The sequence below is a fragment of the Budorcas taxicolor genome, chromosome 2, assembly GCF_023091745.1.
Source record: "Budorcas taxicolor isolate Tak-1 chromosome 2, Takin1.1, whole genome shotgun sequence".
Classification (NCBI taxonomy): Eukaryota; Metazoa; Chordata; class Mammalia; order Artiodactyla; family Bovidae; genus Budorcas; species Budorcas taxicolor.
In genome coordinates, this window is record NC_068911.1 from 22616719 (window position 1) to 22760897 (window position 144179).

The 144179-nt window shown below is 42.9% G+C and overlaps 2 protein-coding genes across 3 annotated transcripts in view; both read right to left on the reverse strand.

The window, feature by feature from the left end:
- Positions 1-8582: 8582 nt before the first annotated feature.
- Positions 8583-81080, reverse strand: OTOA (otoancorin). The gene is made up of 28 exons (XM_052635775.1): positions 80990-81080; positions 80627-80655; positions 80504-80534; positions 80361-80388; positions 78299-78386; positions 74465-74596; positions 70272-70507; positions 66844-66947; positions 62475-62575; positions 60084-60223; positions 57526-57649; positions 54482-54697; positions 52572-52739; positions 51591-51731; positions 49917-49975; positions 49624-49741; positions 46407-46480; positions 40492-40627; positions 39340-39530; positions 37182-37275; positions 30473-30602; positions 26659-26846; positions 24666-24821; positions 15148-15290; positions 14777-14913; positions 14173-14270; positions 10778-10973; positions 8583-8653 (listed from the first exon to the last, which is right to left on the reverse strand). Exons 1-28 carry the CDS (start codon positions 81078-81080, stop codon positions 8583-8585), a joined length of 3420 nt encoding a protein of 1139 aa, XP_052491735.1.
- An 18459-nt stretch (positions 81081-99539) lies between these two features.
- The window catches only part of METTL9 (methyltransferase like 9), a 49157-nt gene continuing 4517 nt past the window's right edge, over positions 99540-144179 (reverse strand). The window contains exons 2-5 of one of the 2 annotated variants that reach the window (XM_052660734.1): positions 136082-136272; positions 131877-132086; positions 124167-124351; positions 99540-101791 (exon numbers count right to left, since the gene is read on the reverse strand). In XM_052660734.1, coding sequence (XP_052516694.1) covers positions 101589-101791; positions 124167-124351; positions 131877-132086; positions 136082-136272 — 789 coding nt within the window. In that variant the 3' untranslated portion in view covers positions 99540-101588. Of the gene's footprint in view, positions 101795-124166; positions 124352-131876; positions 132087-136081; positions 136273-144179 lie in introns of both variants that reach the window. The other variant, XM_052660725.1, reaches the window with a different exon arrangement.

The window sequence follows — 144179 nt, forward strand, 5'->3', positions numbered from 1 at the left end:
ATCGCTTTCTAACACCGCACACAAAAATAAACTCAAAATGGATTAAAGATCTAAATGTAAGACCAGAAACTATAAAACTCCTAGAGGAGAACATAGGCAAAACACTCTCAGACATAAATCACAGCAGGATCCTCTATGATCCACCTCCCAGAATTCTGGAAATAAAAGCAAAAATAAACAAATGGGATCTAATTAAAATTAAAAGCTTCTGCACAGCAAAGGAAAATATAAGCAAGGTAAAAAGACAGCCTTCTGAATGGGAGAAAAGAATAGCAAATGAAGCAACTGACAAACAACTAATCTCAAAAATATACAAGCAACTTATGCAGCTCAATTCCAGAAAAATAAATGACCCAATCAAAAAATGGGCCAAAGAACTAAATAGACATTTCTCCAAAGAAGACATATGGATGGCTAACAAACACATGAAAAGATGCTCAACATCACTCATTATCAGAGAAATGCAAATCAAAACCACAATGAGGTACCACTTCACACCAGTCAGAATGGCTGCGATCCAAAAATCTGCAAGCAATAAATGCTGGAGAGGGTGTGGAGAAAAGGGAACCCTCCTACACTGTTGGTGGGAATGCAAACTAGTACAGCCACTATGGAGAACAGTGTGGAGATTCCCTAAAAAATTGCAAATAGAACTACCTTATGACCCAGCAATCCCACTGCTGGGCATACACACCGAGGAAACCAGAATTGAAAGAGACACATGTACCCCAATGTTCATCGCAGCACTGTTTATAATAGCCAGGACATGGAAACAACCTAGATGTCCATCAGCAGATGAATGGATAAGAAAGCTGTGGTACATATACACAATGGAGTATTACTCAGCCGTTAAAAAGAATTCATTTGATTCAGTTCTGATGAGATGGATGAAACTGGAGCCGATTATACAGAGTGAAGTAAGCCAGAAAGAAAAACACCAATACAGTATACTAACACATATATATGGAATTTAGAAAGATGGCAATGACGACCCTGTATGCAAGACAGGAAAAAAGACACAGCTGTGTATAACGGACTTTTGGACTCAGAGGGAGAGGGAGAGGGTGGGATGATTTGGGAGAATGGCATTCTATCATGTATACTATCATGTAAGAATTGAATCGCCAGTCTATGTCTGATGCAGGATACAGCATGCTTGGGGCTGGTGCATGGGGATGACCCAGAGAGATGTTATGGGGAGGGAAGTGGGAGGGGGGTTCATGTTTGGGAACACATGTAAGAATTAAAGATTTTAAAATTAAAAAAAATAAAATAAAATAAAAGCCAGAAGGCACAAAGTAAATTAAAAAAAAAATAATAATAATAATAAAAAGAATTTGCTTGCCGATGTGGGAGACACAAGAGACACAGGTTCAATCCCTGGGTCAGAAAGATCCCTTGGAGGAGGAAATGGCAACCCACTCTGGTATTCTTGCTGGGAAATCCCATGGATAGAGGAGCCTGGTGGGCTACAGTCCATGGGGTCTCAAAGAATCAGACACCACTGAGCACATTGTAGTCTTTTTAGGAGGACCCCAGAGGCATTGCTTCACCAGGAATTCACAGAAACCCAGATAGGGCTTTGGTTTTTTCCCTGGTCATGAAATTGGGAGTGCTTCTCACAGGCTAGATAGATTCAGCTGGCCCCAGTTTAATTTGAGAATTGTATTCGGGGTCATTAACAACAGGTGCAGTGCCCAGCTAGCAATTCCTGAGTCAAATGTAAGAAGGATGCATCTTCATGACATCAGTAACAAATTTGATCAGATAAAGTAGGGCAGCATTAACTGACCTGATTCATCCCTACTGGAGGTGGACAGCCACCCCAATCAGAGGGGCATTGGAGCAACTTCTTTGGGACTCCCTTTGCAGCCTTTGGAGAGTGCATTTTTTGACACTGGATGTTCTAAATGGATCAGTCTGATCCTGGAAGGAAAGGCATGGCACACTCAAATGGGGTATTTGAAGAGAGTTCAATGAAGGGAAGATTGCAGAGTTGCAGGCAGGGTTAAGAGAAAATACGGGATGTAAATAACCCTGGAATTGTCAACAGTGGCAAGCCCTTCAGTTCAGTTCAGTTCAGTTTAGTCGCTTAGTCGTGTCCGACTCTTTGCGACCCCATGAATCGCAGCACGCCAGGCCTCCCTGTCCATCACCATCTCCCGGAGTTCACTCAGACTCATGTCCATCGAGTCAGTGATGTCATCCAGCCATCTCATCCCCTGTTGTTCCCTTCTCCTCCTGCCCCCAATCCCTCCCAGCATCAGAGTCTTTTCCAATGAGTCAACTCCTCGCATGAGGTGGACAAAGTACTGGAGTTTCAGCTTTAACATCATTCCTTCCAAAGAAATCCCAGGGTTGATCTCCTTCAGAATGGACTGGTTGGATCTCCTTGCAGTTCAAGGGACTCTCAAGAGTCTTCTCCAACACCACACTTCAAAAGCATCAATTCTTCGGCACTCAGCCTTCTTCACAGTCCAACTCTCACATCCATACGTGACCACTGGAAAAACCATAGCCTTGACTAGATGGACCTTTGTTGGCAAAGTAATGTCTCTGCTTTTGAATATGCTATCTATGTTGGTCATAACTTTTCTTCAAAGGAGTAAGCGTCTTTTAACTTCATGGCTGCAGTCACCATCTGCAGTGATTTTGGAGCCCCAAAAAATAAAGTCTGACAGTGTTTCCACTGTTTCCCCATCTATTTCCCATGAAGTGATGGGACCAGATGCCATGATCTTTGTTTTCTTACCACTGGGCTAAAGGGGAAATGGAGAGAGAGGCTTCTGGAATCCAGAGAGAGCTGCAGCTGTAAGAAAGAGTCCCCCAAAGGAACCATGGCCTTCAAGGAGGACGGGACCCTCAGGCTGACAGAATGGGAGTCAGGACCCTCCAATAGTCTACCACGCCCCACTGCCCAACCCAGCTGGAAACCAGAGACAGTGGAGCCTACACAGGATCTGGGACAGAGGGGAACTGATAGAGTGGAAGGTAGATCTGGAGGTATGAGCAGAAAAATATCCAAACAAAACACCAGGCAGCTTTTTCTGAGCTTCTAAAAAGCGCAGAAGTCAAAGCAATTCTCCTGGGAAGGGGCAGACATCAGAAGGCTCTCCACAGCTGGTATTCCAACCAACATGGAGAAACACAAAGTAGCTTTTAAAATAAAGCCACGACTGAACTGGAGGCCTTATTGGTAAGTGTAGTACAGGCACCAAGAGCAGGGCTTTGAGCCTGCTTCTGGATGCTGTAAGAGTGTCAGTCCTTGGGGAGCAGCGGGGAGTGAAGAACCGTAATATCATGTTCCCAGGGATCCAATGAGCAGCCTTGCATCTTAAGCTCCGTTCTTTCCTTGCTATAGCCCAGTACTTGACAAGACTGGCGTGGGTGTTTGACTATGGAGACAGTCATGGACTATACAAACAAAGAGAAAAGCCCCCTGTGTAAAGACCAGGGAGGCCTTTACAGGAAATCATACAAGATGCAGCTGGATGCCAGTTAGAAAATCAGACTTGCTAAGAGTAGGCTGTGCCAGCAAACCCAGGCTGCACGGGAGAACTAAAAACCCTTCTGCTGTACCCAGAATTTGTGCCGTGCATGATGCTAAATCAGGAGGAAGAAAAACAGGAGGTGGTACTGGCTGCCCTCGGGGGACAGGAGGCACTGCCCCATTGGACAAGCAGATCCAGACGGGTATTTGGAGTCAGCCGGATATGACTCAGCCACCTGAGGCCAAATTCCCAACAAGGAAGGTCCCCGGAGGGTGAGAGGAGCAAATCTCCCACCTCAGATGAGTGTCACCTCCAGAACAACACCAAGGCTCAAGGCAAAAGCCTTGAACATTAAATCATTACTTTGTCATCTATGTAAAGAATAGTTTTCAAAAACAGGGCCCCTATAAACCCAACAGACACTCAGGTGCATCTGAGCCAAATTCAGAGTAAAACAAAGCTTTTAGGGGCCCTGTGAAGCCAGGATACCCATAAACAATTTGTTATAGAGGAAGTGACACCTTGTGATCTGCTACACCCATAATAAAAGACAATTTGCAGACATTCAGAAATCAAGAAAAAGAAAGAACAGAGAAGCTATTCAAACCAATTGGAAGCATCAAAAAATCTAACCCAATTTTGTTCTTGTAACTGAATGGTCCAAAGACAGATGTGCAGGTATCGTTTGATCCAGGCTCCAGAAACTTCTACCAGAACCTGGGTTTTCTTACATCATCACTCTCTTTTTTAAAAAAAGTTTTTGTTTGTTGTTTCTCACATCCTCTTTTAACTCCATCCTTATTCCATTTCTCAATTCCATTCCTTCATACAACCTCTCTTCTCACAGTTTCAAGATGGCTGAACAGCTTGAGTCCAGAACAAAAGAACATCCCCCCTGCTTTCTCCCTCTCCTTCTTCCTCTCTCTTCTAAGAGTTGAATAAAAATCCCAGACCTGGATCTCATTGGCCCATCCCTGAATCAATTAGTGTGACCTGGGGAATGGGATATGCTTATTGATTTCAGTGCATCAGAGCCCAGCACTGGAAGTGAAGGCGGTATTGATCCCACCTAATCCACATGAGTAAAAGTCCTAAAGGAATGTTCTCAAAGGAAATTCGTAGTATTGCGGAAAAGGAGGAAATGATGCTAAGTGAAAGTCGCTCAGTCGTGTCTGACTCTTTGCAACCCCATGGACTATACAGGCCATGGAATTCTCCAGGCCAGAATACTGGAGTGGGTAGTCTTTTCCTTCTCCAGGGGATCTCCCCAGCCCAGGAATCAAACCCAGGTCTCCCGCATTGCAGCAGGATTCTTTACCAGCTAAGTCACCAAGGAAGTCCAAACGATGCTCAATCACTATCAATGACAAGTGCAGAAAATAAATAAGCATACCAGGCCTCCCTCCTGCCAAGAAGCAAAAGAGGTAGAATGGAGGGGGGAGGCCGGTAGGGGGTGTTCATGCTCAAGGATATGTTTCCAGGCTAAGCTGAAACTCCAGAGCTGGTCTATTCCAACCAGAGGTGACCATCCGGCTTTCAGCTCCTCGGACCCCTCAGTCACTTTGCCTTCCCGCGTTCATTTCCCCTTATTCTGTGTCTTGGTGTTCCATTGCTACAGAACAAATTGACAGAAATGGAGTGGCTTAAATGATACACATTTATTATCTCGCAGTTCTATAGGTCAGAAGGCACAGCTGAATTCTCTGCTCAGAATCTCACTGGGCTGAAATCATGGTGCGGCTGGGGCTGGGGTCTTGTCTGTGGCTGAGGTCCTCCTCCAGAATAGCTGGTTTTCGCAGACTTTGTTCCTTCTGATCGTGCAACCAAGGTCTCTGTATTCCTGCTGGTCATCAGCCAGGGCCTCTCTCGCCTTCCTAAGTGCACCCTGGGCCCTTGCCTTGTGGTCTCCCCACAGGTTCTCACATTCTGAACAGCTCTGTCATCAGGAAGGGCCTGGTTCCTTTCAAGGGCACACCTGATCAAGCCAGTTCCACCCAGATGACCTCCCTTTTGAGGAACTCAAAGTCAGCCGATCAGCATCCCACAGGTCTCCTCACACGGAGAAGCAATTACCAAGAGGTCAAATCACACGAGCACGTGTAAGACTTCTGCTGGAGGGATGGTGTCCTGTCTGCTCAGCGGCCAAAGCCAAAGTTAACAGGTGGGGAAACAGACTCTACCCACTGAGATGCACAATGAAGCCACATGGCAAGAGCTTGGCTGTTCCATCCTAATAAAGGGAGTGAGCAGAAGAGTTGGGAACCACTGTCTAGTTGCCCCCTACACAGGGGTGTTCCAGAGGGTCTTGAAGACTAGAAGGAACTTCTCAGGGCCAGAGTTCTCCTGGGAAAGGACAGCCCCTTCCTCTACATTTCATCAGCAGGCATTTTGTTAGGCTCATAAAAGGTCAGGATGAAGGTGAAAGCAAATAAGGTCTTCACCCGCCGGTGAGTTGCCAACATTTCAAGGATCAGACAAGCTATGTCCCTTTCTGAAGTAATCAGTTCCTGGGGCAGGAAAGGCAGAGAAGCGGGCAACGACCCTCCTGCAGTGGCTGAGAATCCCAGGAATCGCTGGACGTCCTGGATGGATTTGTAGCAAGGACACTCACTTTCAGAAGGTTTCAAGATTTGCACTTTGAAGACTCACACATGTTCACACACACACACCAACTCACAGCCACCTTTCATCGGCAGTGGAGCCCATCCCAGCCACTGTGGCTGAACCCCTGGGTACCAGGACTAGAGGGAATAGCTTAAATCTAAGTCCCAGTGGATGATAGACTGAAGGTGCAGGAAGACTCCCAGCTCCCATCAAGCTTGATGGTAGGGGATCTGTAAAAGGATCTAGCCAAGCAATGTTCAAAAATTTGAATAACCGTATGGCACAGGCCCAGACTGATCAGAGCCATAACCAGCACACCGTGACCCGCATTCCAGGGAGCGTGATCTCTGCAAACAGCTGGGGGGAGTTGCAGAAGGTGGAGGCTGGGAACCCAACAGCACCGCTGACATTGAAAAGGTGAGCGGGAGCTGTACCTGTGGTGTGACTGCTGCTTTTCTGCGTGCAGAAGGCTGCACGCTTCAACCCGAGACCCCGGGGGTCCTGCAGGGCATAAGCTGGATTTGTCTTCCTGCCTGAGGCAATCACCAATTATATGAGCTGTGAGGCAAGCTGGCCTCCCGCCAGAGGAGGAGGGGAAGGGATCTACAGAACCTCTCTCTGATCTAACTCATTAGAGAAGTTCAAGAATATCCATCCAGGAGGCAGCAGAGGGCAAGACAAAAAGTCAGAATCCAAATCCTCGCTATCTGAGAGGACTCAGACAAGAGTTCCTTCATCTTTCTCAGGTTCAGTCGCCTCATCTGGAAAATGGGAACCAACAGCATCCACCTGGCAGGGTCATGATGATGATGACGTGAGCTAATGACACAGGTGAAGACCTCAGAGCAGCGCCTGATGCAGACTAGACCTGCAGAACAGGAGCCATTACTGTCATCCACGATGGGAGGAACAACCCAGAAACTAACCCAAAAACAAATGATCAGAAGCAAAAGTGAGATGCAAAGCTACTTGGCGTTGGCAGCATGAAGTCTGACTCATAGGAAGTTGTGGTTGCCCAGGATAATTCAAGGCTGGAAGAAAGTGGGACTACTGAGCAAGGTCCAAGGCCTCTCTGATGGGAATCTGGGCAGACACATTCTCACCCAGCATCCTGCTCAAAGCAGCCGGTCCCGCCCAGCTAAACTGGGGCTGGAGTTTGTAACGAGATAAATGATCTGGGCTCAGGATGCAGCACTAGCGACCACTTCCCCACCAGGATGAAAGAAAATCAGATCAGACCCCAAGTAATACCCACAGGGCCACACCCTCCACACCCCAGTCTTTTAATTTTCTGTAATAACCACACATGACTTCTGAAGACCCACCAGCCACCACAATATCTACCTGAATAACCAGTACAGCACAGATCCTGACCAATCAGAGCCATAGCCAGCACACTGACCCATACCCCAGTGACCATGATCTCTGCAAAGAGCTGGGGGAGTTGCAGAAGGTGGAGGCTGGGAACTGACCCGCCCCCCCCAAAAAAGAAAACTTGCCACCTTAAGCTATGTCATGAGAAACAACTCTGATGGCTGAATCTGAGAAGGCATAACATCTGGGAGGTAGCAAAGCACCCCTTCCTAAGCTCTCCCTTCCTGAGCCAAAAGTCACGAGCATCTTGCAAATTTCCAGAGGTAACTCCATCCCAGCCTCCAAAAGGACTGAGCCACTGGGTGCATTTGCTCTGCTGCACCATAATCACAGGAGTGACTGACTTACACAGTGTATTTTCTTTAATTTCAACCCATCCCCAAAGCCCAGAGCACTTAAAACCTGGAAGAGCTACCACCTCCACCAAGAAAGGTATATTTTTGAAAGTTTAACAGCCATTCACTCAGCTGACTCCCAAGGAAGTGGAAGGTATCTGGAAAATGTAGTTTTAAATTGATTTAATGTTGAGCCATGTTAAATGTTTTAATTTCCAAGCAATGCAATGCCCACCAAAACATCAATTAGTCCCAACAATCAGGCAGGAATATCGGCGTCTGTTACAGAATTCATTTATTTCAGCTCTGCTAAATATCTAAGAAGGAGAAATCCAATATGGCCTATATCTCCAAGGAAGGGAAATTGAAACCAGAAGAGAAGCCAGAGCAGGCCTTGGTGAGACCGGGGGCCTTGGCCTGTACCCGTCGCTGGCGGGCATCTCCCTCAAGAGGGAGGGTGTTAACTTGTACTAATGTCTTCATGCTGTTGACAGGAAATGGTCTCCCCTCCCCAGCTTCTCTGTCTCCAAGCTGGAAAACTAGGGAGGCTGAGATGAGGTCTCCCTGCTGAGGATATAAGCCAGTTTAAGAAGGTGCAAGGCCATATTTTAATAATTATTCTTCCTTTAGTGTCTCTTCAGTTCCAAAGTCCCAGGGTCTCCTTGCCCTCGTTGAGGCTCTGAGTCGGGGTGGGGGACTCCCACCCTCTGCAGCGTCCTCGGGGTCTGCAAGCACCTTGGCCAGCTGCCTGGGCCCCAGGGCGATGCGCAAACACCACTCACCACACAAGCTTGGGCATCAGGACCAGGAGAGGGTAGCCCAGCCCAAGACCCCCAGAGACCCAGGCTCCTACAAGGAAACAAAACAAGAGTTCATAGGAGGTCTCAGCAGCCCACAGAGGGTGGGCACATCGCACCAGCTCCCTGCACCGCACCCCCCACTAGGTCTTGGCTTGCTCAACCCTAAACAAGAATAATGACCCCAAATAGCAAAGGGTGGGAGGGCAAAGTGTATGAGACTTCGTGAATTATCAAGTACCAGAACCGCCTTTAATCACAGGAGTCACCTGGGGAGATGGCTAAAAATGCAAATTCGGGGATCTTCCCCTGCAAATTCTGATTCAGCAAGTCAGGTACCAGGACAGGGGATTTGGATTTTAAGTATCACACCCAGGTGGTTCAGATAACAAAGCAAGTTTAGGAAACAAGATTAAATGCCTGGCCCCCAGGAACGGTTCACCCGGCTGCCAGAACCAGCTCAGCCCGGTGGAGTGAATGGAAGGAAAGAGGATCTAGGCTGCTCCTGCATCAGAATTTCCAGATGCACCGACCCTCTGACCCGTGCCGCCCCCAAAGTCTCACTTGGAAGAGTTTACCCTGCAGATAAACTTGAACAGATGCAAAGTATATAAAGTCACTTGCTGCAGCATTGATTGTAACAGTATAAAAATAGAAACAACTGAATTATCGTCTATAGAGATCTAATTAAAGACAGTTACAGCATAGCCAGAAAACCAAGAACTGCACGGCTCCTAGATATGGACATGGAACTGTCTCTAAGGTAAATTTTCAGGTGAAAAATGCAAGTCACAGAACAAAGTATATAATAAGCTTTTGTAAAAGTGCAGGAATAATCTATGGATATGCATAGCATACCTCTGGACAGATACACAAGCTGGTAACACTGAGGAGGGGAACTGGGTGACTATGGAAAAAGGGGTGGAGGGTGGATGTTTCACTTCACAGCTTTTCAGACTTTTTGTATTTTAAACCATGTGCATGGTCTACTGTGTGCATTATATAAGACCCAAAACACTGTAACATTTTCAAATAACTTTTACATGTATGCAGATTATATTTCAATGAAAAAGTTTAAAGATAGTAATAAATCAAAGGACATGGCTCCCATCTGCAGAAATTGGGCATCCTCCCATCCCCAAGTGGGGAGAAGGAGGGGGGGTACCTGGAGATGGTGAGGCCCCAGCTCTCTTTGAACTCCAGGTATTTGCATCTGCTCTTGCCTCTACCTGGGATACTCCCCATGTGGCCTGGGTATCTCTCCAGCTGGGTTTGCAGCTTAGAAAGCAGTCTTCAGGAGATTTCTACAGCCGCTTCCCCTCCCCAAAGCCCAGGAAGCTGCCTTTCCCCAGCGTTCCCTGTGTCCCCCAGCGTTCCCTGTGTCCCCCGCTCACAGCACCCCTCCTACTGCCTCATGGTCGCCTGGGTGCTGGGGCTTCTGTCACCCCCACCCTGGACTGGGAGCTCCACAAGGACAGAGGACACACCTGGCTTGTTCACAGCTGCCTCCCCAGAACCGAGCACCATACTTTGTCCAAAGACCGTGCTCACTAAAGACAGAAGTCATAAAGAAGTGTGAGGGCGAGGGGAGGGGAGGTGAGACAGACAGGGGAAAAAAAAAAAAAAAACCGGGAAAGAAAGCCACCGCCACCCCTGACTCCTCAGCTCAGCTCATTTCTTCGTCACCACCACTTCCTTCTGTTGCTTTCCTTCCCTGGTCTTAATCAGATTTGAAATCTCCTTGTTTATTACGAGAGAGCCTCACCTGCCTCACCAGCTCCTACAGCAGGCTTAGCACACAGTAGGTCCCCAAAATATATCGACTGAATTTATTAATCCTGGACGGTGAGAAGGACGGAGGAGCAAAGGAACCACTGAAAGGGCCTAAGTCCTGAGAAATTCTGATTCAGTGGGTTCTGGGTGGGGTCCGTGGGGCTGCCAATTTTTAAGAGCTCCCCCCATCCCAAGACTTGCAAGTGCTCCGGAGTTGACCATTCTTTACATACGCTTGGTACGGACTGTGGGTTTTTCTCTGAATGCAGGATCTTCAAGGACCGTCAGAGACCCCACCCTGAATTTTAGGAGCCTTCTCGCTGTCTCATGTCAGGCGAGGCGGACCGAGAGACGAGGAAGGGGGATTGGGAGTGGGAAGTGCGGCTGGGTCCGTCCCGCTTACCTGGAGGAGAAAAAGAGGAGGGGGTCTGGGCGGGGCTGGCGCTCAGAGGCGCGTCCAGCCAGGAGCGAGCCTTGGCGCCATCTACCGCCCGCTGGAGGCTCTGCAGCTGCAACATGCTGAGCTGCCGGCGCTGGGCAGGGGTCACCGCCGCCGCGTTTTCCGGGCCCAAGGAGGCGATCTGCTCGGCCGACAGCTCCTGCAGGAGAGTAGGGGACAGCGCCCTCAGAGGCGCCCCTCCGAGACTTTCCCAAAGCTCGGGCATCCTCCCGGGGCCCGCGCAACTTTGCGGTACCCATGCATCTCTCATCAGTGCTCCTCTTCAGGATTTTTCCTTAAAATCAGACCACTCTTTCACTACTAATATAGATGTATTATAAAATGAAAAAAAAATTAATGGCAATTTCCAAAAATGGAAACTTAGGATGACTTGCAATAAGTACTCGTGTAAAATATACCAGAAGAAGCAAAACAACTCTAGCTAGATCCGTTGGCCAACAATATCTGATCCTGGGGCCCATATATTAAATATATATATAAGCTCCAAATTGAGATTTCCTCCTTGAAGTAATCAGTAGTAAAAGACAGTTGATAAGGTGACTTACTGTTGTTTAATGCAGTGCAAATTACCCTGCCCACAGTGCTTCGAGTCCCCCACCGGAGAAACTCTGATGTGGTAGAGAAAACACACACCTAAAGGGCAAAGCTTTTAATCTGTGTCCCAGCTCCGCCACACACTAGCTGTGTGACCTTGGGCAAGTTTCACAGCCTCTCTGTGCTTTTGGACTAGATGTGGGATCACACAGAGAACTTGTGGATTCTCCCATGTGGATTCTCAACTCATCGCAGGTGAGTCCGGTAAGGGTTCTACAAAGGGTAAGTGCAGTAATCTATTAGTGATGTGTGCCATAGACACACAGCAGTGGGAATTCTGCTCAAGGGCCCTGAACAAGATGTTTTCTGCAATCACTTCTGGCTTAGAGGACTCGGTGATCAGTTCCAGTGGGTGTGAAATGAGATGGGATGTCCGGTGCCTCTAAAGTCATCCTGCTCATTTTCTAAGGGCCCCAAAGATTCTGAGAAAGGGGGTTCTGCTCTCTCACCCTGTCTTTGCTCCTTCACATTATTCTTTCTTGTCCAGGTTGGTGCTTCCCTGGAATCATGTGATTCCCCTGCTTAGAACCCTTTCTGCCCCCTCTCCAGGATGCAGTTCAAGCTCTTTACATAGTAATAAGGCCTTCAAGCTCTGAGTCCTGCCCGCCTCTCCAGCACCCCATCCCTCATTCCTTGCTGGCACACTTCACTCCTGGAGAATGGACAGTCATATGTGTAGCCCCCGGGAGGCAATACATCCTTCTGCCTGGAACACTGTTCCTCCCTTTCACCTAGCTAACCTGTCCTGCAAAATTCAGCATCACCTCCTCCCTCTCACCAAACACACACACACAGCAGACATGCAGTTCTGGCTTATACCTTACATCTACCATTAACACAGAGTCTGCATTATAAAAATTAACTATTCTTTCAATGTTGCTCCTTGCAACCCTAGGTCTATTAAACTGTTTTTTAAAAATGAATTTAAAGCAGTTCCAACATTTAATTATCAGGAGATTTTACATGAAAATGAGACTTCAGGATTCTTAAAAAAAAGGAAGATCCAGCAGCAATGCTAGGCCCACATTGTCACACTGCATCACATCCTGTGCCAGAGATGAGAAGCAGCTTTCCCAGCTTTAGACTGGCTCTCCAGTTCACCTTAGTCCCTACCCAGGCCACTACATTCTTTTGTTACTTTTTCAAGCCCCTGAAGGCACTGCATTATATGCCTTCACTGGTACATGCCATGTAAACCTAGTCTGGTACCTACACCCTAGCAGCTAGGCTGAAGCCTACCACAATGTAAGTGGCCGCTAGGAATTTCCAGAAAAGCTAAGCTGCAAAGTACATTCCAAACAAGACCAGGAGAGCATGCTCAGCAACATGCCAACTTCAAGGACCAAGCTGCCTACCCCAGGCAGAGCCCCCAGAAGAAAAGCTGAATGGGCTTTAAGGATAGCTACTTGTTTATCTCCCTTAAACAGCTTTCCTGGTAGCTCAGCTGGTAAAGAATCCACCTGCAGTGCAGGAGACCCCAGTTTGATTACTGGGTCAGGAAGACCTTCTGGAGATGGGATATAGGCTACCCACTCCAGTATTCTTGGGCTTCCCTGGAGGCTCAGACGGTAAAAAATCCACCTGCAATGTGAGACCTGGATTCAATACCTGGGTTGGGAAGATCCCCTGGAGAAAGGAACGGCTACCCACTCCAGTGTTCTGGCCTGGAGAATTCCATGGACTGTTCAGTCCATGGGGTCGCAAAGAGTGAGAGAGGACTGAGCGACTTTCACTTTTCAAACAGAGCTCACACCTGGTCTGTGCTGGGAACTGTTCTTGGTCCTGAAGTGGTTCAAGATCTGTTCTCTTGTCTTAAAAAGAACCAATGACGTGGCATCATGGGAGCTTGTCTAGCCTGGTATGCCTTATCCAGTTTTGGTGGACAGAATATGTTTCCAAGTTACCCAGCAAACAAGAACACCAGAGTCACTCTTCATCAGAGCAGACTCCCCCACCAAACTCTCTCCTAATCTTATCCATCTGCTTCCCTATCCTCAGCAGATCCCCTTCAACCCTCTCAATTCTTTCCATAGCTATTTACCACCTATCCTATTGTGGCTTTCTTAATACTTTTCTTTAAATCAATTTAAATGTTTCACTTAAATTTATTTTAAAAGGAAATGTTAATGGAAATGTCATCCCTCATCTACACTTCTGAAGTCCAAAAAATGTCTGAAACCTGTAAGCTTTTTCCAAAGTTTAAGACAAACTCATTTGCCAGCAAAATCTGACCTGAATTGATGTGAAGCCATTTATAGTCTCTATTTATTCCAATTAGTGTGATTTGTCACAGATTTCTTAACAGAAATATTAATGTACTTGCTTACAAGGTGCTTCCCCTAGACACTGCTGAAGGTGTTCAGTTACAATACTGTAGATTCACAGAGTGATCTTTCTAAACTCTGGAAAATTCCAAATTCTGAAATATCCCAAGGGTTTTGGATAAGGGAATATACACCTGTCATACCATCATAAATAGAAAATTAGCACCAGTGGCTGTGAAGAGAAGGAAACCATAAAAATAGACACAATTAAAAGATAATTTAAAAACAGAAGAAAAAACTTTAAAAACAAAAATAGCTAAAATTATGTTGTGATCCATCCATTGTTGGCACATAGCTCTCCTTTGGCCCTGTTAGCAGAAGCAGGTTGCAGGTCCCTAGAATCCAACACCCACCATCTGCTTCCCTGTGTGATTTGAAATGGGGTCAGCTCCCATTCTCCTTGAGGAACTGAGTACTTACTTTGAATATCTCATCAGGAAGGCATTTGATTGCTGATGGCTGGAAATATGGCATCAAATCCTTATCAAGCATTTGGAGCTCTTCCTTAGTTAATCCAGCTGGGGAGAAAAAGGAATCAGAGGGTTTAATTCAAGCCATCAGAACTCCGTTTGTTTTATTAATGGCACTGCGTAATGTACAGATCTGCATGTTCCAGGCAAACATCATTCCTTACAAAAGGCCCTGAAAGTCACACTGGGGAATTAGGTTCCTTAATCAACTCAGGAAAAAAATATGTGGGTCACATTAGCCTTGATTGGTCTCCTACAAGGAAATTTATGCCCAGAAGGAGCTTCACTTTACACAAATTTTAAATTGTGTATAAATCTATTTTGGAGCCAATTAAATAACATTCTAAACCACTTTAGCTACACAGAATTACCAAGAGAGCTTGTTTAAAAAGCAGACTTGCAGATCCCCACCTTCTGCAACTTAAAGTCATGAAATCTAGGTTCTGTCATAACTGTATGGATGTTCACTATACGTGGCCAAGGATTTTGTTTGTTTTTGTCCCCAGATTTAAGGTTGGAAAAGGGGAGAGAGGCATGCTCAAGGTGCCTCTTACCTGCAATGGTCCCAAGCTCCTGCAAGACAAAGCTGGACCACTTGGTGGGCTCCCCAAACACAACTTCCGCCTTCCTCTTAAACTCTGCCAAGATCTGGGTACTGCAGAGCAGGGTCCCGATTCTGGCCACCACCACCCTGGTTACAAGGGAGGGATATAGTGTGAGCCTAGGAGACTCTCCAGCCAAAATAGATATGCAAAAGGTAGGTAGGCTCAGCACCAAGAAAGGATCCAGCTAATCTCACTCCCTATTTTATCCCAGAAAGGTTGCAAAGCAGCAGGAAGCAGAGAGCACCTTGATGCATAAATTAATGAATGAATGAACCAACAAATCAATCATTTGCCCCTTTGTGTGCTAGTATTTTGGTTACCTGAATTCCAAGATCTTTATAAGTGAGATTTCGGTGATGTTCATGGCACACAGGGCTGCACCAAGTCCTACCAAGTGGAAGCTCTTCAGATCCTGGACCCTATAGCCTGAATCCTCCAGAAACCCTTGCAGAATGGATTTAGCCTAAAAAAATGTGGAAGGACAAGAAATGAACCATCCAGGGATGATCAAGACCCCAAGATCCAAGGGGATAACAGAGCCAGCCTCCTGACTGATTGCTCACGCTTCTCCTCTGGACAATTACCCATTCCAAACCATCCTAGCCACTCATCCAGTTTAACCTCCCAATGGTGCCTCTTCTACTGAGTGTGTCCCCTGATCTATAAAGGCCATGAAGTTCTTGTATCCTTCAACATTAAAGACACCAGTACCTTGGGTCTGGTCTGCTGGCTTATTCCCCTCATCATTCATGACTTTCAGATAGTTTGGTCATTTAAGTTCTTCTGCATTAGGATCCAAACTTTTTCAAGTATGTTTTCACAACTTTCCAATAAAACCTTGTAATTTTCTGCCTTTACACCTTTACTCAAGTCAGTGCCTCAATCTGAAATGCCCTTCCTACATTCCCAACTGTTAAAATCCATCCTTTTATTTGGGAGTTCAAGTCAGATGTTACCTTCGTGAAATCTACCCTGAAATACGTTTGCCTCTCACTCTTCAGCTCCAGAGGGTAGAACATTAAATGCTCTGGCATTTAAAACCACATGGGAATCTTTCCAATTAGTTTTAGGGGCTGACATGTAGTGTAGGGTCCCCTTAATTTAACATAGTGGCTATTCATTGTTCATGACTTTCCCCTGGTAAGCCAGCCTTCCCACACTTCATGTGGTCCAATTGGAGCTAACTGCATTCTGAGTTCCAGGAGTGTTCCTGGCCAGTCAGAATGCCTCTTAGCCTGACTGTCGTGATTGGTTCTAGATTGGGCATATGATCCAGTCAAAACCAACCAGCATTTTGGCTGGAGCAATTAGAAGAGCTGAGCTTTCTTTACTCTGGACTGGACCTTGGAAGACAAACACCTGAATCTGCTAGAACTCTCCACATGGAAAGAAACTGCCTCTGAACAAAGCCAACGCAGAAGAAAGTAGGGTCAAAAATGGTGAGAGACAGTCCTGACAACAGGGTTGAAGCCTCTGGATCCAGCCATACTTTGATTCCACTCTTGACATCCTCTGTGATAGGAGTCAATAAACTCCATTCTTTTTTAAAAATTTGTATTGGAGTATAGTGGATTTACAACACTGTGTTAGTTTCAGGTGCACAGCAAAGTGAATCAGTTATACACACACACACACACACACACACACATATACACACATATATACATATCGCCGCTCTTTTTTAGATTGTTTTCCCATATAGGTCTTTACAGAGCATTGAGCAGAGTTCCCTGTGCTACGCAGTAAGTCCTTAGTGAAAAGTGAGTATTAGTCGCTCTGCCATGTCAGATTCGTTGTGACCCCATGGACTACAGCCCACCAGACTCCTCTGTCCATGGGAATCTCCAAGCAAGAATACTGGAATGGGCCATTCCCTTCTTAAGGGGATCTTCCCCACCCAAGGATCGAACACAGGTCCCCTGCGTTGCAGACAGGTTCTCTACCATCTGAGCCCTGAGAGATGCCCTATGGTAATTCCTTTCAGTTATCAACTTTATATATGGTAGCGTGTATATGTCAAGCCCAGTCTCGCAATTCATCCCTCCTCCTCTTTCCACCTGGCAACCACAGTTGTTTTCTACATCTGTGACTCTATTGTGTAAATGTGCTTTCATTTACACCATTTTTTTAGATTCCACATATAAGCGATATCATATGATATTTTGGCATTACTTCACTCTTTTTATGGCTGAGTGCTGCTGCTGCTGCTGCTGCTAAGTCACTTCAGTCGTGTCCGACTCTGTGCAAGCCCATAGACAGCAACCCACCAGGCTCCCCCATCCCTGGGATTCTCCAGGCAAGAACACTGGAGTGGGTTGCCATTTCCTTCTCCAATGCATGAAAGTGAAAAGTGAAAGTGAAGTCGCTCAGTCGTGTCTGACCCTCAGCGACCCCATGGACCACAGCCCACCAGGCTCCTCCGTCCATGGGATTTTTCAGGCAAGAGTACTGGAGTGGGGTGCCATCGCCTTCTCCTATGGCTGAGTAGTATTCCATTCTATATGTGTACCAAATCTTCTTTATCCATTCCTCTGTCCATGGACATTTAGGTTGCTTCCTTGTCTTGGCTACTGTAAATAGTGCTGCAACGAACACTGGGGTGCATGTATCTTTTTGAATTATGGTTTTCTCTGGACATATGCCCAGGAGTGGGATTGCTGGATCATATGGAAATTCATATTTCGTTTTTTAAGGACTCTCCATACTGTTCTCTATAATGCACCAATTTATACTTCCACCACCAGGGTAAGAGAGTCCCCTTTTCTCCACACCCTCTCCAGCATGTATTGTTTATAGATTTTTTGACCAATGTCAGGTGATACCTCACTGTAGCTTTGATTTGCATTTCTCTAATAATTAGTGATGTTGAGCATCTTTTCGTGTGCTTTTTGGCCTTGTGTATGTCTTCTTTGAAGCACTGTCTATGTAGATCTTCCATTCATTTTTTATTGGGCTAACAAACTCCATTCTTGCTCAAGTCTCTTTGAGTTGGGTTTTCTGTCACTTGTAACTGGATGGATCCTGATTAATTTCATCTGCCTATGTTGGACTTGAGGAAGGACCCAAGTCAATCCCCTAAAGATGAGCTGCATAATAATGTGGATTGTCAGGGATCATGGAGACAGATTATAAAGATTACAGAAGGACGAGAGCTCACAAGGCAAAGGTAGGGAGGGGACATCCAAGGACGAACATCTCCTGAGTGGAAGTGGAAGAGTCACAGTGAATCTTCCCATCTCCCTTTAATGTCAGTCCATCCTGTCACACAATATGGATCACTCTAGTGTTAAGAGAAAGTGTTGGCGAACATGGTGAAACATCGCAATGGGATTCCACTTTTTAACACAGCTGGTGCCTTTCTATCCCTCAGGTCTGTTTAAATGCTACCTGCTCAGGGAAGATTTCCTGGATTCTCCCATCCCAAGTAGCTTCCCTCCCTACTATTTCCATGAGAACCTTGTCCATCTTCTGCTTATCCCTTATCAAAATTTGTTAAATGTTTCCTCTTGATTGCTCAACTTTTTGTCTGTATCACCAAGCAGAATCTCCAAAGATGAAGACCCTACCCAGCTAGTTCACTACCATATTCCCAGTACCTGGCACAATGCTAGCCCACAGTAAGGTACATTCTGAATAATAAGTACTTTTTGAATGAATGAATGGATGAACATCTAAGTAAGTGATTTACAGAAGCTATAGGCAATATATAGGAGAAGGCAATGACAACCCACTCCAGTACTCTTGCCTGGAAAATCCCATGGACGGAGGAACCTGGTAGGCTGCAGTCCATGGGGTCGCACAGAGTCTGACACGACTGAAGTGACTTAGCAGCAGCAGCAGCATAGGCAATATATATTCGTTTGAAATGACATCGAATTACTGCTTCTCTAATCCAACCACATGATGGATTGGCTTCAGAGAGATTTCCTACATTTCTGCAAATCAGATTGATCAATGTCTTCATGAAGTTTCCCTCAATGATTACAAAGCTCACAGGTGCTATAAGGGAATTTCAGTTAATACTGTGCTTAGATTTAAATGTCCTTGACTGAATGGAAATGTGCATCCCAAATAATAACAGGTAATATTTATTGAATGCTTATTGTATGCCAACACTCTTTTGACCATTTACACATACTATCTTTCCTAATCCCCACAACCCTAGGAAGTAAATATTAATATTATCTCTATTTCACAGATGCAGAAACTGAGGCACAGAGAGGTTAAGTAACTATGCCAAGGTTAAGCCAAGATGCTAGGTAATGCCAAGTATACCAAGATGACTTGAATGACTGGTTCTAGAATTACAACCTAGGCAGTCTGACTCCAGAGCCTCTACTCTAAGCCAGTGAAGATGTTTGGGGATGAAGGAGAGGTAGAGATTCATGTTAGCTTTTGAACTTTTCTTATTAAGTCTTCATAATCAGGTTTCACTTGTTGACTCATAGCAATCTGTGCTCCCCGACTATCAGGCATGCCCATTTTAAAATGAAAGTGCAAAAATACAATTCAAATAAAATTACTTTGAAGATGCGATATTAAATTGTTTTGCCACTGGAACCTGGAAAATGCAAGCTCAGACTGCAAGATGATAAGCCAAAATATATTTCCTTGAATGACTGGGCCAGTGTATCTGTAATGATTCCAAGACAATTAATACCAACACTTTTAGGCAATATTAACCGCCAAAAGTGAATAGCTGTAAGATTTCAATCTCTCTGTTCATCCCTCTGGCTTCTATAATAGTTTTTTTCCTTTATATTGGTTTTTAAGCTGAACTATCTGTTAATGCAGTTCCGCCAGGTCTGACTATTAATCTAGAAACATGCATTTAAGGGTTTGATTGGGAGCTAAAGTTGAGGAACTGACTGCAAATGATATATGCAAATGTTAGGTTTTCATATCCCCTTCAAACATATTGATAAATCTCACTGCCATCCATGGGAATTGAAAATTGGTACAAAGGGACAGAGATACTGTAGTTTCTAACTTGGAGATATTTTCCTGTTTTCTCCCAGACTGCAAATAGAATGATTTTAATATTGGAAGTGTGATGCGGCACTTCTTAAGTCAGTCAAAACCAGTTTTAGAGTCACAGAACCCCAGGATTATAGAATGTCGGAGTGGCAGGAAGTGCAGACTGGTGGGCCAGGGGGAGGGCCCACCCTCTCATCTTGCAAACGAGGCAAGTGTTAAACTGCCAGAAAGAGGGGGTGTGATGATGACAATATACTGATGGCAACAATGAAAACAACTAATTTATTTGACTACGAGGTGCCAGGCATTGTTCACAGTGAAAGTGAAAGGCGTTCGGTCGTATCCGACTCTTGCGACCCCATGGACTGTAGCCCACCAGGCTCCTCTGTCCATGGAATTCTCCAGGCCAGAATACTGGAATGGGTAGCCATTCTCTTCTCCAGCAGATCTTCCCAACCCAAGGATCAAATCCAGTTCTCCCACATTGCAGGCGGATTCTTAATGTCTGAGCCAGCAGGCAAGCCCATTGTTCACATATTTAACATGTATTAACTTACTTCACCCTTAGGGCCAGGGCCTCCATGTTGCCCAGCTCCAGCGGGGCACAATTCACCCCATGTTCTATTTGAATGTTACCACTCAGTCATGTGACACGGCAATCCTGATTGCAAGAAGCTCGTGAGAGTAGGGGACATGCCTTGGTTTTGCCTGCCTAGTATCCATGCTCCCCTTGATGCTTTTCCCTTTGTGAACCACCTGTATTCGTTTCCTTTGCTGCTATAACAGATAACCACAAACTCTGTGGCCTGAAATGACACGGATATATTCTATTATAGTTCTGGGGATCTGCAGTCCTAAAATGGGTCATCAGGATGTGTTCCTTTTGAGACTCTAGATTGCATTCATTTCCTTGTCTGTTTTAGCTTCTGGAGGCTGCCTGAAGTCCTTGACTCAGAGCCCCGTCTTCGATCTTCAAACCCAGCAGCACTGCACCTTCAAATCTCTCAGTGTGTCCCCCTGCCTCCACCGTCACATTGCCCTCTGTATCTGGGGCCCTCCTGCCCCCACCTCCATCACTAAGGACCCCTGTGATTATGTTGGGCCCACCAGGATAATCTCCCACTGCAAGATTCTTAACCTAATCACATCAGCAAAGTTCCTTTTGCCACATAAAGGAACCTATTCATGGGTTCCAGCAATGAGGAAGTAGACATCTTTGGGGGTCATCACATAGCCTATCACACACGCGCTCCCCATTCTCAGTTCAGATGGTCTTGATGAGGTGGATTCTACTCTCTGATGTGTGTCAGGCCAACCCACATATTCTACTTCTGACCAGATTGTTTAGGACTGGGCAATTACATGATTGGACTCAATGCTGAGGCTGTTTCAAAAATTAATGAGAAAGAAGAGCTTTTTTCTGGGGTTGCTAATTACATGATACGCAAGCCTAGTGCTGAAAATGACAGCTGAGGGGAGGGCCGCCTGAGAACCAAGTGAACACAGAGCAGCTAAGACACCCCTGTTCAGCAATACAGTGGATTAACTTCCTACCCAACAGAAACATTTTCTGGGCAGAAGTTCTTCTTTTGCCCATGAAGGATTCACTGACACAGGAATCGCCCTCTCACCATAAACTGAAAAAAGTAAATGAAATGACTCTATTTAGATACTGGACAACAGAAAGCACAAGCCTATAATGCTCAAAGAAGGAAAACAAATCAGGTGAACCCCACAATTGCCCTTACTGTCTGCCCGGAGGCAGGTTCCAGGCTATGGAGCAGGAAAGGGAACCCAAAAAAGCCCAGTGGTCAGGCTGCATTGAGGATACAGAGATTCAAGTCCAGAGAGGCCAGAGATCCTATAATATATCAGGTGAAGTATTGGAGAGGAAGAAATTGCACAGAGAGGGGAAGGGGTCCAGACATCTACAGAGAGGTTTTATCAAGTCAGGCTGAGCACTGATCACATGCAAGGAATGGAAGTCCACATAAATATCAAAAAGGCATCAGAAAGCAGGAGGCCGAGCAATTCTCAGAGCTCACATGGAGCTGGGAAGAGTTCATATTCCCACCAGCCCTAGAGAAGAGATCTTGAACTACACGCAGCATTGGATGGAGTCCTCAGAAGAATCACGTCTCAGTGATGGGGATAAATTAACCACTGAATAAAGCTCACTCTCGGTTCAGTTCAGTCGCTCAGTCATGTCCGACTCTTTGCGACCGCATGAACTGTAGCACGCCAAGCCTCCCTATCCATCACCAACTCCTGGAGTTTACTCAAACCCATGTCCATCAAGTCACTGATGCCATCCAGCCATCTTATCTTCTGTCATCCCCTTCTCCTCCTGCCCCCAATCCCTCCCAGCATCAGGCTATTTTCCAATGAGTCAGCTCTTCTCATGAAGTGGCCAAAGTATTGGAGTTTCAGCTTCAGCATCAATCCTTCCAATGAACACCCAGGACTGATCTCCTTTAGGACGGACTGGTTGGACCTGCTTGCAGTCCAAGGGACTCTCAAGAGTCTTCTCCAACACCACAGTTCAAAAGCATCAATTCTTTGGTGCTCAGCTTTCTTCACCATCCAACTCTCATATCCATACATGACCACTGGAAAAACCATAGCCTTGACTAGACAGACCTTTGTTGGCAAATAATGTCTCTGCTTTTAAATATACTGTGTAGGTTGGTCATAACTTTCCTTCTAAGGAGTAAGCGTCTTTTAATTTCATGGCTGCAATCAACATCTGCAGTGATTTTGGAGCCCAAAAAAATAAAGTCTGACAGTATTTCCACTGTTTCCCCATCTACTTCCCATGAAGTGATGGGACCAATTGCCATGATCTTAGTTTTCTGAATGTTGAGCTTTAAACCAACTTTTTCACTCTCTTCCTTCACTTTCATCAAGAGGCTTTTTAGTTCCTCTTCACTTTCTGCCATAAGGGTGGTGTCATCTGCATATCTGAGGTTATTGATATTTCTCCCGGCAATCTTGATTCCAGCTTGTGTTTCTGTGAAATCAAGTGGGCCTTAGAAAGCTTCACTATGAACAAAGCTAGTGGAGGTGATGGAATTCCAGTTGAGCTATTTCAAATCCTTTTTTTCTTTATTTCTTTCACCAGTGTTTTATACTTTTCTATATATAGGTCTTTCTTTAGGTAGATATATTCCTAAGTATTTTATTCTTTTCATTGCAATGGTGAATGGAATTGTTTCCTTAATTTCTCTTTCTATTTTCTCATTATTAGTGTATAGGAATGCAAGGGATTTCTGTGTGTTGATTTTATATCCTGCAACTTTACTATATTCATTGATTAGCTCTAGTAATTTTCTGGTGGAGTCTTTAGGGTTTTCTATGTAGAAGATCATGTCATCTGCAAACAGTGAGTTTTACTTCTTTTCCAATTTGGATTCCTTTTATTTCTTTTTCTGCTCTGATTGCTGTGGCCAAAAGTGCTGCACTCAATATGCCAGCAAATTTGGAAAACTCAGCAGTGGCCACAGGACTGGAAAAGGTCAGTTTTCATTCCAATCCCAAAGAAAGGCAATGCCAAAGAATGCTCAGACTACCTCACAATTGCACTCATCTCACACGCTAGTAAAGTAATGCTCAAAAGTCTCCAAGCCAGGCTTCAGCAATACGTGAACCATAAACTTCCAGCTGGTTCAAGCTGGTTTTAGAAAAGGCAGAGGAACCAAAGATCAAATTGCCAACATCTGCTGGATCATCAAAAAAGCAAGAGAGTTCCAGAAAAACATCTATTTCCGCTTTATTGACTAGGCCAAAGCCTTCGACTTTGTGGATTACAACAAACTGTGGAAAATTCTTAAAGAGATGGGAATACCAGACCACCTGACCTGTCTCTTGAGAAACCTGTATGCAGGTCAGGAGGCAACAGTTAGAACTGGACATGGAACAACAGACTGGTTCCAAATAGGAAAAGGAGTACGTCAAGGGTGTATATTGTCACCCTGCTTATTTCACTTATATGCAGAGTACATCATGAGAAACGCTGGGCTGGACGCTCACTCTAGATTCACCCTTATAATGCTCAAAGGGAAGCCTCAAAATCATCAAACTGCTCTAAAAGTAACTGAAGTGTGTGCCAGAACAAAGCCTAGCACTCTTCAAAGGAGAGCAACTAAACTGAGTGCTCAAACATGTAAAATTCACAATGCCCATTAGCCCATTAAAATGTTTAGACTTACAAATAAGAAAATATGACCATAATTAGGGGGAAAATTAGCTAACAAAAAGACAATGATGAACTTCCCTGGTTGTCCAATGGTTAAGAATCTACCTGCCAATGCAGGGGACACGGGTTTGAGCCCTACTTTGGCAAGATCCCCATATGCCTAGAAGCAACTAAGCCCATGCACCCCAACTACTGAAGTCCAAGAGCTTAGAGCCCATGTTCCGCAACAGGAGAAGCCACGGGAAAGAGTAGCCCCCCTCACCACAACTAGAGAAAGCCCATGAGTGGCATGAAGATCCAGTGCAGCTAAAATAAATAAACAGAAATGACAATGATGATGAAATTAGCAGCAAAGACTTTCATTTTTTTACAGTTATTTTTTAAGTCTTTATTGAATTTGTTACAATATTGTTTCTGTTTCATGTTTTGTTTTGTTTTTTTGCTGTTAGGCATACAGGATCTTAGCCCCCTGGCCAGGGACTGAACCCACATTTCATGCATTGAAAGTAAAGTCTTAACCACTGGACCACCAGGGAAGTCCCCAGCAGCAAAGACTTTTAAAGCTGCTATAATGACTATGCTAAGTATGCTCTAGGATGTAAAGGAAAATATACACACTATTAAGACAGAAATCGAATATTTAAGAGATCCAGTATGTCTACTTACCTGCCCTGGGGTCCACTCTGTCTGCTGGCTGAGGGAAGCCACGGTATCGATGGAGCTGAGATCCAGCTGCTCCAGCTCACTCTCATTAAGAGCAAGAGCAATGCGCCCCAGGGAAACAATATGGTAGTCTCTCCAGTAAGAAGGCATGTCCCAAACCTTCAGGTGGAAGAAAAAGCCAGATTAGAGTGACCCCTACTGACTGTGGCTTCCCTGATAGCTCAGCTGGTAAAGAATCCACCTGCAGTGCAAGAGACCCCGGTTCAATTCCTGAGTGGGGAAGATCCCCTGGAGAAGGGAAAGGCTACCCACTCTAGTATTCTGGCCTGGAGAGTTCTGTGGACTGTATAGTCCATGGGGTCGAAAAGAGTCGGACACGATTGAGCAACTTTCACTTTCACTTTTACTGACTGTATTTGAAACTGACATGGGGTAAATTTCTTTAATATATAAAGTTCTCAAACAAATCAATAAGAAAATGATGACTATATTTTTTAAACAGACAAAAAACATGAATAGGAAATTCACAAAAGAAGAAACAAACATATGAGAAAAGTTGTCTCAGTCATATTAAAGAAATGTACGTTAACAACAATTAAAGAATAGTAAGTAGGCTGATCGAACTGACAAAGAGTAAAAAGAATGATTACTTATGGTATCGGAAAGATTTGGGATAAAGGATGCCCTCATTTGTTGATGTTAAGAATGTAAATTGGTACATGCTTTTTAGAGGGAAATTTGGCTACATGCATCAAAAGCTTTTAAAACATTTATACTCTTTGATTCAGAAACTCCATCTCTGAGAATTTAGCCTAAGTAAATAATAAGACAAGTGCCCAAAGAAATATGTATAAATATTGAGGCATTAAAAAAAAATAAAGTCTTAAAGTATACCAACTAGATAAATAAATAAAGGCCAACCATAAAGTAGGATATTATGTAGCTATTTAAAATGCTGATATATATTTATATTTCTGATATATAATAATATGTGCTCTACACTGTTAGTGTGGAGAGGAAGCTATTGAAGAGTTAGTGAGTATGATACTATTTTTTGTAACATATATATGTGAGGTATATGAAATACATGTATGAAATATATAAATATATTTTACATGCAATACACAGAAGTCTGGGAAGCTTCGGGTGAACATACCAAAATATTAAGAGTGCTTGAAAGTGAAAGCAGTAGTCTCTCAGTCGTGTCTGACTCTTTACAACCCCATGGACTGGAGCCCGCCAGCCTCCTCTGTCCGTGGAATTCTCCAGGCAAGAATACTGGAGTGGGTTGCCATGCCCTTCTCCAGGGGACCTTCCCAACCCAGGGATCAAACCCAGGTCTCCCGCACTGCAGGTGGATTTTTTGCCATTTGACCCACCCAGTTATCTCCAGGTAAAATATTGACTGATTTTCTTCTTTATTATTTTCTGACTTGTCTACAATAAACTTGGATTACTTATATGCAAAACAGACTTATCATTTTAAGGAACTTAATGTCTTAACTCCACAACCATAACTACATAGTGCATGACAATCTTAACAGCTGAAACAAACCACTCAAGGGAACCTTTATAAAGATGGCAAATTACTTCGAGTTCTCCTTTTATTCCTTTCTGCTCTGTTCTCAGGTGACTTTGCAACAGATTCTGAGAAAGCCTCCTGCAAGCAGCAGTGGGGCTCTCCAAGTGGGGAAAGAAAAGGCATGCTTCCTGGAAACCACCTCCTTCAGAGGCACCAGGGTATCCCCAAAATTTGATTTACGGAGCACCCTTCAGATGCCAAGACAGCTCATCCCACCCTCGACAGAGCCCTGAGAGGCAGGAGCTGGGGCTCTCTCAGGCTCACAGGTCACAGCTCTGGCTTGGAGCGGACTCAGTGAGATCCCAACAAGATGACCCAAGTGCAGACTCCATGAGATGGGTCTGTGCTCAGCAGGGCTGGGACTCTGGGCTGGGTCTCCCTCTGTGAGGGCTTCCTCCCTGATGCAGCCTTCACCTGTACTGCCTTCTCCTTCAGCTTCCTCAGCTGAGCCAGGCTGAAGCTCCTGACGGCCCCCAGCAGCTCCACGCTCCTGAGGAACGTGTCCTCCTCCAGGCAGAGCAGGTCCTCAGGGGCCCAGCAGGCATTGGCTTCGGCCAGCTTGATGATGTCATCGGAAGAGGGAGCCACGATGCCATGGCAACCTGAGGAATGGGTGACGTGGAGAAGGAACAGCGGAAAGAGAATTTCAGTAAATGTGAGTCTTTCCTCCTCCCCCGCCCCCGGTGATCACTGGTTGCAGTAACTTTATTTTTTTTTTAATTTATTTATTTTTGGCTGTGAGGCCTGTGGGATCTTCATTCCCCAACTAGGGATCGAACCCAAGCCCCCTGCAATGAAAGTGCAGAGTCCCAACCACTGGACTGCCAGGGAATTCCCTGAGTCTACTTCTTTATTGAAGTGAGTAATGTTCTTCTCCAAGCAGATTTACCCAAGAGAAGCGGTGTAGGGTAGAAGCTGAGCTCAGGCACCCAGGGACCAGTTTGAATTAAACTTCTGCTATGTTTTACTAACTCTGTACAAAGCCGCATGCACACAGTAGAAGCTTTGCATCACTCTGACTGGGCAGTAGGAGCTGTTCACTCTGGCTTTAGATTCAAATCCAAAGCTATTTAACCCCTCTGTGCCTCGTACTCCCAGTCTATAAAATGAGGATTAAAATTTTGAATACCTTACAGAATTTTTGTGAGGACGAAACATATCATTACATATAAAGCCAAGTATACAGTAAGCACTCAATACCTGTTAGCCATTTTTATTACTTACACTACCTGTCATAGCCACCCCATGCATTTGAGTTTGCAACCCAGAGTTAGAGTTAGGGCTTCCAGAATTATGAGGAAGATGTGCTCCTATCTAAGTGTGGAAAGGGAAGATGACCTGCCTGCCATAAAAGTCTTGGTGGAGGCTGTGGCCCTCCCATCCCAGGAGAGAAGAGAAATGGGTCTGTTACATTTTCCTTGGCAACAGCAGAAACCCATCTGCATCAGTCTTTGAATAAGCTTAACCTTACCTAGTCAAACCATTTACTCACCAATACACGAATGAGATACTGTCTCAGCTGGCCCAGATGTGCACCGTCTGAGAGGAAACCAGGCCCCTTGTCTTAAGAAGAGTCCTGGATTTCCTGTCTTAGTAGCTGACAACCGCTGATACTGACAGACTCACCAGCACCACCCAGGGCTGGACATTTCAACAGCTCTGTGGCCACACCCCTCTCACTGCATCTTCAGTGGAAATTCACTGGACATCAATCAAGAGGCAAAACTGGACCAGGTCGAAGGTACACGTCTGGTGCTCAAACATCTTTATCACAGCCCACTTGCAGAACGTAAAAGACCCGTCTCTCCCAGACCCCCTTGGCCCCACTTTCCAATGAAAGCAGGATCCAGTAGAAGTACAGAATTGAGGAGAAAAGAATGGTTTTAGAGTGCAGCAGGGATTTGGGCTTATCACTGCTGTGTTTCCAGGGCTTAGAATAGGGCCTGGCACATAGTAGGTATTCAGCAAATGTTTGTTGAATGAATCAACACACACACACAAAATTTACCAAAGTGAAACCAAGTAGTAGTTCTGCTAATCCATTAGTTACTACAATCACAGCAGAAATTAATACCCAGAACCAACCAAAGAAAATGCCAGCTAAGCACTGGAGGTAAGGGCCTCCTCCCCGGGTGAGAAAAGTCTTACTTTCTCATTGCCACGGGCACAGGAGGAGCTTATGAGAGCTGGACTGTTGGGCCGTGAGGGCCGTGGGGGCTAGTGGTGATCTTCACTTGCTTTGGGTTCAGTTCCAAGAGCTGCCATTTACTAGCTCTGAGACTTTGGCCGAATCTCTGAGTCTCTTGAAACTCCATTTCCTTTGTCAAGAAAGTGGGAGGAACATACCACCCACCCCACAGGACAGAGGTGAGGAGCCAAGATGAGCATCAATCCGACTGTGATGCTGCTGGGCTTGCTGCCCCATGAAACCCTCACCTTAAGACTTCCTTTATAGGGAGACAAGGCCCCACTGCAGCCACACCGCCCTCCATTTCTCCTTCCTCCCCCAGTCCTGTCCACTCCTCTGTCTGCAGACGTAGCTTCACATGTCCACTGGCCCCGCTCCCAACTCCCTTGAGTCCTTCCTCAAATGTCACCTCGTGAAACCTTCCTTAGCCCATCTCCTTTCAAATTACAACCCTGCACCCCACACTCTCTGACTCCTATCCTTGCTTTAATTTCCTTCTTAAAAAAATTTTATTGGAGATAGTTGCTTTACAATGGTGCGTTAGTTTCTGCTGTACAGCAAAATGAATCCGAGATGCATGTCTGCTATATATATTTATCTCCCCTCTTTTTTTGATTTCCTTCCCATTCAGGTCACCCCAGAGCACCAAGCAGAGTTCCCTGAGCTACACAGTAGGTTCTTATTAGTTCTCTATTTTACACATAGGAGTGTATATATGTCAAGCCCAATCTCTCAATTCTTCTTAGCCCCTCTTTCCTCTTGGAAGCAACCTACATGTCCATCAGCAGAGGAATGGATAAGAAGATGTAGCACATATATACAGTGGAATATTAGCCATAAAAAAGGAATGACATTGAGCCATTTGCAGAGACACAGATGGACCCAGAGACTGTCGTGTAGAGTGAAAAAGAGAAAAACAAATATCATGTGTTAACACACATGTGTGGGATCTAGAAAAATGGTACAGAAGAACCTATTTGCAAGCAGGAATAGAGACATAGACAGAGAACAAACAAATTTTCCTTCTCGATAGTTATCACACAACACACTTCGTATTTCGCTTATGTCTTCAATTTATTGTCTAGCAACCCCACCCCCACCCCGCCCCTGCCACCATTTGAAAATAAGCTCTATGAGGGCAGGGATTTCTATTTTGTTCGCATAGTTGGTGCTCAAAAATTATTTGCTGCAGGAAACAAAGTAAGCACGGATTGTCAACTATCATTATTACAATTATTCTTTGGTCTGGTTAACTTTGTCTCCTCCTGCTGGGCACAAGTCTACACTTAATAAGTGTACAATAACACTTACTAATATCTAATACTTACTGAGCATTTCCTACATGCCAGGCACTGTTGTGAACATGTTTATAGGTTTATAGGATGTTTAAGGGGCTTCCCTGGTAGCTCAGCTGGTAAAGAATCCACCTGCAATGTAGGAGATCTGGGTTTGATCCCTGGGATCTGGAAAGATCCCCTGGAGAAGGGAACGGATACCCACTCCAGTATTCTGGCCTGGAGAATTCCATGGACTGTATAGTCCATGGGGTTGCAAAGAGTCAGACCCGACTGAGCAACTTTCACTTTCCTAGGTTTAAACCCACCAGTCTTCACAATAATCTAGTGAGGGAGGGACTTTCATTATCCTCATTTTACAGAGGATGAAACCTGAGGCACAGAGAGGTTAGAGAGTTTACCCAAAGTCACACAGTCCACAAGTAGCAGCCCCAGGATTCAAATCCAGTCAGCCTGGTCCCAGCACAGCAATTCACAATCACACAGACATTTTGGCCCTTAAATCAATTGTTCTGAAATGTTTGTTTCATATGGTCACCCATTAAACTTACTGGCCTAACTGAGGAGAACAAGATATGATTTCAAATCACTTTACAAAGATGTAATTTTTGCCCTGTGGATTTTTGCTACTCATTGTTTTGCAGACACAGCATCCAGTCCCTGAGACAAGGAGTCCGCTTGATGCCAGGAAATCAGCCAAAACACTGCTGCCAGGCACAGACTCAGATACTCCAGAAACACTCACCAGGACTGGGGTCAGAGCTGGGGTTCTCCACACTGATGTTCCGAACAGATTCAAAGACAGTCTGGAGGAATTCTTTGGGGGGCAAAGTCCCAGCCATCTTGGAAGCTGTTTGTTGCAGGATGTCAGGAAACTATATGGGCAGAAAAGATGACCGACGGGGAACGAATAATAATTAAAGCACATTAAACAGAGACTTAAACCAGAGTTTAAAGTGGAACACTTCTGCGTTGCCTCCATTGTTTTGTTTTTTCTTTATACACACATGCATCGTTTCATTGCATTTTATTGCATTGCAGTACTGCATTTTTACATGTTCAAGGTTTGTGGTAACTCTGATGAGCAAATCCATCAGCACCATTTTGCCAACAGCATTTGTTCATTTCAAGTCTCTGTGTCACATTTTGGTAATTTTCACAATATTTCTCACTTTTTCATCATTACTATATTTGTTATGGTGATCTGTGATCCATGACCCTTGATGTCACTATTATAATTGGGGCACCACAAACCACACCCTTATCAGACAGTGACCTTGATTGATAAATGTAGTGTGTGTTTGACTGCTCTACCAATGAGCTGTTCCCATCTCTCTCCCTCTCCTCACACCTCCCTATTCTCTGAGACACAACAATACTGAAATCAGGTCAGTTAGTAACCTGACGATGGCCTTTAAGTGTCAGAGTGAACGGAAGAGTCATAAGTCTCACTTTAAAACCTAGAGATGATTAAGCTTAGTGAGGAAAGCATGTCAAAAGCGGAGACAAGCTGAAAGCTAGGCCTCTTGCACCAAACAGTTAAATGAAATCGTGTATGCAAATGAAAAATTCTTGAAGCAAATAAAAAGTCCTACTTAGTGAACACACAGATGATAAGAAACCACAACAGTCTTATTGCTGATGTGGAAAGTTTTAGTGGTCTGGTGCGTACATGAAGTCAATTCAGTCGTGTCCAACTCTTTGCAACGCTATGGACTATAGTCTACCAGACTCCTCTGTCCACGGGGATTCTCCAGGCAAGAATGCTGGAGTGGGTCACCATGCCATCCTTCAGGGAATCTTCCTGACCCAAGGATCAAACCTGCTTCTCTTATGTCTCCTGCAGTGGAAGGTGGGTTCTTTACCACTAGCGCCACCTGGAAAGCCCTTTAGTGGTCCAGATAGAAGATCAAACCAACCACAACATTCTTTTAAGCCAAAGACTAATCCAGAGCAAAGTCCAACCTTGAATTCTATGAAGAACTGAGAGGCTGAGAGAGGTGATGAAGCTTCAGGGGAAAAGACTGAAGCTAGCAGAAGTTGGTCCATGAGGTTTAAGAAAAGAAGTCTTCTCTATGAAAGGTTGTTGGTGAACCACGCAAAAACGCCAGGATTCTTGGCCTCCAGAGAAGAATTCAATCTGGGATGAGGCTTGATCGCTCAGAGCTTTTGTGTAATAAAGTTTTATTAAAGTATAAAGGAGATAGAGAAAGCGTCTGACATAGGCATCAGAAGGGGCAGAGAGAGTACCCCCTTGCTGGTGTTAGCAATGGAGTTATATACTCTCTAATTAGTTATTCAGTTCAGTTCAGTTCAGTTCAGTTCAGTTCAGTCGCTCAGTCATGTCCAACTCTTTGCAATCCCATGAATCGCAGCACGCCAGGCCTCCCTGTCCATCACCAAGTCCCAGAGTTCACTCAAACTCATAATTAGTTATTACAGTGAATCAAAAGAATATCTGGAGGTTGTAAAGACCTGACTAGACCTACTCCTATAATTTACATTTTAAGATAACAGGATTAGCCAGAAGGTTTTTTCCAGAGACTGTCCTCAAGCAGGATACATTATTGTTATATAATCCTAAGGAATGTAGAAGGGAAAAGAAAGTTTGTCCTTTCTTCCTCGTTGAGAATTCCAGACCCATCTCTCCTTAGGGTCCCCTAGACTTCTTATCAACCTGCCTAGGAAATGACTCTCTCATCTATAACATAAAATTTCAAGAGAAGCAGCAAGTGCTGATGTAGAAGCCACATTAAGTTATCCAGAAGATCTAGCTAAGCTAATTAACAAAGATGGCTATACTAAACAGCCATATATTGGAAAAAGATACCATCTAGGATGCACATAGCTAGAGAAGAGAAGTCAATGCCTGACTTCAAAGCTTGAAAGGACCAGCTGATTCTCTCTTTAGTGGCTAATTCAGCTGGTGACTTTAAGTTGAAGCCAGTTCTCATTTGCCATTTCAAAAATCCTAGGGTCCCTAAGCATTATGCTAAATATACTCTCTCTGCGCTCTGGAAATGGAACAATAAAGCCTAGATGTCAGCACATCTGAGTGCAGTGTGGTTTATTAAATATTTCAAGCCCACTGTTGAGACCCACTACCCAGAAAAAGAGATTCCTTTCAAAATATTACTGTTCACTGACAATGCACTCAAGAGTTCTGATGGAGATGTGCAATGAGATTGATGTTGTTTTCATACTTAACAAAACATCCACTCTGTAGCCCATAGATCAAGGAGTACTTTTGGCTTATTATTTAAATGTTTATTATTCAATTAAATTATTATTATTTTTAAAGCCTTATTATTTAAAAATACATTTCCTAAGACTATGATTGCCACAGATAATAACTCCTCTGATGGATCTGGGGAAAATAAATTGAACCCCTCCTGGAAAGGATGGTTATTCTAGATGCCATTAAGAACACTTGTGATTCAAGCAAAGTGGTCAAAACATCAATACTAACAGGGATTTGGAAGAAGTTGATTCCAACCCTTATGGATGACTTTGAGGCATTCAAGACATCAGTGGAGGAAGTAACTGCAGATGTGGTGAAAATAGCAAGAGAATTAGAAATAGAAGTGAAGCCTAAAGATGTGACTGAATTGCTGTAATCTCATGATGAAACATTAATGGATAAGGAGTTGCTTCTTATGGATGAGCACAAAAGTGGTTTCTTGAGATGGAATCTGCTCCTGATGAAGATTATTGAAATGACAACAAAGGATTAAGAATATTATAGAATCACAACTTAGTTGATAAAGCAACAGCAAGGTTTGAGAGGATTAATTTCAATTTTGAAAGCAGTTCTACTGTGGGTAAAATCCTATCAAACAGCATTGAATGCTACAGAGAAATCGTTGGTGAAAGGAAGAGTCAATCGACACATCAAACTTTGTTGCTGTCTTATCTTAGGAAATTAAGTCACCCCAGTCTTCAGCAACCACCACCCTGATCAGTCAGCAGCCATCAACACTGAGACAAGAGTCTCTATCTACAAAACATTAACAACTCACTGAACGCTTCGATGATAGTTAGCATTTTTAGCAATAAAGTATTTTTTATTTAATGTATTTCCATTGTTTTTTAGGCATAATACTATTGCACGCTAATAGACTATAGTATGGTGTAAGCATAACTTTCGTATGCACTTGGAAACCAAAAGAGAAAGAAAAATTCATGTGACTCAATTAATTGCAATACTCACTTTATTGTGGTGGTCAGTAACCCAACCCACAATATCTCTGAGGTGTGCTTGTAGCAGCTTCTCATATAAATTTAATTCCTAGCCCAACTAACCTAGTCTCTACAAAGAATCATATAAAATGATATCCAACCTTAGTGCTAATCCAATACATGTTCAAGTATATATTGCTTTCACCCATCAGATTGTAAGAAATTATAAGTGACAATACCTAATGCTAGCCAAGATGTAGGAATTATGTATACTTATTTCCTTATGGGACTATTAGATGGTGCATCATTACCACCTGATAATATCTATAAAAATGTATGTATGCCTGTCTCTTTGGGGGTTGTACTGTTTTTCAATTTGCATTAAAATATATATGTATAAAAGGAGGAGTAAAGAGTTCCCTCTGAGTTCGAGGTAAAGACTAGCAATGAGGGGGCTTCTAGTTGCCCTAAGAAAGGTGCCACTTCTTATCCAGAGCTGATACACTTTTTTAAGACTCAGAATATTATTGGTAAATCTGTCCAAGAGTCCAGAGAATTCATCAAACTCTCCCCTGAAGTTGCGTGTGTCCCAAAAGTCACCCAGGTTACATGTATTTCCTCCTTCTATTCTAATTTTCAGAATCAGAGTCACAGTCTAAGCCAGGAGTTGTAGGTTAGAAGCACCTGGGAAATTCACAGACACTCGGGCCCTACCCTAGAGATTCTGAGACCATTGGTCTGGGGGGGTGGGGGGGGTGCCGTGTATCTGTCCATTTTAGTCCCCTGGGGATTCCCATATGCAGCTAAGGTCACGAGCGGCTGCTCTAAGATAAACAGTTAACTTTTAAGAGAAGATTACACAGCAGAGTATTTTCCATTTTGTATTTTTAAAGGGAGGAGGAGGATTTTTCATAAAGGATACAGAAGAATCTAGGAAGAGCAACTACCATTAATGGGAGAGGCTGGGGACTCAGAAACACAGAGCCAGGAACTTCATATCCTGTAGCCTTTGATGTATTTGGGACTTTTCTAACCCAAGTATGTATTTCTTGTTCTATTAACATTTCAGTCATTAAAACTAAAAGTAGAATAAGACTGCTGGAAGAAATATCAACAACCTCAGATATGCAGATTATACCACACTAATAGCAGAAAGCAAAGAGGAACTAAAGAGCCTCTTGATGAAGGTGAAAGAGAGTGAAAAAGCTGGCTTAAAACTCAACATTCAAAAACCAAAGATCACGACATCCAGTCCCATCACTTCATGGCAAATACATGGGGAAAAAAATGGAAACAGTGACAGACTTTATTTTCTTGGGCTTCAAAACCACTGCAGACAGTGACTGCAGCCATGAAATTAAAAGACACTTGCTGATTGGAAGAAAAGCTATGACAAACCTAGACAGCATATTAAAAAGCAGAGACATTACTTTGCTGACATAGGTCCATCTAGTCAAAGCTATGGTTTTCTCAGTAGTCATGTATGGATGTGAGAGTTGGACCATTAAGAAGGCCAAGCACCAAAAAATTGATGCTTTTGAACTATGGTGTTGGAAAAGACTCGTGAGTCCTTTGGACAGCAAGGAGATTAAACCAGTCAATCCTAAAGGAAATCAACCCTGAATATTCACTGGAAGGACTGATGCTGAAGCTGAAGCTCCAATACCTTGGTCATCTGATGTGAAGAGCCAACTCACTGGAAAAGGCCCTGATGCTGGGAAAGATTGAAGGCAGGAGGAGAAGGGGACGATAGAGGATGAGATGGTTGGATGGCATCATCGACTCAATGGGCACGAGTTTGAGCAAACTCCAGGTGACGGTAAAGGACAGGGAAGCCTGGCATGCTGCAGTTCATGGGGTCATAAAGAGTCAGACACGACTGAGTGATAGAACAAAAACAAAAAAGAATAATACAACAAAACACCCACATGCCCACAACCCAGATTAAAAAGTAAAACATCACAAATATAACCGATAGCTCATCCTAGGCCTCCCTCCTTCCCCAGAAGTAACTCTCACTGCAAATTCAGTATTTGATAATTAACCATTCTCATGCACTTTTAAACTTCTATTACATATGGAATTGTTTTGAATGTGCTTAAAATTAATCTAACTAGTATTTATTTACTTAGTATCCTACTGTATGTATTTTTGGCAACTCTTTTTTTTTTAATCACACATTGTGTTTCTGAGATTTTAACTATGTTGATACAAAACTTTTTCAATTTTAAAAATTGATTTTTAAAAAAGTTAAATAAACCTACAAGACACATGCATCTGCTGCTTATGACTCTAGGTTTGGACACCCAAAGAGAAGATTTTACCATGACTGGACACCGGAATGTTGATGTTCTTATGTGAATCTGGGTGACATGCCAGGTATTCAGGTACCCTGAGCGAGTATGACAACATACATCTTACATGTGTGCATACAGAGAATGAAAGTGTGTGGAGGTGCTTTGCAGTCTATCTGACTCTTGTTCAGTACATCCCCTCCTACCCCACCCTCCACCTGCATGGAGGAAATTTCCTGCCCCACTAAGGTGGGCTTGATCATTTAACTTACTTTGGCTAGTGAAATGTAAGCCCAGGCTTTAAAGAGAACTGCACTTTGCCCTCCCTTTTGTAGGGTTTCAAATTTCCACAGCAAGAAAAACAGGTTCCAGGTAGCCTAGCCCCAGAGGCAGACTCATAGTCCCAGACCTACAGAGCAGTCAGCAAAAAATAAATGTTTCCTGTTGCATGCCATTGAGAGTGTGCAGCTTTGTTACACAGCAGGAGATGACAAGTACATGACCATTTGGCACACCTCTTGGCCTTGTCAAACTCTTGGGGAGTTGCTCCAAGGACAGTGTTACATCCAAAGGCAATGCTCAATTAAGATTTGGTTTTAGATCAAATATGTTTGCCCATGTGACTCCACATACTGGATACACGTGTTGTGTACATATTGTGCTGATGCGTGTAAGCCCTCCAATGGACATGCATGTGGGAAGCACATGGATAGCAGAGTGGCAGCCAAATGACAGCTCCCAGGTCACACACATCTGCCTAGAAGCCACGTGAAAGGCTCAGAGTTCCTTTAGCTGCTGCCTCACTGCCTTTCCCTGAACCTTGGGCACCCTGAAGTGGAGCTGGAAACATCCGAGCTCTTTGAGGCAGGGAAGAGGTTTCCAGAAAGACAAACTGACAGTAAACCCAAGGGAATATAACTAACCACATTTTTCTCTTCTTCAGACTCCTTCAGCCTTCTCTAAGATAGAACATTGAGGTACCTTTGTGGCAACAGAGCTTAATTCATCTCCTGAGAAAAGCACTAGAAAGGATCCCAAATCCTTCACTGTCTCGGCTGTCCAGTTCTGGGGGAGTCTAGGAGAGAGAATAAGCAGTAAATGGAAAGGTCGTGCTCTTGCCCTTGTCCCGCAGCATCTTTTTCTTTTAGGAAAAGATTATCTATATACCTGGAGAAGCTGTCAATCATGTGGTCCATATCCCTAACCAAGAAAATTGACATGTGATGTAGGCTGACCAATGAGAATCATCCTGGGGATTTTTGATGGAACTATGAAAGAAGCTCTCTTTCTTCTGGTATCTCTAGCAATAAAAAGGATACTGCAGGCGAATACTATCACCAAATGGAGAAAATAAAGGCCACATCCGAGAACACAGAGCTGAGAGGTGGGAGGAATATTTTCCTGATGACATCATTTGAGCCCCTGGATCCAGCCATGCCTGAAGTCACATTCACTTCTAAACTCGACCAACTCCCATTTTTTAGTGTGAATTGAGCTCCTGAATTTCTTTCATTTGCATCAGAGTGTTTCCTTCCTCCCTTTCCTCAACAGAAAAGTAATGCTATATTTGTTCCTTTCATAATTACCATTATAAGTCTCGTCCTATAGCAAGATAAAATTTCCTCTCAAACTTGGCAGAATAATAACTTGCCAGGATCCTGGCACTGACGCAGGATCCACTCCTGTTATTCTTACAGAGACACAAATGTCTACCGGGACGTACCCCACACTATCCCTAAAGGATGTCTGGTGATATCTCTAAAGGAGATCTGCCTAATCAGCAGTGATTATCCTTCTGCTAGAACCAAGGCAAACCATCCCTGGCCAAAAAACCTCCCTTTATCTCTTTCGTTAACAATAATATCCCATTAGACTGTAAGTTCCATGACAACAGGCAATAACACATGTAATAATAACAACTGAATCTTCATTCCTTCTGATAAAACAGTTGTCAAATACTCAGTTCTATGGGCCGAGCACTGTTGTAAGTCCTTTGTGTGCATTAACTCAGCTAATCGTAACAACAGCCCTCTGGGGACTCTCGCTGCCCCCATCCTGCAGATGCAAAAATAAAATGTGAAAAGACTAAGTAGCTTTTCCCAGATCACACAGGCGGTAGATGATAGAAAAATTTAACCTAGGGACTCAGGCTCCCAAGTCCCGGCTCTTAAACTCTATATAATATTAAGTGCCTGGGCCACAGTAACTACTCCAAAGACATTTGTTGTCTTACCATTAACTGATGTCTGCTGCTGCTGCTGCTAAGTTGCTTCAGTCATGTCTGACTCTGTGGGACCCCAGAGACAGCAGCCCACCAGAATCCCCGTCCCTGGGATTCTCCAGGCAAGAACACTGGAGTGGGTTGCCATTTCCTTCTCCAATGCATGAAAGTGAAAAGTGAAAGTGAAGTCGCTCAGTCGTATCCAACTCCTAGCGACCCCATGGACTGCAGCCTACCAGGCTTCTCCGTCTAGGCCGTAACCAAATCTGACCTAACTTCAGGAAATTCTGCATGGGAAAGGACAGCTGTTTTCCCCCAGGGAGTTCTCACTCACCCAGAGCTGACAGTGCCTCAGTTATTTGTATTATCATTGTTGTTGTTGTTTTAACAACAATAATAATAACACCTCCTTGCATTTGTAAAGTGCCATCTTTTTTTTTCAAAGTTTATTTTTTGGCTGCATCTCACAGCATGTGGGATCTTAGTTTCCCAATAAGGGATTGAACCCACTCCCCTTGCCTTCAAAGCACGGTACTAGACCACCAGAGAAGTCCCATAAAGTGCCATCTTTTTTGAGACTCCTTCCCTTTCCATAAGCCAAGATGTATTGGTGACAACCACGTGAGGCCTGAAGAGAAGCTATCATTCTCACTTTATTGGGAATCTGAGAATCCCATGGACGGAGGAGCCTGGTAGGCTACAGTCCACGGGGTCGCAAAGAGTCAGACACGACTGAGCGACTTCACCTTCACCTTCACCTGAGTCCAAAAGAAGAAGGTCAAGTTTCCAGAATAAATCCCAGGGTCTAACCTCATCACAAGTTAGAGACTCTGCTTTGAGGTGGAAGAGCCAGGGCTGGGGGCCCCTTGGCCAGAAGCCCCACCCCAGCCCCAGAGCCGAGTCTGGGGCCCTCCTCACCCATGCTGTTCCAGGAGCCTCAGCCTCACCGCCGCCTTCTGCTGGGGGCTGAGGTCCAGGCAGTCTCTGAGGCCACGCAGGGCGGTGGCCCAGGCTCTGGGGGACAACTCGTGGCGGATGACGGCTGCTGGCAGGTGACAGAGCAAGTTCCCCAGGATGTCCACGGTGTACTCGTCAGCAATGATGTAGCTCTGAAATTGACAAGTGGAGCTGGTGGAAAGGGCCTGTGGGGTTCCAGATCATGATCCCATAAAATACTTCCTGACCCCAAACCTCACCAAGGTTCCAGGATCCGAACCACCTACCCTACCGTGGCTTCACACAAGGCCTAATTTCACCCCAAGGGAGTAGGCCTCAGAAGTCTGGGCGACCACACGGAGTGGGGGCAGGTGTGGGCAGAAGACGTGTCCATCATGAGCACTCACTCACTCACTGAGGCTGCAGTCACTGTCGCTGGTATTGCTCTGCGGGCACCTCACTGTTCAGTACTCATTATGATGAGAGTACAGCAGTAACAGTACTTTCAAGTTTGTAGGCCCTTGGAAGCCTCCAAAGCTCTTTCTCAAAATGACAAAAATCGCTAACATTTATTCAGTGCTTACTGTGTGCTCGGCACTGTTTTAAGTGTTTCCAGGTCTTACTCTCTTCATCTTCAAAGTAACTGTACAAGTACTAATATCATCCACTTTTTCAAGATAAAGAAACTGCCAGCTTGGCCCTTTGAGCCTTTGCATTAAACAATATATTACCTATTTCATGTCCTCAAGAGCTCTATGAACAAAGTGCTACTGTACCCATTTTACAGATGAGGAGACTGAGGTTCAAGGACGGGAAGTGACCTGCCCAAAGCCACAAAACCAACCACTGGCAGAGACTTGTCCAGAGCCCAGACTCTGCGTACTGTGCTCTTTCCAGTCCTCCAGGGCGGCCTCCCCTCATTCAGGCCCCAGAATGGAAGTCCCCAGAACCAGTGGCCAAGAGTGTCCCACCCAGTGGTTTCAGAGCCAGCTTTGAGACCTACAAATCAAACTTCCAGCCCTCACATCAGACCTGAGAACCCAGCCAGCTCCCCTGAGGGCTCCCCAGGATGCCCACAGGCCCCAGAGGGGAAGGGTCACAAGTCAAAGCGTCACCCAGGAAGAGTTTCCTTACCAGGCACTGCTGCACTTTCTTCAGGACGGAATTTTTTTTGTGGGAATCCAAAACCAAGGAGTCCAACTGACTCTTCCCCAGGCTGATCAGGAAGGGCACACACTGAGAAGCTGGGAGAGAAGCCAGGTAGCGAGCCCTGGAGAGAGATGGGAGAATGAGGGAAGGAAAACAGGGGCTGCTCTCTATTTGCCCAAGAGCTTATCACAGAGCTGATCCTTAAGTGTTGGTTCTCCCCAGTGATGTCCTGGCTCCTTTGAGCAGGGAGCAAGCCTCCCACTCATCATTTTTCTTTTTTACTGGCAGGAAACAAACTTCCCATAATGCTCTTCTCTCACAGGTGGAAACAAGTTTCCCATCATGCTCCTCTTCCATGACCCAACAGCAAGATATGAGAACAGGCTCTCCATAGACAGAAGCTGCCTGCTGGACTGGTTGAGGGGAGATGAGGAGAGAGGAAATGAAAAACCAGAAGAAGAAAGAGACAAAGAGGAGAAAAAAATGAAACAGAAAGTGGAGGGAAAAAGATGAGGAGAGAGGGGGAGAGAAATGACTCCCAATTCCGTCAACTCCAGGATTCTCTAGGGCAAAGAAACAGACCAGTTAATAAAACACATTATTTCATCTAGTAATGGATGGAAGGAAGGAAATTAAATGGCTCTATCATGAAGGATGATGTGGGGACCAGCCAGGGAAGCCCCTCTGAAAGGAGTACTGTTTGAGCTGAGAACTCTCCTCCAAGCTCTTGACCTTATATTCTCAAGACGAGCAATATTTCCCCCAATGGGGAGAAACTGGTTCAGGGAGAAAGAGGGAATGGGGGTAGGGAATATTCGTTATTACAGTGATTTGTGACCTGCCAAAGCTCGATCCTACTTAACACAATCTTACTCCTTATAATTTCTGTCATTATGGAGAAATTAAATTTTTCTCCTTTGGGAGGCAATAATGAAATAAAGGTTGAGAAAGATCCATGTGGCATCATTGCCACCTCACTATTCCAAAACCAAATTCAACCTCCTCCTTTCAAACATGTTTTGCCTTCTCTCTGCCATCCAAGACTCCTTCATTTCTTTATCCTTAAATCTTCCTTTGCTGGCTCCTCAATAATACTCAAATCTGTTCTTGTCTCTCCATTCCTAATGTCACTGTCTTCTTTATTTTTTCATCCATTCAATCAGAGGGCTTCCCTGGTAGCTCAGACAGTAAAGAATCTGCTTGCAATGCAAGATACCTGGATTCAACCCCTGGGTTGGGAAGATACCCTGGAGAACGGAATGGCAACCCACTCCAGTATTCTTGCCTGGATAGTTCCATGGACAGAGGAGCCTGGCAGGCTACAGTTCAGTTCAGTTCGGTTCGGTCACTCAGTCGTGTCCGACTCTTTGCGACCCCACGAATCGCAGCACGCCTGGCCTCCCTGACCATCACCATCTCCCGGAGTTCACTCAAACTCACGTCCATTGAGTCAGTGATGCCATGCAGCCATCTCATCCTCTGTCGTCCCCTTCTCCTCCTGCCCCCAATCCCTCCCAATCAGGGTCTTTTCCAATGAGTCAGCTCCTTGCATGAGGTGGCCAAAGTATTGGAGTTTCAGCCTCAACATCAGTCCTTCCAATGAACACCCAGGACTGATCTCCTTTAGGATGGACTGGTTGGATCTCCTTACAGTCCAAGGGACTCTCAAGAGTCTTCTCCAACACCACAGTTCAAAAGCATTAATTCTTCGGTGCTCAGCTTTCTTCCAAGTCCAACTCTCACATCCATATATGACCACTGGAAAAACCATAGCTTTGACTAGACGGACCTTTGTTGGCAAAGTAATATCTCTGCTTTTTAATATGATATATACGTTTGTCATAACTTTCCTTCTAAGGAGTAAGCGTCTTTTAATTTCGTGGCTGCAATCACCATCTGCAGTGATTTTGGAGCCCAAAAAAATAAAGTCTGACACTGTTTCCCCATCTATTTCCCATGAAATGATGGGACCAGATGCCATGATCTTCGTTTTCTGAATGTTGAGCTTGAAGCCAACTTTTTCACTCTCCTCTTTCACTTTCATCAAGAGGCTTCTGAGTTCCTCTTCACTTTCTGCCATAAGGATGGTGTCATCTGCATATCTGAGGTTATTGATATTTCTCCCGGCAATCTTGATTCCAGCTTGTGCTTCTTCCAGCCCAGCGTTTCTCATGATGTACTCTGCATATAAGTTAAATAAGCAGGGTGACAATATACAGCCTTGACATACTCCTTTTCCTGTTTGGAACCAGTCTGTTGTTCCATGTCCAGTTTGAACTATTGCTTCCTGACCTGCAGATATGTTTCTCAAAAGGCAGGTCAGGTGGTCTGGTATTCCCATCTCTTGAAGAATTTTCCATAGTTTATTGTGATACACACAGTCAAGACTAGGCTTTGGCATAGTCAATGAAGCAGAAATAGATGTTTTTCTGGAACTCTCTTGCTTTTTCCATGATCCAGTGGATGTTGGCAATTTGATCTCTGGTTCTTCTGCCTTTCCTAAAACCAGCTTGAACATCTGGAAATTCATGGTTCACATATTGCTAAAGCCTGGCTTGGAGAATTTTGAGCATTACTTTACTAGCATGTGAGATGAGTGCAATTGTGCGGTAGTTTGAGCATTCTTTGGCATTGCCTTTCTTTGGGATTGGAATGAAAACTGACCTTCTACAGTCCTGTGGCCACTGCTGAGTTTTCCAAATGTGCTGGCATATTGAGTGCAGCACTTTCACAGCATCATCTTTCAGGATTTGAAATAGCTCCACTGGAATTCCATCACCTCCACTAGCTTTGTTCATAATGATGCTCTCTAAGGCCCACTTGACTTCACATTCCAGGATGTCTGGCTCTAGGTGAATGATCACACCATCGTGATTATCTGGGTCATGAAGATCTTTTTTGTACAGTTCTTCTGTGTATTCTTGCCATCTCTTCTTAATATCTTCTGCTTCTGTTAGGTCCATACCATTTCTGTCCTTTATCGAGCCCATCTTTGCATGAAATGTTCCCTTGGTATCTCTAATTGTCTTGAAGAGATCTCTAGTCTTCCCCATTCTGTTGTTTTCCTCTATTTCTTTGCATTGATTGCTGAGGAAGGCTTTCTTATCTCTTCTTGCTATTCTTTGGAACTCTGCATTCACATGCTTATATCTTTCCTTTTCTCCTTTGCTTTTTGCTTCTCTTTTTTTCACAGCTATTTGTAAGACCTCCTCAGACAGCCATTTTGCTTTTTTGCATTTCTTTTCCATGGGGATGGTCTTGATCCCTGTCTCCTGTACAATGTCACAAACCTCTGTTCATAGTTCATCAGGCACTCTATCTATCAGATCTAGTCCCTTAAATCTATTACTCACTTCCACTGTATAATCATAAGGGATTTGATTGAGGTCATACCTGAATGGTCTAGCCGTTTTCCCTACTTTCTTCAATTTAAGTCTGAATTTGGCAATAAGGAGTTCATGATCTGAGCCACAGTCAGCTCCCGGTCTTGTTTTTGCTGACTGTATAGAGCTTCTCCATCTTTGGCTGCAAAGAATATAATCAATCTGATTTCAGTGTTGACCACCTAGTGATGTCCATGTGTAGAGTCTTCTCTTGTGTTGTTGGAAGAGGGTGTTTGCTATGACCAGTGCATTCTCTTGGCAAAACTCTATTAGCCTTTGCCCTGCTTCATTCCACATTCCAAGGCCAAAGTTGCCTGTTACTCCAGGTGTTTCTTGACTTCCTACTTTTGCATTCCAGTCCCCTATAATGAAAAGGACATCTTTTTTTTGGTGTTAGTTCTAAAAGGTCTTGTAGGTCTTCATAGAACCATTCAACTTCAGCTTCTTCAGCGTTACTGGTTGGGGCATAGGCTTGGATTACTGTGATATTGAATGGTTTGCCTTGGAAACGAACAGAGATCATTCTGTTGTTTTTGAGACTGTATCCAAGTACTGCATTTCTGACTCTTTTGTTGACCATTATGGCTACTCCATTTCTTCTAATAGATTCCTGCCCACAGTAGTAGATATAATGGTCATCTGAGTTAAATTCACTCATTCCAGTCCATTTTAGTTTGCTGATTCCTAGAATGTCGACGTTCACTCATGCCATCTCCAGTTTGACTGCTTCCAATGTGCCTTGATTCATGGACTTAACATCCCAGGTTCCTATGCAATATTGCTCTTTACAGCATTGGACCTTTCTTCTATCACCAGTCACATCCACAAGTGAGTATTGGTTTTGCTTTGGCTCCTTCCCTTCATTCTTTCTGGAGTCATTTCTCCACTGATCTCCTGTAGCATATTGGGCACCTACAGACCTGGGGAGTTCCTCTTTCAGTATCCTATCATTTTACCTTTTCATACCATTCATGAGGTTCTCAAGGCAAGAATACTGAAGTGGTTTGCCATTCCCTTCTCCAGTGGACCACATTCTGTCAAGCTACAGTTCATGGGGTCACAAAGCGTCGGACATGACTGTGCAACTAACACTTTCACTTTCACACTTTACTTTTACTCATTCAGCAAATATATAAAAAGCATCTGCGGCATGCCAGGGCTTCCCAGGTGGCACTAGTGGTAAAGAACCCACTTTCCAGCACAGAAGATGTAAAGAGACATGGGTTCAATCCCTGGATCAGGAAGATCCCCTGGAGGAGGGCATTGCAACTCACTCCAGTCTTCTTGCCAGGAGAATCTCATGGACAGAGGAGCCTAGTGGGCTACAGTCCATAGGGTAGCAAAGAGTTGGACACAACTGAAGTGACTTAGCAGGCATGCCTGCTGTATGCCAAGCACTGTGCTGGGCACCAGCTACCAACATGAATAAGACATGAGCGGCAGGTCCCTACCGTCAGGATTCTCTAGGGGGAAGAAACACAGAGACCAATTAATAAAACAGATTGTTTCAGCTAGTAATGAATGGAAGGAAGAAAATTAAATGGCTCTATCATGGAGGATGATGTGGGGACAGCCAGGGGAACCCCTCTGAAGGGAGTGCTATTTGAGCTGAGACATGTATATGTGGAATAAGACAACCGTGCCAAGGTCAAGTTTATAGAAATAAGCCTCCACTGTCTCTCTCCTTCCAGCCAGGCCCCCCGCACTCCATCCTCTCTATGGACCGTGATGATGATCTCTCTGAAACATAGAACTGTGCCCAGAATACAAAACATCCCGGAGTGTCACACAAGCCCTCCCTCTCTCTGCCCTTCTCATTTGAGCCCCTGGATCCAGCTATGCCTGAAGTCCACCCCTGGATTTTCCTGAACACAAAATTACCTTTCATTGTCTAAGCCGTTTGAGTTAAGGTTCTGTTACTTTCAATCAAATATCAACTTGATATTATAGTTGGCTTAACGCTTGTCTGTTTTTCCTCCATGAGAATGTAGGCTTTTATAAGGGGAAAATTGACTTACCTCTTAGAACTTAGTATGTAGTAAGTACTCAACAAATATTTTTAATTCAGTGAAGACAATGGCAGCAAAAGAAGGAAGAGGGAAATAAAGAGAAAAAGAGAAACTGTGTCCAGACCATTTTTAAAAAGCAGGGCTGCCCACCAGGCCTGAACACCCACTCATCTTGGGAGAAATCCCACTGTCCACATTAGTCCTGATTCCCCTGCCTGGACCCAGCCGTGAAGCCAGCTCAGATGTGATCTGCTTTACTGGCGTTCACTCATTCAAGCTCAGGTTGCCTTGGCTTTGGTTTTTAAATAACAAGAAAAAGCAAGAGAGTCTGCCTGAAACATCAACATGGGGCTCAGAATTTATATGCTGGATCTCAAGGATTTAACAGTCGAAGGCACTCCCTACTTGCTTCCAGTTCGTCACCAACACCCAGGGAAAGAGAGTCACTTTGGCTTTGAGGACACCCGCCAATCATACTGCCAAAAAGGGGGACTTGGTGTTCACTTACGGAAGTGCAGCCAAGAGGAAGGGTGGCATAGAGGACCTGGAAACCTCCCAGTATTTCCACGCCAAACAGTTAACCTGAAAGATTAAAGCAGTTCTAGGAATTGAGTCCAATAAGACCAAGCACAGATTGTGCTTTCGGTGGGTCAGACACTGTTCTAAGTCCTTGGAATATGTTCACTTATTAACTTATACGTTCACTTTAACACCCTAAGATGTAGGTAACACTATTACACCAAGTTTATGGATGAGGAAACTGGGGCAAGAACAAGATGCCCACAAAAATTTAAGTCTGAGAATGCTCACTACAGTTTCTTTTATAACTACAAATGAGATGTGACCTTAAGATACATCACTAGGGAACTAAGTAAATTATAGTATAGTCATAGGGTGGAATATTACACAACTCTTTTGTTTCCATATGTTAGATTTCTGTGTGTGTGTATCATATAAATTTAAACAGAACGTTGTAAATGGTATGAGCTTATTTGTGTTTTTTAAATTACATGTAGATACGCTTTAGATATACCAAAAATTCTCCAAGTCAATAGCAAACTTCCTCTGTAGTTATACCTCTGAAGCCGCATGACTGACATTTGAGGCAGGATGAATCCACGTTGCAGGAGCTGTCCTCAGGATCATGGGATGGTTAAGTAGCATCCCTGGCCTCTACCTACTAGATGCCAGTAGCATCTCCCCCAGGTGTCATGAAAACAGGTGTTTCCAGATATGTCCAAATGGTTCCCTATTGAGAACTATGCTCTAGGAGAAATTTTACTTTCTCTCTATTGTTTTGTTTTATAATAATTATGTGTTTTCAGCAAAAAGATAAACAATAAAGGCAAATTTTCTAATTACTGGTATCTGAAGGTTCTTAGAACTGGGCAGAGTCAGGTAAGGAGGTTTATGGAGACATCTCTTCCTATTTGAAGGTGCAGGTATTCCTCAAAGCGGGCCTGAACTCCATCCATTGCATCAGTTGGATGAGTGGAAGGAGACAGCCACGCCAAGGTCCAGGTTACAGAAATTACCTGCTTCCCGCCCTACCCGGGCAAGGCTTTTTGTAGATTTCAGTGGTTCTCACCAGGGAACTGTTAAAATGAAAAGTATCAGGCTTCATACCAGGAGCCCCAGGGAAACTCCGCAAGTGGGGCTCTGTATTCTTCAAGTTTTGCTGAGGTATAATCAATATGCAGAGAATTACACATATCTAATGCATACTCTTTGATGAGACGAGCACAGGCAAACACCCGTGATGGCAGGCACACAGTCAGGGTAATAGGCGTGCCCAGCATCTCCCAAAGTGTCCTTCTGTCCCTTTGCTTTGGTTCTTTAGAAAGAGCACATAACTTGAGAGCAACCCTCTTAGCAAATTGTGAAGTGCAGATACCATATTGTGAACTGCAGGTACTGTGTGGTACTGCTAACAGCTGCTGCTAAGTCGCTCCAGTCATGTCTGGCTCTGTGCGACCCCATAGACGGCAGCCCACCAGGCTCCCCCGTCCCTGGGATTCTCCAGGCAAGAACACTGGAGTGGGTTGCCATTTCCTTCTCCAATGCATGAAAGTGAAAAGTGAAAGTGAAGTCGGGCAGTCGTGCCTGACTCTTTGCGACCCCATGGACTGCAGCCCACCAGGCTCCTCCGCCCATGGGATTTTCCAGGCAAGAGCACTGGAGTGGGGTGCCATCGCCTTCTCCGCTGTGTGGTACAGCACATCACAACTCACTCACCCAGCAGAACTGAAACGTGCTGCACAGCATACAAGCCTTCCAAGCAGTGCTGATGCAAGCTCGGCTTGGAGAACTACTGACAGAACAAACAATCCGAGGGAATAACAGGCGTCATTAAAATTTTGCACATTATTCTAATGATTTCAAAGGATTATGTAGTTGGCTTTACCCTTCCTGGCTCTCAGGGAGAAATTTCTCTTTTCATTTTGCAAATATTTTGCAAATTGTTGCAAATATTTTCTAATTTTCCTTGTTATGGCTGCTTAGATACACCCATCATTTAAAAGTGGGACATTTAACTTCCAAATACATGGGTGTTTTTAAGTATCCTTGATATTAATTTTCTCATTTAAATGCTTTCTTCTCTGTAATCACCCTCTTTGTTTTTTCAGTCTTTTAACTTGATTGAGGTTTTCAATGGCTAAGTCAAAGAGCTCTCTCAGTAAATGTTACATTGCACATGAAAATATGTGGGTTATTTTCAAATATCTTCTAATATTGATCTCTAACACAATTCCACAGTGATACGAGAACAGACCCTGTATGGCTTCAATGCCTCTAGACCAGGAAATGTTAGCACTTTGTTTTATGTCCCTGGATATGTTCCAGTGTCTCCTGATTTACAGTCTACGAGAACTTGAATAGAACCTATATCCTGCTGTTGTGTGAAAATTGTATAAATCTTAATTATGTTGAATTGGTTCATAATGCTTTTCAGGTCTACTATAAACTTTCTGCCTACTCATTCTATTAATTTTTGAGAGTTTGATATAGAAACTCCAATCTGAAATTATCTACTTAAAAAAATAATTGTAATATATAGTGGAACTGTGTGTGACTTCGTTCTGTATTTTCCAAGTCTCCTTGGAAATGTGTTATCATACTTCCATAATTTAAAAAAGAAAAAGAAAAAATATAAGATTTTAAAAAATAATAAAAAATAAAAATATATGGAAGGGGAAAAAAAGAAAATGTTATTGCTTGGAAACATTTCATTCAGATCTGAAATGCACAGGCCATGTGCTCACCCTCTCAGACACTATACAGCTTGCTGCTTACACTCCAAGTCCAAACGCTGCTCCCAAGGCCTGCTTTCACTTGCTTAGATACAGTGAAAATCAGGCACTGCTTCTGGTCTCCCCAAAGAGTTAAAGAGGCTACCCCTGGAAAGGGTAGGAAGGCAGATGAGGGTGTGAGGAGCACTCCCAGGAGCATAATTGTGAACATGCAAAAATGGTCTACTTGCCAGCTGAAATCTGAGGTTCACATCTGGGTATAGACTAGTCCGTCTGCTGAGACTCTGGCTGCAGAGGCATGGGTATGTGGAGCTTTTAAAACAGAAATTAGAGAAAAGCTGGCTCAATACCTGGCCCCATATCATCACCTGTATCAGTAATCCTGGCACGAGTATCTTAAGACACCACAGTTAATCCACCCGGTGACCGGGGTAGGGAGAGAAAATGGGAAGCAGGGAAGGGCTTTGATGGTACCTGATACGGTGAAAGCAGAGAGAAGTTGTTCTCGAAATACTGGAAGTGAGCCAGAAAGGAGTTGGCGCTCATGGCGTCAATGTGGCGGCACGTCACACCTTTGAGCAGCTGCCCTGCGCTAGAAAAGGAGACAAGGGGCCCAGGAGAAAGAGGCGGCAGGGAAGAGGAAAGAAGGAGCAAGAGCAGGCAGATCTGATCCGACACCCACTGCAGGCAGGACTTCGACTCTCCCTCCTGGGGAATTAGGCTCCTGGAGAGGGAGACTGCAGTGGGCGCGTCAGTCCCAGGCTCACCTCAGGAGCTCCTCAAGTCTCCTGGTCGTTTCTGACAGAAGCTCAAACAGGAACAAGGCCTGAGGGAAGAGAATGATTGCCACGTTGATGGAGCACTCATGGGCCATCGTCATGAGTCCTATGCTCCCATTTCACAGATGGGAAAATGGAAGCTTTGTTATTTACCTAGAATCACACAATTGCAGGAATCCCCTGGTGGCTCAGAGTCTGCCTGCAATGCAGGAGGCCCAAGTTCCATCCCTGGTTCAGGAAGACCCCCTGGAGAAGGAAATGGCAACCCACTCCAGTAGTCTCGCCTGGAAAATCCCATGAATGGAGGAGCCTGGAGGGCTACAGTCCACAGCATTCCAAAGAGTCAGACATGACTGGGCGACTTCACTTTCACTTTCACACAGTCGCTAAGCAGCCGGGCTGGGATTTGAGCTGGTGTCCAGTGATTGCAGAGCTCTCACACCCCAGGTGGTCCAGGAGGTGAACGAGGAGCAAAGTCAAGACAGCGAGGCGGGAGGTTTGCTTCCTGTGCTCAGAGAAGCCGCTGCCCAGTTGAGGACCCCCTGCAGCCCCTATTTCATGCCCACCTGCTGGTTCCTGAGCACAGCATTCCAGGAAATAAAACTGATGATGACTAGACCAGGATGGGCTAGAAAGTTCCATAGATAAAGAATCTCCTGGGTCTTCCCTGGTGGTCCAGGGGTCAAGACTCCACGCTCCCAGTGCAGGGTGCCTGGGTTCAATCCCTGATCAGGGAACTAGATCCCACATGCTGCAGCTAAGATTTTGTGGCCCCTTCAACCTCTCTGAGCTCAGCAAGTCGCCTGTCTAAGCAGCTCACTCCCCACCCCCTGGAACCCCTGCCTCCTCCCCTGGCTTACTGTCTCCTTACCACTCATCAGCATCTATCATCTAACAGGGTACACATTTATTCCCTGGAGTACCAGCGGTTAGGATGCCACACTCTCATTGCCAAAGACCCAGGTTCGATCCCTGGTTGGGGAACTTACATCCCACAAGCCCAGCAGAGGAATCAAAAAAAAAAAAAAAGGTAGCAGGGCATACATTTAACTATTGATCTCTTGTACCGTCTCCCTTATTAGGAAGGAAGCTCCCTTCACTTCCGTGTCCCCAGGACCACGAACAGCACCTGGCACCTGAGAGGGGAGAGAAGTGGCCAGGGGCTCCATAAACACTATGAATGAATGAATGAATGCAAGTCAGAGGAAGTTCAAGGGCCTCCACAGCACAACTCTTCCCAGGCGGCCCCAGTAGTAACTGCTTTCATGTACAGTGCATGCCCAGCAGAGTCTCATGAGAGATGAGCCCCATTTTGCAGATGAGAAAACTGAGGCCATGGGAGGAGAAGCAGTGACCCCAAAGTTAATCAACAGTAGCCCTGGAATTCACACTTGGGTTTCATCTAACTTAACACTATTCTGCCTCCTGAGTTTGTTGCTGTTGTTCAGACACCAAGCCATGCCTGACTCTTCCCAAGCTCATGGACTACAGCACACCAGGCTTCCCTGTCCTTTACCACCATCTCCCGGAGTATGCCCAAGTTCATGAGTTTACTCACACAGAAATAAGTTTGTTTTACCAAGTACCAAGTTAACCTAGAACAGACCTTTCCCATAAGACAATCAGAAGTCCAGGCACCACCTCTGGGCATTGCAGTCATACCTGACTCCTCCGGATCTCCTTTGCCTTCAGGACTATGGAGTTGAATCCAGGTTCCCTCCATAAATCAAAGAGAGACACTTCCTTAAAGAAAGCACCCTGTATTTCAACAACGCCAGAGACAGTATCTCCCGCTTCCATCACCTGTCAAAAGTGAGAAGACGCATAGTAACAACTTTGCAGAGGATGGACTGAGTGTTGGGTGAGGGCCAGGCGGGTGCTTCACGGGCAATAACTCCCACCAGATCTGCTCAGCAACCCAATGAGGTGGAGACAGTCCTTATCCCCATTTTACAGGTTAGAAAACCAAAGCTTAATGAGTAATTGGCTGAAATTTGATAACGTGAGATTCAAGCCCAACTCTGTCTTATTCCAAAACCCACACCCTTTAACCATAAGAGCTACAGCGATCTGCAAGGTATTGGTATTTTAGACCCAACCCTTTGAGTTGCTTTCTTAGCAGACTGTGCAATTAGACATGGCAGGTCCAACGGGATATGATGCCCAGAAGACCCACTGCAAGTGAGGGCGAGAAATGTGGACATGGCTTTGGAACAGAAAAGGGGGGCCTTTCTGAAGCACTAGGGGAATACTCTTGCCTGGAAAATCCCATGGATGGAGGAGCCTGGTAGGCTGCCGTCTATGGGGTTGCACAGAGTCGGACACGACTGAAGTGACTTAGCAGCGGGGGAATTCAGGATTCATTTCCACATTTGAAAACCAAACCCCTAAAACATTATGACAGCAAGAAATCCAACTGAAGAAAAGTGTTCCAGATTCAGCTGGCTGGGGACAGCACCAGAGTCTGGGGAGAATCAGGTTCGACCCCAGAGGCACTTTCCAGAAAGGAAGGGAGGTGGGCATCAGAAGAAGGCATTCTCCAGGCTTAGAACAACCCCACCCAAAGACAGAGCCCCCTCACAAAGTCCCAAAACCACACGCCTGAGAGCCCCAGGGGCCGCGGACCAGACATCTTCCTCTCACCTTGCTCAGGACACCGTGCTGCTGGGCAGGTGACAAGTCGGACACGTGCAGGGAGGTGGCGCTTCTTAGGAGCTGCATGAGGTCCCTGCGGTCCATGGCGTGGAAGGCCTGCGTGCCCACCCCAGTCAGCAGCACGCCCATCTGACTGACGTTGTAGAAGGACAGCACCTGGGGGCGCCGGCAAGGGAGGGTGAGGACCAGCCTCGGGGCTGCACCTCAAGGGCGTGTACCAGGCCCCACTGCAGGCTGGGCATCCGGAGGGGTGCTGGGGCACCACTGTGAGCAAGACACAAGCTGCCCTCCCAGACCCCCCTCCTTCCATCAGGAAAGAGACCTAAGTATCAAAACACAACACAGAGGTAACCATGCCGCTGGGGTACTATGCCATCCGAGGCCACAGCAGAATTTAAAAAAAAGCAGTGGAGGAGGGCAAGGCAACCCACTGCAGTATTCTTGCCTGGAGAAACCCCATGGACAGAGGAGCCTGGTGGGCTGCAGTCCATGGGGTCACAAAGAGTTGGACACGACTGAGCGACTAAGCACAGCACAGTGACCCATATGCCACCGCTGACCAGGCAACGGGCTCTTCTGTGTGTAATCTGACCTAGCAGATGAGATTTAAAAATTGGGGGGATCCTATAAAAATCCAAATTACAGTTTCTGCTTTATTAAAAAAAAAACCCGAACATCAGGCAGGACCCACAGTGGCAACAATGGGCAAGAACCTTGGGGTGAGTCATGGCGCCTCTGTTTGCCCTGCACACCCCTCTCATGGGACCAGGAGAAGCCTGCTGTCCTCCGTATATCACCCATCAGGCAACCGACACAGCAAAGCCTCACACTCATCTATCTTCACGTGGAAGCTTTGAGGTGAAATAAAGAAGCATTTTAGGACGTGAGTCTGATATTTTATATATATATATATGACTGTAGCTGCACACCCTAACAGAAATCATGACTGTTTCCCAACCCCTCCTTTGGTGTAAAGAGGCTAAATGTAATATAATCAGAAAATTTTATTGGTTTTTTAAAAAACCAGTTGAGTGGTTTCCTTGAGCTATTCCCTGTAGAATGAACAGCCTCTTACTGTCCTTAAGGAAGGCAAAGACTTTTGAGCACTTGGCTTCTTAGCAAAAGTCGCCTCATTCCTCTGTAAGAAGAGTTGGATGCCAGGAAAGAGAAAAGCCACTTGGTCCAGGGCTGGGAGGAACAAGACTGTCTCCCGCAGCGCTCTAAAATCACATTCACAGAGTGGACTTAGGTGGCCCCAGTCAAAACAGAAGGTCCGCAAAGCCTTCAAACTAAAGTCACCAGAAGTCTTGAAGGGACAAGATGGATGGTCTACCCTCAGCTTTGAGTCAGAAAGAAGAATGAGTGGGCAGTGGTCACGGTGCCATGATAGAGGCAGTCAGCATGGGAATGAAGCAAGTGGGCTCTGAAGCCAGATGCCCTGGGTTCAATCCCAGCCCTGTCCCTTTCATGTGGCCTTGGCAATTCCCTTATACGCTCTGTGCCTCATATGAATGACCTGGAAAATGGAGGTTATAACATTACTGACCTTATAGGGCTGTTGGGAAGTTTAAATGATTAACTCAGTGATAGCTAACACTCACTGAGCTTGGACTCCAGGTCACGTGTTATCCAACCTCTTCCTGTGGACCAACTCACATAAACCTATGGAATAGGAGCTATTGTTATCCCCATCTTACACAGAGGGAAACTGAGGCAAGGAGAAGTTGTCAGTTCCCCACTGTCATGCAGCAGACACTGTCACACATGGAAGACCAAGGATTTGCACCCAGGTAGCCTTCCTTGGCACCAGCTTCTTACCGATTGGCTGCCCTGCTGAATGTCTATAACCAGCCCTTCGGTCTTGGGCCATTAAAACAGAGTCCAACGCTCCAACTGACCTTCTGGTGGGCCAGGTATTTGGCAGACAAGATGATGACCTGGCTCCTGGTCCAGCCAGAGACCTGGTTGAGGGTTGAGATGGCGCCCTGCACAGCCTCGGGGGAGAGGGATTCCAGCTGACTGTGGGTCAAGCCCATGACCGCATCCGACAAAGAGCCCAGAGTCTCATTAAGGGTCTGGTTCTCCGTGGCAATTTCCAGGAGCTCAGCTTTGAGCTAGAAAGGGAGCAAGCCAGGGTGAGAGTTGACAGCAAGCAGGACGGCGGCTCCTCCGGACTATACCCCAGCGTGCGCCTTCCCCTTCCCTGCTCATCAAAAAGAAGGGGGCTCCTGCTGAGACCAGATCACGAGTCACGCTGCTGAAAATGCCACCTCCTCTGGCCTCGACCTTCCTATGCTGCAAATTCACTCTATGCTTCATTTAAATATTAATTTGTTATTAAATCAACCTTAAAGCATGGCGAAAGGAAATTTTGTTCACTCATAACCACCATTCCTGTAGCATCTATTTTTTTTGTGACCTTGAACTCTACATCCTGTCTACATGGCTGCTTTTCTTTTATGAAATATCCAGGGAAGCTTTACGATAATATATAAATGTGTAAAAATAATTCTCAACAGTAACAAGAAAGTAAAAGTCTCCTGAAAACTCTACCTCAAAAAAATTGCTATGGTTAGTAACTGTTTATGTTTCCAAAATTTCTTATGCCTATATAAATAAACTGTGGTATCTAGTCTTTATATAGATGTAACATGAACAGAAATGCAATTTCCTGCTCTATTTAGAATTTTTCATTTAAAATTACGTCTTATGAGTTTTCACGTTTTTGTGATTCCCTTATTTTATATAACATGCCTGTCCAGTTATAGTCAAGTGTGTTTCCCAACTGCTTTCAGTAAAGAAGGCGATCAATTTATCTGTTGTAACATGACCTCTATACAAAAACAAAACAACAACAGAACGGTTTGTATTTTAACACCTGAGTTTGCATGAACCGTAATGGCACCCCACTCCAATACTCTTGCCTGGAAAATCTCATGGATGGAGGAGCCTGGTAGGCTGCAGTCCATGGAGTCGCTAAGGGCAGGACACGACTGAGTGACTTCACTTTCACTTTTCACTTTCATGCATTGGAGAAGGACATGGCAACCCACTCCAGTGTTCCTGCCTGGAGAATCCCAGGGACGGGGGAGCCTGGTCGGCTGCCGTCTATGGGGTCACACAGAGTCGGACACGACTGAAGTGACTTCGATATATATAGAATCATGTCAGAGGCGTGTACGCAAGTATTCCAGATGGCCACTGGGGGGCAGCAGAGTGAAGTGAAAGAGACAGCTATCACAGCTGGTTTTCTCCAAAATCAGCAGCTCCCCTTCCCTAGAGATCAACTTCCACATCTGCAAAAGGCCTACAGCAGTGGTTCCCAAAGTGTGGGGCTTAACCAGTAGTTTCAGCATCACCTGGAGAGTTGTTAGAAATACAACATCTCAGGTTCCACCCCAGCGCTCTTGAATCAGATGAAGTGAAGTGACGTCGCTCAGTCGTGCCCGACTCTTTGCAACTGTAGTTTACAAGGCTCCTCTGTCCATGGAATTTTCCAGGCAAGAGTACTGGAGTGGGTACTCTTGCCCATTTCCTTCTCCAGGGGATCTTCCCGACCCAGGGATCGAACCCAGGTCTCCCGCATTGCGGGCAGACGCTTTACCATCTGAGCCACCAGGGAAGCCCCTGAATCAGATGAGGGTATCTTATTCAGCTGTTTCCAACAAGCCCTCCCGCTGATTCTGATGCACCCTCCCAGTAAGAACTATTGACCCAAATGAGCCAAAGGGTTCTCTCATATCTAATCACACCTAACTTTCTTCTTGGTCACAACTGTCCCTGTGGCCCTAAACTACACTTATTTTATTTTTGCTTGAGCTTGCTTGGGAAGGATTCTTTTCCTGAGGATTTGGTGATGTGTGAAACACTGCTGTGGAATAACTGATGAGGTGACCAAAATTTTCTTGAATATTGCTCTCATATTATCGTTCCCATTTGAAAAATGAGAAAAACAGAAAGAAGTGAGAGAGGCGCTTCCCTGGTGGCTCAGTGGTAAAGAATCCTCCTACCAATGCAGGAGACCAGGGTTCAGTCCCTGGTCCGGGAAGATACCACAAGCTGCAGAGCAACAAAGCCCATGTGTTACAACTACCGAGACTGTGCTCTAGAGCCTGGGGGCTGCGACTTCTGAGCCCACATGGCGCAGCTACTGCAGCCCCACAGGCCTAGAACCCGTCCTCCACAAGAGGAGAGCCACAGCTATGAGAAGCCTGCACATCACAACTAGAGAGAAAGCCCATTCAGCAATAAAGACCCAGCATGGCCATAAACAAATAAATAAAAATAAAATCTTAAAAAAAAAAAAGAAAGGAAGAAGGGAGAGAAGCCGGGCAGAATTAAGACTTCAAGGGAAGAAGGGAGAGAAAGAGATGAATTCGGGAGGGAAATGAGATAGTCCCCATGTGCCAATTTGCCCAAAACCTTGGTCTAGGAATTCAGTAACTCCCCTGGCTACATCGGAATCATCTGAGTAGCTTTGAAGACCTACCACACCCAGGCCAAACCCCAGACCATAACCTGAGAATCTCTGAGGGCAGAGCCTGGGGAAAGGATTTGCCACTAGTAGAACCAGATTTGAGTTCTTTTACTCCCTCTCTATTCCAAGCACAGTCACCAGCCAAGCAGCTTCAACATCGCCAGGAAGCTCGTTAGAAATGCAGAGTCTCAGGCCCCACCCAGACCTTAAATCTGCATTTAAGATCCCCAAATAACCTCACGCACATTTCAGTCTGAGGTGGCCACTTTGATTAAACTGATTCAAGCTCGTCCTACAGTTTGTTGTTGTTTCTCCCTACTTTAAGTTCATGCTGGGGTTTCTGCCGTGGCTGGACCTAGATTACGATTCACCCTTTCTTGCAAAGGGCAGACAAGACGGTTCTTCCCTTTTCTCTGGCTAGTGAAACTGAGGCCAAGGATGTGGGGCCTCACAGCACTTCTGCACCTTCTGAACACCAGCCTGGAAGCCCCGCAGGTGGCTGCATTTGATCATCTGGTGAAGGAGCACTTGGGCCACAGCAGCGTCCAGCAGCTCCAGGTCATCGTAGAAACAAACCAGCAGCCCCAGCCTGCGAGAGAAGATAAAGGGATGCTGGTGGAGGGCAGAGAGGAGGGGGCCACAACCAAGACTCCACTCCAGTTAGAACCAAGAGGTCACAATCATAGCAGCTGCTAAGCCCCAGGAACCGTGTTGAGCCCTTTAACCTGGATTATCTCATCACAACCCTGCAAAGTGAGTGCCCTCATTAGCCCCATTTCACAGAAGGGTAAACTGAGACTCAGACAGATTAAGGCAAGTGGTACCGGGCCTTAAATCTAGATCCATCCAGCTATGCTGTCTCTCCTCCTGGGGCATTAAGGGATACAAAGAAAGCATTCCTTATCCACACAGAGATAAGGGATTTGCCCACCCTGAGGGATTCTCTGAAGCAGAAGTTTATTTCCAGGATTTTCCCAGGATATTTATTTACAGCCAACACCCCTAGATGATGATGCTTCAAAAGAAAATAAAAAGACAGGAGTCAGAACAATGTAGGAGCAGAGATGAGATCTGAACCCTGGTCTAGCTGGAAGCACTGCATCTATTGGTTAAGAACATACCTTCACCCCCAACTGGAATTTGAAGCTCAGCTCTGTGAGACATCTGACTTCCAGCAAGTTACTTCTCTGCAAGCTACACACGGCTGTGCAGCGCACACTCTACCATAACCCTGCCTCTCTAAGCTTTTAATGGGGAGGTTTCCTTTGCCCATCATAGCTGCTGCTGCTGCTGCTAAGTCGCTTCAGTCGTGTCCGACTCTGTGCGACCCCATAGATGGCAGCCCACCAGGCTGCCCCGTCCCTGGGATTCTCCAGGCAAGAACACTGGAGTGGGTTGCCATTTCCTTCTCCAATGCATGAAAGTGAAAAGTCAAAGTGAAGTCGCTCAGTCGTGTCCGACTCTTAGCGACCCCATGGACTGCAGCCTTTCAGGCTCCTCCATCCATGAGATTTTCCAGGCAAGAGTACTGGAGTGGGGTGCCATTGCCTTCTCCGCCCATCATATAGCACGTCATAATAAATATGATGAATGAAAGAATAAGGAGTACTGTGGGAGTTAAATGAGAAGATGCATACCAAGTGATTAGCATACTTCCTGGTAGATGCTAAGCACTTATTCTGAAATGGATGCTCTTAGCATTAGTATGAAATCTACTTGACTTAGCGTGGTTGGACCGCCTAGTTGGCCATGACCAAACAGTGACATTCTCAGACAGGTCCCCAGGAAAGCAACCAGCTCAGGGAAAGGATTTTAAAGTGTATCTAAGGAGAAAAAAATACTCAGAGGAAGTGGAGACCGAATATTAATAACCATGTTAAGAATAACTAATATTTACTGAGCACTTTCTATGTGCAAATGTGCTTAATCCTTACAAGGGTCTTAATGAAATAGGCAGTTTATTAGCTCCCATTTCACAGATGGGGAAGTAGATTCACAGGGAGGTGCAGATCACCCAACTTGTAAGTGGCAGAGCCAGGATCAAACCCAGGACTTCTGCCTCCGGGCCCCATGTTCTTAATCACTACACTATTTTTTGTGTTACTAAGATTGAAGGTGGTAGGAGAAAGGGGACACAGAGGATGAGAAGGTTGGATGGCATCACCGACTCGATGGACGTGAGTTTGAGTAAACTCCGGGAGGCCTGGCCTGCTGCAGTCCATGGGGTCGCAAAGAGTCAGACACGACTGAGCAACTAAACTAGAAAAAATAGGGCCCATGCTATTGAGTGAAAATTACTAAGGACAGGGGAAGAGGGTGTAAGGGTTCTATATGAGAATATTCTCTGCAGGTGACTTTGGAAAATGTAAGGTCATGTGATGCTGTCAGAGGAAGATCTGTGACAGTAAGACTCTGGGAGATGGAGAGAAGATGGGTGAACGGTGCCCACCACCCCTCCCCACTGCACAATTACCCGCAACATTCAAACCCTTTCTGCGGTCACCAAGTACACAGCTCCTGGCCCCTCCCTGCTGGAAATGGTTCCAGTTCCTGGGGATCAGGTTACAATCACTAAATTCTAGAGCTGACCTCACGCCAGGGCTCCCTGCCTGAGGGTCTAGGATACAACAGGTTCACAAATACGAGGCCTGCGAGCTATTTCCAATACTCGACCTAACCAATTGTAAATGACACATTTACAACTTGGAATGGAGGGAATACCAAGAATGTAAAAAGTTCCACTTCTGTGCTTAGAGCTGGAATCTTAGCACTTGATAGGTAAGGCTGTATAAAATGTTAGCACATAGGAGATGCTTTAAACGCATTTTGTTTTCTTCTCCACTTCATAACCTCTTTAAAGGGATCTCTTTGGGGAAACACCTCCCTCACATGCACAGAGACATGGGACGATTCAAAGAGATGAATCAGCCACCTCCCTCCCCTCCCCAGCTCTTTTGCTGCTTAGAGGAAGCTGATGCTTAGGTAGGAAACAGCTCTGGGGGCCCAGTGCCCACACTCCTTGCCTGTGGATGGTAGAGGTATTCCTCATGTCAAAGTTGGAGGAGCTGATCCTCTCCAGAAACGCCTGGGCCAGTTCAGGTGTGATGTCATAAACCGTGTCTAGCTGCTTGGTGGCGTTGTCATAGCTGATAAACAGCCCAATCTGGTGGAGGAGGCCAGGAAGATCAGTGGGGGGCTGCAGGAGCCCTGTGAAGCCCCGCCCCGGTGGCCTGTGCTGCGCCCCGCCCCCAGACACCTGGAGATGCCCATTCCTCATTTTCATTGATTTCTTTTTTTCTGCAATAGTTTATTACAAGATATTGAATATAGTTCCCTATGCTATACAGTAGGACCTTGTGGTTTATCTTTTTTATACATAGAGGCATGGATCTGCTAATCCCAAACTCCTAATTGATCGGTCCCTCATCCCATTTCCTCTTTGGTAACTAAGTGACATTGATTTCCTAATGGTCTGTAACCGCTGCTTCAGTTTCTTCTACAATCCACCTGTTATTTAGGAAAGTTTTTCTTTTTTAATATATGAGCAGTTGAACTTTTTTCAAGCTAATATTTGCATATTTATTTCTAGATTTGTTTTATTGAGGTCAGAGAATGTGGTCCACAAATTGTTCGCTTTGGGGAATCAGAATTTTTTAAATAGATAAATTGGTTTGTAAATGACCCACAGGTGATTAAAAAAAAGAATGTGTGTTCTCTCTGTAAGATATAAAGTTGGATATATGTATACAATATATATGTAAATACATGTTTACATAATATTTAACACACACTTATTATGTAAATATATACATAATGCATTCAACTTTATTAAATATACTCTTCAGGTTCTTTCTATTATTGTTCACTTTTTGCCTGTGTGTCCAAAAGTGTTGCACTGAGGTCTCCTATATTTTGAGGCCCTGTTATTCTTCGCTTAAAGGTTTCATAAAGCTGTCTCTCCCTCATGGATTGTGCTCTTCATCCATAAGAAATTCCCTCTGAGTGTTGGTACCCTGTGGCTTCACCTCCCTTCTCTACATGTTTAGAAGATGAAGAAATGTTGTGAACAGCCCCTGGATCTCAAGAAGTCCCTGCTAGGGGCCCAGTTTTCTGAGAATTTAACCTTTTTCGACTTTCTGAAGTTCACTCAACTTTAAAAAAGTAAAATGGAGGTCTAATCCATTTTATAACTGAGGGTTATGAAACTGAGAGACATCTGAAATATTCTCAGCCTGTCAGGTAAAAAGAGGAACCTAGGGACTCCCCTCGTGGTCCAGTGGCTGAGACTCCATGATCCCAGTGCAGGGGGCTCAGGTTCTAAACCTGTTCGGGGAACTAGACCCACGTGCCACAACAAAGGATCCTACATACTGCAACCAAGACCTGGCACAGCCAAATAAGGAAATATTTGTTTTAAAGAAAGAGGAACCTACTTCTGCCTCTGATTTCATAATAACCAGACGTGGTTGGGTCAGTCAGTCCTTGAACAGGCCAGTCATTTGATGCAAACACTTCTTTCACTGGCCAGGAGAGAGTTAGGGCACACAGGGTACAAACTGGTGGCAAGCCCCAAACTCTTTATGAAAGCCTCCCTGTTGGCAGCATTGCTTGGAGGCTGAGTTCTAGAATCATGCCTCCCAAGGGATTTTAGTATCATCAGAACAACATTAGGAAAAGGAGAGTAATTCCTGAGCAGTGAATTGAGCACCATGAATATGTATACTTCTCCACTGTAAACTTTAAAGTCCAATCATCGCTCATGCTGAAGTAGCTATCAATAGAAGTTGCCATAAATAGAAGTAGCAATCGATCCATGTTGCTTTTGACTTGGGTTTGTGCTTCCAGTGACTGTAAACTCTATAGCTACGATCCTTGGCATTTCTTGACTTCAAAAATACCCTTAAACGACCTTTGGTTCATAGTCAACCTTCTCTTTAGATCCTGTCGTTGACATCAGAACTGTCTTAGTTGTCCACAGTTCTTTTTGTTTTCTTGGCTCTTCTACACTAGAACACAACCCAGCAACTGACTGCTTGAGGCTTTATTCAAGGAGTTTTCTTTAGATGCTCAAGTTATATTGAGCTAAGGTGAGTGGCTGGCTGAACATGAGAGGTTTAGAACACACCTTGTGTACATGCTAAATCGACTCAGTCGTGTCTGACTCTGTGATTTAATGGACTGTAGCCCGCCAGGCTCCTCTGTCCGTGGGATTCTCCAGGCAAGAATACTGGAGTGGGTTGCGGTGCCCTCCCCTCCAGGGGATCTTCCCAACCCAGGGATCGAACCCACGTCTCTTAGGTCTCCTGCATTGGTAGGCAGGTTCTTTACCACTAGCGCCACCTGGGAAGTCCAGAACACACCTTACTTCAGATGTATTGGTGATGGAGACATGAAAACGTATTTTTCAAACTTACTTCTATGGGACTAATTCTCATAATTTCTTCAAAGGGTAAGTGAACCATGTATCTGCCCAAAATCCATAAGTTTTCTGCACTGACCCATGAAACAGAGTCATCTGCAAAAAAGACAAAACATAGGTTAAAAAGTAAATAAATAAAAGCCTATGCACTGGTAAATGACTATCAGAAATATCTTTGATATCAGGACCTCTTTTTGCTTCCATGAATTCATTCAACAGCCATTTTTTGAGAGCCCTCTGCTTACGAGATGCTACGTTATACATAGGCAATGACGGATGGCCACCACTTCGTTACTCATAGTTCGGCTCCTTGGACCAGCAGCCTCAGCATCACTTGGGAACTAGTTAGAAATGCAGATTATTTTTTAATACTAAGACCACAAAATATAGTTTCATTTTTAGTTTAGTTACTAACTTGAAATATATTTGATTCTTTTATTACTGCCAGTAACAATCCTTATCTTCCTTATTGATTATCACTGCATACATGAGCCAACCCAAACCATTTGCCCTTTCTTGTATGCACCCCTAATGGTCTCCAAATCTTTCCTCTCTTGGGACTTTCCCAACAGCTAGACTGCCTTTCCCCTAACCCTTCTGCTTCCAACTGCTAAGTCACTTCAGTCGTGTCCGACTCTGTGCGACCCCATAGATGGCAGCCTAGCAGGCTCCCTCGTCCTTGGGATTTTCCAGGCAAAAGTACTGGAGTGGGGTGCCATTGCCTTCTCCAAACCCAACCTTAAAAACTGAGCTCAAATATTTCCTCTTCCTTGAAGCCCTCTCTCATCTCCTTAGCCAGCAGTATAATTTCTCTCTTCTCTGAATTCCCAGAGAACTTGATCATCTGTTCAGACATTTGAAATTCCCCATCAGCGAATGTCAGTGGGACTTTAGGAATAATCATGGCCAGGATCCAAATTCAAATTTCAGTGAACTGGGACTTTTGTGGTGGTCCAGTGGTTAAGAATCCACTTTTCAATGCCAAGGGCAAGGGTTCAATCGCTGGTTGGGGAACTAAGCCCCCACAGGCTGTGATAAAGTAAAAGTGAAAGTTTTAAGTCATTTAGTCTTGTCTGACTCTTTGTGACCCCATGGACTGTAGCCCACCAGGCTCCTCTGTCCCCGAAATTCTCCAGGCAAGGATACTGGAGTAAGTAGCCATTCCCTTTTCCAAGAGATCTTCCCAACTGTGGGGTGAGGCCAAAAAAAAAAAAAATTTTTTTTTACATTTCAGTGAACTAGAATTGGCTGTCATTGCCCCTAATCCTCCACCTCCAGTAAAAGATTTACAAAGTACAACATTGCGTTGGCAGCATTTGAGGGAAATGAAAAAAGCAGGGAGCATTTTTAGGGTGCCGTGAATCAGTCACCAAAAGCTATTGCAAGAAGCCTTGGACAACGGCTGATGCCCAAAGGAGATGGTGGGGTCAGCTGATCTGTGGACCACATCACGAGAACAAGAGGGTGCCTCCCCAACCCAGGAATCACAGCTGTTGCTGTGAGCACAGGTAAACAGCCTCTAGATGGGAACTCTGAACACCTGACTTGGTTATTAGAAGAAAGGGTGGCCCCAAAGGCTAGATAATTCTGTGGGGGAGCCATTAAATTCACCGAGAACTAAGCTGAGATGTCCATTTTTAATTAATTATTAAGCATGAACTATATTTCTGAAGATCAATGATCCCCAAATTCAGGATATTTTTGACACCCGAAGTATTTCAAGTTACCTCCAGGAACTTCATGAAAAAAAAAATTTTTAAGTCCAAATAGAATTCATTTTAATTCACTTTAGTTTAATAATGAAATATACCACATAGGGATTTTAGGAAAGTCTGTTTCTAATTACATTCTGGCAACAAGGACTTAAGGGAAGTCTACAGTCTAGAACTGTGGTGCTGGAGAAGACTCTTGAAAGTCCCACTGGACAACAAGGAGATCAAACCAGTCAATCCTAAAGGAAATCAACCCTGAATATTCATTGAAAGGACTGACACTGAAGCTGAAACTCCAATACTATGGCCACCTGGTGTGAAGAGCCGACTCACTGGAAAAGACCCTGATGCTGGGAAAGATTGAGGGCAGGAGGAGAAGGGGATGACAAAGGATAAGGTCATTGGGTGGCATCACCAGCTCGATGGACATGAATCTGAGCAAACTCCAGGAGATAGTGAAGGACAGGGAAGCCTGGCATGCTGCAGACCATGGGGTCGCAAAGAGTTGAATACGACCTAGCCACCGAACAACAAGAATCTAGTGGGCGAGTTCAGTGAATTTCCCAGGTTACATAGTGTGAGATTCAGTTTCCCAGAGGTCACAATTATGCACCAGGCAGAGGGAATTCTGCTGCACATGGAAGACATTTATTATTCCACTCTTTAATGTTTCTTTATACACAAATCTCAGAGCTGAATTCCAGGAAAAGGACTGGCTGGCACTCCCTCCACTTCCACCCACTGGCTTTCTCTGTCTCCCCCACACACATAGGCTCACTTCCACCTCAGGGCCTTTTATCTGCTGCTTCCCCTGCCTGGAATACTTTTCCTCCAGAGCCTCACACGTCTGATTCCATTTCTCATTTTGGTTTCAAACCAAATGTCGCCTGTTCAGAGAGCTCTTCTCTGACTCCTTAATCTGGGGGTCAGAAACTACAGCCTGTGGGCCAAACCCACCCAGCATCTCTTTTTGCACAGACTTCAGCTTGGTTTTTACATTTTTTAATGGTTAAGGGAAAATCAAAAGAATAATATTTTGTGACACTTGAAAATTACATGAAATTCACATGTCAGTGTCTGTAAATAAGGCTTTCTTGGGCTACAGCTACACCTACTTATTTGCTGTCTACGGCTGCTTTTCTGTTACATTCACAAAGCCTAAAACATTTACTCTAGCCCTTTACAGAAAACCACGGCCAAGCCCTGTTCTAATCTAAAGCAGTAACCCTCTCCATGGCATTGACCAATTTTACTTTCTGCAGAGCCGTACTCATATCTATATCCTCTCTCTCACCCTCTCTTCTTTTTATTTACTTGCCTAAAAGTTTTCTCCACCTTCTCACCCACAATAAAACTATAGCTCCGTAAAGCAAAGACTTGTCTTCTGTTCCTCTGTATCTCCAGTGGCTGACACATAGTAGGCTTTTTTTTAATAAACGTGATTTTTTAAAAAAAGTTTTGGCCACACCCTATGGCATGTGCAATCTTAGTTCCCCAACCAAGAAATGAACCTGCGCCTCCTACACTGGATGTTGGAGTCCCAAACACCAGACCACCAGGTAAGTCCAGTGGGCTCTTTTTAGGTGTTGAGTTTATTCTGTTTACATTACCAACATTAAAGATTCAACAACCTGACATTACCTGTGAAACTGTTTGCATTACTAATCTGCATCGCTATTCTTTTCTTCTTTTTTTTTCAATTGTAGTAAAATAAACATAACATAAAATTTACCATCTTAATCACTTTTAAGTACGCAGTTCAGTGGCATTAAGTACCTTCACTTTGCTGGGCAACCAGCACCACCATCCCTTTCCAGAACTTTTTCATCTTGCAAAACTGAAACTCTGTACCCATTAAACAGCAACTCTGGGAATTCCCTGGTGGTCCAGTGGCTATGACTCAGCCCTTTGACAGCCATAGGCCTGGGGTTCAATCCCTGGTCAGGTGACTAAGATCCCACAAGCCACTCGACACAGCCAATAAACAAAATGAAATAAATAAATAGTAACTCTCCATACTCTCCATTCCTTCCTCTCCCAACCCCTGGCAACCACCACTCTACTTTCCATCTCTATGAATTTGACTATTCTAGGAAATAGTAGGTTTTTAATAAACATCTATCAGTACACCCATGGCTGATTCATGTCAATGTATGGCAAAAACCACTACAGTAATGTAAAGTAATTAGCCTCCAATTAAAATTAATTATTTAATTTACAAAAAAATAAACATCGGTCAAATAAATCCTGGCCTATTTCTGCTTTGGTTGCCAGGAAGCTTAGTGCTGAATTTCTGGGCTTTACTGTCGAGATTTTCTTTAAAAGAACTATATTGTCCCATTTTGATATAGATTTTTAACACAGATTTTGAACTTGTAAACTTGTTATTATTTCCTAAGAAACTAGGACACACCTTTGATTCTAAGATACAAATGATTGTTACTTCAGGGACTTCAACATGTGAAAAATGCATTGATGAAATGGAGTATGTGTGTTTTCCCACAAGCCACATCACGTCCTTTTTGGAAGCTGAGAGAGGTAAAAGTCTTAAGTGACAATGAAATCAAATCCCTATTTATAGAGATGAAGCACCACCATGTTTAAGGATGGACTCCGCCTAAAAAGTGTTCCCACCTCAAGGCCTGGGCTCACCAGTCACATTGGAGGATGTCTTCAGAATCCCAGTCATCCAGCAGTAGACAGCCCTCTGGGCATGGGCCGAGGTCTGGTCATAGAGATCTTTGAATAACGCAGACCTAAACAATGAAAATGTGGGTATCAGTTAAGAAACAAACAGATGCAGGCCTGCAGGCAGGGTCCAAACAGCAAATGCACCCAAAGCCGTCACTGGTTAAGCCGTCATTAAGCCTTTCCCATCCCCTTGCTATGTGTAGCTATTTCCCCATTTTTCCTCTTTCCATCACATTTAAATATCTGCCAAAGACCGATCTCCATTTACCAACCACCTGGTCATTTTTTTTTAATAACAGTTTCATTAAGCTGTAACTTGTGTACCATACAATTTGTCCATTTAAAGTACACAACTCAATGATTTTCAGTATATTCATGGACTTTTCCAACCATCACTACAAGCCATTTTAGAACCCATTTAGTGCCTCAGAAAGGAACCCTGTACTCTTATCTATCACCCCTGAACCTCTAGTCACCCCATCTCTTAGAAACCACTAATGTACTTTCTGTCTCTATAGATTTTCCTCTTCTGAATATTCCAGATAAATGCAATCATACAATATGTCACTTTTGTATCTGGCCTCTTTCACATGGCATGATGTTTTCAAGGTTCATGCATGTTGGGACATGCATCATTACTTTGTTTTATGGTCAAATTCTATTCTGTTGTACAAATATACCAAATTTTCTTTATCTGCTCATCAGTTGGGCTATTTCCACCTTTTGCCTATTATGAATAACGCTGCTATAATTATTCACGTACAAGTGTTTGTGTAACATGCTTCATTTTCCTTGGATGTAGACCTAGAAGTGGAATTTCTGGGTTAAATGACAATTCTATACTTAGTCTTTTGAGGAACCGCCAGACTACTTTCCAAAGTAGCTACACCGTTTTACTTTCTCACCAACAGTGTCTGAAGGTTCTGATTTCTCCACCTCCTTGTCAACACTTGTTGGTATCTGACATTTCAATTTCAGACATCCTGCGGGTATAAAGGGTCTCGGTCACTTTTTAAGCCAGGGTCATCTGGTTTCCCCGCCGCCACACTACTCCTTGTGGCCCAAATCCCAAATGACCCCCTTGTCACCACACCCAGCAGTTCCGTTTGGTCCAATATGAGTTGACCTTTCAGCATTTGGCACTGATCACCCCTCTGGCTCATCCTGGCAAAACAGTTGAGTCTCTTCATCTCGGAAGACCTCGCTCAATTCCACCCACCGCTGAAAATCAATGCACCAAATGAGCGATTCGCCAGCCTTTCCTAAGCTTCAGGTTTGTCCCCGCCACTCTCCCAGTCATTTCATATGCGGAGAGACGAACTTTCAATCCATCGCAGGGTCTTCTCTCTGTATCTTTCTTTTCTTCTTTTTCTTCCTCACCCTTCCTCCTCCTCCTCCTCCTTCTTGTTTTGCTTCCTCTTTCTCCTCTTATTCCGGTTCTTCTTCTTCCTCTTCCTCTTCTTTCTCTCTCTCTCTTTCAGTTGTTGTTTTGTTTTTCATAACAGCAGAGGGGGTGAAAGGGACAGGAGATAGCTATATTCAGTAATTCTGAGCAAATGGTAAACATCATTTAAGGGAAAGCTTGCCCATTTGTAACAATGCTCTATCATGACCTAAGGATCTGGACTTAAGGCTCAGAGGTTAAAGGGTCTGCCTGCAATGTGGGAGACCTGAGTTCGATCCCTGGGCCTGGAAGATCCCCTGGAAAAGGAAATGGTTCTCCAGTATTCTTGCCTGGGGAACCCCATGGATGGAGGATCCTGGTGGGCTACAGTCCATGGGGTCACAAAGCGTCGGACACGACTGAGCGACTTCACTTTCACTTTCTATCAAGACCTAGGTCAAGTTATTCGATCCCACTGCCTCAATTTTCCCATTTGAAAAATGGGAATGGAGTTAATGACATCATCCTCACAAGCAGAAGGGTAGAGTAAGAAGTAGGCAAAACTGAGGTCCAGGAGAACTGGCTTGAGTTCAGATTGAGTCAAACCCTGTGGGGTCACTTCAGGTATACCGTCCCCTTGTTGGGCCTCAGTTTCTTCATCTGTGAAAGAAGGGGTTGGATTAAACGATGCTCATTGGGAAACAGGAAATGGGGGCATATTCTGGACTCCCCAGTGATGATGAGAACCTGGAGTCATGCAGGGTTATACCTGTATTGTTCTATTGTCTTTCTCTCTGTAGGGCCCAAAATCTTTTCCTGGACTCTTATTCAGGGTTTCTATAAAGCTTCTGTGCTGGACATCTGAGTTTTGACTGTCAAGCAGCCACCCCCTCTCTTGCATTAACAGCACCTCAGTTTTTCTTGGGAAAATGATGTTTCTCCCACATCCATGTGGTTTGGGTGGAACTGTGACCCACGTGCAAGCCATTCATCTCCCCAGATCCCACTGGCCACAGTCATCAGCTCAAGAATGGGCACATGACCTAGTCTGGACCAATGAGAATCAGGTCTAGGACTCTGCTTGGAATTGCTGGCAAAGTCCTCTGGACCCGGCACTCTGAGGAGGGGCCTGGAACTGCCCATGTTCCGTTGTGCAGAGAGCTTGCCTGGGAGCAAGGCCAACGCAGAGGAGGGCAGAGCTGAGAGATAAAAAAAAAACAGAGATGTTGCTGATGGTGTCATTTGAGCTCCTGGATCCAACTGTGTCTGCAAGTCCTGCTGCCTCTCAAGGAGAAAGTCTCAATTTAGCTCTAGGGAGTCTTCAACACACACTCAGCGCCTTTTTTACCCGAGAGCAGGTCCCAAGCTCAGAGCAATATATCTAGCTAGGATTTAATGACACTTTTTAAATTGCTGTCGTATTTATTTTTATGATTCCTTACATGACAGCGATTAAACAACAACAAAGACAAATGATACTGGTTTCCCATTTATAGTAACTATACCATATTTACTTTTTTTAAATTAATTTACTTAATTTTATTCAAGTATAGTTGATTTAAAATGTCACCTTAGTTTCAAGTGTACAGCAAAGTGATTCAGTTATACACACACATATCTATTTTTTTCAGATTCATTCCCCTTCTAGACTGTTACCAAATCTGAATCTAGTTCTCTGTGCTATACAGGAGGTCCTTGTTGGTTATCTCTTTTATATACAGTAGCATGTATCATTTTTTATTTTTAATATAGATATTTTAAGCAAATAGAATGAATCACTATTTTTTTAATAGACGAAATAAAAATACAGGCAAAAATTATGAGGATGATACCAGAATGACTAAAATGCGGGAGACTGTTTTAATCAAGCCATCTCTAAACTGACCTCGAATATTAACCTGTCCTCACCTGCCTTCTCCCCTCCCTCATGTGTTATCTCCTTGACCTCAGGACAGACTCCGAGGGGCAGCGAGTGGAGTCAGCGGGTTGTGGGGAGGACACTCACAGGTTCTTGAAGGCGTCTCCACGCAGGTCATGCGGGAGACTCTCCGCGATGTCCGGGTGGAGAAAGCGGCCTGAGGATCCCCTCAGCACCATGCCCAGGATCTCCACACACTCCAGGGGGTTCAGCACCTGGAAACACCTCTCCAGCGTGACGAGAAACAGGCTGCGGTTCACACCCGGGCTCTGCAAGGCTTGTTTCCGAATCTCTCCCAAGTCAATAACGATGTTGTCCAGCTCCTAAAGGGGTGGCAGAAGTCAGGGTTGCCTCTCAATCTGGAAACACCGGGCGGGACCACGCTTAGAGCAGAGGTGAAATTCAGGACCACTATTAAACGCTATGCTGCTATGTCAAATATTCTAGACTTTTCTGTCACCTACAGAATGCCTTGTCCTTCTCCAGATACATCATGACTGTCACACCTCAGGCCCTTGCTCTAGCTGGAATCCCCACCTCCTTGTCTCAGCGAATTCCAGCTGATTCTTTCAGGTCAAGGTCACTCATCATTGAAACAGTGAAGTCTTCTCTGATGTCCTTCTTTGGTCAAATCAAACCTCCCTCCACTCTGGGCTTCCAAGAACATCCTGAACCAAACTCCGTGATTAGAAATGCTTACAAACCTATCTTTCCTCCAAGCCAGTGGACCTCAGCCCTGGCTGTACATAAGAATGACTAGGGAGATGATCCCCAGCACCACCATAGAGCCTGCTTTCACCAGGCTCTGGTGGAGCCCTGGCATCTGATTTCAGTGTATAGATGAAGCTGAGCCAGGAAAGTGCTGAGGCCCATGCCATGTGCCCAGTGGGATTCCTGGTACGCAGAAGATGTTGAGAAATAGCCTGTTAGGATGACTGACTACATCCTTTGGACCACAGACCCCAGGAATGCTGACAGAGTTTACGCAAAATTTGACTGTTCACAACTCTGTCCTTCACCCAACATGCCTTCCAAAAATAACAACCACAATTTACTGAGTATGCACTACATGCCAGGCACTGTGCCAAGCATGGAGCAACCATGCATACTCTCCTGTTATTCTCACAACAGTCCTATAGGTTGATACCCACAGGTCTGAGGGTCAGATATTCCTAGGTTCAAAGCCCAGGCCCTTGACTTCTATGTGTGTGTCCCTGCATAAGTCACTTATCGTTTTTAAGTCTCGATGTCTTCCTCTTGCATGAAGATAAAAATCAGTGCTTACCTCCTAGATTTATAAAAACCGAATAAGATTTAATGAATGGAGAGTGCTTGGTACTAGTGAATGCTCAGCAAACATTACATGCTATAATTAACTCACTATCACAGGTGACAAGAAGCAAAAGCGAGATTAGACAACCTGCCCAAAGGCACACAAAGCTGGGATCTGAAACAAGGGTACTGAATCCAAGCCCACTCATCTAACCACGTCTACAAGTTTCCTAACTTCCGTCATTGCCAGTTGGGGCCAAACAGTGCAATGGTTAAGAGTGTAACTTGGGGGTTCTGAGGCAGGGGTCTGTGGATAGTATTAGGGGTGGGGAGTGGAGGGAATTGCATCCTCTGTTTCACAGCTGTGGAACTGACCCCCAGCATCTCCTTCAAGGATGAACATAGGCAGCGAGCCAGCAAGGTGGCTTTGAACCAGCAAGAAGCTTTGCTGTGTCATCACTAAAAATCACAAACACTTTCATAACTCACTACCGTTGTTGTAAATGACTTGAAATCTCGCTTACACTCAACATTTCCTCAAAATTACAGAAGCTGTTAGACCAACCACTAAACCTTACTATTGAAAGTATTCAAGAATTGCTGACCCCCAACTTTGTCTTACGTATTTTGATAAATGTCTTTCAATAGAATCAACTTCCTTTATCATCCTTTGTATTTCATTATATAGATGTTAACACCTTATTCTGAGAAGGAGCCTGCGGGCCTTGCCACGGGCTCACAGCTAAGAGTCAGGAACCCAGGTTCTTACCTCAGATTTGCCACTTTCAAGCTGTGTAACCTGAAGTTACTTACTCAACCTCTCCTAGCCTGTTTCCTCATCTGAATATTGAAATGGTAAGATTCTAGTTATCCTTATTTCAAAAAGTCCTGGCTTGTTAAACCTTTAGAAGAGTGTTGGCAAATACAGCCCATGGGCCCAATTCAGCCTACCGCCTGTTCCTGTAAATAAAGTTTTATAGGCACACATCCAGATCCATTCATTCACTTGTCATCTACTTTGACACTACAACCACAGAGTTTAGTAGTTGTGACAGAGATTGTATGGCCTACAAAGCCTGAAATATTTCTTATCAGGCCCTCTACAGAAACAGCTCACTGATGATTCCCTCAGGATAATACCTGACACGTGGTAAACCCTCAATAAACATTAATCCAGACCATTTTCTTAGGCCACCATCCTCATTTTTGCCGTATCTTTCATCACCTTTATAATTATTTAATTTTTTACTTTATTTTTTTAATACAAAGGCTTTCAATTTTATTTTATTTTTAACAAACATACATGGGACTCAATAAAGGTTACTAACTGAATGATCTCTAACAGACAGGTTCTCTGTGGCTTTGACACACTCAGCTTCTAAATGATCAGCTAGCTAGTTAGGATTGTACACTTGGTACTTTTTGCTGTTGTTCAGTCATTCAATCATGTCCAGCTCTTTGCCACCTCATGGACTGTAGCCCACAAGGCTCCTCTGTCCATGGGATTTCCTAGGCAAGATTATGGGAGTGGGTTGCCATTTCCTTCTCCATAATTTTTTACTTTAAACTGACTCTTCTTAAAACTTAGATTCATTTCAAAAGGAAAAACTACATCTCCATCAAACTCACAGTTTTGATGTGTATTTTAATAACAGACATTGAAATTAATTTATGATTATTAAAATGTTTAAATGTTTCAATTCCCTTAGGAAAATGCTGCTCCACTTTCAACTGTCTCTGAAAAACTCTAAACCTCACCTTTCTGATTTCCAGTGATTCTCTGTGTCTCAGAGGCCTTGCTTTGCTCTTACATAGCCAATGTTATTTTGTGAAAATTATCTGTTTCTGTCTCCTCTGGACCATAAGCTCCTTGAGGGCAGAGACTGTCTTTCATGTAGAACCCAGTGTCTCCTGGTACACAATAATCATTCATGGGTATTTATGCAGCCAAACTACTGGGACTCCTCAGTACCCCTCATTTCTTTGTGTGTGTATGTGTTGTGTAGCCTTTTGTTAGCAACTAAAATAAAAGGTACCTGTTGTACAACATGGGTAGTAATTGAATATAACTGGAGATTTTTATATTCTAATACAGATCATTTATAAATGCAATATCTATATTAAAAGCTTCCTCCTTTTTGTGTATAATTTGCAAATTAATTCTGAAAGCAGAGCATATGTGTGCAAGTCTGCAAAGAGTGCAATTTAGGATATGGTAAATGCTTCACAAGTTACTTTCAAAAAGCTGACTGCCACAACTGTGACTTTACAATACCTTTTTTTTATCAAAATATTTTTATAGCAGCCTTCCTCAGACTGCTTTTAACTACAAAGCATTTTTTTACAGAGTTGAAACTGAGGAAGGATTATACCTACTAGAAAAGAAGAAAGTTCTGTTCGTTTGAGGTTTCAGAATCCCCCCAAACCAGGACCGGTATCTTGGTAACGCTTAGGCCAGGACCCTGGACAGAGTGTGAGTGTGTCCAGGTGGCATTCCTGAGGGTTCAGAGCTGCAGTGAGCTGGGAGAGCTCCAGCTGCACAGCCCACTGAACTGTCTTGCCAGTTTCTACACTGGCTGGTCTGGGTATCCTTCATTTCTTAGTACTTATAGAGTACTTATAAAGTGTTAGTTTCTCAGTCAGGTCCAACTCTTTATGACCCCGCAGACTGTAGCCCACCAGGCTCCTCTGTCCACAGGGTTCTCCAGACAAGAATACTGGATTGGGTTACCTTTCCCTTCTCCAAGGGATCTGCCCAACCCAGGGATCGAACCCAAGTCTCCTGCATAGCAGGTGGATTCTTTACTATCTGAGTTACCATAAGAATATGAATTATAAGGCACTTCATTTGAACTCTGGAGGAAGTAAGACAGAAAATCTAGGTCCCAAGGAGTTTTCAGGGAGGAAATGAAGGAAGGCAGAATGAGGCTCAATTCCATTCAACTTGACAAGCACCAAGTTGAATGCCCGGGTCTTCCCCCACTCCCAGGATGCCAAGAAAGCCTCACCAGGCGGTCCTTCTTGTCTTCTAAGAGGCATTTCATGGCGGTGTGGAACTGCTGAGCATCTGTCCCCCTCAGGTCCTCCAGCAGCTTCTGGGGCTGGTACAAACGCTGCTCCAGGAGGTTTTCCATGGCTGCCTGGACACGGAATGCTGGGCGAGTCAGTGAGGACAGGACAGGATCACACAGCCAGCACCCAGCCAAGCCACCTAATTCCCTGCAGGGACCACAAGCTGGCAGCCTGCACGAGTTTGGCTGAGTTGACTCCAAAATTTTTAATGAGCTGCCAACATTTAAAATTTAGGAAATTCCTCACAAAAATCCACAAAGATGTGGCAGTGCTAGACACATATCCCCTTCTGTATAATAATCAACAGGCCAAGGGGCAATCGCTCACTGTAATTACTCTTCCTGATCACCACCCTCCAGCCATAGCTGTCTGGTCCCTGCAGGCAATTGAGGTTTCAAGTCCAGAGCAGCTGACCTCTACTCAGATATTTTACTATGCCCAGATGGTCCCTGCTCAAACCCTCTGCCACGCTCCAAACCCTCTGCCACGCTCCAAACCCTCTGCACAGGAGCAACATTCAGGCAGCATGAACTGGCTATGGCATCCCCTCCAGGGTAAGGAGCAGAGGCCAGCAGTTTCTCCTAGAGGAGATTTCCTCTGCTACCTGGGGAGCTATTTTCTAAATCTTCCTTAAATAAAAATGCTCTAGAAAGGCAGCAAAGCGTCATGGACAAAAGGTAAGCTCTAGGACCAGACAGTTCAGGACATGGAACAACAGACTGGTTCCAAACAGGAAAAGAAGTACGTCAAGGCTGTATATTGTCACCCTGCTTATTTAACTTATATGCAGAGTACATCATGAGAAACGCTGGGCTGGAAGAAGCACAAGCTGGAATCAAGATTGCCAGGAGAAATATCAATAACCTCAGATATGCAGATGACACCACCTTTATGGCAAAACCAGACAACCCATGTGCAAATCCCCACCTTGCCACTTACTAGTTGTGCAGCCTCACCCAGTTTCCGTAACTAGGATTGCTAGATAAAATACAGGATGCCTGGCTACATTTGAATTAAATATAAACAACTAATAATTTTTAGCATAAGTATATCCCAAATATTGCATGGGACATACTTATACTAAAAATGTATTTGTTATTAATCTGCAAGTCAAATTTAACTGAGATTCCTGGGTTTTGATAAGTGGGCAACAGTATCTCCAGGTCTCAGTTTTCTCAGCTGAAAAGTAGGGACAAGAGTCAAACTTACTATGTAAGTAAGGATTAATCCTATATCACAAGGAGTAAATGAGTACGTAAAGTGTTCTCAATCAGTGCCAGCCATTATCCTCTGTCTTGAATGAGTTGAAGAATTGTTTACTCAATGTCTCTCCCTCTAGACTGAAAGGCCCACATGGGTGGTAAGGTGACTGCCTGTTCTGAGCCTCCAGTGTCTACAACTGTGCCTGGCAGAGACTAGAGGCTGGATGAGTAGGTACTGAATGAATAAATGAATATACAAACAGGAAGAGAGGGAGTATAGCTCAAATCAGGTTAAAATATACACATTTCATGAGGAGCCCTACTGCTAGAGAGAAAAAGGCAAGCACCACTTCTTTATAGATTACACAGACTGATGAACAAGACGAAGAAAACAGATGCCGTGAGGCCACCAGCCACCTCCGTCTAGTGGCTGTAAGTGGTTAACAACCAGCAATCTCAGCGTAGCTCTCACACGAATGTTCATCTTCACCATAAAGTCAGTAAAAGTTGAAACAACAAAGACGTATGTCGGAACTTCATTCATTAGTGATATGACCTCTTTGCTGAATCAAGTAACAGTCTTTGAATTCTGAAAGAATGTTCTTTCAGTTTTCTGTGCTCTTCACAGAGCACAACATTGCACCCCGTCTACTAATTACGCTAATGAGGTAGAGGCTGGCCAGCTCACTGCAGTTCCTACCATGCCCTATTGTTCCCTAATGTAAATATCCATTGCCATCTATTTAAGCACTTGCGCTACTGTTTTTCTTATGCTCGAATTTAAAGGGGAGAAAAATATTTCCTGGACCTGCGATTGAGAGACTGATAATTATAGCCAAAGATCCTCTCTCTTGTAATTCCTTTTAGCAACAGAAGCCCACAAGTTTTATCCGGGTACATGGCCTCTCGTCTTATTCCTCTGCAGTAAGATGTGACTGTGGACTGTGAGCCAATGAAATCAGAGCAGGAGGAAGTATGCAACTTCCGGGTCACATCCTTAAAGAGAGGCTGCTGACCTTTCACTTCCTCTTTCCCACAGCAGCCTCTCTGGGTTGGAGAATGGATATGTTATTTCAACCACACAAGCAGCAACTCCCTAGATGATGGTAAAGCAACAAGACAGAAGGAACCTGCCCCCCACCCCGCCCCACCGATGGCCTTTCTCGGTAGAGTTGCCTCTCCTCTCTGGACTTCCCACCTCAGTTCAGTTCAGTTCAGTCGCTCAGTCATGTCCGACTCTTTGAAACCCCATGAACTGCAGCACACCAGGCCTCCCTGTCCATCACCAACTCCACCACCACAGTTCAAAAGCATTAATTCTTTGGCGCTCAGCCTTCTTCACAGTCCAACTCTCACATCCATACATGACCACTGGAAAAACCATAGACTTGACTACAAGGACCTTAGTCGGCAAAGTAATGTCTCAGCTTTTGAATATGCTATCTAGGTTGGTCATAGCTTTTCTTCCAAGGAGTAAGAGTCTTTTAATTTCATGGCTGCAGTCACCATATGCAGTGATTTTGGAGCCCCCAAAAATAAAGTCTGACACTGTTTCCACTGTTTCCCCATCTATTTCCCATGAAGTGATGGGACCGGATGCCATGATCTTCGTTTTCTGAATGTTGAGCTTTAAGCCAACTTTTTCACTCTCCTCTTTCACTTTCATCAAGAGGCTTTTCAGTTCCTCTTCACTTTCTGCCATAAGGGTGGTGTGGACTATTACACATAATATAAATAAGCTTAATTGTTTCAGTTCAGTTTAGTTCAGTTACTCAGTCGTGTCCAACTCTTTGCGACCCCATGAATCACAGCATGCCAGGCCTCCCTGTCCATCAACAACTCCTGAAATTCACTCAAACTCATGTCCATCGAGTCGGTGATGCCATCCAGCCATCTCATCCTCTGTTGTCCCCTTCTATTCCTGCCCCCAATCCCTCCCAGCATCAGGGTCTTTTCCAATGAGTCAACTCTTCGCATGAGGTGGCCAAAGTATTGGAGTTTCAGCTTCAGTATGACTCCTTCCAATGAACATCCAGGATTGATTTCCTTTAGGATGGACTGGTTGGATGTCCTTGCAGTCCAAGGGACTCTCAAGAGTCTTCTCCAACACCACAGTTCAAAAGCATCAGTTCTTTGGCGCTCAGCTTTCTTCAAAGTCCAACTCTCACATCCATACATGACCACTGGAAAAACCATAGCCTTGACTAGACGGACCTTTGTTGGCAAAGTAATGTCTCTGCTTTTTAATATGCTATCTAGGTTGGACATAACTTTCCTTCCAAGCAGTAAGCGTCTTTTAATTTCATGGCTGAGCTGCTATAATTTGAGGGGGCTTTGCTGAGAGACAGCAGCCCAGCCTATACCCTATACAGACACCATATCTCCATCAAAAGTAGAAAAACGAAAGACAAAAGAGCTTATAGCACGTTTCCAAAAAAACTGGACAGAACACGTTTCTTTGCAGAAGTGAAGACTAGCTCTCCGCCAGTTCTCCAACTCACCTGGCTCCTGAGTTTGCAATCCCTGTGCACTGAGAGGGGAACACAGGGGTGGGTCTCAGATACACACCTTCAGGCTGGGGATGGTGAAGGCAACGTGCCGTGAGTTCAGATAGGCCAGGACTCTGTGGGACAGGTCTGCCGTCCACACGTGGGAGCTTTAGTCAAAGACAGACAGAGAAGGTCATGATGACAGGTTCCGCTAGGATGGGTAGTCCCCCTGCTAGCTAAGAGCTCAGGGGACCGAAGTTCAGAAAGGACAGTGGGAGTGGGCCAGGATGCTAGGAACTCTGTGCTTGGAGGAAGGCAATGTGTTGCCTTGGCACAGTGTAGGGGAGTTTCCAGTATTAGGAACCCACCCAAACACCAGTCTCTCAAAGACAATAATCAGTTTCAGAGCTGTGTGCTATATTCTAAATCCTGTAACAATCCACTCAGATTAACAATCCAAACAGATGGACTTGGACAGGTGTCTCTCCTCCAGGGGATCTTCCCAACCCAGGGATCAAACCCAGGTCTTCCTCACTGCGGGTGGATTCTTTACCAGCTGAGCCACCAGGGAAGCCCCCTGACTATATTAAATTTACAAAACAAATGCTGTGTATACCATGAGAGGCTGGAATAGCATAGTTAAGACTGTTGGCTCAAAACCTGGATTTGAATCCTGGCTCTACCACTCAACTGTGTGGACTCAGGCAATTTACTGAGTTTTCCTGTGCCCCAGTTTCCCTTTCTATGTAACATAGCTGCTGCTAAGTCAGTTCAGTCGTGTCCAACTCTGTGTGATCCCATAGATGGAAGCCAACCAGGCTCCCCCGTCCCTGGGATTCTCCAGGCAAGAACACTGGAGTGGGCTGCCATTTCCTTCTCCAATGCATGAAAGTGCAAAGTGAAAGTGAACTCGCTCAGCCATGTCCGACTCTTAGTGACCCCATGGACTGCAGCCTACCAGGAGTGGGGTGCCGTTGCCTTCTCCGATGTAATATAGCTAACTGTGAGAATTAAATCTGTCCACACATGTAAAGTGCTAAAACATTGCCAAACACACAGAAAATGCACACCTTCATTCATAACAGCCAAAAATTGAAAACAACTCAGATGTCCAACAACAGGTAAAATGTTCAACAGGTGGTAATACCCATTCAGTGGAATGCCACTCACTCAGAAAAGGGGAATGAGTGGGACTTTTGCTTCCAGCTATTATGGAGTAGCTGGCAGTGGATAAATTCTCCTGCCTTAAACAATTAGAAGGTGTTTTATAATCACATTCTCGTTATAGATAGATACATAGGTGCTGCTAGATAGATGGATAGTTAGAGACAGATAAAAAATTTTAGCCTGCAAGAATATATTCAATACTGTCAGCTGAAGTTACCTTAGGGAGAAGAGTGTTTATGGGGATCTTTCACTTTAATATGATTGAGCGCTCCTGTCATAGGGCCCCAAGTCTCCCATCAGTCCTTCATAGTACTTGTTATATTAGAATCATCTGTTAATATTTACCTTGCCACCACACTATTCAGTGCCCTGCTCCACAGGGTGGCATCTAACAGCACATAAAGGGACAATGAGGGACTTTCCTGGTGGTCCAGTGGTTAAGACTCCCATCGCAAGTGGCACCGGTTCGACTCCTGGTCAGGGAACTAAGATCCCACATGCCACATGGTGTGGCCAAATAAAATAAAATGATAGAGCACTCTAAAAAAATAAAGTGACGGTGCACCCTGGGGCCAGGCTGCTAGATACACACCCCAGCTTCATCACTTCCCAGTTGAGGGAATCAGCCTTAAATCACCTTCTTGGGCCCCAGTTTCATTATTCTATCCAATGAGATAACAAAAGGACATGCCTGGGTGGGAGGAGGCTGAGGTTTGTGAGGATTATATGTGTACTCTATGCATAAAGCACTTAGAATAGTACCTGCTACATAGTAAGCACTCAGTAAATGTTAGCTCTTGTGTTACAGCAGAGGGGGCCAAAACTATGGAACAATGTATCTATTCTAAAACACTTGTGCATTGGCTAAATTTTGGATAAACTGGATAAACGAGTCTATAGTACTTTTTATAGTTAAGGGACTTCCATTAAGAAAATCTATTCCATCCCTCCACCTCCCCTTTAGGATGAGTTACCTTTGAAACTGTATGAGATCCAGCAATGCTACAATGGAAATAAAATGAAAAGACAACTTAAAAAGGAATCATTCCAGAGAGATCACAGGCACCTCCTGTGTGAAATTCTTAGACGCAACAAGCGGGGACAGTGGGAATGTTACCATTCAGGTAGCTTCCATCTATTATTTCTTCCTAAAAGGCAAAGAGATAACATCAAGTATAACATCCACGAGTTGGCGGTTTCAACAGAGGGGATGTTGTGTAGAAGAAAATGGTATACTCACCGCCATCTTTTGCAACAATGGGTGCAAATCTGCAACAAAGCCATTGAATGTATAAACAGAATTGAACGGGATGACCTTCAAAAATACAGATGTGTTAAGAAAAGATCCCCCAGAAAAGGTTACTCATGACGGAAATTTTTACCGAATTTTTATTATACTTGTGCCAATGTGAGGAAATCTTGGTTTGAGAAACCCTTTTAGAATAACCCTGAAAATTCTACACATACAGGCACATACAGGGCACACAGGCACGCACACATCCCAGAACACTCCGTAGCAACATATACCTGAACTGACCTAACCCCACTCCATCCCCTGAGATGTGTGGAAACCGTGACAGATGACTCCTCCCTCGGGACTTACCCTGCCGGGAGTCTGGAACGCTATAACTTGCCACTCCAAGGCTCAGGAAAAGGAACAGCGAAAGAGAGCATCTCCGAGGTTCCTGAGACATTCTCCTGCAGTTAATTCAAGCACAGACATGATTCAGGGTTGTATATTTTAGACATATTTAAGAATAATCAGAAGACAAGGGAAAAACAGATAGACCCAGAATCCCTTAAAGATTTTTTTTTTAATTTCATCCACCTTGCTCCATCTAAACTTCTTTGCTGGTGTAAAACACAATCATCTCTCTCCTCAGTTATAATGGCCTGTTTATATTCTTACAACCACCTCTCATTCCCCTCAATTGAACAAAGAGGAGTGGTTAAAAGCATGGACTCTGTTATAGCTGACAAGGGAATTACATCTAGAAAATAAAAAGAACTCTTACAATTCAGTAGGTAGAAGATGAACCAACAGGGAAAAAATATGAACCTAAACTTCATTAAAAAAAAATACAAATGGCCAATACGCATCTAAAGGACTATCGGTGTCGTTCAGTTCAGTTCAGTTGCTCAGTCGTGTCCAGCTCTTTGCAACCCCATGGACTGCAGCACGCCAGGCAAATATTAGTTTTCAAGAACATGCTGTTGATAACTAATGAGACACTGTAAGTGAGCCAGACCCTGTGGAGCCTTCCCAGAACAGACCCCCCCCCCCAACACCGTGTCCTCTGCCTGCCTCTTGTGTAAAGAAAGACTTTAGCTTCCTAGGCCGTCCCCAAGTTCCAAAGAGTAAATTCAGAGAAGTGAGAAAATGCAGAAAGGAAGGGAAACAGTCAAGCAAGACAAAATAATAATACTTTAGCCATTAAACAGTATCAAGGACCTTTAGTTTCTTTTTAGTTTCTCCTCAAGGACTGAAGATAATATTCTGAGCCACGTCGTTTGAGCTGTTTTGTAGATACTAAAGCCCCCAACAGGTGGAAGAAGTTAACTGTATTCTGTCCCTGCATGTGAGCATCCTCAGTCACTTCAGTCATGTCCGACTCTTTGTGACCCCATGGATTGTAGTCGGCCAGGCTCCTTTGTCCATGGGATTTCCCAGGCAAGAATATTGGAGCGGCTTGCCACGCCTTCCTCCAGGGAATCTTCCTGACCCAGGGATCGAACCCAGGTCTCCTGCGTCTTCTGCATCACAGGCAGTTTGTTTACTGCTGAGCCCCCGGGGAAGCCACTATGCTGTCCACAAGCACATAAATCCCAGACCAATTGGAACCAGACCAGCAACCAATCAGAAGAATGTCCATGAGCTGATCACCCGAGTCCCTCCCCTTCCTTCACCCTGTCTTTAAAAACCTTTCCCTGAAAGAATTTGAGGAGTTGGGGGAGCCTTTTAAGCACCGGTTGCCCTGGACTCTTTGGTTTGCGCCCTGCAATAAACACAACACTTTCCTTCACCACAACCTGGTGTCTGTAGATTGGCTCTACCATGCGCAGGCAAGTGGACCCAAATTTGGTGTGGTAACAACTTCATTACATATGCACTAGAATGGCTAAAAGTTGGAAAGATTAACAATACTAAGTGTTGACAATAATGTGGAGCAGTGTGAATTCATACATTGCTGATACAGCCACTTTGGAGAACTGTTTGGCAGTGTCTTATAAAGTTAAATATACAGTACTCTACAATCTAGGAATTATACCCCTAGGTATTTACCCAAGAGAAATTGAAACATACATCCATACAAAGATTTGTAGAGTTCCATTCCAAAAATTAGAAATAACTCAAATGTTCAACAATAGATGAAAGGTTAAACAAATATGGTATATCCATTCAATGGAACACCACTCATCAATAAATAAGGAATGAGTTGGACTTTTGCTTCCAGCTATAATGGAGTAAATGGCAGTAGATAAATTTTCTTGCCTTAAACAATTAGAAAACAAATGAAACGAAGGTTTTCAGACATCGGACGACAGGTAGAACAAGACTGAGACCCCTAAGAGAAGGGAAACTGTGAGAAAATAGAAAATATGTATTGATTTCTGCCCCCAGTTCATGCAACAGGGCCACTAAATCCCTTGTAATTTCCTGAATGATAAGAGCACGAGGAGCATCTCTTGTTCTAATACTTGGTTTTTGATCCATCCCTGATACAGGGCTCCTAAGTCCTTGCAAATTCTTAAGTGGTAGAACTAGGAGCGGAGCAGCCACTCTGGAGAACAGTGTGGAGGTTCTTTAAAAACAAATAGAGCTACCATGCTGCTGCTGCGAAGTCACTTCAGTCGTGTCCGACTCTGTGCGACCCCACAGATGGCAGCCCACCAGGCTCCCCCATCCCTGGGATTCTCCAGGCAAGAACACTGGAGTGGGTTGCCATTTCCTTCTCCAATGCATGAAAGTGAAAAGTGAAAGGGAAGTCGCTCAGTCGTGCCCGACTCTTAGCGACCCCATGGACTGCAGCCCACCAGGCTCCTCTGTCCATAGGATTTTCCAGGCAAGAGTACTGGAGTGGGGTGCCATTGCCTTCTCAGCAATCCTACTCGTGGGCATGTAGCCACAGAAAACCATAACAGGAAAAGATAACATGCACCCCACTGTTCATTGTAGCACTATTTACATTCCCTCCAGGACACGGAAGCAGCCTAAGTCTCCGTCAACAGATGAATGAATAAAGAGGATGAGGTACATACATATAACGGAAAACTACTCAGCCATAAACAAAAAGAATGAAATAATGCCATTTGCAACCACATGGATTGACCTAGAGACTGTTATACTAAGTGAAGTAAGACAGACAAATATCACCTGGTTTCATTTACTTGTGGAATCTTAAAAAAGACTACAAAAGAACTTATCTAGAAAACAGAAGCAGAGTTGCAGATATAGAAAATAAACTTATGGTTATGGGACGGGGAGGGGTACATTGGAAGAATGGGATTGACATGTACACACTACTATGTATAAGATAGATACTAATAAGGACCTACTATATAGCGCAGGGAACTCTACTCAATACTCTGTAATGATGTATACAGGGAAAGAATGTGAAAAAGAGAAGATAAGGGCTTCCCTGGTACCTACCTCATAACATCATATGAGGATTAAATTAGTTACTGAAGTAAATCACTTAGAACAATGCTTGGAACAAAGCCCCACATATGGGTTTAGGAAATAAACAAGCCAAACTGATGTTTTCAAAATTCAAATAATGGGAAAGTGTGGAGAAAGAATGTTCCAGAAAAAGGGAATCAGAAGTGCAAAGGCTGTGACGTTAGGAATGCAACTGACGTGTTCAATAAATCACACAAAGATGACAGCAGTAGGTGAGATTAGGTCATCATAAGCACCTTGACTCCTACTTGGAGGGAGACAAGAGCCACTGAGTGTTATTAGAATGAGAGCGGGTTTCACCGGTGGCTCAGCAGTAAAGAATCCGCCTGCAATGCAGGAGACGCAGGAGACCTGGGTTCGATCCCTGGGTTGGGAAGATCCCCTGGAGAAAGAAATGGCAACCTACTCCAGTATACTTGCCAGGAAAATCCCATGGGCAGACGAGCCTAGTGGGTTATAGTCCATGGGGTCATAAAGGGTCAGACACGACTGAAGTGGCTGAGCACAGCACAGCCTGAGTGTGAAAGCCACGCTCTGACTTTTAAAACACTAGCTCCATAACCCCAATTGCTTGTTGAGAATGCTCTGAACAAGGGCAACAGGCAAAGCAAGGAGACCAGTAACAGATGAACAGTGATGACTAAGTCACAGATGGCAGTGAGGGTGGCAAGAAGTGGTTGGGGATATTTTGAAGGGTTGTTGTTGTTCAGTCACTCAGTCATGTCTAACTCTTTGCGACCCCATGGACTGCAGCACGCCAGACTTCCCTGTCCTTCACCATCTCCCGGAGCTTGCTCAAACTCATGTCCATTGAGTCAGCGATACCATCCAACCATCCTGTCCTCATTCGTCCCCTTCTCCTGCCTTCAATCTTGCCCAGCATCAGGGTCTTCTCTAATGAGTCAGCTCTTGGCATCAGGTAGCCAAAATACTGGAGCTTCAGCTTCTGCATCAGTCCTTCCAATTAATATTCAGGATCAATTTCCTTTAGGATTGACTGGTTTGAGCTCCTTGCAGTCCAAGGGACTCTTAAGAGTCTTCTCCAACACCACAGTTCAAAAACATCAATTCTTTTACACTTGGACTTCTTTATGGTCCAACTCTCACATCCATATGTGACTACTAGGAAAACCATAGCTTTGACTATACAGGCCTTTGTAGGCAAAGTGATGTCTCTGCTTTTTAATATGCTGTCTAGGTTCGTTATAAGGAGCAAGCATCTTTTCATTTCAAGGTTGAAGTCACCATCTGCAGTGATTTTGGAGCCCAAGAAAATAAAGCCTGTCACTGTTTCCATTGTTTCTCCATCTATTTGCCATTAAGTGATGGGCTCGGATGTCATGATCTTCATTTTTTGTACGTTGAGTTTTAAGCCAGCTTTTTCACTCTTCTCTTTCACTTTCATCAAGAGGCTCTTTAATTCCTCTTCGCTTTCCGCCATAAGGGTGGTGGCATCTGCATATCTGAGGTTGCTGATTTTTTGAAGGGTAGGGCCAATAAACTGAATGTGAGGAAGAAAAGACAAGTCACAGACACGTCCAAGGATCTGGGCCTGAGCATCTAGAGAGGTGAGAAATAGGAAAAAACCATAGGAGTGGCAGATTTGAGGAAGATGTCCTGGAGATCTGGACAAGCTAAGCTTGAGATGACCATAAAACACCCAAGTGGACAAAGCAAGTAGGCAGTCTGGCGTTTGAGTCTGCAGTTAGAGCAGGGCTCAGACTGGAGCTATCTACACAGAGCAGCCAGAAGATACTTGAACCCAGGCCACTGGATGAGTTCACCAAGAAAATGAGCATAAGGGAGAACGTGGGTGAGCTTTAAGGACTGAGACCCAGGCGTTCTTTTGTTAAAATGTTAGGTAGACCAGGTGCAATCAGCAAACTCAAGACTGTAGGAAACTCCCCAGAATCAACAACCTAGTTTCTTCAGCAAATACACTGCAAAGAGAGAGACAGACATAGACACAGACACACACACATACACACAGAGGAAGGAACTAGGAACTTAAAAAACTTAGGAGCTATAACAATTATTCATAGCATATAGACTTTCTTTGGATCCTAATAGAAGCAAACCATGAAAAACAAAAACTATGGGGCAACTGTGGAAACTTGCTCCCTGTCTGGATATTTGAACATTTTAAAGAATTACTGTTAATGTTTTTGATAACAGAAATGTGGCTACATTTTTAAAGGAGTACTTATCTTTTAAAGGAGGGATGTTGGTTCACAATCTGGCCCCCATACAGGTAGGGTAAGGAGAGACTGGAGAAAGAAGCAGCCCCTCCAGATTGGTAGATGGCAGGTGTCCTAAGCAAGGACACTTACTTACAATGCTTGTCTTTTCTCTTGTTGCTGTTATATTTTTAAAATAATTTTTTATTTCTTTATTTTTTATTGTGCTGGGTCTTCACTGCTGCCTGAGATTTTCTTTAGTTGCCATTAGCAGGGACTACTCTTCCTTCCAGTATTCCAGCTTCTCATTGGGGTGGCTTCTCTTCTTGCAGAGCACTGACTCTGCAGGCTTCAGTAGTTGCTGCTCAAGGGCTCAACAGTTTTGGCTTCCAGGCACTAGAGCACAAATTCAATAGTGTGGCGTGCTGCAATTCATGGGGTCGCAAAGAGTTCTAACTGTTGCTTCCTGACGTGCGCATAGGTTTCTTAAGAGGTTAGGTCCCTGAAAAAATGCTCCCCTGGTGGGAACAGTGGGCAGAACATATATTCCAAGGATTGGGGAGGGGTGAGGAGGCTCTGATGCTCTGGTCCAGCTTGAAGGTCAATGGTGGTCACCTCCTCTCCATGACCTCCTTCAAGGGGTTAGCTAACTACAACCCAAGGGCCAAATTCACAGGTTACCTGGTCTTGCATGGCGCATGAGATAAAAAGGTTTTTACATTTATAAACAGTTTCAAAAAATCAAAAGAACAATATGTCTGGACACATGAAAATTTCATGTATGCAATTTAAATATTAGAATCCATAAATACAGTTGTATTAGACAACGATCACTTCACTCACTTAAGTATAGTCTATGGCTGCCTTCCTGCCTCTTGAGAAACCTATATGCAGGTCAGGAAGCAACAGTTAGAACCGGACATGGAACAACAGACTGGTTGCAAATAGGAAAAGGAGTATGTCAAGGCTGTATATTGTCACCCTGCTTATCTAACTTATATGCAGAGTACATCATGAGAAACGCTGGGCTGGAAGAAGCACAAGCTGGAATCAAGATTGCTGGGAGAAATATCAATAACCTCAGATATGCAGATGACACCACCCTTACGGCAGAAAGTGAAGGGAACTCAGAAGCCTCTTGATGAAAGTGACAGAGGAGAGTGAAAAAGTTGGCCTCAAGCTCAACATTCAGAAAACGAAGATCGTGGCATCTGGTCCCATCACTTCATGGGAAATAGATGGGGAAACAGTGGAAACAGTGTCAGACTTTATTTTTTGGGGGCTCCAAAATCACTGCAGATGGTGACTGCAGCCATGAAATTAAAAGACGCTTACTCCTTGGAAGGAAAGTTATGACCAACATCGACAGCATATTCAAAAGCAGAGGCATTACTTTGCCAACAAAGGTCCGTCTAGTCAAGGCTATGGTTTTTCCAGTGGTCATGTATGGAGGTGAGAGTTAGACTGTGAAGAAAGCTGAGTGGTGAAGAATTGATGCTTTTGAACTGTGGTGTTGGAGAAGACTCTTGAGAGTCCCTTGGACTGCAAGGAGATCCAACCAGTCCATTCTAAAGGAGATCAGTGCTTGGTGCTCTTTGGAAGGAATGATGCTAAAGCTGAAACTCCAGTACTTTGGCCACCTCATGCGAAGAGTTGACTCATTGGAAAAGACTCTGATGCTGGGAGGGATTGGGGGCAGGAGGAGAAGGGGACGACAGAGGATGAGATGGCTGGATGGCACCACCGACTCAACGGACGTGAGTTTGAGTGAACTCCAGGAGTTGGTGATGGACAGGGAGGCCTGGCGTGCTGCAATTCATGGGGTTGCAAAGAGTCAGACACGACTGAGCAACTGAACTGAACTGAACTGAACTGAACTGATGGCTGCCTTCACGCTACAATGACAGAGCTGGGAAGTTGCAACAGAGGCTGTGTGGCCCCACAAATACTTACTCTCTTTTCCTTTATTGAAAAAGTTTGCCAAGCCTCCTCTAGAGCTACATTCTTATATACTTAACAGAAGAAATGTGATGTTTGAGATGGTTTCAACATAATACAGGAAGGAGGAAATAAGTATGGAGGAAACAAGTTGAGAACTGAAGCTGAAGCCCATTATATTCCTGTATCTACCTTTGTATGGGTTCGAAATTTTCCACATACAAAACATAAATTATTTTTTAAAAGAAAAACAAAATAAAAGGAACTGTGTTTTTATTTTTATAAAAGCGTGGAGAGATGTGGAGGAACTGGGAAAGGGTTCTAAAAGGAGTGACCAGAGGGCTGATAGGAAAACAAGTGACTCCTAGGCAGCTCACAACCCAATCCCCAGATGCCACCCTCTCGGGAAATTAAAAGGAGCCCTACAGTGCACGTCTATGGTTTCTTGAGATTACTTTATAGGCACCCCAGCATCCTCTAATACAGATTTCCCTGCTATTGTCTGGCTTGTTATGCAAATAGATTCTCTATCCCCCCATGGGGACTTCCACAACCAGCTTTGGGAACAGTTATGCTCATTTTACTGCTCAGGGCAAAAACAAACTGAAATTTTGGAAACCTCCAGACAAGGAAGGCAGAGCATTCTAATAGATTCTTAGTGAACTTGATCTCAAAGCACTTGGTAGACGCCTTCTGCCCCATCAATCCCACCCTGCAGGCGGGGATGTTCAGCTCACCTAAGAGCTCTTACATGCTTTGGGACTTTGGGGAACCTATGGCCCTTTTTCCCTCCCTTCCCTTTGGTCAGCTGCCCTGGGGCATTGGCCTCATTCACAATTCTCCAGTTTCCCAGACAATGAGGCTTCTTGTGCTTATTGCTGCAGTGTCCCTATTAATTCTACAAGGGGTTTACAATTACTGAAATAGAAGCTCCACTTTCTGCTGCACATTAAGTCTTCATTCCAACGAAATCCCAGTCCAAAGCCAGGATGGGATTTGGTTTTAATTAAAAGTCCCTCAGGTCACTCTCTTTCAGGAGCTTGGCCAAGAGGATTAAAAGGACTGAGCTGGGCAATGGTGATTTGGGGGTCAATAGCTTTCTCCATGCATCCAGCCCCCTCCCCACCCAAAGGCCTGCAGATGGGCAAAAATCAGGCAGGCAAGGACTGCTTTGAAGAAACTCAAAACGAAACCCGTAACAATAACCACAAACCTGAACTGAACGTGGGTTCCTAAAAACCTTGACCATCGGGGTTTCCTGGAACTGAGGGATTCCGCTTTAAGACCTGGAAAGTTGCAGGCAAACTGGGATGAACTGGTCATTCAATGCATGAGAGACATTTTGCAAAGATACTGGGAGGATCCCCCATGCTGGGGCATCCCATCCCAGACAGAAACCAACAATTCACAATTACGTGGAGTTTTATTGTCTGCAAAGCAGTGCCATTTAAGGTTCGTATCATGGATACAAAGATACAGGTCTACAGATACTAACCTGAAGATTTTCTACTGAAAGCAAAAAAATAACCCCACAAGACCATTTTCATTAGTATTAATGCAAAGTGGTCTAACTTGTCTGGTTTGTAGGCTACCAGGCTATTTGAACTGGATTTGGATTTCATTTCTAACTGTGGTATTGAAACAGCCCCATTCCTTGAGTTCTACTCAAGGGAATGTGTGCTTTCTTTTTAGACTAGAGGCATCAGGCCTGAGTGGTGCTCCCAGCTCTGTCCCTAACAGTGAGACTCTGGCCTGTCATTCTCCTCCCTGTCTTTAAGTCTCAGGAGAGCAAAATGGAAGGCTTGGGATTCTGTGATAGAAGGAGAGAGAGGAGGATGCTGTCTCACTGGGCATCCTCTGCCTGCTGGGCCAATACATTTGCTCTGCCCACCAGCCCTGAAGGTTTACTTGGTCTCACAGGCGAGTTCAACAGACACACAGAACTCAAACAGTGAGAAAATGGCAGAAGGGGGGCCCAGACGCAGGGCCACCTGGCTCTCTAGGAATCATAATTGTAGCGATCACTACGAGTGAGAACGAAGCCCACACCCCTCTACACACACTGCCTCACTTAGTCCTTGCAGAATCTTTGAGGCAAATATTACTGCAATTTCTATTTCACAGACAAGGAAATGGGTTTTAAAAGGTCGAGTGGCCTGCCGAGGATCACACAACTATTAGGTGGCAGGGCCTAATCATTTAGCTCCCGAGCCCTGAGCTAAATGATTCCAAACACTGAGTAGTTCTGCTCTCCAGCCTCTGCTTAGTGGCCCTGTACCTGAACTCCAGATGGCCAGTGCCACCTCAGGGCTAGAAGCCCCAGTTTTCATTTAGACCATTGATTACTAGCCGTGTGCTCTTCAACAAACTCCTTGACCTCTCTGGGCTTACATTGCCTTTTTTGTACAATGCGGATGGCGATAATGCCTCACAAAGACAGGGGCTTCCCTGGTGGCTCAGATGGTAAAGAATCTGCCTGCAGTGCAGGAGACGCAGCTTCCATCCCTGGATGGGGAAGAGCCCCAGGAGGAGGGCATGGCAACCCACTTCCGTATTCTTGCCTGGAGAATCCCCTGGACAGAGGAGCTTGGCAGGCTTCAGTCCATGGGGTCCCAAAGAGTTGGACATGACTGAAACCCCTAAGCAGGCACAAAGACTGTATAAATGTTATTTTAAAGTTCATCAATTTATCCAATGTGTAACGGTTTGCTCTACCTGAATATTCTCATTTCTTGCTCGCAACAGCCATGAAATATAATTGGAAAAATATGTAAAGAAATTTCATTGTATGTAAAATACGTAAACAAACAAAAAAAAAACTGACCCCAGCAATGGCACATATAAACACTGGACAAATAGTAGCTATTATTATTGATGCTTCTGTTGTTGCTATTGATATTATCATGACAAAGTCCTTGCCTTCATGTCTGCTCTTATTAAGCGGGTTCGGATCCCTGTCTTAGAAATTTCCTCCCCTCCCCTCCCCTCCCATGGACGGCGCCCTCCCCACGAGCCCTTAAAGTCGCCGAATCGCCTCTGCCCACTCTCCTTTCTCCCTCTGGCCCCCGCCGCCCTCCTTGTACCTTGCGCCCCTTCTCCAGGCAGCTCCCCGCGGCGAGTCCCCGGCCCCCGCGCACCCCAGCGCCTGAGCAGCTGCCGCCCGCGTCCCCTGCGACGGGCCCCACGGGGGCCTCGTCCCCGCCGCCCGTGCCTCACCTGCGGTGCCCGGCGCCGCAGCGCCGAGTCCAACGCGGGCGGTCCCTGCGGCGGCTGGAGTGGAGACCCGGGCCCCGAGCGCCGTGGGGGTCACAGTCCCGCAGCTGCAAGACGCCAACAAAAGCACGCCCTCTCCCTCGCCCCTCTCCGAAAGAGCGGCGAGGAAAGAGGCTGAAGGGCTCTCCAAACACATCCACCAATTGCGTGTAGGGACTTTATTTGGATCTGAATTCAAACAAACTATTTTAAAAATGATGGAACAATTGGAGCAATGTAGTCGCTGGAGGTTTTCCGGTTAGTTTTTTTACGTGTGACAACTGCAATATGGCTCTTTTTTTAGAGTCCTTATCTTTTGCAGATACATATTTACAAAGCTGAAACATGATGTCTGGGACTTGCTTGGAAATAACAGGGACCAAGGAGGAGCAGGAATATGGGTGAAACAATCTGGGTCCTGTGTTGATACTAGCTGTCTCCCGAGCAGGGGTTATTATTATCTATTTTCTTCTTTTTCACGTGCTTGGAATTTTCCATAATACAACGGTTAAAAAACAAACAAAAGAACTGTAAAGATATTCAGACACCTTAGTCAGTAAATGTGACCAAGTTTATATAAAGGGGAAAAAAATCCTCAGAAGTAAAAGAAAAGTTTGTGCACCAAAATATTTAATGCAGCAGCACTGGATATAAATGTAAAAGGAGAATCAGGTGGGAAAAAATTCAACTCGGGTTCCCATTAAGGAAATGGTTACATGAACTATACTACATCAACTTCATGGGTTATACAGCTATTTAAATGGGTATGAACAAAGACTGTGTAATAAACACACAAGGAAATAATTTTATATCTAAAAAAGTCAAACATGAAGTCATATGTGTTTATGTAAAGGTTTCCTGGGTGGCTCAGTGAAAAAGAATCTGCCTGCCAATGCAGGAGACACAGATTCCATCCCTGGGTTGGTAGATCCCCTGGAGGAGGAAATGGCAACCCACTGCAGCAGTCTGGCCTGGAAAAATTCCATGGACAGAGAAGCCTGGAAGGCTACAGTCCACGGGGTTGCAAAGAGTCGGACACAACTGAGCATGCACACATGCAACATATATGCACGTGTATTAAAACAGGAAATACATTGAAGTGTTAAGTGTGCAAGGTGGAATTATGCATAACTATCTTTTCTAAGCTCTATACAGTCAACAAAAAGAAGGACCAGGAGCTGACAGTGGCTCAGATCTTGAAGTCCTTATTGCAAAATTCACACTTACATTGAAGAAAGTAGGGAAAACCACTAGGCCATTCAGGTATGGCCTAAATCAAATCCCTCACTATTATACAGTGTAAGTGACAAATAGATTCAAGGGATTAGGTCTGATGGACACGTGCCTGAAGAGCTATGGACAGAAGTTCATAACATTGTACAGGAGGCAGTGATCAAAACCATCCCCAAGGAAAAGAAATCCACAAAGGCAAAATGGTTGTCTGAGGAGGGCTTACAAACAGCTGAGAAAAGAAGAGAAGCAAAAGGCAAAGGAGAAAAGGAAAGACATACCCATCTGCATGCAGAGTTTCAAAGAATAGCAAGGAGCGATAAGAAAGCCCTCCTCAGTGATCAATGCAAAGAAATAGAGGAAAACAATAGAAAGGTCAAGACTAAAGATCTCTTCAAGAAAATTAGAGATACCAAGGCCACATTTCATGCAAAGATGGGCAGAATAAAGGACAGAAACAGTATGGACCTAATAGAAGCAAAAGATATTAAGAAGAGATGGCAAGAATACACAGAAGAACTATACAAAAAAAGATCTTAATGACCCAGATAACCACGATGGTGTGATAATTCATCTAGAGCCAGACATCCTGGAGTGCGAAGTCAAGCGGGCCTTAGGAAGCATCACTCCAAACAAAACTAGTGGAGATGGTGGAATTCTAGCTGAGCTATTTCAAATCCAAAGAGATGATGCTGTAAAAGTGCTACACTTAACATACCAGCAAATTTGGAAAACTCGGCAGTGGCCACAGGACTGGAAAAGGTCAGTTTTCATTCCAATCACAAAGAAAGGCAATGCCAAAGAATGTTCAAACTACCCCACAATTGCACTCATTTCACATGCTAGCAAAATAATGCTCAAAATTCTCCAAGCCAGGCTTCAACAATACATGAATCGAGAATTTCCAGATGTTCAAGCTGGATTCAGAAAAGACAGAGGAACTAGAAATCAAATTGCCAACATTCGTTGGATCACAGAAAAAAACAAGAGAATTCCAGAAAAACATCCACTTTTGCTTCATTGACTATGCTAAAGCCTTTGACTGTGTGGATCACAAACTGTGGAAAATTCAAGAGATGGGAATACCAGACCACCTTACCTGCCTCCTGTGAAACCTGTATGCAGGTCAGGAAGCAACAGTTAGAACTGGACATGGAACAATGGACTGATTCCAAATTGGGAAAGGATAACATCAAGGCTGTATATTGAAACCCTGCTTATTTAACTTATATGAAGAGTACATGATGCGAAATGCTGGGCTGGACAAGCTAGAATCAAGACTGCCAAGAGAAATATCAATAACCTCAGATATACAGATGACACCGTCCTTATGGCAGAAAGCGAAGAGGAATTAAAGAGCCTCTTGACGAAGGTGCCTTTTCACACTGTTCATGGGGTTTTCAAGGCAAGAATACTGAAGTGGTTTGCCACTCCCTTCTCCCATTACTTCATGGCAAATAGATGGGGAAACAGTGGAAACAGCAACATTATTTTGGGGGGCTCCAAAATCACTGCAGCCATGAAATTAAAAGACACTTACTCCTTGGAAGAAAAGTTATGACCAATCTAGACAGCTTATTAAAAAGCAGAGATATTACTTTGCCAACAAAGGTCCGTCTAGTCAAAGCTATGGTTTTTCCAGTAGTCAGGTATGGATGTGAGAGTAGGACCATAAAGAAGGCTGAGCATTGAAGAATTGATGCTTTTGAACTGTGGTGTTGGAGAAGCCTCTTGAGAGTTCCTTGGACTGCAAGGAGATCCACCAGTTCATCCTAAAGGAAATCAGTCCTGAATACTCATTAGAAGGACTGATGCTGAAGCTGAAACTCTAATCTAATACTGTGGCCACCTGATGCAGACAGCAGACTCATTTGAAAAGACTCTGATGCTGGGAATGACTGACGGCAGGAGGAGAAGGGGATGACAGAGGATGAGATGGCTGGATGGCATCACCAACTCAATGAACATGAGTTTGAGTGAACTCTGGGGGTTGGTGATGAACAGGAAGGCCTGGCATGCTGCAGTCTATGGGGTTGGCAAAGAGTTGGACACGACTCAACAACTGAACTGAACTGATGAAGGTGAAAGAGGAGAGTGAAAAAGCTGACTTAAAACTCAACATTCAAGAAACTAAGAGCACAGCATTCAGTCCCATCACTTCATGGCAAATAGACAGGGAAACAATGAAAACAGTGAGACTTTATTTTGTTGGGCTCCAAAATCACTGCAGATGGTGACTGCAGCCATGAAATTAAAAGATGCTTAGTCCTTGGAAGAAAAGCTATGACAAACCTAGACAGCATATTAAAAAGCAGAGACATTACTTTGCCAACAAAGGTCCGTGTAGTCACAGCTATGGTTTTTCCAGTAGTCATGTATGGATGTGAGTTGGACTATAAAGAATGCTGAGCACTGAAGAATTGATGCTTTTGAACTGTGGTGTTGGAGAAGCCTCATGAGAGTTCCTTGGACTGCAAGGAGATCAAACCAGTCAATACTAAAGGAAATCAGTCCTGAATATTAATTGGAAGGACTGATGCTGAAGCTGAAGCTCCAATACTTTAGCTACCTGATGTGAACAACTGACTCACTGGAAAAGACCCTGATGCTGGGGACAATTGAAGGCAGGAGAAGGGGATGACAGAGGATGAGTTGGTTGGATGGCATCACTGACTTGATGGACATGTTTGAGCAAGCTCTGGGAGTTGGTGATGGGACAGGGAAGCCTGGCATGCTGCAGTCCATGGGGTCCGCAAAGCGTAGGACACAACTGAACAACTGAACAACAAATTTAATTGTGAACTCTAGAGATCTTCTCGCAATCCTTTACATTTAATGAAACACCTCTCAATGCCTGAAATTTTTTAAAAACTGAAATATATAATGCTGACATTACTTTGTTGGTGGCAGAATGACATATACTCTTCAAAAATGACCAACTCCGCTGCTCTGTTGCTCAGCTGATGGTTTATAAATATTTATTAGTTATTTATAAATAGTTATAATATTTATCAGCATCCTCAAAAACATCCTTTTATTCCTAGGCTCCTGGTTTAATCCTTCAAACAAGAAGCTTAGTCTCAAGCACTAGATGATAGAAAATGTCTTCCATCTTTTGTTAATTTTTGATTTAGAAAATAGGTGTCTATGAGTTTCACATGGTTCATCTTGGAAGAATAAAGGTATCTTTTATTGTCAAAATTTTTAATGTTAAAAATTTGTAAATGGAGGTATGTAAAAAAGTCCAGAAGGGTAATACCAAAATGTTAATAGTGGTCTTCTAAGGGTTATGGTTCAGCTAAAATCTACTTGCATGTTCTTTACACCTATATTTTCTACTTTTTGTATAACAAACATGCTACTTATAATGCCAAAACCAGTAGTGCCTTATGATCAGTCACAGCCACCCTATAAATAATAAATAAAAACAAGATGGCAAAATCAAGTGTAGGGAAAACTGTTTTGTTCTGCTGAGTATAAAACGGACTGCCAACATATTCTCAAACATTTCAGCTCTACCATTTGAAAAGCATTGAGGGTTCCAAGTTTAAAAGCAGTGTCCTGCATCTTGGTTCCTGGGTTTCCACAGCAAAAAAAAAAAAAAAAGAAATGACTTAGAGAACAAACTTATGGTTGCCAGTACACAATGCTCTATATAGAACGGATAACCAACAAAGACCTACTGTATAGTAGGAACCCAGCTCATTGTTACGTGGCAACCTGAATGGGTGTTTGGGGAGAATGGACACATGTATATGGCGGAGTCCCTTCACTGTTCACCTGAAACTAACACACTGTTAATCGGCTATTTGTTGTTGTTGTTTAGTCTCTAAGTCATGTCTGACTCTTTGTGACCCCACGGACTCCATGGACTGCAGCACACCAGGCTTCCTTATCCTTCATTATCTCCCAGTTTGCTCAAACTCATGTCCATTTAGTCGGTGTACCGGCTATACCTGAATACAAAATAGTTTTAAAAAGTGAAAAAAGATGAAAATATAAAACCAATGTACTGTGTTGATTCCTGAACAGGATAGAAGAAAATAGCATTTGGACATCATATCTGTTCTTAATTATTTTCCACAACTTAAGAAATGCAGGTGTATAAGACATTCCGGATTTACATGGTTATTTATTTGGGGGTATAAAGAGGGGATCTTTACTTTTCATTTTATACTTACTGAAAGTAATTTTTAAATGGTCCTGCACAAAAAAATAGACTAGTATATAATTCATGTGAATACAGCATACTGACTCTAAAATCCAGAGGGAAATCTTAAGTTCTAGTTATGCAATAATAATTCTAATTCTCCAGAAGTATGAAATTTCTTAATGAAAAAGTACTTTGGTATCAGTGTATACCGATTCCAAATCTTTGATATCAATATGGATAGCAAGCTACAAAGTACAGGTTACTAGTAAATGAAACCCAATGCCATACAAGCTGTACTAGAAAAACAAATCACCATAGAAATGCAAATCAAAACCACTGTATACCACCTCAGATCCATTGAACGGCTACTATCAGGAAAAATACAAAATAACAAATGTTAGGGAGGATGTGGAGAAATTAGAACCCTTGTACACTGTTAGTGGGAATGTAAAATGATGCAGCCACTGTGAAAAACAATATGGCAAATCCTCAACAAATTAAACATACAATTAGTGTCTGATCCAGAAATTCCACTTCTGGGTATGGATCCCGAAAACAGCAACTCAAAACAGATTGTTCATACACCCATGTTCATAGTCACATTATTCTCAGTAACAGATAAAAGTAATGCAGGTGTCCATTGACAGATGAATGGATAAGCAAAAGACACAATGGAATATTATTTAGCATTAAAAAGGGAAGAAACTTTGACACATAACATGGATGAACTTTGAGATCATTGTGCTCAATCAAATAAGTCAGTCATACACAAAATAATATTGTATGATTCTACTTATATGAGGTACCTAGAATAGCCAAATTCAAAGAAAGTAGACTGGTGATTGCCAGGACTGGGGGTGGGGGAAGGGGGAAAGGAATAGGGAGTTAGTGTTAATGGCTACAGAGTTTCAGTTTTGCAAAATGTGAAAACAGTAAAAATGGATTGTGGTGATGGTTATGCAATTTGAATGTACTAAATACCACTGAACACCTAAAAATGGTTAAGATGGGAAATTTCATGTGATTTTACAATAAAAATTTGGAAGAAAAATATAAATAATGGTACTGGGTCAATAAACACTAAGTAATTTTAAATGTAAGCAACTAAATGGGGTGTAGTATGCTGAACTGGCTCCTGGAACAGAGAAAAAGGAAATGGAAAAATGGGCAAAACTGCAGTAGTCAGTAGTTTACTTACTAATAGGGTATCGATGTTAATTTCTTAAGACACATAATGTGGCTACTATGCAAGACAAAGTTAGGGGGTTAAGGGTACACACGAGCTCTCTGCACTATCTTTGAAAGGTTTCTCGAAATCTAACATTATTCCAAAATAAAAGTAACAACTAAAAATAAGTTAGAATTAACGCCTACATGGAAGATACGAGTGCAAATGTGCTCAGTTGTGTCTGACTCTTCACGACTGTATGGACGGTAGCCCACCAGGCTCCTCTGTCCATGGGACTTCCCAAGCAAGAATACTGGAGTGGGTTGCCACTTCCTCCTGCAGGGGACCTTCCCGACCCAGGGATCGAAACCATGTCTCCTGCCTCTCCTGCATTGGCAGGCGGGTTCTTTACCACTGAGCCACCTGGGAAGCCCACACAGAAGACAAAGACAATACAAATATATTAGAATTGATAAAGTAGACCCCAAAATATGAACACCTATACAAACAGCTACAGATGTGAAATTATTTTTCTTGTGTTGTTCACTGTTGCCTAGCTACTATCTTATCATACAATTGCAAAAGGGCAGGCTATTGAATTTTATATTGTGGTAATATTTCCTTCATGATACTGGGTGCATTTTTTCACTTAGATCTTGGCAGGGACAGTGTGATCTTCCTTCTGCCAATTCATGATTTTATATCTTTGATAATGTGTTACTTGGTGAGCATCCTGGTTCTTTCAAGTCAATGACAAGCCCAGTTTTGTGTTCTGTGGATTCCTACGCAGCAGAACTCAACCTGGACAGCCCTGGCTGTCCATTTTACTAGCCCTGGCTCAGTGTACTGGCTTCCAGCTGTAACACAGGTGCATTGGATATAAGCCTATTTGAGGAGTACTTAGGTATCTGCATAAACGTGCTAAGTCACTTTAGCCACTGGAAGCCCATATGGACGGACGGTACTGTAGCTTTTAGAGAAAAAAGATCATGAAATGCTTTTATCAGTAACTAAGCAGCAGCAAGCTGTAGGAAACAACTGGTAAAAACATCTTGCTTCATTATGAGTCTGCTTGAATATGCTGCTCTGAGGAGATTTCAAAGTTAATGAAACATGTTAGAGCAGAACTAAGTGAAAACAAAGCTTTACTCAGAAAGATGACTTGCAACAGCTAAGTTTTACTTTATTTCCCAGCCCAACTGCTTTTCTGTTAAAGGTCAATTATGTAAAAACTGATGTGATATAAGAGAAGGGTAGAAAATTTGCTCTCTCAACAGCTCTGCACAAGGGAGAAATGACTAAGGCTATTGTGTCTTCTTCCCTTCCATTCGCTGACATCAGTGATCTAAACACTCCAGAGGCTTACAGCTGCAGGTGCAAAGAGCTTTGACTCACAGGTGCAGCTTGCATTTCCTTTCTCTGTGACCTTTAAGGTCAACTGGTTAGCTGGCTTTGACTGCAAATAGAGGTCTTAATTCCTCCAGTACAACCTTAACTTGATATGAAACACTTACACAAGGAATGGTGCAGACAAGAAGGCAGTTTATTGTATCAATACTTTGGGGAGAAAAAACATGATTCCATTTAAGGGGAAATAAAACAGTCATTGACGCTCAGTAAGAAACACTGCCATCTAGTGGAATGATGATATACCACCAAGACTTTCAAGACCAGGCATGAAATGTGAGCGGATTTGTCGGTTTAAATTTTCACCAAAAAACGGCACTTTTGAGGAGCTGATTTTCAGAGAACCTCAGATTTTGAGAAAGTACTTGTCTTTAAAATGCATAAATGTATGTGCTTTCTCTGATTTGGGGGAGAAAAGAAAGTTTGTTTCTTTTTTTTTCCAAGTAGACTATCAAATTAATTCTCAATTTCAAAGTTAATGAATCACTTTGGAGCAACCTGCCTCTTTGAGCATTCGTCGTCACTCTTGCACTCTTGTTCAGCAGTCTAAACAGCAACCCCTGATGACGACAGCTTATAAAGAAGCAAAACTCAACTGTACAAGAACTACATTAAATTTACTCATTTCCTCTATTTTTACAATCTAAGGTGCTAAGTATTTGCACTTCACTTATTTGAATTCCTGTGGTGGGGGGGGGGGTGAGCATTAGAAAGCACCAATAATGCTTTTGCATAAATCACATAACCCAACTCTTATTATGACTACACAGTAACGGTGGAAGATATTGGTGTGAGGACGTGGGAATGCTGTTCTTAATGAATAATAAAATCATTCTTGTCAAGACTTTAATTCGCCTTTATACCCAGGTGCTGCAGTAAATGTGCTGATTTGATGACTTCTATGAGCATATAGATGAGAATATTTAATGAAACACCTGGCTGACAAAATCAAGTTGTGAGAATAACATATTGTTAATAGGCATGATCTCAAGTTGGCATCTCCATGATTACTGAGATTTTAGATTCTGGGTTAAGTGCTCTGCTCTTTGGAACATCCACAATGGTTATCGATCGATCTTGGTAATGAGCTCCTCGTTGCAACATTTCTGGATATACAGTTGGAGGCACTCACAGATTCTAGAATGCATGAGTCTGACGTGGTTTTCTCAAACCATACTCCTGGCAAACTATAAACTCAGTTAAGGATTTTGAGAAGAGCCAAGTTCTGTGAAAGAGGTATACAAGGACAGAGTTAAGAAGCTGAATTAAAAGAATATTAGGTTGTGTTCAGTAGACAAAACTGAATGTTCCAATTCTGAGAACCTGAGATTGTCCAGAAAAGCAAAATTCTGAGTGTAGGACACAAGTTACCACAAAGTCAGAACCCACTGCTCTGCGTTTCAAAAAATATATATATATGTATACATATACATATATATATATATATATATGAGCTGGGGAGTGAGGGTAGTCCCTGAAGTACATCTGAATGAGGTTGTTCTTTTGAGAGTTAGTCTGGGTTGCTTGCGTTCACCACAATTTGCAATAATCACCCCCACCCCAAGTCTAAAGCCTTCCTTTACCATATATTCTAGTCTACTTCATCTTTCTTTCATATATGCTACTACTTGGGCACACCTGAAGTAAAGCAATTAAAGATGCTTGGGAAGCCTTATAGGAACTCCAACAGGATGCCAAAGTCACCTCCAAAAAAAGTTTATTAGCATGATTAAAAACATTTTCCGGAATAATGACAGAATTTCTAAACATGAAAGAGGATCAGTGGCTATACTTTATAACCAATATTTGCAACTGGAAAGACAGCTTTATTACCCAGTCTTTATTTTATTACAAACAACCCACATTTACTGGTTCCCTGTGAAGTCATGACTATTGCTTTGGGAATGAATTCCTACTGCAATTAAGTATAAAAAATATCTTCCATAATTGGAGTGTGACCTGCATTATTGAGTAAAGAGTTGATAAAAATCCTCAAAGAGTTGGTTTTTTGTTTTTTAAAAAACATTCCTTTTACACACTACAAAGCAATAATTAGTAATTTGGCTTTTAAAATTCCTACATGATATTTAGAATGGCAGTCCCCAAAGGTCCTCCCTTCACATAACTCAACTTGCAGATCCTCTTCTGGAGTGTACATTCTTGGGGTGGACTCTGAAGACCTCAACCTCCACGTGTTTATACGGGTTTGAGAACAAAGACAGCATCATCCAGAACGTAGTAGTCATTATACATGTCACCTTCACACAGGTATGGCAGTCTGGTGAAAGCTTCGATAACAAAACCAGCTTTTCTGAAAACTTCAGGCAGACTATTCACTTGTTCTTCCCAATTCTGTCCCTTGATTTCCAAAATTTCCGATGGTTTATCCCACTTGCCACCTACTAAAACAAAAACATGAAGTTAAATTCTTGAACAAACAGATTATTCAAAAGAGGGAAGAGGGGAAGAACAATATCGGCTAAGGACTTGGTGTGTGCCAAGCACTGGGTGCTTTGATGAATGATCTCCCGGGTGACCCAGCGGTAGGACAAAGAGGAAGCAGAGACTTAGGAAGACTGAAGAACGTGGCCCAGCTTGCAAGGTTAATGAACACTGGGGCAGAAATGTAATCCCTCATTAAACCAGACCCAAAGCCCACACTACTACTTGCTCTGACAGCTTCTTGATATCACCCTCCCTTAGACTGACTGGTGTGTAATGGTTAATAGGTTTGGAAAACTGCTTATTAAACACTGGGACATTGAGGCAGAGTAGAACAAAGTTTGAAAGAGTGCTTTGGATAAACGTAAGAAAACGCCACTAGTGTAGTAAAATTATGCCACATATTAACTAGAGAGGTTTATCAGGCTGAAAGTAAAAATAGGTTAACGGAGACTTTTAATTTCTAAAAACAGACCATTTGGTGTGCTTTTCAAGAGAGGTCAATCCATTCTCTAACTTTTCAGAAGAATTTCATACAAGTTAACCTCCAGAACCAGAGAAAGGATATAACACACTAGAATGGATGAATCAACCTAGCATTTCTTGGAACAGTGACTCAAGTCTGTGTTACGTTAGTCATTTCCAAACCCATGAGCGTCAGATGCCCAGGTACTAGGGGGCTAGAAAAAGTCTTCAGTTCACATACATAACAAGCACTGACTACAGACGCGCGCGCACACACACACACACACACACACACACACACACACACACACACACAGTGGTATATATAAAATCTGGGGGGTGCTTTCCGACACAACAATGATGTAAAAAAAAATACACAGTAATGTTAAAAGTATTACTAAATACAGATTGAGAATAACTTTCTGTAAATGACAAAATATATAATCAACAAGTGCCAAGCATACAAACAGTACAGTGGAGAGGGCTTCATTCTTTCCGGCAGTGAGCACCCCTCTTCCCCGTGGAAGGCAAAGCCTGGGGAAGCAGCTTCCCCCTCCTCTTTCTTGCAGCTCAGGCACTGGCTCATGACCTAAGCTCAGAAACACTCGCCGCGACCTGGAATGAGGAGCAAGTGGCCCAGAGGTGGGGACGTGAGGCTCCTTCTCTGGGAAGGCGCAGCAGTGGTGTGAGTCCAAGCAGCTCGGGCAGCATGGAGCGGTACTACTGACAGGCTGTGGCCCACGCCAAGGCAGCAATGCTTGCCGGGGGCAGTGTGCTCTTCACATCAGCTTTATAGCAGATTTCAGGGCATGCGTCTTGCATGTAGACCCCAACACATGATTCTCCAGTCCTCCCAGGGACTCACTGTGCTACCCTCAAATCCTTTCAATAAACTCCCTTTTGCGTATTAAGTCAGCCCAAGTCACTTTCTGCTGTTTACAAAGAACCTGACTGATGAAGCCCCCGAGGGACTAGGATGGGGTTCTGGATGACAAAGATTCCACACATTTATTTCACAATAAAAGTGGTCACACAAAACTGGGGCACAAGGGCTTCCCAGGTGACTTAGTGATAAAGAATCTCCTGCCAACGCAGGAGATGCAGATTCGAACCCTGGGTTGTGAAGATCCCCTAGAGAAAGAAATGGTAACCCACTCCTGTATTCTTGCCTGGGAAATTCCAGGGACAGAGGAGCCTGGCAGGTTATAGTCCATGGGGTCACAAAGAGTTGGACATGACTTAGTGACTAAACAAAACTGGGATACAATTAGTTAATGGCACCCAACTTATTTATTCATTGTTCACTGATGTTTCTCTTGTCTCTACATGAAGATGGACTTTCCAGGTGGTGCTAGTGGTAAAGAGCCCATCTGCCAATGCAGAAGATGGAAGAGATGTGAGTTCGATCCCTGGGTTGGGAAGAGCCCCTGGAGGAGGAGGGCATGACGACCCACTCCAGTATTCTTGCCTGGAGAATCCCATGGACAGAGGACCCTGGTGGGCTACAGTGCATAGGGTCGCAGAGAGTCGGGCACAACTGAAGCGACTTAGCATACATACTACATGAAGGTATTTCCTTCTGCTTCTCCTTGATTTCCAGCAGTTCTCAGCCCAGCACCAAGAACAAATTAGATGCCCAAGAGCACAGACTGAACTGCTCTAGAAAATTTAAGTATGAGTTATCTGTCAAACAATACTTTCTAGGAATATGCACCAAGGTAAATCAAAATCTCACCCAAAACATCTAACATCTTTGAGGCTTTGTAAAACCCAAGAAAAACGTGACCATATGAACATTTAGAAGTGTGTGCTAAGCTAAAATCTCAACTTTAAATGGTGAAACTGCATTACAAACAATCTTTACACAATTTCAAAAAGTTCCCAATTATGGTTCCTCAATAAGAGTTCCTCTCTTTGGTTCTTCCTTTCTTAGAGAAAAAAAAAAAAAAAAAAAAGCCAAAACTCTCCTCAAATACACACTCCCACACCTCACACATACACACAGAAATGGAGACTGTGAACAGAGGAAAGATCATTCTCGGTCTGGAACTCAATCTGATTCTGTTTTATGTCGGTAAGGTTCTTTTTTTTCCCTCCATTTTATTTAAATCAATTGCTACTTTTCATCTAAAAAGTCATTTATATTTTAACCCCCTACAGATTTTTAAATGTATAACATTATGGAAACTGTCTAAGGTGACAAATTTCCTTTTTTCTCAGAGAAATAGGTAATAAAAAAACAGCTGAGAAAAAAAATTAATATTAACATTGAAAATTTCCTTTGCTATCATGCTGCTTTAGAGAAGAGTACCTCTCCAAACAAAGGCTTGAAAATATTCATAAAATCACATTAATCATTAACAATTCAGTTCCCATACAGGCAAAATGACTCTGCACTAAATAATTGAATATTTTTTAAAGAACAGTGTTTCAGAAAAAGCTGAATTTCTATAAATTGAAGTATCTGTCATTTAAAAAAACTGCTATGGCTCCTTCCTTGAAAAATAACCATCTCACAAATATATGGATACTTTTGCCTGTTTTTTCTCTATGAGAGAGTTTCCTATATCACAGTTCTAATAATTTCATCATCGTTCTAAAAAATCTCATAATCTCAGATTTGCTCACAAAGTTTGGGTCATAGGCCAGGAAAGGGAACAAAAGTTCTTATTTTTTTCTCATCTGTAAAGAAATATTTTTAAATGTTAACCGTGATTTGGTAGGGGCAGAGTGGTGAAAGGACTATGGGTGACTTTTTTGTTTCTACTTTCAGTAATAAGTCTATTAATTCCCTAATAAGTATATATATCACTTTTATAGAGCAGTCTAATTAGCATTATTTTTTAAAAGAATTATCTTTCAAAGATATATACTGAAAGATGTGCAGACAAATTATCTGGAATTTGCCCTAAAATAACGAGAGAGTAAAGGCACAAGTAGGGAGAAGAGCTGAAACAAGACTGGGCTGAAGTCAGGTGATGGTGGAGAAGTTACTGTGCTGGTCAACTACTTCTGCGTATGTTCGAAATTTTCCATAAAGGCGTTTTTTAGAAAGTTCAGAAATTACTTCTCTATGTATTTTCTAGCTTGGTCTTCAAAAACAGTAATCTTTTTTCATTCCCTTCACTAAGAAGATAAACTTTCAACCTTTTTCAGAGGGTCCTGTGTTTAAAAAGAAACCCTACAGAATGCGAGAGTCCTTCAAGCGCAGCTCTTGACAGGAGTGGGCTGCAGGCTGACACATTATCCAAACTTCCCTTCCGCACTAAGCTGCCGCCTCATTCACGCGCGGGGGCGGGCGGGGGCGGTTGTGGGGAGCAGCCGTCTCCTCACAGCCTGGGCTCTCACAGGAAACCACCACACCGGGTTTTCTCCCTTCCAAGGCGGTCATGAGCAGAGATATGAAACTCCAAAGTTGCAAGTATTTATTTTACCCTGGAACACTAGTTCTCCAGGAAAAATGCTAAAAGATAGCTTCCCTTTTAAAAACTACCTCATGGAGGAGTTGACACTGGGACCTTGCTGCTCAACTTCACGACTCTGGCAGGCCCATTTCCACTTCAAGTTCCCACACTTTAACGATCACTATACCTCATAAGGCCGCTTCTCTACTTCTAAGGTGAGTAAGTCTGGGTAGGAGACCTGCGGCCGCAGTTACCAGCCTTAGGAGTGAGGCTAAACCCCTCGGCTGAAGACGCAGGAAGCCTGGTCTTCTCCAGTGACTTGACTTTACCCACTCATCTGGTTTACCTTTACCAGGTTGCTAAAAAGCTCCCAGCTCATCTCCAATTGTACAAGTAACAAAAACTACAACATGGTGAGAAGAGATTTGGGTCACAAATACTATGATTCTAGTTTTAATTCTTCTGATCTGGATCAGGACCTATAAGAAAAATGTTAAGTGACAAAAAGCCCATATGAAACTTGTATCAGACATCTTGGATTATTTTTTAATTTTGTGTACAGTAGCAAAGGGAAAAGTCAGACAAATAAGACCATGTGGAAACACAGAACCATACAAAGTCAGAGTGAAAACATGCACAAACTCCAGTTTGCCTCAACCAATAGCATTTCACATAGAGCCTCCCTTGCCCTCAAAATGGCTGAGGGCAGGTCTTCCCAGTGGTAAATAACTGAGCAGCTTTCCAGTTTCACGAACCTGGGATTAGATAGGCAGCCACATAGGGACCCACCCCCATGACACGGAAGCAGCATGGTGTGGCGGCGGTGAGAGCACTAGATGGGGTGTCTAGTCTCGGCCCTGCTGACATGATGCTGTGAAGTGAAGTGAAAGTCGCTCAGTTGTGTCCGACTTTTTGCGACCCCATGGACTGTATAGTCCATGGAATTCTCCAGGCCAGAATACTGGAGTGGGTAGTCTTTCCCTTCTCCAGGGGGTCTTCCCAACCCAGAGATGAAACCCAGGTCTCCCGCATGGCGGGTGGATTCTTTACCAGCTAAGCCACAAGGGAAGCTCAAGAATTCTGGAGTGGGTAGCCTATCCCTTCTTCAGCAGATTTTCCCGACCCAGGAATTGAACCAGGGTCTCTTGCATTGCAGGCGGATTCTTTACCAGCTAGCTATCTCTCTTTAGAGCTCTATTTAGAGCTATCTCTAAAATGGGCATATGATACTGTGGGGACAGGAGTGGCCATCGCAGCAGAAATAGCTCCTTTCATTAAATACTTAGACCCAGGTAAGTAAATACTCCTTGTGCACTGATGGCCTCAAGGAAACGTCCTGCTAACCTCACAATACTCACAACACTATCTCCCTTTTGCTAATGAGGAAACAGACCAGAGAGCTAGGAACTAGCAAGAGCTAGGATCTGAATTCAAATCTCTGCTCCTAATCACAATACCGCTCAAGTAAATTAAAGCTACAAGAGGCTATAAAGCAATGCACAAGAGCCAGGGAAGAAACTAACCTGCTGGGCAGTGGCATGGCCAGCTCATCAGGCCTCTGCTCATCAATGAAAGGCTGACTAAGCCAGGGCTACAATTTCCCAGATGTACATCTTGCCTTTTATAATGTTTCCCTTTGGGACAACTAGACTCCCTGGAGAACAACTGTAAACTGTCATGAATTTCTAGCAATCACAACCTTAAATGGCAGAAAAAAAAAATCCCTGCTGCTCATGTGCTCATTTGCATAAGGGGCTTTGATACCTATTGCTACACTGAATGCAATATTCCTGTGAGGCCAGCAGTGCAGATAAGGAAACAGGCTCCTAGAGAGCAACTAATTTGCACAGGGAGATAAACGGACAGCTCGTAAGCACACCACAGGTGTACACGTGGACCCCCAACTTCTGACTCCGGATCTGCTGTCACCTCCAGCAAAGGAGATCCCCACCCCACCCCCAGGGCTGCCCCTTAAGTACCAGACATCACTGTGCTCCAGCAAGCCTGAGGTCAGGAAACTCAGAGGGTCAAGAAAAGTGAGGAACACCAGTGTCTGCCTTTAAGTTTCAATTTTTTAGACTGATAGTAAAGTTAATGTACAAGTTTAAAAAAAAGTTATGGGTGTGTTGTAACTTTAGAATAGTGATTCACAATTTTAAAGGTTATACTCCATTTATAATTATCATAAAATATTGGCACCAGTGTCTACTTTTATAGTCTTGACCGTGCTGAGAGTGAGGTAAAAACAAGAAAGCCATGGTTTTCAGTGGATTCTTCCCCCCAAAATGTCAATAAAACAGGAGCACAGGACAAAGGGAGGTGAGAAGCCCACTGAACAAGCTCATCTGCTTCCTCCTACAGGGGTTGCAGACAACTGCACCGTCTCAGTGTCTCAACTACCTGAACTTGAAGTGGACTACACGCAAAAGGTCGTAACCTTGTCCTGCTCCTTTTCCACAGTGGGGTGCCCTGCAGAGCAACCCACAAGCCTGTGGTTTCGCTATGGGACTCACGAGCCTGAGAACCTGTGCTCTAATGGATGCAGAAGTGAGACAGACAAATACACACTTAAGAATCTGGCACAAAACCGGGTTTCCCTCACTGTGAACAGGCTGACTTTCAATGACAGTGCAATCTATGTCTGTGGAATAGCCTTTCCCAACTCAAAGCAACCAAGAGCTAAGCAAACGGGAAGAGGGACTGTGCTTGTGGTGAGAGGTCAGTCAAAGCTTTATTCCCATACACTGGGTTCTGCTTGGCCCCTTAAATGCATCACTTACTTTATGCAGAGATTAGGAGATACATCTGATAACTTAATAGCTGAGCCAGTGAAAAGTATGACATTCACACTAGCCAACATGCAGTTTGGACTGAAGAACTACTCCAATTCCATCTCTCAGCCTCTGCACACCCAGTCAGGGCTATGTCGGGTGGTATATTCTCTATGTCCAGACTTTACTGGCAAAGGCTGACCAACTATGCCCTTCTTTCTCCATGTTACACGGATTGAAATATGATGTTTAACTGACAGCCTTGTTAGGATCTGGTCTGGTACTGCACCATCTAGAACAAAACACTGGAGAAGCATAAGCAATCAATAAATTGAACCCATAAAAACATATGCATTATGGAGAATAAACACACAATTTAGGTAAAGCCACTGGGGGACCCCTGACCTTACCCCCTTGTGCATAGATAATGAACAGAAAGAAAAAGGGTCAGTGTGGTTTCCTTAGATTTACTAAAATCCGTGACAATTTCCTCATGCAAGTGAGGACACTGAGCCTAGCTAAGACCTAAAATTATGAAATTGTGACGAAAAGCTTCACATGATTCTGGGGAAAGGAAGAGATTAACAGTAACTCCATGCTTTTCTCAGACCTCTCCCCTTTAAAGAAACTCTAGTATGATGAGCTCTGAGATCATTAAAACATAAACTCAAATTGATCAGGCTTTTGGTTTTAAAACAGACTTCGAGGAGCCCAGATTGTCCTATATTACAATCCTTACTTTGGTGTTCTAATGAATTTTTGCTATTTCACTATTATTTAATGTTAGTGTATGCTCACCTGTAGGGGTAAATTATAAATGAGTTAATGCACATAAAGCACTTTTAATGGTGCCTGTGAAGTGAAGTGAAGTTGCTCAGTCATGTCCGACTCTTTGTGACCCCGTGGACTATAGCCTACCAGGCTTCCCAGTCCATGGGATTTTCCAAGCAAGAGCACTGGAGTGGGTTGCCATTCCCTTCTCCAGGGGATCTTCCTGACTCAGGGAATGAACCCAGGTCTCTTGCATTGCACACAGATGCTTTACCCTCTGAGCCATCAGGAAAGCCCTTAATGGTGCCTGGTTTATATCAAATAATTAATGTCAGCTAAGAAAATCAACTCTGAATATTCATTGGAAGGACTGATGCAGAAGCTCCAATACTTTGGCCACCTGAAGTGAAGAGCCGACTCACTGGAAATGACCCTGATGCGGGGAAAGACTGAAGACAGGAGGAGAAGGGGGCGAAAGAGAATGAGATGGTTGGATGGCATCCGGGACTCAATGGACTTGAGTTTGGGCAAACTCCGGAAGATAGTGAAGGACAGGGAAGCCAGGCGCACTGCAGTCTATGGGATCTGAAAGGGTCAGACATGACTCAACAACAGATATTAAACACACAACAGCTGTGGAAATTTGTATCTCTCACTCCATGCATTTGTCTTCTATAAAAAATAACAGCCAGAAGAAAAATGGTTTGTAAAGAGAAGGAGGTCTCAAACCTTCAAGTTTATGTGATGAAACACCCTTCTGTAGGAGTAGGAATGAAAATACCATTAAGACAGAAACAGCAATTTCCTACCTTTTAACACAGCCGCTAATTTCACACTTGAAACTTTTAAGTTTTACAAATATGGTTGATTTATTAAGTTTCACAAGAAAAATGTATGTTGTATAAACTGAGTTCACAGGATAAGCATCTACGGGCTTATTTAGTTGAAAAGTACAAGTTATTCAGATAACAATTACAAATTTGACTGGATTCTGTACTTCAAATAATTGCATACTTCAAATAATTGTGGCGTGTTATTTCATCACTACCTAGAGAACAGGACACTTCCTGCAGGGAGGGAGAAATTCAGAATGTACAAATGGCTTCAATAATTCTACTTCCAGCTTTATTAGAAAGAAGGGACACACAACAACACTGCACATACAGGCGTGCAGTGAGCACCATCATCTCAATGCATGGCCTTCTCAGGGTCTTCAAAGACTGCACTGTTTACCTATGTGTTCAGTTCAAGGTCATAAACATACGTGGGAAAGAATTTTAACTCCACAGACTCTTGGTACTAAAAGAAACTTAAAACACCCTTGAACAACCTGTCTTGAAATGTTTATCTCACTTTAGGCAACAATTTACATAAAAAGTGATTCTTAGCATCATGACAAATAATTAATTGAATTTATTAAAATTTTAAGTTTTAAAAATGAGTAACATTTTGGGCATAATACACTTAAAGAACTAATGAACTGGCTTTAACTATATTATATACTTGAGTGCCTTCTAAATTAAGAGCCCCTGAATAAATTTTTATATGAATAGCCAAATAGCATAAGCTCATGTGTTCCCCTTAACATTTAGTTTCAATTACACTTTATACATATATTTGCAATAATGTTTCAATAGTGACTGTTGCTCTTTCTCTGTCTGTAATTAACAAAGAGATGAAGGTTCTCAGCAAGGAACTGCAGTCCGCCCTGATAGCCCTCTTAGTCCTGTTCTCTGTCTACATCACCAGTGTGCTCGTGATCTTCATCATCCTCATCAAAGTAAGTCAAACGTCTTACATTAGATGTCCCTATGGACTTGAAAATTATCTTAAGGAAATAACTTCATCTCTCCACATGTTGGGAGCCTCAGAAATAGCTCACCTAATTAACATCTCCCTTCGCATCTGCAGGAAATACCTACTGCAGAAGAAGTCTGCAGAAAAAAGCAAAAATTTTCATCACTGAAAATCACTAACCAGAGTACACAATTTATATGGTTTTCTTTCCATAAATGGGAATAAGAGATTCTTCTTTATAACCATCAGACACACGCTACTTTTCCACTGGTGGGGGAGGTATGAAAGGCCTAAGAACGATCTTTAAGAGTGAAAAAGGTTAACAAAAGAGACTGAAGGGACTTCCCCGGTGGTACAGTGGCTAGGACTCCATGTTCCCAATGCAGGGTGCCCGGATTCAATCTCTGATCAGGGAACTAGATCCCACACAATACTTCTAAAAGTCCTGCATGATGCAATTAAGACCCGGAACAGCTAAATAAATATTTAAAAAAGAGAGAGAGAGAGAGAGAGAGATTAGACACTGCCTTAAAATATCTTTAAGAGGCCTAAAGTTTTTGAGAAAGACTATACTTCTCATTGTTCACATGCTATAAGAGGGGATATGTATGCGTTATATTAAGATTACCATAAATCCTACTATCAGTATCAGCTTGAGCTATTAATAAAAACACCTCAGAAGTGACACGAAAATTATTCTTACTGCATATTACTTAAATATTAAGCTCGTTTAACTTTATTATGGTATGAGATATCTGCCATGATTGTTCTGAGTACATAACATGTCTTGTAAGACTTTCCTTTTCTTCCTGACAGTCAAAATCTAACACTCGAAGAAAGAAAGAAACAGAAGAGTCACAAAAGGTACACACCAATGCTGGTAAAACATCTTCAGAATTGTGGTTATTAACTATTTTACAATGAAAATAATTTAAGAAACACAGAACATCACCATAGAACAACTTTCATACTGTTTCCTATTGTTGAGAAAAATGATAGTCAAGTGACAGGATATGTGGCAAATTGATAGTTCTCAATCATAAATTCTACTTAATATACTCAAAATACAAGAGTTAGCTGTGGGTACAGATGTGTTGGGTGGGGTAGTTTCTAAGACTGGTGGCCAATAAAGAAACAAAAGGCTCAGATAACGTGCAATAATCATTGCTTTTAATCATAAGACAACTTTTTTTTTCTTATTTGTATTTATAGAAAAAGAGTGCTCGGCGTATTTTTCAGGAAATTGCTCAAGAGCTATATAATAAGAGACATGCGGAAACACACCAACAAACTGTAAGTGTAAAATATCAAAAAGATGTAAAGTTAAAAAGCATGTTTAACTAAAAAAACTTAGCTGCCAGCAAGCTATCAATAATCAAGTTTTTCTTTAAAAAGAGTCTGAAAGAGGACTTTTATAAAATGCATTTGTTTTGATAAATACATAACAAAGGACATCTGATGCAATATCAAATAGACACCAGGTTGGCATCTTAGTGACATGAAATCTTTCTGAAACACACTGGATACAGGTAATGTTTTCAATACAGACAAGGATGCTTTTGTGGGTTGAAAGCTTCTTTAGACTGTATCTTGCATCAGTAGTAACCATTAAGCAAATGTTGCAAACATCTGTGGATCAAATATACAGAAAACTTACTTGTTCACATTAGAAAAGACAGATAATAAGAATAAAAAATGAGTATTTCTTCAGCCTTTGATGTTTAGTGATAGGAAGAATGTATGTTGACTACAATACATTCTGATAGTCCTTCTACAGTCTTAAAGTCCTATAAAAACAGGTTTTTTCAAACAAGACATTGTTTTAGAGATAACAGAGCAGACAGTTTCCACGATACCTGATCAAACTGCCCAGATTTAAATTAAAATGTATACAAAGTAAAGAACTTATACACTAACAGAGATATTTTCCTCTTAAACAGCAGCCATGAGGGCAAATGAAACAGAATTCTGATATGAGATGTGGTTTTTCTAAATCTAATTTCTAAAAAGGATTTTCATCCAGGAAATAGTATCATCTAAGTAGTCACTTCATCCTTCAATGTATATAGAAGTACATAAAGAAGTGGTTTAATTATAAATACCTAAGATGCCACTCTAATTAATTACAAATGTGTGTCCACACTCTTCTTTTATTGACACAGGCACCTTTTCAGCAAAGAGGCCAAATTAAATGACTAGCAGACAAGCCTGGAAGTAGAAATTTTAAAGCCCTCAGTCAGGGCTTTGACAATGGCATGTAAACAATAAAGTTATTCTTCAGTTCCCATATCTTACTCCAAACAAAGGGAAAGTGGAAACTGGACCTTTATGGTTACTGGAGAATGCAAGACAGCACTGTAATTAATATGTCGCTCTTAGTGTGGTGTTATTGGTTACAAAACTCAAAATGTGGCTTATTCTTTACTATTGCAGGAAAAAGACAACACTTATGAAAATAGAGCAGCGCTTTCTAACTATGAAAGACCACAGAAGTCTTCTGACTTTCAATGAAGTCACTGAAAATTCAACTCCAGATGCTATGAAAGCATTAGTGGATATACACCCATCAGGTTTTTTTTAGAAAACAATTTAAGGTAAATGAAAAACTCAATTAGCTACAAGAAGGATGCCAGAGAATATAAGGAAACTATTACTAATGGAAATTACCAAAATACTAAAACCTAACAAAATGCAACTGAAAAATACTTTCCTAATTTGCTAGGTAGGAGAATTCTAAGCAGTCAAGCATCTTCAAAAACTTCCAATTAAAGCATATGTCCTCCTGTACTTGCTCCATTCAACATAACCACACGATGACTGATACCCTAAAGATGATCACCAAGTGCCTCAGTCTTGCCTAGAAGAACTGTCTTTACGGTTTCTAGACGTGGTGGGCCAACTAGACAAGTTGGCAGGGAAAGAGGAACGGAGAGAGGAAGGAATATGTCAAAATCTGAATTAGAGAAAAATCATTTTGAACAGCATTTTGCAAATATCATTCTCTCTAGTGTTGCAATGGGCCAGTGGTATAGTACACATTTTCCTGCCAGGGTATGCAAAATAACTTACATCATGCTACCAACAAAAAGTGAGAGCGCAATAGAATACAGTAACATTTTAGTTATTTTAACAAAAAAATCCAAAGCAGAAGGTTCAGCCAGAGAAAACCTCAGAATAAATAAGCTACGATGGACTCTAGGTGTCAGTCTTGTGCCAAATAACAGCACCAGGGAAGGCTTTTGGCAAAGCACTGGAACTGATTGAGCCTTGGCAATATTTTTTTTTCTTTTAGTAAGTCACTGTATTACACACACACAGACACAAAAAAATATAGCTATGCACACACACACACATTTATACAAACCTACACTTTATACATAGTTGGGGTCATACCGAGTATACAGTTTTGTATCATGCACTGCAGTGTGATTTTTAACCAACTAAGGAGGGAAATGTTAGACAAGGGGCAGTGTATAGCAAGGAGGCTTATGGCACTTACTACCATCTCACTAAGAAAACATGTTACAGAACTGCTCTCTGAAAGTTACTTCTGTGTAACAAAAAATCTATTTAAAGTACCTGCAAGTATATATCTGCTATTAAACCTGAATTACAACCTATTATGTGTATTTAAAGTGTTTCTCTTAAACTGGTATAAAATGAGATGGATTCTTATTTTTAAACCCCAGATTAAATTTTCAAATATTTTAAGATCCCTTTAAAAGCATTTTGTACTGATGGCTCAAATCAGGGACCTCTAACCTCTCCATCTGGGTTGGGGGGGCACATAACCTCATTTTGTGTGTAAATATATGTGAAAACACATGTGGGTGCACATGTGCTTTGTGTAGTTTATGCATATACATGTATGTGTGTATATGTGTATACACAAAAATAGAAATTAAACAATGGGCATTAAAAGCAATATAAACAAAAATGTTAACATTTCCCTCCTGTACCCCAACATAAAAAGTCTTGCATACTCCCCCAACTTTGAGACCACTGGCCTGACTGAAATAAATGAACTTCTAAACCAGATGGCAGAAAAGGTTAAGTACTACCACCATCTAGGTGAATAGAAGGGATCTGATCATTTCCTTTTGATTTCTGAAAGTCATTACCTTTTGGTCCTTTGAGGGATGAAAACATACCATTCTTCATGTAACTAATGAGGAAACAAAATCCCTAAGACAAACCTGTATTTGATTCAGAATAAACTTTTCCCAATACAAGCAAGGACTGTGTTTAAGAGACTAATTTTTAAGCTAAATTTTGGAACATATTTTCCCAAGTAGTTATTTTCCTTGAGGTCATATATGAGTGCCTGATATATATATATTATTCATTCTTTCATTCATCCAACTAGCCAACAATACTGATTGACCGCTATACTGTTATACAACCAAGGGCTTCTTTTGCATGCTATCCTTGGGTTTCACTGAACTGGGAACCCCACCTTGTTCCCATCTTATTGCTGTTGCATGTGCATATGGTAAAACACTCCACAGATGCAAACACACGCCAAATGTTGCCCACATGAAAACTTCCCTAACTCCTCCAGCAGTTAATGGAACTTTCCTTCTCTAAACTCATGGAACTTCATGTTTCTTTTCAGACTATCCTGCCACTGTCTGTTTACATCTTCTGAACTATTCTCTAAGTATCTTAAAACTAGAAGCACACACCTCATTTCTTTTTACTTCTACTGCTTAGCACTGCCTGGTACATAGAAGTCTTTTAAATACCCTTACATGAATGCAACTGAACAATATTTCTACAGAAAAATATTTTTTCGGCCCTTCAACGGAGTTATGAAGCACACTTCACTCCTTAGCCATTGACCCTCATGCCTTGTCATAAGGACCATTCACTGAATCCCTAACATTAATTTTCCTGCTATCTGAGCATCCAGAATTGCCACTGGAAAGGACTAAGCAAGCTATAGCTTTCTGTTTAAATTTACACTTCCCAAGATAATCAGAAGAGAATAAACTGAAAACTTGGACATGAAAAAGAACAGATATGGTTCTAGTGTCTGCACACTCTCCCCTCTAGTCTAGAGCAGTGACACCACATACCAACAGGTGTTAATGAAATTTTCAGAGTAAGTCATATCGTTCTCTATTATATTAGTGCTAAGAGAGTTTGAAACCCTGGGCTAACAGGCATACAGTTCAGTGTCTGTGGAGTCGAGTCACATCAGTTCAGTTCAGTTCAGTTGCTCAGTCTTGTCCGACTCTGCGACCCCATGAATTGCAGCACGCCAGGCCTCCCTGTCCATCACCAACTCCCGGCGTTCACTCAGACTCACATCCATCGAGTCAGTGATGCCATCCAGCCATCTAATCCTCTGTCGTCCCCTTCTCCTCCCGCCCCCAATCCCTCCCAGCATCAGAGTCTTTTCCAATGAGTCAACTCTTTGCATGAGGTGGCCAAAGTACTGGAGTTTCAGCTTTAGCATCATTCCTTCCAAAGAAATCCCAGGGCTGATCTCCTTCAGAATGGACTGGTTGGATCTCCTTGCAGTCCAAGGGACTCTCAAGAGGCTTCTCCAACACCACAGTTCAAAAGCATCAATTCTTCACCACTCAGCTTTCTTCACAGTCCAACTCTCACCTCCATACATGACCACTGGAAAAACCATAGCCTTGACCAGACGGACCTTAGTCGGCAAAGTAACGTCTCTGCTTTTGAATATACTATCTAGGTTGGTCATAACTTTTCTTCCAAGCAGTAAGCGTCTTTTAATTTCATGGCTGCAGTCACCATCTGCAGTGATTTTGGAGCCCCAAAAAACAAAGTCTGACACTGTTTCCACTGTTTCCCCATCTATTTCCCATGAAGTGATGGGACCGGATGCCACGATCTTCGTTTTCTGAATGTTGAGCTTGAGGCCAACTTTTTCACTCTCCTCTTTCACTTTCATCAAGAGGCTTCTGAGTTCCTCTTCACTTTCTGCCATAAGGGTGGTGTCATCTGCATATCTGAGGTTATTGATATTTCTCCCAGCAATCTTGATTCCAGCTTGTGTTTCTTCCAGCCCAGTGTTTCTCATGATGTACTCTGCATATAAGTTAAATAAGCAGGGTGACAATATACAGCCTTGGCATACTCCTTTCCCGATTTGGAACCAGTCTGTTGTTCCATGTCCAGTTCTAACTGTTGCTTCCTGACCTGCATACAGATTTCTCAAGAGGCAGGTCAGGCGGTCTGGTATTCCCATCTCTTTCAGAATTTTCCACAGTTTATTGTGATACACACAGTCAAAGGCTTTGGCATAGTCAATGAAGCAGAAATAGATGTTTTTCTGGAACTCTCTTGCTTTTTCCATGATCCAGCAGATGTTGGTAATTTGATCTCTGGTTCCTCTGCCTTTTCTAAAACCAGGTTGAACATCAGGAAGTTCACAGTTCACATATTGTTGAAGCCTGGCTTGGAGAATTTTGAGCATTACTTTACTAGCATGTGAGATGAGTGCAATTGTGTGGTAGTTTGAACATTCTTTGGCATTGCCTTTCTTTGGGATTGGAATGAAAACTGATCTTTTCCAGTCTTGTGGCCACTGCTGAGTTTTCCAAATGTGCTGGCATATTGAGTGCAGCACTTTCACAGCATCATCTTTCAGGATTTGAAATAGCTCCACTGGAATTCCATCACCTCCACTAGCTTTGTTCGTAGTGATGCTTTCTAAGGCCCACTTGACTTCATATTCCAGGATGTCTGGCTCTAGATGAGTGATCACACCATTGTGATTATCCGGGTTGTGAAGATCTTTTTTGTACAGTTCTTCCGTGTATTCTTGCCACCTCTTCTTAATATTTTCTGCTTCTGTTAGGTCCAGACCATTTCTGCCCTTTATCGAGCCTATCTTTGCATGAAATGTTCCCTTGGTATCTCTAATTTTCTTGAAGAGATCTCTAGTCTTTCCCATTCTGTTGTTTTCCTCTATTTCTTTGCATTGATCACTGAAGAAGGCTTTCTTATCTCTTCTTGCTATTCTTTGGAACTCTGCATTCAGATGCTTATATCTTTCCTTTTCTCCTTTGCTTTTTGCCTCTCTTCTTTTCACAGCTATTTGTAAGGCCTCCCCTCGAGTCACATAAACTGATGCTTAAGGCACAGAATTTGAGACCAAGCTAAAATGCAAAAATATCGATAAATACTTCAAAGTGAAGGACTGTCAACAAATCTGATCTAAGAAGCCACAAATAAAAATAAAGGAACAGAACAGGACGGAATGAAACAAATCTAACATGTATCAAACACCAATACTGAGACAGACATGGTTGGGCACTATCCTATACACTATATTATTCCATCTTCACAACAACCCTCAAGGTAAATATCAGCCCCATTTTTATAGATGAAACCACTAAGCTTCAGGAGAGGCTCAGGCAATAAGGGCTGACCCATATTTCAAAACAGGTTAGCCCTCAAAAGCCCATACCCTTTCCACAAAGCAGTCCTGACAGAGTCTTGCTTATTTCTATTAAGACTGATGGGAGCTTTAAGACTGAACATGTCTAGTTTAACCCAAACAATCACCCTGGAAGAAAGTGAGAAAGTTGCCAAGGGCTACCCCTCAATATGTACAGGTTTATTTAGGTGGTTTCAGAGAATTCTAACAAATCTTCAAAAACAATAATCACAATGCTATTTAAACTGTTCCAGAGCATTAGAAGGAATTCAGAAATTATTTTTTACAAAATCAGCAGAACATGAGAAAGATAACATCTTCCAAATAAAAGATTAGATCAGACCATCATTTATCAATAATATTAATGTTAATAGCTTTATTTAGAGTTTTTACAAATACAATCTAGTGATACAAAGAAGACTATCCTACATAAGCGCAGAGATGTATGAGTGGATATGTATTAGAAGATCTAATAAGACAACAGAGAAAAAAACCCTGTCACCACAGAGGTTGAAAACAAAGGTGACAGAATCCAACACTGAGCCCTGACTGTGTTACGCTCTTAATAAAACAGGATTTTTGAAAAATATTCTATCTCTAGCCAAACAGCCATCTCAGGCCGAAAGACAGAATCATATTTTTCATTAAAGTAAAAACCAAAGGTTTCCACCATTTTTAAAAACATTTTCTGGAAGTAACTACAAATGAACTTGGACCAAAAAAAAAAGACTAAAAATAAGAAGTAGCAAAACCATTTGCAGATGTTATAACTGTCTTTTTTAAGAACCCCAAGAGAATCAGTGGAGGAAACTACTGGAAACACTAAAATAATCCAATAAGGTAAACAGTTACAAAACTGGTACAAACACAAACACACACAAAAGACTGCTCTTCTTGTGTTATGCATAATATCCGGAGGGCCATTTGAGACAACATGGATAAAACCACAGGACATTATGCTACGTGAAGTAAACCAGATACAGAAAAAGAAATACTACATGATCTCATTTATACTTGAAACTGAAACAAGTCAAACTTGTAGAACCAGAGAACAGAATGGTGACTGTCAGGAGCTGGTGGGTGGGGAAGCTCAGATGTTGGTCAAAGGATACAAGCTTTTAGGTGTAAGAGGAACAAATTCTGAGGACCTAGTGTATAACCTGGTGGCTACAGTTAATAACGCTAAACTGTATACTTCAAATTAGCTAAAAGAATACATCTTAAGCATTCTGCAGACACATACACAAAAGGTAACTATGTGAGGTAATGCATGTGCTAATTGACTGCAGTCATCATTTCACAATGTATATGTATACCAAATCATCATGTTGAACATCTTAAGTACAAAAAAACTTGTCAATTACATAAAGCCAGGAAGTTTTTATAGTTTAAACAACAAAGAAAAATCCTATTTATAATATCACACACACCATTAGAATAAACCTAACAAAGCTTGTGTAGGATCTTTATGAAGGAAATTTTGTCATGAAAGAACATAACTGAACAAATTAAAAGACATACCATTATCAGCTAGAAGACTCGTTACTCCCTAAACTAACCCATAAATATAATACAGGGGAACTAGGCAAGCTAGTGCTAAAGTTGATCTGCTAAATAAATAAGCCAAGAAAAATCTAAGAGGAACTGATTAGGAAAGACTAGTACTATGCTATTAACATGCATGATGTAGTTACAGCAATTAAAACAGATTGGTATTGGCACACATACAGAAGTATAAATTTTAAGAGACTAGAGACAAACATATCATAGGCCTTCATGATAAAAGGGCTTCCCAGGTGGCACTGTGGTAAAGCACCTACCTGCCAACAGAGCAGACATAAGAGGCCTGCAAATGCAGCAGATGGAAGAGATGTGGGTTCAGCCCCCGGGTCAGGAAGACCCCCTGGAGGAGGGCACAGCAACCCACTCCAGTATTCCTGCCTGGAGAATCCCATGGACAGAGGAGCATGGTGGGCTACAGTCCATAGGTCGCAAAGAGTCAAACACAACTGAAGTGACTTAACACACATGATACATGATAAGGGTGGCATGTCAAAGCATTAGGGAAAGATTATTCAATAAATGGTACTAGGGTCACAGAGTAGCTATTTGGAAAACTAACTCTTTAACAAGCAGTTCCACTCCTAGAAATGTATCATCCAGACAATCTTAAACATTACTTCCTTCAGCCTTTTCCCTACATCACCGTCTCAATGAGGTCTTTCCGTGAACATCCTCTTTAAAATTACAGCACCTAAACCCAACTCCCAATCCCAAGAAGCCCCTTTCTTACCTTTATTGTTTATTTTTATTCGTAACACTTATCACCAACAACATGCCATTTGTTTACCATCTGTCTTCCTCACTAGAACCAAGCTCCATGAAGACAAAAACACTTCTATGTTTTCCACTCACTCATCACGGGCGTCGCTCAGTGAACACTTTTTAAATGATCTTCTGTGGCTCAGAAGCACCCCTTCCACCTTCACTGCACGTTCAGTGCCTATGAGCATGCTCAATCACACAGCCGTGGCCAGTTCTTTGAGACCCCATGGACTACGGTCTGCCAGGCTCCTCTGTCCGTGGAATTTTCCAAGAAAGAATATTGGAGTGGGTTGCCATTTCCTACTCCAAGGGTTCTTCCTGGCCCAGGGATTGATGGGACCTAAAGTGTGATGTACCAGGAAGATTTCTGGAAAAGGTTTCCCTCACTTTAAAAAAAAAAAAGTATGGGAGAAAATGCTTCTTTCTTTCCAAGGCTCTGTCATGCCTACACATGATGCCTGGCGCCGCATCAGCCATTTTGTAACTTCGGGGGATGTCAACACACGGAAGATGAAGAAATGAAAGCAAGTTCTGAACTTCAGTGGGTGCTTTCATCACTGAATTAACCAACCCTGGAATCACTCTTCTAAAATAAACTCTTATTTTTCAGTTGCTCCTTCTGTTTCTTGAAACAGATAACATCCCGATACCTACTTACACACGTGTGGAAGACTTGCCTAAGAATATTCATTTCACTTGTCTTTGCAAAGCAAACTGCCAGTATCCATAAGTACGTCAACAGAGGCCTCATCAGGTAAAGTTACCAATGCCCAGCGGTGTACTGGTAAATGTTTACCAATGAGCTAGAAGAAGGGAGAGTCTATTTGTAGAGTTTGCCCGTTTCCATGGTGTAAGTATTCCCCTCGAGGTCAACTTCAATAATGGCCAAGTTTAACAACCAGCTCACTAAATTCCTGCCAATACAACAATCAGCTCTCCTGAGCCCATAAAACCAGCTCCAGCACACCAATGCTTACACGCAGACAAGGACATAGACACTTACAAATAATTTCCTAGATATACTTAAGCGAAAAAGGGCAACCAAAGTATTTATAATGGGCTTGGATTATAGAATCAATTTTTTCATGTCCAAGCATAGTTGCATAGACTATCTTTAGAAAAATAGTCAAGAAACCTGAACAAGATTGTGGAACTGGAGTGGATGAGAAAATTCATTATATACTCTCTAAGAAGCTGCTTAACACTTTTTTTTTTTTAACCATGAATTACCTTTTTATAAAAATCACAATTTAAAAAAATTAAACATTACTAAATTTTCAATATAAATTTTTGCAATGTAAGTCTCCTTTTCTTGATTACATACTTTCCCCCTTTTTGATGCTTGAAACAATTCTAGTGAGATTTAACCCCTAACCAGAAATGGGTCAGTACACCAAACAAACTGAAATTAAAAAGATATATCTTCCATTTTTCCCCTAAATTGATCTAAGCAATAAAATTGCTGTTGTTCAACTTTAAGACCAATCAAAAAAACTACACCAGTAATTACTTCATCTACAATTGCTTTTGTTAAAATAAATTGATTCAGAATGCAAAGTACACTCAGATATCCTTAAACCAGTCCTGTATTCATGAACTCACACAGCAAGATCACTTTGTACCTCATGAGTCTTCACATGGAGTCACATGGAAATCATCAGGATCTAACTCAGAGAAAGGAAGCAATAACAGAGTACCACAAGCAGTCTACAAAACTTATAGGTCACTAAAGGTCACCCACAGCAACAAGGCTCTGCACCTCAGGTTTGCTCTATGTCACACACCAGACCACTTGAAGTAAACAGGCAATTCGGCGCATCCACAAGCAAGGAGTCTGTTTTCAGACCTTTACTAGAGTCTGCCCTCTTGTACAGTTTAATGTCCTCTCAATTTTTAGTGTCAGAAACACAAGGAAATAGATTTCATGTTTAGATTGACGTTTCTTCCCCTGCTCGTGTCCACCTCCTACTATGCCAGGAAATAGCATTAAAGTTCCATTGTGTGGTTGCCCAACAGGACACAGGAAGCCCGGACCTGCCAGCTGATGACTAGTGATGGCAATGCAGTGAGAGGGAGCCGCGGTATAATTACTGAGGGAACAGCACTGAAACAGGTCAGGCCACTGAACTATCAAGGATGACATTTACCAGGCTTTTCCCTACCCCACAAACGTATGCGTGGTGTGGTACTCACACGTTCAAGCAGTTTTTTCTTTACCGTGACAAAATGGCTCAACAAAGGAATGTAAAAATGGAGATGCTAGATGTAGGGGTGGGAGGGGACAACATCTATTCTATCTATTCTCTTTCTACCTTCCTATGTCTAAAGAATTCTCCATTTTCCCCACCATCAACAACAAATCCACAAACATTTGGTAAACATTAAAGACAAGCACTGAATTAGAAGGAACTAAGACCTGATGGGGGAAAAAAATAAGAACAAGAAGAAACAAAGGGGCAAGTGAGCGGCAACACAAATCCATGGTTATAAGCAAACTTGAGCATTATTCCTTAGGATGAAGATTTTTACAGGTATTTGATAACTATGATGCTAGCAAAATATTACTGGACTTCTCAAGAATGCCAACAAGTTCTTAAAGAGTTATTTGAACCCAAAGTTGAACAAGGCAGTAAAAGAGGAAAAGATTTTCAAACATTAACATGTGTTACTTATATAATAAATAAATTTTACATTATTGTACAATAACTTACAAAAATGCAAATGAGGCTTAAAGTCAAAACTTTCAACATGATCTAAAATGCAAATCAAATAAGTTAAAGCCAAGTGTGAATTAATGTGACTATGGCCAAAAGTCATAGTAAATATGAGGCAGTATAAAATCCAACCATTTCTTCTGAGATATTCTTCATTCAGTATTGTTAAAGAGTAAGACCATGTGACTGAAAAACCAAACGTCAAAGAAATGATACGCGTTGGGACACAAATGGTCTTCTAAAGGGAAAATGGATAACAATAGCATTTATCATTTTAGGGACAAGAGATGTAAAATACAAGATAGCTATGACATTTAACAAGTATATTCAGGTAGATTAAAAGGCATCATTTACTGCTTGACTCAGCTCAAAAAGCTAATAAGTTAGTGGTGAAAGCTCCATTTAAAAGCATTTCAGGCTTTTAATCTTGAGCAGGCAAATCCAGCTCAGTATTAATTATTATCACTGCAAAGAGAGTACAAAGAGAGCACTATAAAATCCACATTAAGACAAAAGTTAACTGAGGCGATATTTTACATGGGTTAACTGTACTTTGTTAAATATCAGGGTATTCTAAGAAATACCAGATCATGTCTAACTGTGCACAGCACAGAATCACAAACACCAATGCTGGATAATAGGCCTACTAAGTGGGTGTCCACACTTACCGTTCTCCACATAGGGATGAAAGGGTAAGACCAGAGCAAGGATGACCCTGCCTCTGGTTGGCTCCAAGACACTTCTGATATCTTTTAACAAAGTCAGAGGCTGATCACAGCGGTCCAGCAAATTTAAGCAGCTGATGACATCATACTGGAACCCTGTCTTCTGCCATTCATTTATACCAAGCACTCTGGAAAAATGAGAAAGATACAAAAACCCTTAAAGACATCTTTAAAAACATTTAGATGCCAATAAAGACTTTGTCTTCCAAATCAAAGTGAGTTCAAAATCTTCATTTACAATTTATATTTGCAGTAATAAAATGGCCATGCAAAAATAAACACCCATATTTCTTTAAATTCAACATTTTACCTATTTCCAAAACATACAAAGTCTCCTTTGTAAGAATTAGTATGTTGAATAAGTACAAAGAAATAGATGATAAAAATGGTTATGAAACTAGAGCATCAAATTCTTGAACCAATTAACGAACAAAGAATTCTACTTTTACTTTCACTGGCATGTAATTGTAGATTCCTAGGGTGCCTCCTATTTTAAGAATGGCAGAAGACAATGGCAGCCCACTCCAGTACTCTTGCCTGGGAAATCCCATGGATTGAGGAGCCTGATAGGATGGGCTGCAGTCCATGGGGTCGCTAAGAGTCGGACAAGACTGAGCGATTTCACTTCACTTTCACTTTTCACTGTCATCCACTGGAGAAGGAAATGGCAACCCACTCCACTGTTCTTGCCTGGAGAATCCCAGGGATTGGGGAGCCTGGTGGGCTGCCGTCTATGGGGTCGCACAGAGTCGGACACGAATGACGCAACTTAGCAGCAGCAGCAGCAGGGTGATATAAGATAATTTCCATTTACAACCTATGATCTTTTGCGCACATCTATGTTCTAGGAGAGAGATACTATTTCATACTCCAGAATCTTCATATCTAAATAACTACAGAAAAAATAAAGCACAGGACATCCTACTACAACAGTAAGTGAGACCACGGTTAACACACCTCTCTCAGTGCTCAGTACCTCATCACACATAGTCACTCTCTCTCCCACTCCTTCCCTCTCTCCCCTCCCTGCCTCTGCACCCTAAGAACACTTTCTAGTCCTTTACAGTGTTTTACTCACAGAGGGTAGGAGTCCTTATATCAAGAGTCTGTTTGTCACAGTGTTAAGGCAATTCTATTAATTACTCACTCCTGCTTGGTTACATCAATCAGAATGTGGTAGGTGAGGCATGTTAAGACAGAGACAGGAGCAAAAGGAAACAAGAAAAAAGACCTTTTAAACAAGTCTTTGATCACATTGAGCAGATATGACATTTCAGAACATTTTTGCACAGCAGAATAAAAAGAAATACAAACTACTCAGATACATCTTCTTTTCAATCTATATTTTTTAAAAAACTAAAAACCTCCTCCGAAACAACACTCTGACAAACTTCAAGGAGCTAGTCAGATTTCTGTCACTTGAAATAAGTGGGGCATTACAGCTCCAAAATCACTTTTAAAGGCTATTTGTATATTAATACCTTAGCCAAACAGCCAGTTAAAATTCATAAACTTGCAAAAGACAAACTACATATCTGATTCAAAAAAACAAACAAATAAACTTAGACCTGATTACAACAAAGCAGAAGCCAAACATCACTGGCATGTTTTAATCCAGAATAATCTCACCAAATCCATCTCAGAATCACTTGAAGATAGGTAGTTTCCATGTTGGTTATTTTGAAAGATAGACACACATGCTTATAATAGAAAATCAAAATCCTGATGGCCTTAAAACCAGGACAGTTAAAACTATACTTATAGAAGTCCAACTTCATCTTTACTTCTGTTTTGTGATTTCTACTTGTAAACTCAGTTCCACCGATAAAGACTGATTTACCAGCCCCACTCAAATTGCATATTAGCCCAGGAGTCCTAACAAGATGTTTGAATTTTCCTCTCTTATAAGAGGAAATTAGAAAAATGAAAGAAGTGGCTTGTCCAAGCTCTTGTAAATCACAAGCAGAGTAGAAATTACAACTTGGAAACTCTCCTAGTAGGTTATTCAAGACAATGAACCTGCTCTCTCCGTATAGGTGAGAAAGAACCTAACAATCAATCTTTATATAAATGCTTCCAGGGTGGTGGGTTGAGAATGAATGGCTATCCATTCAGTTTCCAGTATCTTTCTGTTTAAAAAAAGAAGAGTCTGAACATAAGGAATAGAATTAACTACAATATTTTCCTTTCTTTTTAAGAAAGATCCTTAACCTATAGACACTGCATTAAAGTCAAGCATCTTTTAAAATTTACATTAAAGATCTTTGTTCTCTGGTGTCAAAAACGTACATACAACTCCTTTCGAACTACCCATGCAGATGTAATTCCAAGCCCATTGCCACTACCACTCTGCACCCTGCCATACGCTGGTATCCTCCACCATCTACGAAACACCATTCAGATCACATAAACTAACATTCACATTAACTTTCAGTAAAAGCAGTCTGAGGAACTAACCATGCTGCCAAAATTATTTTCCTGCTGAAGAACAGGTTTAATTTACTATCATCTGAATTGTGGAATTCTTTGTTAATGTACATAATCAAAACATTATTAGGTTGGTTCAAAAGTAACTGCAGGTGTTCACTGTTGAACTCTGCCATTTGATATTGGAATACATTCTTAAATAAATGTGGTTATGTTACACATCATTTTAATGTGGCCTTCTTGCTTTGTTTTTTTCTTTTTGCTAATGACTTATTACTTGCTGTTTATATATATTTTAGATTGTAGAAATGGTGTTAGAAAGCAAATTCGAGTGATTTTTTTTATTCATCATAAAGCAGCAGAGACAATGTGCAACATCAACAACGCATCTGGCCCAGCAACTGCTAATGAACATACAGTGCAGTGCTGGTTAAAGAAGTTTTGCAAAGGAGACGAGAGCCTTGAAGATGAGGAGTGCAGTGGCCGCCAATGGAAGTTGACAACAACCAATTGAGAGGATCACTGAAGCTGATCCTCTTACATCTACACAAGAAGTTGCCAAAGAACTCGACATCGACTATTCTAGTCATTCACCATTTGAAGCAAACTGGAGAAGTGAAAAAGCTCGATAACTGGATGCCTCATGAGCTGACCGAAAACTAAAAAAATCGTCATTTTTGAAGTGTCTTCTCTTATTGTACACAAGAACAATGAACCATTTCTCGATCAGACTGTGATGTTCGACAAAAAGTGGATTTTACATGACAACCAGCTATGACCAGATCAGTGGCTGGACTAAGAAGCTCCAAAGCACTTCCCAAAGCCAAACTTGCACCAAAACACAGGTCATGGTCACCGGTGGTCTGCTGCCAGTCTGATCCACTATAGTTTTCTGAATCCCAGCAAAACCATTACATCTGAGTAGTATGCTCACCAAATCAATGAGATGCACAATCAATCAATGCCTGCAGCTGGCAATGGTCAACAGAATGGGCCTAATTCTTCTCCACACCAGTGCCCAACTGTATGTCACACAACCAACACGTGAAAAGTTGAAAGAATTGGGCTACAAAGTTGTGCCTCATCTGCCATATTCACCTGACCTCTTGCCAACCAACAACCACTTCTTTCAGCATCTCCACAACTTTTTGCAGGGAAAACCCTTCCACAACCAGCAGGAGGCAGAAAATGCTTTTCAAGAGTTCATCAAATCCTAAAACACAGATATCTATGCTACAGGAATGAACTTATTTTTTCATTGGCAAAAATGTGTTGATTGCAATGGTCCCTTTTTGATGACTAAAGATGTGTTTGAGCTCAGTTATAATGATTTAAAATCCACGGTCCAAAACCGCAATTACTTTTATACCAAACTGATAACTGTAGAGGACCTCCCTGGTGATGCAGTGTATAAGAATCCGCCTGTCAATGCAGCGACACAGGTTCTATCTCTGCTCCCAGAAGATTCCACATACTGTAGGGCAACTAAGCCCGAGCACAACTCCGAGCCCATGGGGTGCGCACTCTAGGGCCCACAAGCCGCCACTACTGAGTCCGTGTACCCTAACTACCGAAGCCTGCTCACCTAGAGCCTGTGCTCTAGAACAAAAGCCGCCACCACAATGAGGAGCCCATGCACCGCAACAAAGAGGAGCCCTTGCTCGCTGCGACCAGAGAAAGTCCGCGCGAAGCAGTAAAGACCCAGCAAAGACAAAAATAAATTTTAAAAACTTAAACTTAAAAAAAAGTAATTGTATAATCCATTCCTGAACATCTATGGCTCTTACAAAACAGCATTTCTAACCCAAGAAGAAAGGTATCTGTTCACAGGGTTATTATTTTCAAGAAAGTGAGTAAGTTTGCCTTCCAGGAGGATTTAAAGTACACCTTCCTTGGAGAAGTAACAAAGCAATCAGTATTGTGATAAATCCTAAATAAAAAACCAAAACACCAACAATGTAAAGAAAAGTTTTATTTTTGTTTTAAAAATCAAAACCACATCCTTAAATTTTACAATCAGGTTTTCTGGCATAAACAATAGTCAATGCAGAGGGGAAATCTGGCCATTTTCTGTTTTACTGATTTATTTCAAAAATGAAATCCAGAACCTCTATTAAAAAGCCAGGGTTTTGTGCACCCATATACTGAAGAGAAACAAAAAATAGCTACCTCCCAAAAAGACAGAAAGAAAGAAAAAAAACATGGAAGTAAGCTAAAAGTCTGCCTGGTCATCATGGATTAGGCAAACCCTACCACTTGTCCATTAAAACCTCAAACTGCACCAAAAGTTGCCACTTTTGTGACTATGCTTTTATTTCATAGTAACAACATCATGGAGGGAGTGTCAACCAGTATGAATTCCCTATCTAGGTCAAACTGCAAAAAGATTTTGTTACGTGTATTAGGGGGGCAAGGTCAGCTTTTGTTGTTGTTTGATTTTGTTTTTGGCTCTCCATGCAGCTTGTGGTATCTTAGATCCCTGACCAGGGGTTGAACCTGGATCACAGCAGTGAAAAAACATGTTGAGTCCTAACCACTGGACCACCAGGGAATTCTCCCAAATTAAGTATTTTTTACATGGTGTACAAGTTTATCAGGTAACATAACATGTAAACTCTACATGTACTGAATCACTAATGTGAACATCTGAAGTCTCATTTAAAATTCCATTTGGCCACTTAGTCTCTAGAAGGGTTTAGATGGCAGGCAAGCAAGCAAAGACATGGCTTAGGGTAGGTGGAAGAAAAATCACTTGAAGACATTATTTCTAACATCTTCCTCCCCATATTCACTTCAAAACATGGAAGAGAGTCAAGTTAGGAATTGGGCATGATTTAAGTCACTGTTATAACAAAGGTCAAAGCCTTGACATGGTGAATTAATTTCTAATTGAAGGAATATATTTCAAGTACCACCACACAGACCCACAAGGATCTAATCTGAGCAGACTACTGGATCTTACAAATCAACCTCACACAGATAAGTCTGCTATAACGTCCCTAAGAGCCACTTAAACACTGACACTGACAAAGACTTGAATGCTCAAGCTCTTAGGAAGGTCAATCTCCTTTACCTTTCACTCAACTGAGTTCTCAGGCTTCGTTGCACTTGATTGCACCAGAGACTACACCCTCTTCCTCCTTCCATTTGGTAAGGAACCCACCTGCCAGTGCAGGAGACATGATATAATCCCTGGGCCAAGAAGATTCCCTCAAGGAGGAAATGGCAAACGACTCCAACATTTTTGCCAGGAGCATTCCCATGGACAGAGGAGCCTGACATCCATACGGTTGCAAAGAGTTGGACACCACTGAAGTGACTTAGCATGCAAAACCCCACTTACAGTAACCCTTCCCCCTCCTTCCTACTTGGTATTCTCTTCCTCAGGCTAAAAAAATCTGTTTTTTCCAAAGTTTAAAACTAATCCTGCTCCAAGAGCTATGCCAGTATGTTCTGTCTCTAAGGTTAGTCTGTTCCTAAATTAATCTTACTTACAAACTTAAGATGGGTAGGAAAGTGAGGGAGTATGTAATTGAACTTTCTAAGTCTAAGGCCGGCTTCCAAAATATCAAAGGAGGCAGGTTATATACCTCTACCTCTCACATTCTATACTCAGCACCTTCTTCTTCCATTCAACAGAATCCATACTGAATAAAGAAAAACCTTCTTCCTAAGTCTCTCAAGCAGCAGATGATCTGAAAAACAAGATTTCTCACTTCATGTCCATTTGGAAGAATATTATATAAAAAAAAAAAGATCAGAAAACAACAAGTATGGCAAAGATGTAGAGAAACTGGAACCCTTGTACACTGAAAGTAGGATATAAAATGGTGCAGTTGCTGTGGAAAGGTATGGCAATTCATCAAAAATTAAACACCAACTTACCATATGATCAAGCAACTCCACTTCTGCATAGGTACCCCAAAGAAGGGAAAGCAGTGACTAAGATAGCTATCTGTACAACCATGTTCATAGCAGCATTATTCATAATAGCTAAAGGTAGAAGCAACCCAAGTGTCTATTGACAAATAGCTAAAAGGTAGAAGCAACCCAAATGTCTATTGACAAATGAATGGATAAACAAAATCTGGTATATACATACAATGGAATATTACTCGGGCTTAAAAACAAAGGAGATTTTGACACATGCTACCACATGGATGAACTTTAAAACATTATGGTCACTGAAATAAGCCAGTCACAAAAGGACAAATATTGTACAATTCTTCAAGGTTTCTAGAGTAGTCAAATTCATAGAAACAGAAAGTAGAACGGTGTCTTCCAGGGGCCAGGGGGACAAAAGACTGGGGAATCAGTTTAATGAGTATAAAATTTTAGTTGGGAAAGATAAAAAGGTTCTACAGATGAATGGTGATAGTGGTTATACTGCAATGTAAATATACTTAATACTATTGTACACTTGAAAATTGCTAAAGTGGTAAATTTCTTGTTACATATTTTTACCACATTTTTTTTGAAGTTTTTTTAATTAAAAAAATAAATAAAAAACAAGATTTGAGAATGTCAGATTCAAATTAGGGAACAAGTCCCTACATTTGATCTCTCTTTTCCAAATTGTCTCTCACCTGCCTTTTTCCTCCCTGTGTGTTATGTGTTAGTCACTTAGTCATGTCCAACTCTTTGCAACCCCATGGACTGTAGCCCGCCAGGCCCTGCTGTCCATGGAATTCTCCAGGCAAGAATACTGGAGGGAGTAGCTGTTCGCTTCTCCAGGGGATCTTCCCAACCCAGGCACTGAACCTGGGTCTCCTGCATTGCAGGCAGAGTCTTTACCATCTGAGCCCCCAGGGAAGCCCTTTTCTTCCCTACAGTGCCAAAATCTCAAGTTCAGAAAAACACTGCCACAGAAAGATGATTTCTCTCTCAGTTTCCACTTAATTGTAAGTTGACCCTTGAACAATGTGGTTTTGAACTGCCTGGATCCACGTACACATGACCCATATTTTTCAAAGGTAAATACCACAATACTACATGGTCTGGTGCTGGCTGAATCCATGGACGTGCAGGAACTGCAGATACAGAGGGCTGACTATAATATGTGAATTAACCCCTACACTGTTCAAGGGTCAGCTGTAACATGGAAAGATTTTTTAAAAATTCCTCCTCATGGAAAATTATTTCTGATTTGTATCATTTAAATAAAATAATATTAAGAAACACATCTAAAACCAAGAAGTACACTCTAAACCATGTCTAAAACTATACCTGTATTTCTTCTTCTGCAGCTGCCATATCATAGTTTCAGACAGCTCAGTGGCATAAATTTCTTCAAAATGAGGGCTCATGATTTTTGTGACTTCTCCATCTCCAGCACCTAAATCAAGAAGTCTATGGGTTTTCCAGTCTGGATTAATTTTAAGCAGTCTCTGAAACTGATCTGGTGAAAACACAAACATTGAGCCTCTTCCTAGCAACCTGGAAAAGAGAAAAAGGACAAAAATGGATGACTGTGTACGAAATAAGCCCTCCCACCCAACATCCACACAGAACAGTGACATGGCACCAACAGCCTTCTGAATTTACAAAATGCTCATTTTATAAGATTATATGATTAAAATAGACATCGTCTATATGATTCGTGGTGGTTAAAAAGCAAAGTTAACAAAACAAGAAAACACCTCCAAATATCATCATCTGTCTCTGAGGCTGCAAACAGTACACCCAAAAGAGTGCGGACAGGGAGAGGAATAAAAGGTGCGAAGGCAAGAAGAAAAATATAAGAAAATAGAATATAAGGAAATAAAAGATGACTGTGAAAAACTGAAGTCAAAATAGGAAGGAGTAATAGAAAACATGTATATCGGTTTAAAAAAAATGTCAGGCCAACAGAACCAGACTACAACACTAGCCAATAACACTGAGCAGAAAAAGCAAATGGCAGGAGGGGAAAGCCATTTACAATATGAAACTGAACAATGAGTATAAAAAATAGGTCTAGATAATAGATTTTTAAGAGACACTAGAGAAAAGAGGAAGAGTGGTCCTTGTGATATCAGTTAATTTGTATTTAAAAGTAGATTCATACTTGGGTCAGTTTGTATGTTATACAATTGGCTAGGTCTTGTTATTTCTAAAAATCCTAAAAAACCTCTAAAACTTAGTAATGTATTTGAAAATAGAGGAGTTAAAATAGAGATCAAAGAGTGCTCTAAGAAAAGCAGGTACAGATCACACCAAGTCTCAGGGAAGCATTGTCTCAGGAAATAAAATGTGTCCCTACTTAGAACTTGTTTTCTAGCTCTGAAATCCTAGTCTGTCTAGAGCAGGGATTCCGAACTCCCCATCAGCAGCAGGAGCATTTCTTTAAATGAAGCAGATGTTACTCAGACAACGTAATATTTAACAGGAGAGTGGAGGGCGCCAGCATTGCCAGCCCGCTCCTACCCTTTCTCTGCAGCCTGAAGCAGCTCCTAAGGCGCCTCCTCTTCAGACCCAGGACAAGTCTGAAAACCACTGGTCTAGGAAATGGCAGGGAAATCTGTACTGTTCTGCTGCTTTCTGGAAACAATCAGAAGGTACAATAAGCTTGTTATGCAGTGACTGGAAGGATGTGTGCAACTGGGTGTTCCTGGTAAGACTGGTTTCAGAAAAAAATTAAAATTATGGAGCGAGTTCTTCCTCTCCTTTCCCTTAGGAGAGGTCAACCAAACCTAACAATGTGTTTGCAGTAAATCTTCTGTCCCACAGAAATGTTAAAAAAATGGGAGAGGGAAACCCTCAGAGATATTCACCAATACAACCACTTCCCAGAGAAAACTTCATCTCCTAAACTTTGTCTTCAACTCTCAATTCTTCCTATCTTTTAATGAGAAAACAGGATGAAAAAGAAATCTGAGAAAAAGAACTGAACTTTATGAAATAGCTACATAAAACTTCACAGAGGAACCACAATCAGAACAACAAGAGGTAAGAGAGGTTATAAGCTTGGGGAGCTTGGGGGATACATGTTTCAAATGTTGGTGTCCACCTGCCATAGAACCAAAAGTAAATTACAAAATCGTTACATGGCTTAAGCTTTCCCAATTATAAAATAACACGCTTCCCTAGCCATATCTTTTGGAATCTAAAGACCCATGATATGATAATCATAAAATTCTAGAGCTAGAGGCCACCTGAGGTCAAAGTTCATGTCAAAAGGGCACCAGAGAAAGCAGCATTGTGCTATATCCAAAGATCATGAGCAACAGAGGCTACACCAAAAGATTTAAACAAAATCTCACAACAAAAAATTCAAAATTCATCAAGCCCAAATGACCTTTGCCCTCTAGGGAGCACTAGGTAGGAAGAGTTTCGGGTGGTCCCAATGACTTGAGGGTGCTACTGTCATTTAGTGGGCAAGGTCAGAAAAGTCAGACTTCCTGAAATGCGCGGGGCAGTTCCAGACACTAAAGAATTATCCCACTTAAAATACCAAGACAATGACTTTGCTCAATACAAGGTTTCCGGCAAACACATACCACGGAAAGGTATGGCTCTCTAATTTGTCCTTAAGTCCCAAAGTTAGTGATGTCCACATATGCACGTGTGTGTGTGCATGTGTGTATGTGATAACCATTCTAGGTTCTCTAGCCTAAGTTCTCTCTAGATTTGGAATCTACAGAAGTATGCCTCCCTCCTGACTCCCACCCCACCCCAGTCCACATGCTCAGTTATGTCTGACTCTTGTGATCCCAAGGATTGTAGCCAACCAGGCTCCTTTGTCCATGGGTTTCCCAGGCAGGAATACTGGAGTGGGTTGCCATTTCCTACCTCAGGGGATCTTCCTGACCCAGGCATCAAACACCATGTCTCCTGCACTGCAGGTGGATTCTTCACCACCAAGCCATCAGGGAAGCCCACAGAGGAGGTTTATCTCCTTGCAAATATCTCTATAAAAGAACACAGCTATCTCCTTTCTTGGTTTTCCCCTTTCCCACATAAAGGAAGTCCAATATGTATCTTACTTTTTAATTCAAGAAGGTTACCACACTAATTACTTCTGTAAGAGACAGCCACTCATGGTAATAAGCTACCACCGCCATGGAGAGAAAGCACCAATGGGCTCAAAATTAAGCTTTCAGCTGAGAACAGGGTGCGGGGCAAGAGATGTTTCTGTTTTATTGTGGGAGGGGGCACTGAGGGTGGATGGAAGGGGTGAGGATGGGGGTTATCTAAAAAAGAAAAGCAGAAGTGCTGTAGATAAGGGGAGCCAAAGGGGACTTAGTATTGGCCCTCTGACCAAAATGTGAACTCCCAGAGCAGAGAATTTTAACCAGGGGCCAAAAGGACAGAGGTAGGAGGAAGGGTCAGAGCTTGAAATCTCCCCAAATTATAAGCAAAATGTTGAATGTAAGGACTATTCAAAGAGGTACAGAACCCCCAAAAGGCTAAAAACCACTGCTGTGGTGACCAGTCCTCTCCCCCAACAAAAAAAGGCACAGAACAGAAATTCAATGCAGTGAATTTCAGAAACAAAATGGCAGACAAGTTGTATAAACTCAACTACCAACACAAAGATAACAACTGATTGCTGAGGCCAATTTAAGGCAACTTCATATAAATAAGGAAGAAAGTCAAGTAAGAAATCCTGAGAAATGGCTCGTGGTGCCTGAAAACATATTTAAGGACAGAGGACAGACTGGGATCCAGACAAGACATTCAGTAGAAGCTGGCTCCAAACCTGAAGAGAAGAAAGAGTGGACCCAGCCAGTGGCTGTAAGTGGTCCAACAGGCTTCTCACGCACTGAGCCCTGCCACTTCTCTCTTTGGAGTTCTGGATTCTTAGGCTTTGGGGTTTGAAAAGTTGGCTGAGAAAGGATAAAAATACTCCTACAGTGTTTTCCATAGATTTAGGTGAGAGAACCACTCGAGGGACAGAGAATTTCCTAAGTTTACAAAATCCAGCTGAGTCCAGACATTACATAAGAACAGAGGGAGAATCCCTCACTCGAACAAGCCACCATTTACTGCTGGGCTGAAGTAAATTAGATCCTTCCCCAGAACACCTGCTTCTGGGAAGCGTGCTTATGGCAAAGATCTTACTCTTCAGCCTATAGCTTGGTTCCAAGTATCCTGTTCCTCTCTAATAGATCAGCAGCAGGACAGGCATTACCTGGGAATGGGTTGAAAATTGGGACCACACAGTGTAGTCCCAGGCCAGACCTACTGACTCAGACTCTGTACTTTAACCAGATGCCCAGATGATTTCTGTGCACATCAAAATTAGGAAGCACTGTAACTCCCATCACAGAATACAGAACAATGAGGCTGTTTATCAAGTTATAGGGAATTTTAAAAGCAACCTGCCAAGGCTGGGCCAAGGATTTTGACTACAAGTGTTGTAGCTGTGGAGATTGTCAATACCTCAACGAGGTAACTTTTCTTTCTCCTAGACCTAAGGATAAAGAAAAAATTATCCAAGATTCACTTACCCATTGATAGATGTTCTAGACATAAACAGGCTAAAAACAGATGACACAAAAGAGTGATATAATTGGATAAATAGCCAGCCCGATTTCTCAATGCTGTTGTTTAAGAAGATCTGTGTTCCTTGATCAAGGTAACTCTGAACAAAGACAGCCTGGAGTGACTCGCATAATTTCTCTCTGTTGCACACATACCACTAAAAAGAAAGAAGAATAAGAAAAATGAAAACATAGAACTGAAGCATCACCTAAAAAATCCAAAAACGAAAAACAGAAGACTAAATTGAATCTAAGATTTCCAAATACCATAAATCTCATGGCACTTTGAGAATAATAATCTCTTACACGACCTATAAGGTATAAAATACTTCCTCCTACCTAGTTTCTGGTTTAACTCTCATTTCCTCCAGGGGCAGGTAAGAGAGTGGAGGAAGGGTGAAGAGGCTTGCGAGTCACACAGCTTGGTAGGTGACAGGGCCAGGCAAGTACCCTGACTCCTGGCCCCAAACTTCTAGCACTATGGCCCACTGTACCCTGAGATTAAAGAAGCTCTGCTGGCCTCTCCTTCACAGAGATTCAATGCAAGAAGGCAGTAACTACCAACATTAACCTTGTTTTCTATCTAAAAACACTCGATGCAGTGATTTAACTCGAAGCCACCAAACCAATCAATAAGTAGCAGGATTTAATATTCCAGTGACCAGGGACTTCCCTGTAGTCCAGTGGCTAAGACTCCATGTTCCCAACGCAGGGGGTCCTGGTTCGATCCCTGATCAGGCAACTAGATCCCACATGCTGCATCTGAGAATTCTCATGATGCTATGAAGATCCAAGATGCCGAGTGCTGCAACTATGACCTGGTGCAGCCAAATAAATTAATTAAGTAATTTTTTAAAAAATTCCAGTGACCTGATTTAGCTATCCTTTTTGTTGCGGGCTATAAAGAAACCTGTAGAAATACTGGTGTGCTTTACCAAGTAAGTCATTTAACACTCTTTAACAGACAGGAGCCAAATGTGCTTTCTTAACCTTAAGAAAGATTAAGATCTTAAGGTCATATGCAAACAATAAGAAGACAAAGTAATAACATGCTAAGAAGCAGATTACCAGGAACAGGCTCTACCCAGAACATACATTTTAGAACAAAATTCAAGGACCTCAGTTGTGGCTAAAGTGTGATCTTGTGTAACAAATGTTTCCCATTTTCACTTAGAGTTAGCACACCAAGGGGGGAAGCAGCCTGTGGGGCACAGAAGCTTCAGAGTGAGCCCACCATTAAGTCCCGGCTCAGCCATTCCTGTGTGTGAGCTCATACAATCACTTAAATCTCTGAGACTCTGTAAATTCATCACTGGTTTCTGTCTATCCTGATAGGTTACTCTGAGGATTAAACAAGTTAATGCAGGCTTATCCTCAATACAGGGCCAGACATATGAGACTCCTATAATAATAGCAATGAGAGAAGGGTCCTCTAACACGGCCTGATAAATAAAAGTCAGTCCATTAAGTATATGATGAAACTGCTGAGTAGATCAGTTACTATTAATCTCTTATCAACTAAGAAACAATTTCCCCCAATGAAGAGACAAAAGTAACCTGCTTACCCTGACAAGTATGACCATTCATCAGCAGTAGGTGTCCCATAACTGCTTGAATAACTGATGGACCAATTTGATAGTCATCCTAAGCTTGCTAAATATTGAAAGAAATCTTGGGTAACATTGCCAACACTAACACTGATATAACCAAACAAGCACATTAAAGTTTCAAAGATTAACTAATATTTTTTACAAACTCTGTGCCCTGACTTGATAAACCAAATCTTTCAAACTGCTAATGGTTTTGTGTTAATTTACCATTAAACACTTTTACCAAAACTGCTTGAACTTGATACCTTTATTTTTCCCCACTATATGACAATATGAAACTTCTTACATTCACTGCCTACACTTTTTATCTTGGTCTGAAAATGTTTGCGCTTAACCATTAACTAATTCTTAATACTCACTGTGCCTGAAGTTATGCCCCAGTGCAGGTCATAAACCATTTTTTATTATACTCCTGACCTCCTGGTTCACATTCTAAACTCTGTAATACTGAAGCCATTCTAACTTTTATCTTCTCTTAATTCTCTGAAATGACTAATCAAGATGAAAGCCATCACCTGGGTAATAGGCAATCAGGTACATTCTATTACTGTGGACAAGAAGTCATTCACGTGGAACAAAGGAGCTAAGAATTCCTTAGCACCCACTTTTAAATGGACAACCAGAACAATAACGGACTCTGACTTCCAGAACTAAGCAAGAACTGGCACCATTGACTACAAATAATGCTTACAAATGATGCCCCCCACCCCACAAAAAAAGCCTCAAGTTTTTAACAGCATTTCTCTCATCAATATTAACACATGTGGTTGAACCTTTACTGCCAGACAATCTTTCAGAAAAGAAAATGCTTATTGATCAGAATATGCTACAGAATAAAAAGGAGTAATGCCCTTCTCTTTAAAGATAAAGGTTGAAATACATGTTCCTCCTGACAATTTGTATGAAACAAATGTCAGCATCATGGCAGCATCATTCATAATTACCAAAAAGTGGAACAATCCCAACGTCCATCAGCTGATGAATGGATAACAAGATGTAATTGATCCATACAACAGAATATCAGTTAAACATAGAAAGGAATGAGGCACTGATTTCTGAGATTTGAACTATGAATATTATGCTAACTGAAATAAGCCAGTCACAAAAGGCCACAGATTACATGATTTCATTTACACAAATTGTCCAGAATGGGCAGATTCAGAGACAGAAAGTAGATCGTGGTTGCCACGGGTTTGGGGGAAGGAGACCATGGGGAGTGTCTTCATGCTAATGTATATGGGATTTCTTTATCAAGTAATGAAAATGCTCTAAAATTAAGAGAGTGGTGATGGCTGTACCACTTTGTGAAGTCTACTATAACCACTGTACACTTCAACAGATGAGTTTTACAGTCATGAATTATATCTTGGTAAAACTTAAAAAAAAAATACAAACATTAAAGTGTAGGTGCCATTTTGAGCTTCCAGAAATTAAAAATGGTTTGAAAATTTAAGGAACTAAGCATTTCTCTGAAACTGCAAATTTTTAAATGCAAATCTTATCATGTCACAACCCTGCTCCATAGAAGTTATCTTAAAATAATATTCAAAATACATAATATGGCTTACAAGGCCCTACAAGATTTGTCCATTCTGTATACACAGCCTCACCTCATGACACTCCCTATCAACCCATAACACCCAGCCACACACTATGTCACAACACTGCACCCTTCTCTCTTCTTCTGGAAGGCTCATTTCCCAAAGCTGTTTCACCTGGTATTTTGCTGTCTCCTACATTTCCCACTACCCTCAACTGACCTAAGCCTAAATATTTCCCTTGAACTTCCGAACTAGGATGGATCCCCTGTTCTAATACTTTCTCACGTTTCATGTCTCCTCAGTAACATTTATAACCACTGAGCTGAATCAGTTCAGTTCAGTTCAGTCACTCAGTCATGTGTGACTCTTTGCAACCCAGACTGCAGCACACCAGAACTCCCTGTCCATCACCAACTTTCAGAGTTTACTCAAACTCATGTCCATTGAGTCGGTGATGCCATCCAACCATCTCATCCTCTGTCGTCCCCTTCTCCTCCTGCCTTCAATCTTTCCCAGCATCAGGGTCTTTTCAAATGAGTCAGTTCTTTGCATCAGGTGGCCAAAATATTGGGGTTTCAGCTTCAACATGTCTTTCCCATGAATATTCAGGGCTGATCTCCTTTAGGATGGACTGGTTGGATCTCCCTGCAGTCCAAGGGACTCTCAAGAGTTTTCTCCAACACCACAGTTCAAAAACATCAATTCTTCGGCACTCAGCTTTCTTCACAGTCCAACTCTCACATCCATACATGACTACTGGAAAAACCATAGCCTTGACTAGATGGACCTTTGTTGGCAAAGTAATGTCTCTGCTTTTCAATATGCTGTCTAAGTTGGTCATAACTTTTCTTCCAAGGAGTAAGCATCTTTTAATTTCATGGCAGCAGTCACCATCTGCAGTGATTTTGGAGCCCCCCAAAATAAAGTCTGACACTGTTTCCACTGTTTCCCCATCTATTTGCCTTGAAGTGATGCAACCAGATGCTGTCTTAGTTTTCTGTATGTTGAGTTCTAAGCCAACTTTTTCACTCTCCTCTTTCACTTTCATCAAGAGGCTCTTTAGTCCCTCTTTGCTTTCTGCCATAAGGGTGGTGTCATCTGCATATGTGAGGTTACTGATATTTCTCCCAGCAATCTTGATTCCAGCTTGTGCTTCTTCCAGTCCAGCGTTTCTCATGATGTACTCTGCATATAAGTTAAATAAGCAGGGTGACAATATACAGCCTTGGCATACTCCTTTCCCGATTTGGAACCAGTCTGTTGTTCCATGTCCAGTTCTAACTGTTGCTTCTAGACCTGCATACAGGTTTCTCAAGAGGCAGGTCAGGTGGTCTGGTATTCCCATCTCTTTCAGAATTTTCCACAGTTTATTTTGATACACACAGTCAAAGGCTTTGGCATAGTCAATAAAGCAGAAGTAGATGTTTTTCTGGAACTCTCTTGCTTTTTTGATGATCCAGCAGATGTTGGAAATTTGATCTCTGGTTCCTCTGCCTTTTCAAAATCCAGCTTGAACATCTGGAAGTTCACAGTTCACATACTGTTAAAGCCTGGCTTGGAGAATTTTGAGCATTACTTTACCAGCATGCGAGATGAGTGCAATTGTGCGGTAGTTTGAGCATTCTTTGGCATTGCCTTTCTTTGGGATTGGAATGAAAACTGACCTTTTACAGTCCTCTGGCCACTGCTGAGTTTTCCAAATTTGCTGGCATACTGAGTGCAGCACTTTCACAGCATCATCTTTCAGAATTTGAAATGGCTCAACTGGAATACCTGTATATAAATTGCATGTTCAGGGTAGGTCTTCCCAGGTAGACACAAAGCTCCATAAAAGGTCAGGGACAATGACTGACTTCTGTGCCTGGTACGGTTACAGATGAACAACAAAATGTTCATCTGTTTAACAACTGTTAAAAAAAAATCACAGGCAGTCTAACAGAATTTAGTGTTTCTAATAAAATCCTAAAGAGAACACAAGGATAACCATGGAGACAGCTGTCCCTGCGTTTTGTCAGTTTCTAAAACTTTAAGGTTTTTGTAAGGCCTTGCTTAAACCCAATTCTGCAAATAGTGGTTAAGCTACCCACCCACCACAGAACTACGTTAGTACAGCAAGCAGTGAAGGAAGACACAGAATGTCTACCTTATCCCAGGCACCTGGCAAAGCGCTGCATGTTTCATTTCCCACCTCACAGAGCCAAATAAGGGGCTGCTGAGCACTCCCAACTGATTCAAACTCCTGCTCTAGGTGCATGTGGTTTTTTAGAAGTGTTTTTTCAAAGAAGCTTCTCTTTGCTCCGTTCTTTCCAGTGTGCCCGTCTGTGAGATTCAATTCTAGAAAAGAAAGCAGGACTGTTCTGCCCAATTAAGACTGGATAAATGGGTCTAAAGATAATCTGATCTAGATAGTAACAGAATTACACTAAGCCAGCGTTTTTCAACCTCAGCAGCATGGACATTTGGAGCCGGATAATCCTTGATCTGGGCTGTGGGATGTTTAGCAGCATCCCAAGCCAGCCATCAGATGCCAGCAACACTTCCCCACCCCCAGTCATGACAAACTAAAATGTCCCAGACATTGTCAAGTTCTCTGAGGGTGCAAAATCACCACTGCTTAAGAACCCCTACATGGGCTTACTCAATTCCTTTAAAGTAGAAATGCAATGTTCCTATAAAATTGTATTTGCTTATCAGACTGAGGGATAGAGTTAAAAGTTTTTCTGAAATTACTCTGAGTTCCTCAGCTAGTCAGACACATGGCATATAATAACCTATTCTTCCAAAATACAAACGACTTGAGCCCATTAGGAAAATCAGAATTAGAAAATTATTTTAGAAAATGAACTTTCTGATTTTAGGTAATGTCAGCTGAGCACAGAAGAATTGATGCTTTTGAACTGTGGTGTTGGAGAAGACTCTTGAGAGTCCTTCGGACTTCACGGAGATCCAACCAGTCCATCCTAAAGGAGATTAGTCCTGGGTGTTCATTGGAGGGACTGATTTTGAAGCTGAAACTCCAATACTTTGGCCACCTGATATGAAGAGCTGACTCATTTGAAAAGACCCTGATGCTGGGAAAGATTCAGGGCAGGAGAAGGGGACGACAGGGGATGAGATGGCTGGATGGCATCACTGGCTCAATGGACACAGGTTTGGGTGGACTTTGGGAGCTGGTGATGGACAGGGAGGCCTGGTGTGCTGAGGTTCATGGGGTTGCAAAGAGTCGGACTGTTCAGTCGCTCAGTCATGTCCGATTCTTTGCGAGTGTTAGGTAATGTGGTTCAATAATAAATATTTGGTCTTTATCCCCAGTTCCCAGCACAGAGCTCCTAAAACCTTGGGGAAACTCCAGAGTGAGTGTATGGTCATGTGATGACCAGGAGGCAAGATGGAACTTTCAGTCCCACCTCTAATATCCAGGGAGGAGAGAGAAGCTAGAGATTGAGTTTAACCAATACTGGTCAAAGATTTCATCAATCACACCTTGGTAACGAAACCGCCATAAACCTCTAAAAGACAGGGTTCTGGGTGCTTCCAGGTAGCTGAACACATGGACATGCTGGGAGGATGGCTTACCTGGACAGGGCTTGGGAGCTCTGTGGCACCCTCTACCTTCCCCCGCCAGTCCCTTGCCCTGTGCCTCTGTTCCATTTGGCTGCTCCCAAGTTGTATCCTCTATAATAAACTGTAAACAGAAACCAAGTGTTTTCCTAAGTTCTGTGAATCGTTATCTAACTTGGTGGGGGGTTGTGGAAACCCCAGAATTTGTAACCAAGTCGGACAGAAGCATGGGTAGGCTGTGGACCCTCAACCTGTAGCTGGCCTGTGAGACACATGTGAGGACAGTCTTGCAGGAGGGAGCCGTTAAATCTCTGGGCTGTTAATTCTGGGTAGTGTCAAATAGAAGTGAATCACAGAACACCTAGCTGGTGTCAGAGAATTGGTTGGTGTCACAAGAAAGAAACCACAGTTAAGACTTTTTCCCCCCAGTGTTAAATGTGACCAAAGCATGCACAAACAGGATAAAGGCCAGAACTTCAAGCACTTGCTTTCATCTTTATCTACTCACAAACTGCAAAAACAACTTGTATTGTTACATAATTTCAGTGTCTACACAGAGCTCCACTAGAGTGGGTACAGCTTGCTATTAAGAAGGCAACCTACTTTCACAGCCCCTCAGCCAACAAGGCTTCCTAAGAGGGATACCACGAAACAGTGGGGAAAGCCTGGGCCTTGAAACCAGACAGAGCAGGATTCAAAATTCCAACTCTGCTATCTATTAACTGTGCTCTTAGGCAAGTTTCATTGCTCTTAGCCTCTGTTTGTAAAATAGGGATGTACCACCTACCTCCAAGAGTTGTCATAAGGATTAGAGAGGATAATATATATACACAGTGCCTGACACTTAATAGAAGCCCAATAACTCGATTTTCTTTCCCTTCCTGTTCAAGGTTCACAAAAGCCAGTTGAGAACTGAGGTTCAAGGGAATGCCTCAAACCACACTGTAGGTCTGGGCACTCTGCCATTCTCAAAAGAAGTGAGTAACCGAAGACCTGAGATATTCAATACCACTAAAGACAACCAGAAAGGCTCTACTAACGGAGTACAGGAGAATCTTAGCTACTACAGTAGGTGGTAGGACCAACCTGAGGACACTGACCTTGACAGCTAAGGATTCAAAAATCACACTCTAAGTTCTACAATGCAATCATATCAGTCCAGACATTTAATCACTGATGCCTTGTGTATCGGATACACTGATACCTTGTACAAGGGCTTCCCTAGTAGCTCAGAGGGTAAAGCAACCGCCTGTAACGCAGCAGACCCGGATTTGATCCCTAGGTCGGGAAGATCCCTAGGAGAAGGGAATGGCAACCCATTCCAGTATTCTTCCCTGAAGAACTCCATGGACA

Coding starts and splice junctions, on each gene's coding strand:
- OTOA (XM_052635775.1), bottom strand. CDS start 81,080: ATGTCTCAGGAACCTCGGAGATGCTCTCTTTCGCTGTTCCTTTTCCTG. Junction 30,603..37,181: donor TAAGCTCTGTTGCCACAAAG/GTACCTCAATGT, acceptor CTGCCCATATAG/TTTCCTGACATCCTGCAACA. Junction 8,654..10,777: donor CTCCTCTTTTTCTCCTCCAG/GTAAGCGGGACG, acceptor GTTTCCTTGTAG/GAGCCTGGGTCTCTGGGGGT.